This window comes from Gossypium hirsutum, chromosome D04 (assembly GCF_007990345.1).
Source record: "Gossypium hirsutum isolate 1008001.06 chromosome D04, Gossypium_hirsutum_v2.1, whole genome shotgun sequence".
Classification (NCBI taxonomy): Eukaryota; Viridiplantae; Streptophyta; class Magnoliopsida; order Malvales; family Malvaceae; genus Gossypium; species Gossypium hirsutum.
The window spans coordinates 16,580,297-16,724,475 of record NC_053440.1 but is presented as its reverse complement, the minus strand read 5'-3'; the positions used below and the strand labels follow the sequence as shown (position 1 = coordinate 16,724,475).

Here is a 144,179-nt window from a genome sequence, read left to right as displayed (position 1 = left end):
CTATAATGTATTTATAAAATATGTGTTTGAAAATATAAGTATGTATTTAAGCGTTTTCGAAAATATAAAAAAATGTATGCATATATATAAATATAATAGAATATTCGAGAAAAATATGTATACATGTAAAATATATCAAAAATAATTAAATAATATCTACATTATCAAAATTAATAAAATAAATAAATATATGTATATACATAAATGCGAGAAAAATGTTAGTTGAAAAAAATAAACATGTACATAAGAAAACAATAAATGTACACACACACATATATATATTAATAATTACATATAAAAAAATACATTATTTGAAATTAATTAATTTTACGAAAAATATGAAAAGGACTAAATTGAACCGCAAATAAAAAATTTGGGGTAAATCCGCAAATAAGTAAAGCCGAAAGGACCGTATTGAACGCGCGAATTACATAGAGGGGCTGGAAAGGAAATTATCCCTTCTCCTCTAAAACGGCGTCGTTCTATCAGGACGAAATTGAACTTGGAAATAAATTAAAGGGCAAATTTAAAAAAATAAAAAAACTCGATTGCAAAAACATTAAAAGGCGGAGGGGCTAAAAGCACAATTTGCCCCTCTGTATAAAAACGCGCGGATCCTAAGGTAGATCGGGTCAGATTCGGGTCGGGTACTTGAAACGACGCTGTTTTGGGCGTCTGGGGGCTCTCCAAAATGGTACCGTTTTGGTACCTTATAAAAGCCCCCAAACTCATAAAAAAATTCATTTTAAGCCCATTAAAAAAACCAAAAACACTTTCCCAAAAAAAAACCTCTCCCCCATTCGTCCGGGCATCCAGTCCAACCATCGACCGGTCGCCGGCTGCCGGCCACCGGCCGCCGATCTCCGACACTGGTACTGCCATCTGCGGTGGCCGAAAAAGGGGGAAATTCCCCATTCGGTCCCTCCAAAGCCCCTAAACGCAAATCCGGGCTCAAAACCCTCAAAAGATTAGTAGAAACGCCTAAAAAACCCAAGAAACCTTTCGGTTTTCGACCGTCTTTCCTCGAAGACGGCTCCCTTGGCCGTTCACGGCGATCTAGGCTTAAAACACCAGGTTATTTCTTTCCTTTTCTTATTTGTTTTAGTACAATACAAATATAAACAAAAAAAGATAGTAAACGAAAAATAAGCAAAAAAAAATGTAAACCTTTGGATTGATCTTTGCTCTGTATTATATTCTCTGTAAAAATAATCGTCTTTATTTGATTTTTTTCGATCCCTAATTACTGTGTATTGGTTGCCTTTTATAGCCGAATCAAAATCAAGAAGCAAATCTGCTTGATCTTATATTTGATCTGCAAATCCTTTTTTTTTTCTTTCCATATACTACTATTTCCTTTCATGCAGGTGAAGCGAGGATGCGACTCTTACGGATGGCCTGGTTGCGGCGCGAGTTCTCCCTAGAAACCCTAGGGTTTTTGATATTGTGTTAGGCCATTGCTTTGGGCCATTACTTATTTCAAGTTTTGGGCTACATAGGCCCGTTGTAATTTGGGCCCTTTAAACTCGGGCCAAAATAGGGTATTACAGCTGCCCCTCTCAAAGACTTTAAAAATACCCAAATTTTCCCGGTCGTGATGTACTTTGGTACTCTTCTTCCTTAAGTAGCCTTATTCCTTCCTACTGTATCTTCAGAGGTATAGGAACTAGTGCTTCAATCCATTCCACTGCAATGCCAGGTAGATAGGATGTGTACACTGTAGTTTCTCAAAAGAATAAAATTTGCTTTCTTTAATCTTCTCCACTGCAACTTCAGGGAGATAAGACTAGATGCGATCTACTCTTTGCAACTTCAGAGATAAGATCTGTGATTTTTAATTCACTCCACTGTAACTTCAGGGAGATAGGATTATTGGTTCTAATCTGCTCCACTGCAACTCCAGGGAGATGAGATTTGTTGTCTTAAGTCTGCCTCACTGCAACTTCAGGAGGATAAGACTGGATATGATCTGCTATTTTTGATCTACTTCACTGCCAGTACAGGAAGGTAAGATCTGTTATCCTTGATCTACTTCATGCCAATACATGAAGACAAGATCTATTTTCTTCGATCTATTTCGCCACCAGTATGGGAAGACAAGATCTGCTATCTTTGATCTATTTCACGCTAATATATGAAGACAAGATCTGTCATCTTCGATCTACTTCACACCAATACGTGAAGACAAGATCTGCTACCTTTGATCTACTTCATACCGATACATGAAGACAAGATCTGCTTTTTTCGATCTACTTCGCCACCAATATGGGGAGACAAGATCTGCATCTTCGATCCACTTCCTACCAATATAGGAAGACAGGTTCTCCTATCTTCGATCTACTTCACGCCAATACATGAAGACAAGATCTGCTTTCTTCGATCTATTTTGCCACTAGTATGGGAAGACAAGATCTGCATCTTCGATCCACTTCCTACCAATATAGGAAGACAGGATCTGCTATCTTCGATCTACTTCACGCCAATACATGAAGACAAGATTTACTTTCTTCGATCTACTTCACCACCAGTATGGGAAGACAAGATCTGCATCTTCGATCCACTTCCTACCAACATAGGAAGACAGGATCTGCTATCTTCGATCTAACTTCGCCACCAGTATGAGAAGACAATATCTGTTATCTTCGATCTACTTCACACCAATACATGAAGACAAGATCTACTATCTTTGATCTACTTCACGCCAATACATGAAGACAAGATCTGCTTTCTTCGATCTACTTCGCCACCAGTATGGGAAGACAAGATCTGCTATCTTCGATCTACTTCACGCCAATACATGAAGATAAGATCTGCTACCTTTGATCTACTTCATGCCGATACATGAAGACAAGATCTACTTTCTTCGATCTACTTCGCCACCAGTATGGGAAGACAAGATCTACTTTCTTCGATCTACTTCGCCACCAGTATGGGAAGACAAGATCTTTGATCCACTTCCTACCAATATAGGAAGACATGATCTGCTATTTTCAACCTACTCCACTGCTGCTCAGGGAGACAAGGCCGGTGTCTTTGATCTACTTCGTTGCCGGTACAGGAAGGCAAGATCTTATTTAGACAACCAAATTCGAAAAAGCAGTCTTAATTTAGACTTTTCCCTTCTTAGGCTTTTAAACTTTTAAACTTGGTGCGTTCTAGACAATAGTCCTGTTTCAGGTTACTAAATTATTTAGAAATTCCCGGAGTAATATGCAAAACTTCTTTTGTGAAAGTTTATTAGTCCATCAATCATTATTCTAATGCGACATGTTTTCAAAAATAATGACTAGGGCGTAACCAGAAAAATAGAAAAGGAATTTATTGATAGCAAGTGTCTTGAAAAGAAAAAGATATTCAAGAACAATGAAGAATAAAGCATTACAAGAACAAAAAAATTCTGTATAAGTAATATGAAGGCTAGGTGCCTTGGCTATCACAGCTTGAACTTCTCTGTGCAAACTAAGAATCGTTTTGAATTTAACATGTGTTTAGGAGATCCACAGTACTTTGTCGATGCCCCAAGATGTCGCATATCCTTTTCCTGTCGATTTGGGTATAGCAAGATCACCACATGCCCCAATCTGATCAATGTTTGGGCTGCCCTTTTCGGGTTTTCAACTCAAATCCCTTTTTTTTCAAAATGCCCTTTGCGGGTTTTCACTTTGATCCCACCCCACACTTCAGGTGAAATATTTCTTGACGGAATCTGAATTTACAGGATTCGGTAAGTTTTTAGCATCCATTTAACCCAAAATCAAAGCACCTCCAGAAAAAGCCTTTTTTACAACATAAGATCCTTCCCAGTTTGGCATCCATTTCCCTCTGAAATCCTTTTGTAAAGGGAGGCTTTTTTTCAACACCAAGTCCCTTCATGAAATTCTCTGGGACGCACCTTTTTGTTATAAGCTCGCATCATTTGCTTCTGATACATTTGACCATGACGAATAGCTTTTAGTCTTTTCTCTTCTATCAGGTTCAACTGATCATACCGAGATTGGATCCATTCAGCCTCATCCAAATTTAATTCAGCCAATACCCAGATAGAAGGAATTTCGACTTCAATGGGTAGGACTGCTTCCATCCCATAAACCAAAGAAAAAGGTGTTGCTCCAGTAGAAGTCCTGATAGATGTTTGGTAAGCAAGAAGAGCGAATGATAACTTCTCAAGCCAATCCTTGTAAGTTTCAACCATTTTCGCCATAATTTTCTTGATATTTTTGTTGGCCGCCTCTACTGCACCATTCATTTTTGGACAATACGGTGATGAATTATGGTGTCTAATATTGAACTGGTTGCAGACTTTCGCTATCGTGCTGTTATTCAAATTCAGTGTATTGTTAGATATGATCCTTTCAGGCATTCCATATCGACATATGATCTCTTTCTTCAAAAACTTACTGATTGTTGACTTCGTAACATTAGCATATGAGGCTGCTTCTACCCACTTAGTGAAGTAGTCAATAACCACGAAAATGAAACGGTGTCCATTAGAAGCCTTTGGCGATATTGGGTCAATGACATCCATTCCCCACATGGAAAAAGGCCACGGAGAAGTCATAACATGAAGAGTTGAAGGAGGTGCGTGCATTTTATCCCCATAAATTTGGCATTTGTGGCACTTCTTGGCATAGTTGATGCATTCTCCTTTCATGGAAGACCAGTAATATCTGAATCTCATGATCTGTCTAGCCATGGTAAATCCATTGGCATGTGTTCTACAAATACCCTCATGGACTTCTTCTAAAATTTCCTTAGCCTCTACAGCATCCACGCATCTCAACAGTACTCGGTCCTTTCCCTTTTTATATAAAATCTCTCCATCTAGGACATAGTCAATAGCTAACCTCCTTAATGTCCTCTTATCATTCTCCGTTGCCTGATCAGGATATTCGCGATTCTTCATATATAGCAATATATCTTGGTACCAAGGGCAATTATCATTTTGCACTTCTTCAATACTGTAGTAGTGAGCCAGGATCTAATAAATACTAATTTGAATGGGCTTCGTATCCTCTAATTTATTCACTTCAATCATGGAGGCTAAAGTAGTAAGAGCATCAGCCATCTGATTTTCTTCTCGTGGGAGATAGTAAAAGGTAATGTTGTCAAACTCTTCAATCATTTTCAGAACCAATCTCCGATAACGGATCAACTTGGGGTCTCTCATTTCTCATTCCCCTTTTAGTTGGTATATTACCAATGATGAGTCTCCATATACTTCTAGTGTCTTGACTTTTCGTTCAATGGCCGCCCGGATACCCATGATGCAAGCTTCATATTTAGCCATGTTATTGGTACAATCAAAATCCAACTTGCTAGTAAAAGGATGATAATCTCCATTTAGAGATACCAAGATTGCCCCAATCCCATTGCCTAACGCATTTGAAGCCCCGTCAAAATTTAAATTCCAAGATTGATTTTCTTGGGGACCCCTTTCAGCATTTGCCACATACATCAAGTCTTTATTTGGGAAGTCAAAGTCCAGCGGTTCATAATCTTCTAAAGCTCTACTAGCCAAGAAATCCGCTATTGCACTCTCTTTGATGGCCTTCTGACTCACATACACTATATCAAACTCGGAGAGCAAGATTTGTCATCTAGCCATTCTTCCATTCAACGCCGTTGACTCCATCATATACTTTAAAGGGTCTAATTTTGAAATCAGCAAAGTCGTATGATAAAGCAAGTATTGCCTCAACATCTTTGTCGCCCAAATTAAGGCACATCATAATTTTTCGATAGATGAATATCTCATCTCGCAGTCAGTGAATTTCTTACTGAGATAGTATATTGCCTTTTCATTCTTTCCAGTCGCATCATGTTGACCCAACAAACATCCCATGGAATTTTCGAACACCGTTAAATACAAAATCAAGGGTCTATCTGGGCTAGGTGGTGACAGAACTAGAGTATTGGATAGGTACAGCTTTATCTTTTCAAAAGCTTCCTGGTATTCTTTATTCCAAACTCCTGGATTATGTTTCTTCAGAAGACAAAATATAGGGTCACATTTCTCGGTCAACTGTGAAATAGACCGAGCAATATAATTTAGTCTTCCTAAGAAACCTCGAACTTCTTTCTGAGTACGTGGCGGCAGTAAATCTCGTATTGCCTTAACTTTATCTGGGTCAATCTCAATTCCTTTTTCACTAACCACGAAGCCCAACAACTTTCCTGACCTAGCTCCAAAAGTGCATTTCGTCGGATTGAGTTTGAGCTGAAACTTCCTTAGTCTTAAGAACAATTTCCTTAGGACTTGCACATGTTCCTTCTCTGTTCTGGATTTGGCTATCATATCATCGACATAAACCTCAATCTCCTTGTGCATCATGTCATGGAATAAGGCTACCATGGCTCTCTGATATGTTGCACCCGCATTCTTTAATCTGAATGACATCACTTTATAGTAAAATGTTCCCCACAAAGTAATGAATGTAGTCTTTCTCATATCTTCAGGATGCATCTTTATCTGATTATATTCTGAGAAACCATCCATGAAAGAAAATAGTGAATATCCCGCTGTATTATCCACTAAAGTATCAATATGTGGCAATGGGAAATTATCCTTCGGGCTTACTTTGTTCAAATCTCTGTAATCCACGCACATTCGTACTTTTCCATATTTTTTAGGGACTGGAACGATGTTGGCTACCCATTCAGAATATTTGACCTCCTGCAAAAACCCAACATCAAACTTCTTTTTGGCCTCCTCTTTTATCTTAAGCACAATATCAGGTCTCATTCTTCTGAGCTTCTGCTGAACTGGCTTACAATCTTCCCTTATTGGTAAACAATGCACTACAATGTCCGTGCTCAATCCAGGCATATCTTGGTATGACCATGCGAAGACATCTTTGAATTCCTAGAGTAATTCGACAAGGTCTCGTCTTGTCTTTGCGGAAATCTCTGTTCTAATTTTCACCTCTTTTCCTTCTTCTAAGCTCACAGTTTCTATTGTTTCTTTGTGAGGCAGAATCTGTTTCTCTTCCTATTCTACCATCCTTAACAAGTCCAAGGATAAACCACAATCTACATCACCTTCAAAGTTATGCGATCTCTCTGAACACATGTTTCGTTCAAAAGGAAACTCTGAGTTTGTAGCGGCGTCATTCACGTCATTGATATACAAGGACCTAATATGGTTACAAAAGAATGTATGAATTTATGTACCATTATTTGTGCAATATGATTATGAAAGAATAATTAATATATTTACTTATATGGAAAGAATAAAAGAATATTTGCTTGAAACAATTGCAAAGATGTATTTTATTAAAATAATGATATCTGAACATAAGCCTTTTTCACAAAGGAGTTCTTATTATTTCTAGGCTAAAATAACAAGTTTGTTCTGAACATTACTTTGAGAGAGTTCTAAAGACTTCAGGTATTTCTTCCGCAGTCCAATTATCTAGAACACTCCCAAGTTCAAAAGGGCAGATATCTAACATGCTCCCTTCATCATTGGCCTTCTCATATATGACATTGATGTGCATATTTTCCAACGTTTCTTCAATGCTTTCTTCAATCAGTACCCTTCTCTCAGAATGAATGGTCCCTCTGGATACGAAGGTTTTGGATATGTAAGGAATGATCATTGGTTTCCATTTGATTTCTTCCCCATTCAGACGCGCCTTTCTTCTTTCTTGCCTCCTTTCCAGCTCCTTCCTTCTCTGCCCTCTATCTGGCTTGTACCCTAAACCAAAGCTGTCTTGTTTCTCTTTTAGTGCTGGGACCCCAATCCCCCCTTACAAGTATTTCCCTAATCCACTTCTAGGTAAAGCTTCTTTTCCTACCAACAATTGCAAACTCATCTCTGTAGTTCTGGATATTTTAGGTACCAGAATTTTGCTCCCTTCAGGAACAAATGTTGTATTTACAAACTCCAGAGATCGAAAACAGCATTCTTCCGATTCGTCATTGGTCTCTATATACGGCGCCTCGTTGGATACAGCCGCTATAATATTCTCTTCGGCGTTTATTGTCACTAGCCGACCTTCTGTCACCAACTTCAACTTCTGATGTAATGAAGAAGGTACAGCCCCCGCCGAATGTATCCATGGTCTCCCTAATAAGCAATTGTAGGAGGGTTTAATGTCCATCACAAGGAAATCCACCTCGTAAACTGTTGGACCAATCAATAGGGGTATCTCAATTTTTCCTATGACCTTCCTTTCTGTGTCGTCAAATGGCCTCACTATATTTAGGCATGTCTTCATGTGTGAGCTATCTATAGGAAGCCTATTAAGCGTAGATAATGGCAACACGTTCAACGCTGATCCATTGTCAATCAAGACTCCTGGCAGAGTATACCCCTTGCATCGTGTAGTAATATGCAAAGCCTCAGTGGATCCCATACCCCCAGGTGGTATCTCATCATCGTTGAAAAATATGAAGTTATCAGAACTGATATTATTAATCAGTCGATCCAATTTGTTGACAGAAATATCTTTGGCCACATAGGTTTCGTTCAATACTTTCATCAACGCACTACGGTGTACCTCTGAATTCAAAACGAATGCCAGTACAGATATGCGAGTCGGTTGTTTATGCAACTGTTCGAGAACATTATACTCACTATGCTTCAAAAATTTGAGGAATTCCACAGCTTCTTCTTCTTTTATTGGCTCGTTAATGGATGACACATGCTCAGCTATTTTCCCCTTTTGCTCCACTATTACGGCCCTTTCTTTCACCAGCTCTGGATAGGCATCTCTACCCCGATCATCTGTAATCTCCTTTCCAGGGACAGTTGTATTGCACTCGTAATTCCATGGTACTTTCTTACTATCTTGGTAAGAAAAGACTGCCGCTTTCTTTATTATGATCCTTGGCATTATTGGCGTTCTCATTTCATCGTTCTTTGGTCGCGAGATAATGACCACAGGCTGAGTTACTCTTGGAATCTTTGTGGATTCGAATGTGCAGATACTCCCCTCTTCCTTAACCTTTTTGTAAAACTCTATTTCCTTGTCATCCATCAAGTCTTGAACCAAGGCTCTGAATTATGTACATTCTTGAATCTCATGTCCCTCCTCGTGATGGAACTCACAATAGTTTTCCACCTTTTCAAAGCTTCTCTCTAAATCCAAAACAAGCAATCCCCGTTTCTGATAGCATTTTCTATCATTTCACCATTCATAATTATGTCAAAAAAGCTTTTAGTAGCACTTCCTAACATATGCGTAATAAATGGGGCCTTCAATGTGTTAACAAAAAGCATTGACATTTCTCTTTCTAGAAGAGATGGCTGAACTTGAACGGCAACCTCCCTCCACCTCTATGCATATTACCTAAAACTCTCACCGGGTTTCTTCTCCATGTTTTGTAGAGTAATTCTATCAGGTACCATGTCGGTTACATGACTATACTGTCTTATGAATGCCTGTGCCAAATCTCTCCACGAATTAATCTTGGTACGGCTCAATTGATTGTACCACTTAAATGCTGCCCCTGTGAGGCTATCCTGGAAGCAATGTATCATGAGTTGGTCATTATTGACATAACCAGTCATTCGTCTGCAAAACATGGTAATATGAGCTTCGGGGCTACTAGTTCCGTTATACTTCTCAAGCTCTGGCATTTTGAACTTGTAAGGGAGTACTAAATCCAGAATCAGGCTCAATTCTTTAGCATCCATCCCATAGTAGCTCTCCGCACATTCCATCGCTCTAAATTTCTCTTCCAGCCATTTGTATTTTTCCTCTAGCTGTTTTGGCAATTCATCATTCATTTTCTTTTTCTCAGCTGTCTCATCGAAGTTAGGGATAGCAGGATTAACAAGGTTGTCTCTGAGGTTAGGGCCTGATCCAGCCTAAAAATTCGTTGGTGTTACAGCACCGTCCTGAGACTGCTGAGGCTTGATGGTGACGGAGGATTTGGGCGGATATACCTCCACTTGCTGAGGGGTAAGGCTTGGGGGATAAACAGGTCCCTCGCTATCTCCTTCTTCAATAGTGAGCACAGAGCCCTTCCCTTTATCAACTCCTCCAGTCAACAACTAAGTCAACTTAGCCATCATACTCCCCTGATATTCTATCATTTTATCCATCATTTTTTATTGAATCTTCTCAAGCTGCTCATTCATTTGTTGTTGAAGGTGATCTTGCATTTCCTTCTGGAACTGTTCTAGCCTTTGATCCATGTCTTTAGTTTTCGAACGAGTACCATAGCGGTGTTTGGTAGGTTGATTGGTTTCCAGATTAACTGAAGAGTGATTTAAATTAATTAAAATCTTTTGATGTATTTTTTAATGCATATAAAACAATGCAATGCATGAAATGAATGCAAAAAGGAGTCAATTTTGATTCAATTCCATTTAAGAAAACTTTACTAGAAATTAAATTCCTTTACATAAAGTGAATTACAAATAAGACTTTGCCCTAGTACCCAGAACTCTAATCTTTCTAAGTAACAAAGCTAATTCTTGCCCCTGATCCGATTCTAATTCATACTTCACACTCAGCATGTCAGCCTGTGCTGCCAAAGTCTATATATGATCAGCTACTTCTCGAATCTGGACCACAGCTTTCTCCATAAGATGATCTCTGCTCCTAACTTGACTCTGAAAGTAGTAAAGTTGTTCATTATTATGACTTTCATTTGCTTCCAAGTACTTGATCTGGATCTCACAATTTTGTAGCGCCGTTTCTAGCTCTTCGATTCTTTTCTTCATTTCTTTAATCTTGCTCAAGCTTGCTTTCAACTCTATCGCGAGATTTCGATTTCGATACTGACGAAGACATCCTTCCAACACGATCACCCTATCCTTCAACTCGCCCTTTTCCTTTTGGCTTTCTGACAAACTCTTTTCTAAAGCCTCGTTTTGCCTCTGCATCTCTTGGAATTTATGTTCACATCTATTGGCTTTGTCCTTTTCTTCTCGAATTTTTGCTCGCAACTGTTCTGAAGTTTTTCCCAGCCCGACAGTTCTCATTGACAGACGCAACTTTTGATAATCCGTCTTTAGACTACCCAGCTCCTCCTCAGCCTTGTTTTTCTCCTTCTTTAATTTCTCAGTTTCAAGCTTCTAAACATCTATGTCCAATCTCAAGTTTGTCTTTTCTTCCTCCATCTGTTCTATCTTCTTTTTTAAATCCGCATTTCTTCTTTCAAAATCCTGTCTTATAATTTCCAACTCAGAAGGGACGACTCTCAAAGATTCCTCTATTGACTGGCTATTTTCCTGATTTAACTTAGGTGTATTATCGTTAATCCTCCTAAACCATCATTCATGATACTCAGGAATTGTTATTGGACCCACAGCTAACCTCTTCATTCGGCGAGTCTGTTTCCATGCACTAGACATCTCTTGAATCTTCTTTCTATAACCATCATCCCTGTACGAAAAGTCACAATCAGTTATCCCTTGGGTCGCAGGTATAAATTGCCTTGACCTATATTGCCTTAGCACCAATAATGGGGCATATCCAGCAGCTCTCCAAATACCAAGCAAAGGAACCCAATCAAAATTACCACACCTATACAGGATCTCATCTGGAAGCAACCAAGAAGCTTTCCACTTAACGTCCTCCTCCTGAAGATTTTGAAGAATTGCCATCCACTTCTCCTCCGAAATGTCGTCTCTCCTCGGCGTAGCTACTATCTCCCTTAACGTCCTCCTCCTGAAGATTTTGAAGAATTGCCATCCACTTCTCCTCCGAAATGTCGTCTCTCCTCGGCGTAGCTACTATCTCCTTTAGTGGTGAACAATTTTCAGAGAAAACCCAATACGAAACCTTATCCACCTTCCAAAAGTGACTGTGAAACCATGCGAGTAGAAGCTGTGCACATCCAATAAATCTACCTTCACCCGTCTTTCGGCTTGCACTCAGTGACCTAAAAGTTTCTGCCAAAATTGCTAGAATCGGTGTAACCTTCTTATCAAGTCGGTTGAATAAATCAGTGACTGCTTCATCCACATGCCCCAAAGCTTTAGGGAAGACAACCAAGCCGTATATACTTAAAGCAAAGACATCTAACCTCTTTCTTACTTCTGGGTGTGTTAGAATTGCATCTTTCAAACTTCTCCAAGGAACGCACTTACTATCCCCCTTTTGCTTAATCCGTGCAGCAACCCACTGCTCACTCATCCCTGTTATACTCATCAGCTTCTTTGAAAATGTTGGCACATTTACCGCTCTCAAGTAGACCCTGTCTACTTGAAACTTTAAACATCAGAATAAAGCCACATATTCTTCTATCGTAGGCACCAAATCGACCTTCCCAAATGTAAAGCAGCTGTAAGCAGGATTCCAAAACTGGGCGAAGGCTCAAAACAAATGTTTGTTTACCTTCACGTCAAGTAAATAAGGCAAATTCCCATAATTATTATAAAATAGTTGTCTAACCTCGTCATTCCACTGATCCCAGATTTCCTTCAATTCTTGCAAATTGTTTTGAGTTACACTGATGCGCGTAAAGTCCCATAATTCCTATACATACCCGTCAGGCAAACTATCACCCTTTTCTTGCTGCGTTGTTTCAGACCAAGTTCGGACAGCCGCATTATCCTCCACTTTATCAAGAAACCCTTTTTCCATGATAAGCTTTCTATCTATCAACTGAATATGAACCGATGCCTTTTGTGAGGAAATGAAATGTCATGTCATGCAATCAAAATAAAACACAAAAAGTCAGTGTCATATAAAAACATAAAATATAATCAAGAAATAGTAAAACACCTAATCGGATATCTACTAGGGTTCAGTATAGTTCTACCTAAGGTGGATTCCTAAGGTTAACTATATGAAGTTCGGCTTCTAGGGCAAAGGTGCCCGAACCAGCAGATTCTTCGATCTTCACCCATTATAGGCTTACATAGATCAAGTTCGGTTTAGGGGGAATACATTTTCCCTATGACTATGCGGAGATGAAAATCTCACGAAGGCATAGGTACCGATGTACTCTGAAAGTGATCCACTATCCTATACGGAGGTGAAAACCTCACGAAGGAATAGTTTCTCACTCCCACTTAGAAGGGTAAAATCATTCGACTCATGTAAAGTGTAATGCAAACAATATTTAAATCAATCAAGCAAGAAAATAATGAATGCAAAAGGAACTCATGAAATTTTTTTAAAAAAAATATTTTCTCGACCATAAGACAAAAATTAATCAACTTTGTGGCTCAACTCTTTTTTTTTTGAAAAAAAAGTCCCCAGTGGAGTTGCCAAGATGTCGAAACCATTTTCATTTTTGAAAAAAACAAAAATTAGTTGTCATTTTCATTTTTGAAAAAAACAAAAATTAGTTGTCGATGAAAATTTGGAGTCGCCACCAATCTTTTATTGAGGTGTGATTGGATCACCTAAAAATGACTTAGGTCTACGTGTTTTTAGAAAAAAATAGGTTCGGGAGTCAATTACGTTCGAGGAAGGATTAACACCCTCGTAACACCCAAAAATTGGTACCAAATTGATTAATTAATGTCTTAATGTCGAGAGTTAAAATTATGATCCTTAGTAGAAAATTTAAAAATGCGTTACTTATTTAGACTTTTCTCATTTCGGAAAAAAAATGTCACACCCCAATGCGTTAGGGCACGATATTCTATTTCTCCAAAAATGAGTCTGTCCCGCGATTTTCTTATAAATTTTAAACAAATGAATATTCTTTTAAATTTTATTACACAAATATTCAGGACAGACTCATTTTTGGAGAAATAGAATATCGTGCCTTAACGCATTGGGGTGTGACATTTTTTTTTCCGAAATGAGAAAAGTCTAAATAAGTAGCGCATTTTTAAATTTTCTACTAAGGATCATAATTTTAAATCTCGACATTAAGACATTAATTAATCAATTTGGTACCAATTTTTGTGTGTTACGAGGGTGCTAATCCTTCCTCGAACGTAACTGACTCCCAAACCTGTTTTTTTCTAAAAACACGTAGACCTAAGTCATTTTTAGGTGATCCAATCACACCTCAATAAAATATTGGTGACGACTCCAAATTTTCATCGACAACTAATTTTTGTTTTTTTTCAAAAATGAAAATGGTTTTGACAAATATTAAAGATGGAAAATATCAGCCTGGTAAACACATTGCAGAAGAATTGCAAAAATTTCCAGATGAAAATTTATCCAAGAAGCAAGTTCAACAATTCTTAGGAATTGTAAATTATCTCAGAGATTTTATTCCAAAAATCTCAAAATTTACAAATCCTTTAAGAAAATTGTTGAAAAAAAAGATTCCCCTCTATGGAATGCCAGACAAACTCAAGCGGTCAAAAGGCTGAAAGAAGAGCTACATAATTTGCAACCTTTACAGATTACATCAGAAGGCAAAAGAATTTTACAGACAGACGCAAGTGATAAATATTGGAGAGCTGTACTTTTTGAAGAAAAAAAATGGAAAAAGACAGCTATGTGGCTATAAAAGTGGAAGATTCACCAATGCTGAGATCCATTACCACTCCACTTTCAAAGAAATCCTTACAGTAAAGAAAGTTATATCTAAATTTGAATTTCTTCTTATAGGAAATCACTTTCTTGTTGAAATGGACATGTCATCATTTCCTAAAATGCTAAAATTCAAACAAAAAGATATACTCCATCCTTAACTACTCAGATGGTTAGAATGGTTTTCCAAATATTCTTTTGATGTTAAACACATTAAAGGAAAAACCAATGTTCTTGTTGATATTCTATTAAGACCCCCTGAAAATTTCATGATAAGGCCTTCATCATCAAAATCCAAGAAAACTCAACCCTCACCTTCTTTTTTTTCTATACCTTACCATCCAAATTCACACCCAGAACATCCTCCGGAAGTGTTGAGTCTAATCATGGAAAAAAGATTCCACAGAGGTTAGAAATATGATGTTTTCTTACCAGTTGAGTATCTTTCGAGATTTTGGTGGCCTATTTTTTAAACCATTAGGACTTCATGAAGAATATCCATTTATTCATCCACTTAAAATTCAATTCACTCAATTCTCTGATGAATTAAAATGGATGATGTGGTATTTAACACACCTGTTTCATATTGGGATGGAATTATTCATTGAAGATCTTTTACATTTTCTGACTGTGGCTGCCCAAAATGAAATTAGTCTAGAGATGAAGAATTTATCCATTTTTTTTAAATGGTTTTACCGTTTAGAACAATGGATTGACATGGTCATGAGAGAACAGCTCAAAGATACCAGGTTACAATATATTGTGATTATTTTTTACAAACCTTAGTATTTTATACAGAATGGTCCAGCAACACAATTAGGGTCACTCCCTAGTGCCTGGATACATAAAACATTTTTTTAGAGGTTAGTTCAAATCCTTATAATTATAAGGATTTACAAAAATATTTGTGCCAGGTAAATAGAACTTTTCCAGCAGACATTTGGCCTCCAAGAAATGTATTAGCACCATGGGACATAAAGATTGAACCACCGACACATTATCAAGAATAGTTGAAAAAGGTATTAGAAGAATACCAGTCAAATATACTAGATCCAAAAGAATGGTCACAAGACTATCCATGGTTTTCTAGTAATGCCATTCAAAGTACGCCAGCTTGGACTAATTCGCAGGAAAAGACATCACCTATGGATGAAGAAGACAATTTTTACAATTCAAGTGATGGTCTTGAACAACAGATTGAACATATGGAGATAAAGTGCTACAGAGCTAAAGAAGAAAAAGCAAAAATGATCGAAGAACTAAACCTCACTTCTGATATCAGCACAGACTATGAAATTGACTAGACGTGATGTTTCATTATGTTTGAGTCATAAATTAGACGTGATGTTTCATTATGTTTGTTATATGAGTTATAAATTAGATGTGATGTTTCACTATGTTTTTTATATTAGTCAAGAAAGTAGGCTTGTTTTTTTATAAAAAGTAGGAGTCAAAAGTCTATTTGTTTTTTATATGAGCCATAAAAGTAGTTTGTTTCTTATGTAAAGGAGATTCCTCCTTATCAGGTTTGGCTGTAAAAATTAAGATAAGTCCAAAAATCACCTTCTCAAAGTTTTCCTATATAAAGGAAAACAATTCTCAGTTGTAATCAATCAAAGTTCAATCGAAGTTTTCTAAATAAAATACCAGCGTGTTTTTTTAAAAAATGTCTTTCTAAATATTTCATGTTCTCTTTCTGATCAACAATGGTGAATCATTAAAAGAAAATCTCTCGTGAGTTTAGTTGTGTGCTCTGTGCTTGCTATACAATGGATCCTGCACAACAGAAATTAAACTTAGACCAAAGGTGCTAATTGGTATTGGATTTGAGGAAGTAGTCGGAATTAATGGTTTGACAACTAAAAGGCAGTACTTTTTTGATGGCCAAAGAGGAGAAAAAGGCTCTATTTTTGGCATAACGTACTTGATAAATCAATAATTTTTGATATCCCAGCCTTGACTTCCAATAACTAATTGAAATACTACACGCGAGTGGGTGCCAACTATGATGTCTAACTGGATAATTTTGATTTAGGCTTTTGTTTTTCTTTTTTGTTTTAGTGGCCTGTAATTGACTTGTTTTATATTTTGGTTCGAATTTTTGTAATATTTTTTTTTATGTTTTAATGATGAATAAAATCCAGTTGGTTATTTCAGAAAAAATATATTATAATTTATAAAAATTTAAATATTAATTATTAGATTAAAATTTTTTACCCCAACATATGGGTGAACAATTTTAGTCTTGTATAAAAGTGTTCATAAACAGAATCAAAATATGATTTAAAAAGAAAATTTTAGGCCCTATCCAATCTAATCTATTGAAAAATCGTATTTTATTGTTTAAAATTTAAAAAGTGATTTCAAAATCATTTAATTTAAATTTAAATATGAATTTGAATGGTCTGAAGTTGAAATTTTTTTATCTAAATTTAATCTAATGCGAGTGAAGCCAATTAAACAAAGAAATGAAATACTTGGCACTATCTTCCAACAAACAAGCGCATTAAATAAATGCAAAGGAAAATATGAATGTTATTTGTTTCATTCATATATTTACAGCTGTGGAAGTGGGGTCTCATTATCTGATTTGCACTTATGAAAGTTAGAATTTTGACTTTTCTCACGTCTCGTGCGTCTTCTATTTACTAATTTGGGTTGAAGTTTCCACCAAATTAGTTTTAAATTAATTAAAAACAACATAATCAAATTCTCTCACTCCTTATAATTAACTTTGTTGAAATCCCAAGAAGATTAGCTTGGCTTTAATGTTGTGGAACATCTTTGGGTGTGGCAGTTTCTAGTTCACATAGGCCACCACGCCTTTAATTTTTTTTATATTCTATTTTCAAAAAAAAAAATGTTTTAACAACCCAATCTTAATATTTCATATTCTTGATAAAGATAATATTTTTAATTAATATGATAAAAATATTAGATTTATTCAAAACATTATTTATATGATGCGTATGATGATTGAATAAAGAAATGTTATAAAATTTAGTTTTAAACACGAATTTCTCCTCATAGTGAAGGGGCAAGAGATAGAACAATTGTATAAAAATATAAATTTACTATTTTAATAGTCTATATTTCTACAATTTTGAAGGGACTAAAATATAATTTTAGTATTATTAATTTAAAATTTTATAAATTCAATTTAAGGGTAAAGGATATCTGTGAGCACCACTAGAATGAACACAATCTAAACACAAAACTTCAAGGTTTGCGGTTTTTATTCCCTCCAATTTTGACCTAAAACTGCATGTAAGAAGTGAATTAATCATATCAAACTCGTTTTATTTAAGGGATACCTATAACCATAAGAATTGTTTAATTTCCATCTTTTTAATAAGGAAAAGAAAACCAGCTTACATCAATTTGTTCCTACACAACAATTTGCCATTATCATCATTAGATTATTCCTTATTCAAATCAAAGTCCTGATACAGTTTTAGTTTTAATGGTGATTTGAATAAAATATATCATACCCAACTAATTTATCAATAATCCATAAAAAAATTAATCATCTCCAAAAAAATTCATCAATTTTTTGAACTATTGTGAGTCTAAAAAACTATACACGACTATGATATAAAATATGACTTAACGGATGTTTCAACCACACAATAGTTCAAAAATACATAGATTTTTTTGGATGGTTAGGTTTTTTATGGGTCAAGTTAGATCATGTGTAAATCAATTGAGTATGATATATTTTGTTCAAAGTATCAGTAATTTAACGGTAAATATATCAGTAATTCTCGATAGACTTTAACCATTATCTATTTATATTATTATATTTAAGTACTTAACTAAGTTAATGTAATAAGTCAAACCTTGCGTATAATAAAATTTGAAGCCTAAAGTCTCAAATTTACCATTTTTATTAAAATTAACATCATTTATTTTTTAAATCAAATTTTTATAAATATTTTTTTCATCCCCGATGTATATATCATTAAAAATAGTAAGGATGTCACTAAAGCTGGTTATTATTTTGTTTTGTTTAACAAGAGAGGAAAAAAAGTCAAACCTTGCTGGTCAACAAGTTATCTAACATGGAGGCTTTTCAATCAATTCAATATTGGAAAGCCATGTAAGTTTGAAACACGTCTACGCCACCATCATCTTCTATACCTATCCAAGCACATCAACATAAAATATAAAATACAATCATACTAGTTTTAACAAATCCGAAATTAAGTAAAATTAAAAAAAGAGATAGGGAATGTGTTTAGGGTTTATAATATTATATTGGTAATGGATGTAATAATTAAATTGCATTGAGTTTGGAGTCACTCAACTACATTTGGCCATGGAAGAAAGCTTGCTAAATAATAATAATAACAACAACTGGTCCTAGATCTAATATAGCCACTAACACTCGCTCTATTCATCCAGACTTATGTCCTTTATTTTCCTCTAATTAATTTTCTTTTATTATGGATAGATTACATGATTTTGTTGTGGAACACTAAGTAGCTAACACTAACACCGAGCTCATCACTCCCCCTTTCGAAGACTTTGTCGTGGTAGTTTTCCGATCCTTCACCGCCTCTCTCAACGGAGCACTACCAATACAATCATCACCTCTATTTTGAATTTTCCCAGACTGTCCATCTCCCCTGGCCATTTTTTCTAGAAAAATGACAAAAAAGAAAACAACCTTAATAATATCAAAAAGAAGAGCTACAAGATGAATTGAAGCAAAAAAACTCTTAGAATGCAAAACTGTTGCAAAAATCAACCAAGGCTAGAAAAATGACCAGAACAATTGTAGAAATTTCAAAAACAAAGGAGGCAAAATAACCCCGAAGAAGAAAACTCAGAGAGTATATAGATCTATCTCCTAAAATACAATGTTTTAAGAAACAATTAACATCCAATGATGACTCATCACTTGTTGGAAAAGGCTGTTATTTATCATTATCACAATTCCCCAGAAATGCAATCCAAAGAAAACCCAGAGAGTATATAGACCTATCTCCGAAAATACACTGTTTTAAGAAACAAGCAACATCCAATGGCGATTCACTACCTGTTGGAAAATGTTGTTTTTATATATCATATTATCATGATTCCCCAGAAACACAATCCTTAGAGTACATTTATGACAAAATCTCAAGAATTTTTGACACAACATTTCATTGTCAAATAAGGCCACCATCTGCGAAAAGATAGTTAAATGAAGAAAGGATAGCAAAACAAAGTGTCTCAAGAAGGGCCACTTTATAACCCCTCCCTCTTGACTTCGATCGGGGGAAATATTGTTATACCCCCATCTGCGTAAGGACATGTGATAAGTTGGAAAGACACCTAGTGTAATACTCAAAAATTTTGGTTTCTAAGAAAGGATAAGTATTTTAAAGGTGCATTAAGTATTTGGAGATAAAGTATGAATGATGAAATTTAGTAAGGACTAAATTGCAAAATTTAAAAAGCAAAAGGACAAAAAGTGCAAAATTTTCATTTAGAAAAAAGGGCAAAAATTTAAGAATTTTTTTTATGAATTTGACATGGAGATATATTGATATGTGGAAATTGAAAATTGCAATTGGGACTAAATTGAATAAAGTGAAAAAGTATAGAGACTAAAACGCAATTTTCTCATTTTTATGGAGGAGGGATCTAAATGCAATTTTTTTATCTTTAATTGATATTTAGAGACAAAATAATGGGATTAAAATCCCATAGCTGATGAGGTAGAAATTTATGGAAATTAAGGTTGAAAAGTGTTAAAATTTGATTGGATGATGGAATAAATGAACTAAAATGAAAGAAAAAGAAAAAGTGTAGAATTTTCTACAAAATTGGAAGGCTGAAAGGCAACATCTTGGGGCAGCAAAAATAAAAGGGAAAGGAAAGAAAAAAAAAGGAGAGGACTAGGAGTGTAATTATACCAAGAAAATGTTATGAATCAAAAATGAAATTGTAGAGAAAGTTAAGAGCAAAATAGTCATTTCTTAAATATGATAATTATGAGAAAATATCATTGTTGTTGGGAAATATGAGTCATTGGATGATATTTAAAAATAAGATGAAATCATATCCATTTGATTAAAATGATTAAAGTTAGATTTTTATATATTAAATAATAATTTTTATTATTAAACTAGTTGAGATATTTTGATGGAAAAAATGAAACACTTCATATTTTAAATAAGTGGTTCACACCACTTTCAAAAAAGAAAGGGGGGAACTTTAATTTTTATACAATTTGGTCCTTTGTCATACAATTTCACCATTTCACCCCAAAACCTTAAAAATTTCCATAGCCACCAAAGAGGAAAGATGAAGAAGTATAGATCTAGAAGAGCTTGTATAACATTTTAGAGGCAAGAGATAAGAAATTAGAAGTAAAGAAAGTTGGAAGGAAAGTGAAATATTGTGATGAGAATGAGAAAGGAAGAGAAGAGAAGCAAAGAAAGTGAGGTTTTGGCTAAAAGAGAGGTAAGTACTTAATTGAATTCAAGTTGGTTTATTTTAATTTGAATATTTGAGTATTTAGATTTTAATATGAAATAATTAAATAAGATATGATTAAGATTATTGAATATGAATATTTAATTTAGTAGTGAATATGTAATTATAGGTATACTAGTAATGGTAGAAATGATAAAATGATAATTTAGTGATTAGTGAATTTTATGAAACTAATGATCAAATTATAAAGAGTGAAAATTTTTTTATTTGTCATAAATCGATAAGTGAATAGATGTAGTATAGTGAAATTATTATAGAAATGACTAAATTGTAAATAGTGTAAGATTTGGTGTATGAAATAAACATTGTGATTAAAGGTTTAAATGAAATGAAAAAAGTGATATTAAAGTGTTATAAAAGTAAATATTAAATTTTCATGAATTTAGGGATTAAATTGTAAAATGTTCAAAAAAATTACTGAGTGTACTAAAATAGTGAAATAAATATTTAAGCAAAGTGTTATATGAAAGTGAATTAAAATCTAAAGTGTAAAGTATTGTAAATGTGTAATATGTTAGTTTTCATGTGAATTAATGTATGAAGTGAGGAAGTAGCATGTGGTTATGAACTTCAAAGTGAATAAGTAATGTGATACAAATGATATATGTGATATGTCAAGTATGTTATATGAAAGTGAATATCTGAATGTGTGAAATGAAAATATTATGTCTATGTTTATGTGATTTAAAATGAATGAATAAAGTGATATATGAATAAATGTCTTAGTAAGCTCAGAGGATATATGACATGTGATAATGAAATGATTTTGGAGTTGAGAAGGGTTGGGGTTTGGATGGGAATCGAGCTAGTGTTGTGGGGGTTTGGAGGGGATTAGGAGAGGAGAAATGAGATATGTAATGTGTTTAATGGAGTTTTGTATATTTTCTGAAGTTATGTTATCAGAGTTCCATTATTGGCCTAGAGCTCTTCAATGTATCGGAATTATTGAAACTCCTCTGAGACTCTCTAAGGACTACAAAAGTGATATGTGAAAGTAAAGGTGTATGTTTGTGTAATAATATGTGAAAATAAAGATAAAAGTGAACATGTGAATTAAGTGTTAAAAGATACATGTAAATTAAGTGTTTTTGCTATGTTTGTGAAATGAGAGAAAGATTTCGATATGTGAATGCGAAAGTTAATTAGTGATAATATATGTTAAAGTTAAGACTATAAGTTATAAAGTTAGTTTAAATGAATTTATGTTTAGGAAAAAGAATTAAAAGTTTAAGTACATTAGTGAAAGAAATCATGTGAATAAATGTTATTAAAATTTTATTTAAATTGTATATATATAATGGTAATATTGAATTCAGCTGAGTACTTACTAAGTTATTCACGTAACTTAACGTGTTTGTTTTAAACGTGTAAGTGAAAGACAAAAGCAATAAAGATTTGAATATTTCTACTTCTGTTTGGATCACATCACTCTTCAAGCTTCAAGTTCAAGCTCTTTGGTATATAAATTTTGGACTTTAGTTTGGCATGTATTTAGGTTTTATTAGTGAAAAGAAATGTGAATTATGTATGAATAATAATATTTTGTACTATAAGTTACCTCGATTATAATGAAACAATAATAAGTTTAAGTGTGAGTTTAGTGTTAAATGTATCATCTTTTACTCGGATTTGTTATCAGATTGGGTGAGGGGTGTTATACCTAGGCAGCAAACCAGCTGATAGTGAACTGAAAGTTATCCATATGTCCTATCTTCCGACACAACCACCCAAAAAAGTGTAGGCCATCCGATACTCAGGTATTCAGGCTCTCGTTGGGAATGTGATGTTGTTGGTCACCAAACACCACTTGAGTTTAACTACTTTATACCACCAAGACAGAATGAATGACAAGATCCGTCCCATCAGGCATCCTCGTCCCATTGAAGACATCCTCCCCATGCGTTCTGTAATGATGGCTAGATAGCAAGTCCAACACATTAGCATCACCTTACACGATAACCCCGCCTATAAATACCACCAGGAATAATGAAGGGGAGATCGACTCTTCAAGGATACCATGCCAATATTCTGTCAACTCATCTTCAGCTTACAGCCATAGCACCTTCTTCACCTTCACTTTTTACTACCTTTGGCTCTCCGTCTTGATTAGGTGAACTGGCCTCCTCATCAACCACCACTCTCTCCTCCATTCCTTCTCCTTGTTGTATCAACAATAATGCATATTTATGTATGATTTTTCAGTTCATATTTTAATTTGGATTTAAGTTTTCTCACTTGTGGGTTCTGTAACACCCCCAACCCATATCCCTCGCCGGAACCGGGTTACAGATTATTATCGGAGATTGCAGATTAAATACACAGAAATCTTAAACATTTTATATCATCGAAACAAGTCATAAAAGCATCATTTTAATCCAAATTATAAACTCTCCAAAATAGATCTTATAACTTTATTTACAATCAAACCACAAAATAACTAATATTTAGACACTCTATTACATACCGACACAAAGAAATAAACATCACCATATTTGAGTTCAGGATCGTTGTTGGATGCTGAATCAGTGATCAAACTTAAGTACTTAACCTGCGCATGGAAAACAAAATCGTACGCTAAGTAAAAACTCAGTGGTATTTCTATAATCAAAATTTTTTAAAAAATAAAAAAATAAAATATGTATAATAAAATGTTAAGTACAATTGAACATTAAAACTCACATAATACTCAATTTTCATCACTTGCTATATATAATAATTTTCCATAATTTATTCACGTATCATTTAAACAATGGCACTATCCATTCCACAATCAATTTATGAATATATATCTCGTGTATTCCATGTATTTACAACATATTTCACATTTTATTTTCAGTTTACTGTCTCATATTCTTAGCCCAAAGTAGATTTTATAGAACACACCGGATATACGGAACAAATACAGAGGTGTATTATTATGCACTAATGAACAGAAAGTGCTAAACATAGAGCACAAATGTGCTAAACAGAGAGCACTGTCGTACTAGTAATCAGAGAGCACCAACGTGCTAATAATCAGAGAGCGCGCTAAAGTTCCTTAATGGCATGCCACTAATATCCCAGTTCTAAATTCCGTCTATTTGGGCATTAAAACTGAATTTTATACATATAAAAAATAATCCAAATATAATATTTGCACAATTTCACATTTACACATATATAACTTCATAATATATATATTCTAATTCAATTCAACCAATATAATTTCATCACATGTCAAGACAATTCATTTCAATTGTAAAACACAATAATTCTCACCTCAATCATTTACTATAACATTTAATCAAAATACAACAATTAATAATTAGATTCGGATTATAGAAATACAAACCAGGAATTCCTAACTATTCCTCGTCAACTATATTTTCCCCCCTTTTTAGTCGAGAATCCTGGTACAACGCTAGCTACAGAATTAAAACAAGTAAAAATCATCTATACAACACCATTCAATCTCACATTAAATATTTTAATTTTTACTCAATATTTTCCTAAATTCCAATTTAGTCCCTAAACCGAGACTAAGTTTTATTCTAAAAACTAATTTCATATTTTCATTCCATTCCCACTTTAAACTAATTTAACTCTCTAATTTCACCAGAAATCCCTAATTTTGAAATTCTCTCAATTTAGTCCATACTATTCAAAATTTATGTTTTATTTTACAAATCAACCCTTTACTAACTCCTAACTTGAAATTCAATAAATATAACCCCTAATTCATCAATTAATTCAACATGAACAACATCTAAAAATTTACTAACTTTCAAAATTTCAACTTAAATCAAGTAGTATATTGTTCTAGAATTTCAAAAACATTAAAATTATAAAAAAAATGAACTTAATTGACTAACCAATTGAACTTGAAAACTTTAAAACCCTTGGCGGTGGCTTCCTTCTTTCTCTTTTTCTTTTTCTTTCTTTTTCGTTTTTGTTTCTCTGTTTTCGTTTCAATTTCCATTATGTTTCCTTTCTTTTATTTGTTTATAATATAGTATAATATAATATAATATAATTACTTATTTATTAAGTTAATATAATATATATTTTAATTAAAAATATCTTTGATATTTCTCTTATAAACCGCCTCAACTTTAGAAAAAAGGCGTAATTCCCCTTTAGTCCTTTTACTTTTTCTTCAATTTATAATTCAACTTTCACCCTATATGTAATTTAGTCGTTATGCCTAATTACTTTTAATTCAAGCAAATTCACTTAATCGAAACCTAATTAACTACACAACTAGCTTCGTAAATATTTATTAAAAATATTTACGAATCCGATTTACCGGAACGGAGTCCTGAGAATGCGTTTTTTTTCAATTTTGTCTTTTTTAATCAATTAACCATCGAAACGTTAAAATTTCTTAACGAAACTTTAATACTACCCTAATGACACTCCGTAAATATTTATAAAAATATTTACGGCTAAGTTTATAATATCAAGGTCTCGATACCTCCTTGTCGATCCAATTTACCTAATAATTTCTTTTAAATCACAAAATTCACTAATTCAAAAATATTTCTAAAATCAGGCTTAACTTATAATTATTAATTAATTAATTTTTCTAACTTTTTCATCAGATTTAGTGATCTCAAATTACTATTTTGACACTACTGAAAATTGGGTTGTTACAGGTTCTATCCAAATTTATATTAGGTTAGATCTAAATGCATTTAAATTATCAACCCGTCCATTTGTGCTTTATAATAGTTTAATTTTGATCGGAATATAAGAATGTGTTTCTTGTAATTCTATTTTAAATTTTTTAATTTTATAATTTAATAAGTATTATTTTTATATTCTCTTAAAAATTTTAAGAATAAGAATAATTTTTAATGAATAATTTAATTAAAAAAATTTTCCTTTACTAAAACTATTAAAAATATAATATCTTACTAATACTTTAAATTTTAGGGTAAACTATAAAAGTAGTCACTCAATTTTGGTGAAATTTCTTTTTTTTCTCCACTAAACTATGAAAAGTTACATTTTGATCACTAAAGTTATTGAGTTATAAAATTTTGGTCACTCTTCTGTTAATTGTCCTAACAACCTTAACGAAAAAGTGAGGTAGAACATTAATTCAAGGGTTAATGTAACAACCTTAATGAAAAAGTGAGGTGAGACATTAATTCAAAGGTTAATATCCAATTTGATCCATGAATTATAGCTAAAACATTTAATTTATTACTTTTACAATATTTTCAACAATAATTCTTAAAAAATTAAAAATATTTAAAAAATTATGAAATTTCATTTATTTTTTGAAATTATAAAAATATTTTTAAAAATTATAATTATGTAAAAAAGTAAAAAAAAATTCAAAAAAATTCTAAACATTATATAATAATCAAAACACATACTTACAATTTTTTTTTAAAAATCATAATTATGAAAAAAAATTCATAATAAACAAAACACGTACTTACATATTTTTATAAATTTTATGACTTTCTAAAGATTTTTTTATATTTTTCAGAATAATTTTAAAAATATTGTAAAAGTATGAAATTAAATGTTTTAGTTATAGTTCAAAGATCAAATTGTATATTTACCCTTAAATTAATGTGCCACCTCACTTTTCCGTTAAGGCTATAATGACTATAACGGACGAGTGACCAAAACATTATAAGTTAATAACTTTAATGATCAAAATATAATTTTTATAATTTAGTATTAAAAACTGAAATTTCATGTGATATTTTTATAATTTACCTTAAATTTTAACATAGTTTTCAATTCTAACTTACTTGGTTACGTGTATATTAGATAGATCGTAGACGTAAACAATTTTGAGCATGCAAATGTGTAAGTATTTTATTGCGTAGATCATATATATATATATATCACATGATTTAATATTCTAATAACTAGTAAAATATACTTAATAAGTTTCAACTCTTTTATATGATGATTCATGGTCATCATATGTACGTGGACTCCATGTTGATCACGTAAAATCAAACTCTGTTTTTGTTTTTTTCTTTATCTTTCTAGTTTATGAGATAAGCTAATCACACATATTAATATATTATTAAAAATAAAATAAATATGACGAAATTATTAATGTGATGTTTTACTATTCGATAAATTATTATTTTGAAAATTCAAAATCGTTATTTTCGAGTTTCGACAAATTTTGAATTAATTATCTTTTCAAGTGGGGTTTCTCTATAAATACTAACCAAAATCACCTGGATTTAACTTTCATTCTTCTTCTGTTTGCTGTGTTTTGCTCTCAGATATGGAAACTCAACCTTCTTCCGATAATGGTTATGCCGGGAACAACACTAGTGTAAGTTTTTCTACCCTTTAATTTGCATGCAATTATTTTCAAACTCATTGGCCTTTTTTTCCTTCTTTACCTCTTTAGCTTCTGTCATGAGACTATGAAAGCTTATGAAAAGCCTAAATAACTTTGATGAAAATATCTGCAATCATTAAGATTTTAAATATTTTTCTTCTTCTTAATCCTGAGCTTGAAAAGATTATTCTGGTGTTCAGTGGGTTCTTTTCTGTTTACCCACGTAATATCAATGGTTCATCACAAATCGTTACTGTGTATATTTACTTTTTCTCATTGACTGTATAATTAAGTCACTTCACGTGCTTGGGTGAGGGTACCTTTCTACTCACGCCACCTTAATTATTTTCAACTTTGGTTATCTCAAGTGACCCTTTGTCACAAGGAATTGCAATTGAATGATATTTTTGGTTTCTATAGGGAATCTATATTATAAATAACCCTCTTTCGCTGGCGTGGCAGTTTTACAACAAGTGTTCAGTTGATACGTTATCAGATTTTTTTATATGATATTTAAGTTCTCTACATCTGTATGTTTGGTATCTGCTATAAAGTTATATGTATATATATAATAGACAACTGTTTTCATTGTCAATGACAGTCTGAAGAAAATTTAAAAAGGCAGAAAGAAATTGATGCATGGCTGCCAATTACATCATCAAGGAATGCGAAATGGTGGTATTCAGCTTTCCACAATGTGACAGCAATGGTTGGAGCTGGTGTCCTCAGTCTCCCCTATGCATTATCAGAACTTGGGTGGTAATGTTCTCAACACTTCATTCATTGCAAGCTTAATTATTGTAGCCAAGCAAGCAAGTGTATAGTCTTCATTTAACTTCTGTATTTGCTTTTTCAGGGGACCTGGTGTGGCTATCCTAGTCCTATCATGGATCATAACTCTCTATACTCTATGGCAAATGGTCGAGATGCACGAGATGGTTCCCGGAAAACGTTTCGACCGATACCATGAACTCGGCCAATACGCCTTTGGCGAAAAACTCGGTCTCTACATTGTGGTGCCACAACAACTTATTGTTGAAGTTGGTGTCTGTATAGTTTACATGGTTACAGGCGGTAAATCATTGGAGAAGTTCCATGACACTGTCTGCAGTACCTGCAAACAGATAAAACTAACCTATTTCATCATGATTTTCGCCTCCGTTCACTTTGTGCTGTCTCACCTCCCCAACTTCAACTCCATTTCTGGTGTCTCCTTGGCTGCAGCAGTCATGTCCTTGAGGTATCTATCCATCCATCTATCTATCTATCTATCTATCTATCTATCTATCTATCTATCTATCTATCTATGTCTAATGCATGATTTGGTGGTTATTATTGCCATACCAGTTACTCTACAATTGCTTGGGGAGCTTCAGTGGCAAAGGGTGTTCAACCAGAGGTACAATATGGGTACAAAGCCAAGACTGCAGCAGGGACAGTGTTCAATTTCTTCAGTGGTTTGGGAGATATAGCTTTTGCCTATGCAGGCCACAATGTGGTCTTGGAGATCCAAGCTACAATCCCATCTACACCCGAAAAGCCCTCAAAAGGACCGATGTGGAAAGGCGTTATCGTTGCATATATCGTCGTGGCCTTGTGCTATTTCCCTGTTGCCTTAATTGGCTACTGGATGTTCGGCAATTCTATCGAAGACAACATTCTCATCTCATTGGAGAAACCAGCATGGCTTATTGCAATGGCTAACATATTTGTAGTTATTCACGTGATTGGAAGCTACCAGGTTTATATAGATCAATATTTCTTATCATTATTGTTTTAGATTCTATCTTAATTTTGGTTTTAAGCAGATCTATGCAATGCCGGTGTTCGACATGATCGAGACCGTACTAGTAAAGAAACTAAATTTCAGACCCTCGACGACACTTCGATTCTTTGTTCGAAACTTTTATGTTGGTTAGTGAACTCTTTTAACTTATTTCAACAAATTTGAAAGCAAATCAAAGACGTGATTTATATATATATGTTCATATCTTCTTTCGCAGCATTTACGATGTTTATTGCCATTACCTTTCCCTTCTTTGGTGGTCTTCTCGGATTTTTCGGAGGATTTGCCTTTGCACCAACAACATACTTTGTAAGTCGCATTCTCTCTCTTCATGTCATCTTAGTTTTCGGTAGTATCCCAGAGATTTAAAATTCGAAACTCAGATTTCCCATTGTGGCGCCCTTCAATTACTCAATCTGAATTTTGTTTTCTTCTTCAGCTGCCTTGCATCATATGGCTTGCCATCTACAAACCAAAGAAATTCGGACTATCATGGTGGACTAACTGGGTAAGAGAAGTTGATTCAAACTTCACCAACCTCATTGTCTCAATGTGCTGATTTGGCTCTTTTTTTTTTTGTTTTTTGCCCAGATCTGCATCGTATTTGGTGTATGCTTGATGGTGCTGTCACCAATTGGAGGGTTGAGACAGATCATACTGCAAGCCAAAGAATATGAATTTTACTCTTAAATTGAAGTAGGGGATGTAGGAACAACTGAAGAAGCTGATGATAGTTAAAGCCATTGTCAATAGTGAACTTTGACAGCATTCATCGGAACAACTGAAGAAGCTGATGATGGTCCGTGGCATTGATTATTTGGTTCTTATGAACAAGGGAACTGTGGCCGTTGAGAGCAAACTACATGAGAATTTACCACCTTTGCTTTTGCATTTATTATTTTTATACTTGTTTTCAATATAAAGTGAATTGACCGAGTGTATGTATATATTTTTATTATTCAATAAAATAGTTAAAATATATGTAAACTATAAATATCTATACTTTTTTATCTTTATAAAATCTACGTAATTAATAAATTAATAATATTATCAATTTATTCAAGGTTATAAATTTAAAAGCCTTTAACAAAAATAAAGCAATTAAACTCTTCGACTTAACTCGTACTCAATTCAACTCTTAACATTAATCCAAAAGTTCAATTAAACTCTTCCGACTCTTAAAACCAGCTAACATGCTTATCAAATTACAATACGTGACAGGTCCAAATTTAAGATTTTCATTGTTTTTCTAATAAAAACATTATAAAAATATAAAAACTTATAAAATTTATTTTTAAAAAATTAATCTTTCCACCTATCTCCTTCTCCACTCTTTCTCCCATGCCACAGTGCTTCACTCAAGCTCCATTAGGGCATTATTGAGGTCCAGGGGCGAAACCAGAACATTCTTTTAAGGGGACCGAATGAAATTTTAATTTTTCATATTTTATATCTTTATAACTTTTAAAGAATTAAATCGATTTTTTATAATATTAGGGGGCCAAAGTATAATTTTGACCTTTACTAATTTAAATTTTTTTAAAAAAATTTAAGGGCTTAAATAGCAATTTTACATTTTAGGGGGGTCGGGGCCCATGCTAGCCTCGCTCTAGATTCGCCACTGTTGAGGTCCCTAACCACCGATCAAGTTGTACATATTCACCCATCATTGCACCTCCATTCCAACTCATACAATTGCTCTTCCATCCTAGAATATAGGAACATAGATGTGGTTGTTGGGGCTGAGAGTACATTGGACAAGACCCAAGTATAATAAATTTTAGATCCATTTATGGGTTTATTCGTTTGTGGTGTTCATAGTGTGACTTATCACAATCCTGAGTAAGTGATGGACCATGTGTGCACGACTCATATACTTTGATATATTAAAAGCTTGAGCTAAGTTGGAAATATCGCCGGAAGCTGGTAAGTTCAGTATACGACTTATGCATGATAAAGTTTCACTTACAATAGTGGGATTCATAGTCCAATAAAAAGGGTAAATGATATCCTCTTACTGGCATACATGATAAATGAAAAAGTAATGTGGCAACGGGTCAATTGTCTAAAGAAAAATTAGTTAATTACTATATCTTAATAATTGACTTTTTCATTAAGGAAGATGTAATGATTAGCATGAAACAAAATAGAATCATATTGGGAAAATGAATTTTATTGCAAAGAGATTAAGGATGTCCTATAAGGGTAACACACATATGACAAGGTCATTGGACGAGTACTTGATAAGCAACTTTAGTAATGGTATATAATGGGGAGAGCTTAGTCATGGTACTTTAGTGGAATATCTTCATAACAAAATAATGTTGTAATTAACAAATGAAGAGTTAGAACTTAATTACGAATTATTTGAGCTCTAATTATATATGTCCAATTTGTCCTTCCACTAGCCCGATATATCCTTGATGGTTTGCATTTGAATAAATGATGTAAATATATGAAAACAACGAATAAGAGAAATAGACCGTATAGATCATTATTCGTAATAAATGTGTTTTCTCGCCATAAACAAGAGATGAAATAGAGATTAAATTAATTTCTTCGATTTATTGTTTAATTAAATTATAATTTAATATTTAAAGTTTGAAGTAAAAATTAAATTAACTAGTCATCGTAGTTTCATAAAACAAGATAATTAAATTTATTTACTCATAGATTCCAATGGGGTAAACTCGCCATGACTTTAATGGGATTGAAATTGGGTTGAGAAAATAATTCTATTTATTTGAATATTTTGGGTATAGGTAAAATTTCTTATTGGATTGAATAAATTATATGAGTTGGTTTAAAAACTAGATAACACATATTTGTACCCAATACATTATGAGACCTAACTACATTCGATGTATAACAATGGGCGACAAATCCTAGTCCTAGAAAGGGGTTGTTGTCACCCACATATTACTCCTAGTGGGAGTATGTTTTTTCCTATTAAAATATTATTATTTGGTCACACCTTATTTGATTGAGACTCTTGTTATTTTCTTTATAAATAGAGACTATGGGCTAAGTCAAATTACACCATTCACAACGAGGTTGCTTTGTCGGAACAAAGCGAAATTATTGCACACAAAATAATACTATTTTTCATAAGTTTTCTAACCTTAGAAAGTTTTCATAAGTTTTAATATAACAACCCAATTTTTAGTGGCGTCAAAAATGGTGGATTTGAACCCTGTTTCTATAGTCTGAGCTCTTAAATATTAATATTTAGTATTTACGAGGTTAATATATAAATATATTAAAGTTTAGTCCAGTAATTTTGTTGAATTGATAGTTAATTAAGGTACATGGACTAAATTGTAAAATTTTTGTCACTATGGATTTTTAATTAGCTAAGGGTTCAAAATGGTAATTAAACCATTTTTTATTCAATAGTGGAAATAGATGCCATCCACTAATTTTAGTTAATCTTGATTAAGATTAATTAATTAAAGTTTAAATTAATTAATTAAGGTTAATTAACTTATAATTAAGGTATAAAAAACAAAATATAAAAAAATGACATTTCTTTCATCTTCTTCATTTGGTTGTGAGAAAAAGAAAGAAAAAGGGTTTCAAAACATTTCAATATTCGATCACTCAATTAGTAAGATTTCTAAGTCTTTTTGTTATAATTATTATGTTTTTGATGTCATATGAGCTTAATTTAGCTAGCCCATGTACCAATTTGTAAAACTATTAAAGCTTCTTAAAGTTTTCATTGATGATTTTGTAAAGAAATTGGTGTTAAATTGATAGATTTTAAGCTTATAAGTGAAAAAGGGCTAGATTGTAAAGTTTAATTGTTAGTTTTTGAATATAAGGACTAAAGTCTATAGATTGTGAAATTGATGTGGAATTTCTATAATTTTAGATAATAGAGGGTCCTAAAAGGATGTAATTGAGATCAGTTATGAAACTGAAGCTCAAAATTGAAAGTTATGGCAAATTTGGTTTTAGTGACTAAATTGAATAAAATGAAAATTTTAGGGGGATTGAAAAAAATGAAATTGATATGATTCATGCATATAATAAGATGATATAAAATGTTTGGAATTGATAAATTGAACCGAATTGTTGTATAGATTGGGAATTGAACCAAACTGAAGATAATTAGGGAAAAGGTAAAATTGTTGATTAGTCTTTAAAGACTTGTTCGTTTTCTATTTTTCCAGGTAAGTTCTTATGGAACCTACAATTTTGTTTCATGTTATAATTAAATTGTAATTATTTTGCTTATTAGTTTATATAAATGTGAATTTGGTGATTTTGACTTCAATTGGACTAAATTGAAAGTATGAAAAATATGATATTTATGAACAGGTACAGGGTACCAAAATGAAAATGGAATGTTTATAAAATTGGTATGATATTTATATGATGTTATAGGGATTTAAATGATATGATTACAGTACTAAGACTCATGTAAACTTAGTAAAGGATTAGGATACGTATGGCATGCCATTAGGGTCAAATATAGAATTGATCAAGGATTTACATGGTTATATGAGATCCAACATTGTTTATAGATTCTTGATTTATATGTATCGTTGGTTTAGCCTGAGCAACCCTGATCACTGTCAACTTGTGTGAGCAACCCTGATCACTGTCAGCTTGTGTGAGCAATATAGTCTCGTCTATCTGAGTTGATTTACTAAGGTTCTCTGGAGTGAAAATGGTAACCTAATGGAAATGAAATTGTTGAAATGATTTGAACATGAATTGAATTATGTATGCTTTCAAATTAAATATGATTTGGATGGTATATGATATTAAATGGAATTATTGTATTTATATATGTTTGTCTTATAAGTTCTTGATGTGTAAGTGAACTAACCTATTGGTTGTATTTATTGATATGCATATGATACTATAAGGATGCTAAGGGATGTCATATAGAATATCAATGTATTTAAATATTTAATTTGTTGTAATGTAAAGGTAAGTTAAGTAAATTTTATATCGACTTACTAAACATTCAGTATGCTTGATTCGGTATTGATTCGGTTATAGAACTAACTCCCTTTTTCCTTGTAGATTGCCAACTTGTGGAATGTGTCTATCGCATCATCGAGAATCTCACACTATTCCATTATTGATTCGGTATTTTTTTCAATTGTTTTAGAGCTCAGTTTTGTGACATGTATATAGGTGTTATGCATTTGTTAACCTTGAATGTTGGAATAGCTTGAAACATTTCCAATGCTTGATTTAGCCATGTTAATGTCTAATGTAAATGGTTTGCTTTTGGAAAATATGGTTGAATTATAAATAATGCTTAAAATAGCATGTTTGAACATTGATTAGTATAGATCAGAAGTTGGTTATTGAATGGCTAATTGGTTGGATGAATTGCTTAAAATTGAATAGGTTGAAATGGTATTATTTATGCCAAATTGAGGTTATATTGAATTGGTTGAATTGAAATGATTAAATGGTTTGTTTTGACAAGTTTTTGGTATGGTGTGGTTAAGTTGAATTTGAGTGTTTTAAACTTGTTAAGTAGAAATCATTTGATATAGGAATTTAGTGGACTGCCTGTAATGTTGCTACATCACACCCTGAATGTCGTGACATTGACTCTATTTTATTTTGAAAACTTTACAAAATGATCCCCAATTTAAAGAGTTAGCTTCGAACTTCAAAGTCACAACACCACTTAGTGAATATCGTGATACCAACCTTTAAAGTCGCGATGTTGAACCCCAAAGTCGCAACACTCATCCTTTATAACTTATAAAAACTTGCAATATGGTCTTCGGTCTAGGAAGCTTGTATTTGATCTTCGATGTCACGACACCAAGCTCCAGCAATTGCGACATTGCCTTAATTATTTCAAAAAACTTTTTTGATAAACTCTTAATTGATTTTGGCATGGTATCGGGCTTTCGTAAGTTCATGCAAGACTTAGTCATGATTTGTATTGAATGTTATGTGAATGATGTATGCCACACCCTAATATCGGCGAATCTGACAAAATAATTAGCAGGTATGCATGTTACCTGTCTTAGTGTACTATTATAGCATAATCTGTCATTTTACAAACTTCTGGCAAGCTAGTTTGGTGCAAAATGTATCCGCTTGTGTAGTATCTAAGGATTTTAGCTTGGGATGTTTTACAATTGAAAAAAGAGTACACCAATCAAATAGTAGGCCTCAGAGTTTTGACTATGCATGACATGCTTACCTATTATATGAGAAACCTATGAGCGATTAGATCGTCTTCAAGAGCACGCCATTATAGTTACCATCAAAGGTATAGTACATCTAGTTTGCTCGAACACTGTGCATTATGGGTTCTGTAACGAGTTTTGTTAGGAGTCAAATGAATGGATTAACTGGTTGAACCAGATCTACACCAGATTCTCTTTTAAAATTTTCTCGATTTTTGTAGGGCATTTAAGGGAGAATATCTATATGTATTCGACACTTGTTAAGATCCACTAAGAGAAACTAAGTATATATAGTAGGAAGGGAACATTTCAGATGGTTTTTCTTTCCATCTGCTCTACGTCCTGGTACTTTTTCCAAAACCTAAACAATCTATTCTTCTTTGTTAGGATTGGAAGATAATATTTTTAGCTTAACCGATCGATATTTCAGTCTCCTAGTAAGTCTGATAGCTCTGCATGTTATGGTTTTGAAAGAGTAAGGATGTTAATAGGCATAAAAATAGTAGGGTGTGAATTGAAGGCCCTCCATTGGAGTCGTCTGTAATTGAAATGTTAGTAAATTGTCTGCAAATGGGATTTTAATGGAAGTTCCATAACCTTTTAGCAGTTACACTTATTGGTTCGAGTAGGATCATCGGAATAGAAACACTAAGTTGAAGTGAAGGTGAGTTCTCAGGTGAGTCCCTAATCTTGACTCCTACAAGTCGTTTCAAAAAGTTTCTTCTTATGATTGATGTTCCAATAAAGGTGCAAGAGTCCGTGAATGACTGTTGAATGTATATACATGATCCCCATATAGTATCTGCATGAATTTAAGTGTGCGATGTGTTGTGTATGGGTGCATGTGGTCCTGTGAAGCCATTGTATGTTCATAATTGGAGCGTATATTATGTTGCATGATTGTATCGATGTGTGGTAAACATGTAAATAAGTATGTTTATGTTATGGGTATGATTAAATTCTACATAAATGTGTATGTATGTTATATGTAAGATACATGATTAAAAATGTTGGAGAAATGGGGGTTTGACGGAGTGTAGAGAAATTATGTGATACGAGATTGGACCCCGCGGTGGTATTCGACGAAGTTCGTTGAGACAGTAAACACGAATTTTGGTATGGCAAATCTGAGTAAAGACCATGGCCATGGCATATTCTAGAAAAGATGGATGGGCCGCATTTATCTACTAGGGTTTCTACGTATTCTAGGGTGATGATGGGCAAACCTCACACGATGGTGAGTTTAGGCAAATCCATATCACAAACACGCCAATTCATGTGGTGCTTTGGTGGCAACCAAACAAAGCCTTTTTAGGCAAGTTATTTGTGAAACCTTTATGGCGTATCCTGTGGAGCCTTTGTGGCGTGTTCAGTAACGCCTAAAGGGTTAGTAATGGTTAGATGCCTTCGTGGCAAAGTCTGGTTATTCATTGAAGTAGTTCCAAAAAAAGCTTACTTTACGATGTCCTAATCTATAATTTCGCCATAGTAATTTGTCAAAAAGAGAATACAGTGTACTTGAAAGTATGGGCAGTGTAAGTGTCCACAAAGTCTAAGCAAATCCATATTCTATAAAATAGGTTATTTGATTCTACGGTATTCGCCAAACTTGGGCACTTTCACGATTTGTAACACAATTATCTGAAGTTCTAATGGATGACTTCAATGTCGCGTTTATCAAAAGAAATTCGTTATTTGAGTTAAGAATTACGAACTGACTAGCATTTTGTCAGCCAACAAATCCAGTATCAGAATTTTCCAAAGGAATGACCCACTTGGGAATTGTTTGAATCAATAAGGGAATCCAAAAAAGGTAAGATTCGTATGTAGATCAATCTAAGAGATCAATTATTATAGGAATTCGTCGAGAGTGGTTTTGATATAAAGATATTCTGTGAAATGCATCAGTTTCTATCTCCAAAGAGATTGTAAAATAGATCAGCAATGACAAGTGAATATTGTAATTCGTCATATGGGTGGAATGAATGTATTACCGACAAGTGTAGAAACAAGCGTATATGAATTCGCCAAGAAAAAGGGAAAGTAACCGCCAACATCAAAAAAGAAATTCAAAACTCTTCAAATGGAGAAGATTTAACGAAAAATGTTCAAGGTAATCTTAGTTAAAATTCATTAAGTTCATGCAAACTTATAAGCGTCTATTTATGATATAGGTACCGAGAAACAAGTTAGCTATTCTGAAGAGACCAAGCCAGGAATGTGCCATGGAGGCTGCTCGAGTGGTGTTATTATACATACAGAGGACACTATAGGGATATGGCAAATTGTATTCTACGCCAAATTGGAGTCTATCTTTAACAAAGTTTTAGGTCGTAATGAGTTGTATACCATAGTTAAGTTTCAATGTATTTAATGAGTACTTCTTTTTAATAGTTGTGAAGAAATAAACAAGAAGTTTGTTGTATTTAAGTTACACTAGTTTTAAAATCTTTATTAAGTGTATAGGTCTTGTAGCACCCAATATTCGAATCTGACAATTAAGTTCAACTAAAAGATGTAACATTGTAACACCCCAATACTCGACCCGATTGTTGGGTCTTAGTTACATGATGTCACATTTATTGCCGAAGCAAATACTATCAATCACATTCAATTTATACCATTAATGCATAAATTCGACCAAAATATACATTTAATACAATATACAATCATCACCAAGTCTTACACAAGCTTATGAAAGCTCAAATAGTAACCCGAGGTTAAAGAATGACCAAATTGTAAAAGTTTCAAAATATAGTGTTGACATCGTGGAGTCAACATTTTCACATCGTGACATCGCTAAACAGTTTGTCACATCACGATGTCAGACCACTCGACATCGCGATGCCACTTACTGTATTGGCCTCGTCGAGACGACAGGGTTCCTCATCTCACTATGACATTACAGGTCTTTTCTTGTCACAACGGCATTCGAACGACATCACAACATAACATAGTGTTTTGGCAATTTATACAGAACAACAACTTGCAATTCTTTCAACCAAGTTTTAACTTATTCAAAACCTATACTAATTAATAAATACAACACTTTTGCATCAACTCATGTACGTAATTGCCTAATTCTTCAATAAGCAAATTTCTTAAACCTATAAGGTAACAACCTAAAGCATTACTTTCAAAACCTGCACATTCATACCAAAATCATCAAGACTTTTAATATTATGGCATACATATATAGTCATACCAATGTAAGTGTATATAAACATAAATTGTACCAAACTTATACATTAGTCTTTTGAACCATAAGTGTATATAAACATAAAGTGTACCAAATTTGACTCAGCCTAGGTACATGCCTTAAAACAGAAAAATGAGATCTATACAAACATTGTTGAGTTCGAGATCTTGACTAGATGCTGAAGTTGATGCTCAGGATCTCGCTTTAAACCTAACCTGCGCACAAGATATAAAATCGTACATTGAGCGACAAAGCTCAATGGTATTCCTATAATTCAAAAAGTAAATGCAAGTTAAATAAATTAAAACACTTAATCAACATGTAATTCAACAAAATACCAAACATCATGAAATAAGGTAACATTTGAATCATGTAAATTATTCAATTCATGTTTTATCTACTACAATTCGTTGTAACACGCCAAACCCAATCCTTTAGGAGGATCTAAATGTGACGTGTCACTACTCGAAAATCATTTTCTTAAAATTTTTCTAGCATAAACATTATAAAACCATAGTGTTTGAAATAAACCTTTAGTAAAATATGAAAAATAAAGTATAAGTCAAATGGCGTGTAGGATTTTAGTAATATATATTTTATCAACCTAAAATAAAATACTTTTAAATCATTCCATAAATTTTAATGACACTTCATTGAGACATAAGTCTTCAACATGAGTCTTAATTATAATTTTTTCTGAAATACAATCAAACATTTGTTGGAAAAACGGGTTTAGAAGACGCAGCGAAAAATAAATTTAAGGAAAAACTAGAGTTTTAATTTATTTCCCAAAAAAAAAATCTTGGTTGTGATATCTAAAGTAATAAACACTTAATCAAAATTATACATTTTCGATTCATCTAGAATGAGCGCTTTGATCGAGTAGTCTTCTCCTCTATCCTCAAGCTCACGTCTGTCGAGTTTGAACACGCTTCGAATCAAAAAAAAATTCACAAAAATTCCCAATGGGGTAATTTTGCAATTTCTCTAAACTTTTTGGTCAAGTCGTAAATTAAAAATATATCACTAGAAATTTTCTGGAATAATCTCTTCAAAGAATTTTCTCTCTACAACTTTCTCTTGAATTCAAGTGTGTGTAAATAATGAACCAAGACTCTCTTTATATATGAAGAGTTTAGAGAGTTCAACTATGATTAAACTTAATAACTTTAATATTTAATTAATATAATATTTATCAAGATAAATATTATATTAAATTTAATATTAAATCTTATTAAAATAATAGAATATTTATCTATAAGATAAACAGTAAATTAAATTTAATACTAAACTATTAAAATAATATTATTTTTGGAATAGTTAATTTGATATTAAATTCTCTAGTGGAGTCCCAGTAGGAGTGCAACTCTTCCACTACTCAACCACCGATGACCAACCGCCGCTGGCCACCAAGACGCCGAAGTTGCAGCCACCAACACCATTGTGTCCAGTGATGTAGGTGCTACACCCCCGAGCTGGTTCGACTGCTACTGGTTTGGTCCGGGTCAATGACGACCTGACTGATCCAGTCTAGCCACCAGTTGGACCGTCGGCCCGGTTTCACATACTATGCTCGGTTCAACCATTTTTTGGGTCTTGGTCTGGGTTTTAGGCTCCCGGGCCGAATTTACGATCTCAGGTCTAATTTTCAAGTTCATTTACTCATTGGGCCAATTTTCTAACTTGAAAATTAACTTAAAAAATATCATATTAATTTTAATTGATTTGATTAATTTAATTTCACTTGATCAAAATTAATTTTTTGAAAAATCACTTAGACTTTCCAAATTAATTTTTCAAGAAAATTCTTTAATCAAATTCTCTAGTTGAACAATTCTCGTGACCACCTAATTTAATTCCACATCAAATAAATTGACTCAATTAAATTATTCTGAAAGTCGTAGAATTTTCTTCTAATTCAAATGCAGTCCAATTGAGCTTTTGTTGAGCTAGCAGAGAGACCAATTGGACATATACAATTAGGCTCTAGTGATTTCAATTATGTCTAGAAGCATTGTTCCTATAATTCAAAATTACTTAATTATGGAGTTAGTCCACAAGAAGTACCATGATTGAAAATTCATTATTGTATACTCTTTACGAAAGCAATTCATTCAACTGTTTTGTCCAATGACCTCGTCATATATGTGTTACCCTCATATGATATTCTTGATTCCTTTTTTATGATTAATATAATCACTGTCACCATTGTGTCTAATTGTCACCATTGTGTCTTTTTAATGATTAATATAATCACTGGCAACAAATGGCTATGACAAATTGCTTGTCCAAGAACAAGTAACTCGTGGCCACGTTCCATATTTATCAATCCACACAATGCCAATAAGAGGATATCATTAACTCTTTAATTAAGTTATGAATTCCACTATTGCTAGTAAAGTCATGTCATACACAAGTCATGTACCTAACATACCAGCTATGGGCTCATTCATCTTTAGAGTATAAGCCTTCACTTATGTCAAAGTACATGAGTTGCATACGCATGGTTAGTGACTAACTTAGGATATAGGTAAATCACACCATGAACATCACAAGTAAATTAATTCACAAATAGATTTAGAATTAATTCATCTTGGGTCCAGTCTAATGTATCATTCTACCAATGAATACATCTATGTTTCTACTTGTGGAGTCAACTGCACCGATAGCAAAGACTAGCCATCTCCGCAATTGAAATTGTAGATGACGTAATAATCCTTCTTACTATTTGAATCAAATGCTCACTTTGATTCTTTTACAAGATTACAGACTCATTTGGATTATCTACTAATGTAAGTTGTCTTTCTCGCAAACGTTCTTTATAATGCTACTTATCTTCAGTTTGAACTTTAAACAATCAATGAGCTAATATTTGCTTGTCACAATATCGCTATACTTGCAAAATATAAAAGATAGAAAATACAAAAGACATAATAGTGAAATATGAAATTAACTTTATTTATTTATCTATCTTTCAAATAAATAGAAAAAAGTTACATGTTTACTACAATATGGGCACATTGCCCAATAACATCACCCTTATCATGCATATACAAAACAATAGAAGTCTCATAGTAGCAGATGTCCTCCGACGTAGTCTAACAAAATGTCTTACTTCAATAGTAAGCCTGAAAAGGAAGAAGGGAAACATGGTAAGTTCAAAAAAACTTAGTGACTTCCAAAAGAAGTCTTATCAATAACCACTAATACTTCAAACAAATCATTTTAAGAGTCAAACACAATCACACAGTTCGCTAGATAGCAAGTACCATACAAAGATTCTCTATACATCATTTTACTATTCCTTTGGCGCATGTACTACGCCCATATGACTATACAGATAAACCTTTTTCATGCCATCAACATACTCAAATCCTTAGTTAGATTCATATCATATATTCCATTCATATTCCTTTGTTTGTATCATTTATCGTGATTTACCAATATGGTTTGCAACATATATTTGCCCTATCAGAGGCTACACAATTATTTTTATGTATCGCGATTTGCTAGTTCAATGTACATTCCATTGAAGGCATCGTCATGATTATTTTTCCTTAACATCATTTCCATGATTCAGTCCATATCATTCTTGTCAGAAGTAGTAGGTGGTGGTTTAAGCATGAAGAATGGCTCTTACACTTTAACACAGGTGTTACAGACCCAGACTGACAACTCTAAACAACCACTTTTCATATACACACAGTTTACCTTTACAGAGCATAAGCACTTAGCTTACACGAAATATAAAATAATAATACTATACACATGGAAGTATGAAGGAACTCACTAGAAATACAGCAAATTCTATATAGCAGGACCTTTTCCTTTATCACTCGGACCTTCTATAGTGTCTTGAGCTAAAATATAAATAATTAAACTTATCATATCATTACACCATTGAAAACAAACATGCATGCAATAAACATTAACACTTAACCAAGAATCAAAAAGCTTCTTTCCTTACATACTAATCTGATACTTATGCATGTAGAGTTAAAAATACGTAAATAATTATGAAAATAACCTAGGGTTCATCAGTATTTACTGGAGAGCTAAAACAAACGTAGGAGTTGAATGAATATAGAGAACCTAACTTCAGACAGGTTTCTGAACTTAAACTTTTCAGAGAATGTAGAGAAGATGAATGCAAAGAAAATACAAAATTCTTTTAGTGAAGACACTAATATCCTTATACATCTAAGCATGGAAACAATATTTAGTGGAAGGATCAGATTATTCCACTAACACTCTTGATTTTCATGATTAAGTGAACTTATCATCATTTAAGTCTTATCAACTACAGTATCTTAGTTTCATTCTAACCAGTTCTCACTTGGCTAACTAAATAATCTTATTAAAATAATAAACAAATCTATTAACTGCAAACTTAACGAACTAACCTAAAGTTTTGGGATGGCACAAAACACCTGGCCATACAAGTTCATCGTCAAATGTCCGGGTATTGGAAGATGGCATGGAGTATCCCAACAAAGATGTTTTTCATACTGCACTGAAACGGTACAGTTTCAAAAATGGCGTGAACTACCACGTCACAAAATCTCGTTCAAAGAAATTAAAGGGAAAGAATGCAATGCGCGACGAAAGGTGCAAATGTAAAATCATGGCATCTTTTTGGAAGAAGATAGGCTTCTGGGCTATAAAGAAGTATTCTGGTCTACATACTTGTGTTACAGTAAGTACGCGATGTGATCACTCGATATTCTAACATAATGTAACCTAATCAAGGTATTCGTTTTTGCTAATAACATAAATTCATGCGTATATTTTGCAAGTGTAAGTCAGGGTCATCCGAGGCTAGACTCCGACATGATATCTAACATAATTCTACCTATGGTGAAAGTGAGTTTTAAAATTCTCATCCTGATGTTGATTGCCAACATCCGTAGCCAGTATGATTTCATGTCATCGTACTATAAGACAGCGTGAACTATCACGTCACAAAATCTCATTCAAAGAAATTCGAGGGAAAGTGTGCAGTACATGACGGAAGATACAAATGAAAAATCATGGCATCTTTTTGGAAGAAGACAGGTTTGTGGACGATAAAGAATTATTTCAGTCCACATACTTGTGTTGAAGCAGCTATGCGATGTGATCACCCGATTTTCTAACATAATGTGTGTAATGGCCCAAAATTCAAAGGCATCAAAAAAGTACAATATTGGGCCTCCGTCTTAGTAAACCAAGTCCGTAAATAATTATTAAGAGTAATTATGAGTCTAGTACTGTGTCTAATTAATTTTTAATTAGATGAATTTAGTTTAATTAAGAGAAATTAGGAAAAAGGACTAAATTGAATTAGGGATGAAAGTTGAATTATAGATTAATAGAAAATAAAAAGGATGGCAATTAAGCCATTAACAAGAAATGAGGCGGCTTATATGTAATAAAAATCTAATATCTTTATGTTATATTTTAATTATAAAATTTATTATTTAAATATAAATTATGTTAAATTAATTTAAATAATTATTATTATATTAAGAAAATAAATTAAATAAAGACAAATGTATGGTGATGATAATAGACAAGTGGGTGATGTTGGTAAATACATGTGTAATAATAATAAACATGTATTTAATAATAAAATATGTATTGCTTATTAATTAAGTAAATATATATTATTATATTATTATAATTAAAAAAATAAAGTAAATTAAAGAAATTAAAGAAATAAAAATGAAACAAAAGAAAAAGAAAGGAGAAAGAAGCAGAGAGCATTTCGAAATAGAGCAGGAGAAAGGAGAAAAAGAAAAACTAGGGTTTGAGGCTTTAAGCTTTAATCTGGTAAGTCAATCAAGTCATTTCTTTTAATTTTGATGTTTTAGAAGTCTTAGAACAAAGTTTTGTTGAATTTAAGTTAAAATTTTGAAAGTTCTTAGATTTTTTAACATGATTCATGTTGAACAAATTATTGAATTAGGGGTTTGATTGATAGAATTTCTAGTTAGAATTGATAAAAGGATTAAATTTTAAAGTAGGCTATAAGTTTTATGTTGTAGGGACTAAATTGAGGAAATTTTGAAATTAGTGAAATATTCTAAAAATTTAGTAGATAAATTTGAGTTTGGAAGAAATTTGAATAGAAATAGAGTGTGAATTAAATTAGAAAAGTAAATAAATTTAGTTAGGATTAAATTGGAATTAAAGTATAAATTAGATAGAAATTCTATTATTATTATAAATTAATATTGTAATTAATAGTGTAAATTATTATTATTATTTTCGTAGCTAACAAGGAACTCAAGGCATCGGCACACAAAGAAAAGGAGAAGATTATTGAGGAATAATATAGCAAATTCGGGTTTGTATTACTATAATTTAAATTATTTATTATTTAATGTTAAATTTAAATTATGTGTATGGTAAGCAAATAATAAGGTAAGTGACTTTAATGAATTGAATTTGGAAAATTAAATTGAATGAGAAAAGTATGTGTTGGTATTGAATTGTGTTTTGATTAGTGAATGGAAAAGTATAATTGATATTGAAAATGAATTCTTGAAATAAAAGTGAAAATTGAATAGTGACCTTAAATTTGGTATGAAAGTGAGAATTTAATTGAGATTTGGAATACCCTATTAACTAGTCGGGCTAAGTCGGATATAGTTGGCATGCCATAGGATTTGAAAGAGTACGGGATTTATCGGCTTTGCCAATCATGCACTTTATGTGTCGTATATCAGGCACTTTATGTGTCGTATTTCAGGCACCCCGTGTGTCATTTCAGGCACTTATGTGTCGTATACTGATCAGGTACTATGTACCGTTTTAGGCACAATGTGCCGTATTGATGTGTTTGGGTTGGAATCCGTGTATCCGTAAAAGTCCAAATTGTTAATAGGGTGAATAATTGAAATGAGAAATTTATATGAATCTGATTGATCGTAATATTGAAAATATTGAAGAAATGAGAAAAATGAATTGTTGATTGAAATTGAAATTGGAAATGGAAAACATGAACTAAATGTTCATGTAGTAAATGTAATTAAAGTTATGACATATGATTAAAACATAGTTAAAAGTGTATTGTTAATACTAATATAGTTTAAGAATGAATTAATGTAAGAGAAAATCAATTGTTATATACTTGATATTTATATTTTATTATAGTTATTACAGTTTGAATTATGGTATTACCACTGAGTATAAAATACTCAGCGTACGGTTGTTTCCGTGTGCAGGTTGAAAGGAGTCCAGAGTCTCAGTTCAGCATCCAGAACAATCCCGACTCCAGCGTAAATTTTGGTGATGTTTTCTCCCTTAGTTAAAAGTGGCATGTTCTAGGAGTTGTATAGGTTATATAGATGTGCTTGTAATGTTGATAGTAAAAATGGTATACCATATTTTGATATTAGTTTAATAAAATGGTAAAGATTATATTATATAATTTGGCATTATGTTAGAATGGAAAATGAATGAAGTTATTAGTTAATTTTGAATGATATTATGAATGTTTAGTTATTAAATTACTATGTTAATGAATTGGTCATGATTTAAGTATATTTGAGTTTAAATTGTTTTTAGTTGTGCCATTGGTTTTGGATTGGTTGTTGTTTGAAAATTGCTGGGAAGGTTAGACGTTTATAAATGGGTTATATTGATTTTTTTTTTAAATTTGGAGTACTCGAACAAGTCCCGTTCCATTGTTAATATGTGATTTAACTTCGAGGGTTCATTAAAAGGGGATTTTATGATTTAATTTTTATATGTTTGTTATTTACTTGTGAATTGCTCATAAATTTACCAATATATTTTGTAATGCCTCGTAACCCTATTTCGGCTACGGTTTGGGTTAGGGGGTGTTACAATGTGACCTAACTAAGGTCTTCGTTTATGCCAATAACATAACTTCATGGGTATACTTCGTAGGTGTAGGCCAAGATCATTCGAGGCTAGACTCTGACATGATATCTAACATAATTCTACCCATGGTGAAAACGAGTCGCAAAATTCTCGTCTCAATGTTGATTTCCAACATCCGTAGCTAGTATGATTACACGTCATCGTACTATAAGGCATGGGTCACAAAACAAAAAGCTATGGATAAGTTGCATCGTGGTTGGGACAGGTCATACAACGATTTGTGGAAATGGTTTCAGGTACTAGATTGGTACGTACCAGGTTTCATAATCGATCTAGAAACACCCCCACCGTACTTCGATGATCGCTTGGTCCTTGGGAAAAGAGTGTTTCACCGATTCTTTTCAAACTTCGATCAATGTAGGGAAGTTTTCCGGTACTGCAATCCTTTGGTACAAATTGACAGCACATGGTTGTATGGGAGGTATGAGCACCGGTTGTTGATAGTCATTGCCTAGGATGGTAATCGTAGGATTCTGTCGATAGTGTTAGCAATAACTCCATCCGAAAAGGTAGATGATTCAGATTTCTTTCTTAGTTGATTGCACCACCTCGTTTACCCACAGCCCAACATATGTGCCGTATCTAATAGAGAACTCGAAAACTTGGTTACTATTGAACAGCATGGTAGCCTTTGGGATCACACACACCATAGGTATTGTATACAACATGTCGACTCCAACTACCACACAAAATGGCTTTCAAAAATTGAGCGAGCTCTATGCATTAACACAGGTACGTAGCTGCCACTATTTCTACAATCATGTTGTACTATATTTCATTCATTGTTTGCATTCATGGGTATACTTTTCTCAACGGGGTACGAGTTCATCCAATTTCGTTTCCATGAAATGTTGGATAACTTACGCACCATCAATAGCACTGATACGAACTACCTCACCAACATGCCCTTTGAACAGTGGTCATAATCATATGATAGGGGTCTACGATACGGACACATGACAATGAACCTAGCAAAATGCATCAATTTTGTACTAAAAGGAACGTGTCATCAATAACCTTAATTTTTAAAGAAATATACTTTCGTCTGGTTGCCTTATTTCCAAAACTGGCGGCGGTATATGCTAGGCAAATAGCGGGCAGTTACGTTTGGTGCGAGGATGTCATGAAAGAAATTAAACGAAATGCAGATAGAGCGAACACTATGTATGTAGTGTGCCACTCGCGTCCAAACTTGAGATTTCGGGTCACGGAGTACGCTAGGCCTGACCATGACATGTCAACGGCATCATACCGTGTTGACCTGCCAGAAGGGACTTGCAATTGTGGGAGATTTCAGGTACTTCGATTCCCAAGCACACATGTAATTTCCACATGTGCAAATGTACGAATTGAGAACACACATTATATTAACGAGTGTACAGGCTAGAATGCATACACAATGTATGGATATCTGAATTCTCACATGTCCTAAATGAGAGTATATGGTCGCCAGTGTCTAGCGCCCTGTTTGAGTTGGCCCCAAACATGAACTTGCGTCACATCTCGAAAGGTTGTTCGACTTCCACTCGAATACGCACCAATATAGATGTTCAGGAGAAGGACAATCAATAGAGGTTATGTAGGTACTGTAGAAACCTAAGGTATACAAAGGCAACATGTTTCATATTGTGGGATACACCGAGGCCTCAACATCGCTAGCATTCATTTTTTTGCGATATAAAATTGATTACAATGCTTCTTCTTTTTTTGTATAAATTTTTTTCTTTTTTTTTGTATTTCATTTGTATTTACCACTGTCTACTAACATTCATATAGTGGAAAATTTGTTACTTTAAGCGCTACTTCAAGTACCAATTAAAATTTCTCTCGCGATTGAACTTTTACCATTTTTATGATTTAGTCCTTGTACCTTAATTATTCACTAGTTCGATAAAGGTACTTATCCAAAGTTACATATTTCATATCAAATATTATATATGGAAAATTACGTATAACTTACATTAGAATTTAACAAAAAAAAGAGTTATAATAGAAATATAAAAAAATCATTTTTTTAATGTCATTTATATTTACATCACAAAAAGTAAATGAAAAATACATCATCAGAGTCGTCGGGCCAAATGTTTGCCACAAGACGGTGGCTGACGATTGCACGTAGGATTTCTACATACAAGTTGTGGTGTCGGCTCCTCCTCTTGATCGTTATCATCGTTTTCATCTTCTTCATCTTCACATTGACCCTCGTACTCATCTTCATCTCCACCGTCGTCTTCATCTTCATCTCTACTCTCGGCTTCGTCTCTATCGCCTTCCTCCATGCTTGAGTGCGATGTTGTCCTAGCCTCCCATCATGTTTCACTCCACGAGAAAGTGGTTGCACCGGTGACCCACCTCGATAAAATAACGACGAGGTGGGTGTTTGTAACACTACAGATGAATAACCGTACAACATCACAAAACTCAAATACGTCAAAATTGATGTGGGCATTGATAACAGTATTGGTGTTGCCATCGGTGTCGGTACATGCACCAGCATCTGAGTCAATATTTGCTTTAACATCGACGTCGACATCCTGTAATATGTTGGGGACGGAGGTGCCTCAAAATACGTATCTACGGGAGGTGTAGGTGCAAGGTGCTGCAGTGGTGCATAGTGTGGTGCAAAAAGTGATGCTTGTGAATAAAACATGAGATTAGTGAAATGAACAAGAACAAATTTATGGAACTGATCAGGATGTGGTGCAGATATTGGTGGAATTTGTTGGGTTGGAGTTGGGGACGAACCTATGTTGTTGGGCGGTCATCGTGGCCTATTTTGGTGAAGTTGCCTAATCCTCGCCTCCACCTACAGTAGATATAGTTTGCCAGTAACTCTGAACTAAGGCATGTACAGTGAACAGATCGTCATGTCCGATAAGATAAAAGGCTCGCAGATGGCTAAGAATTCTATCCTATAACCCAAAATGTCGATGTACTCCTTGTGGTAATCTCTTCAATTTTCGTTAGTCTTCCCCAGCAAATCAAGCTTGTGCAGTGCTTCCATGTCTCGCGGTGGCGGCGAAATTTTTTGCCTCCACCCAAACTGTCGCATCACTCAATCCGATTCGTGAATCTCCACCATCACATACACTATCAATGGCACCTTCGCGTCCCACATACTCTGAATGGCCAAAAATTCGAGTGGAACACATTCTATGATATTCGGATCAGCGTATGGCATCCATTCAAATTGCAGTGCACAATTATAAGTTATGTTATGTACGAAATTTTAAATTTCAATTCATTGAGTAATTATTATAGGTTTGAAAAAAATCAATAACTAACCTTGGCTTTCGAGCACTGATCTAACACAGCAACCGTATATCTTTGAGCTGCTCTGGTAGTCCCACATAACTCGGCCTATGGTTCCACCTATTCAAGCGGTATGTTAATTCAAACATATAATAAAAAAACAACACTTACTATATTAACTACATATTATTGTCAAATTATTTTTACCTTCTCACAATAGGAACGTATAAGGGCCGTTCACTCGGGGATGTAGAAATGGTAGCTACCACCACACCTATGACTGAAGCAAGAGAAGGCAACCATTAATTGACATCTTATCCAGTTCCGTCAGCTGACACAACTCCAGGTACAACGTGACCAACACGGCTGATCCCCAACTCAGTCGTCTGCATTTTTTGAAGTCGACTAGGTGTAGTACCCACCTTATGTGTATCAAATTTTGAGATTTATCGGGCATTAGAATGCCCTCGATTAACCTCAGGATGAATGTTCGAGTGTATTGTTTTTGTACGACGTCGGGCACATCCTTAGGAAGTTCTTTGAAATTAATCTCCAACCACTTCATATCTATTTGACCACTTTGAAACTTGTTCGGCACATTTCCCAAAAATACCTCACAAAGGTCATCTTTATCGAGAACGATCGTTGACCACGTAATAATTGGCCCATCCATCTGTAAATCGAGTTGTAAAGCTACGTCCTCGAGTTTGATTGTACACTCACCACATGGAAGATGGAAAGTGTGTGTTTGGGGCCTCCATCATTCTACAACGCATTGATAAGTGTAGGATTGAGTTTGTAGCCCCCGAGCATACGAGACGCATGCAAGAATCTCGCGTCTTGCAAGTAAACACGAATTTCGATGTCTAAGCTCTTTGACAAATTATGTATGAACCCCTCCAAAACACGATCATCCACCTATTTATATTTAATAAAATAAAATATTTTAAAATATTTTAAAAATTAAAAAATTTTAAATTTAACTTAATTGAAAATAATAAATTTTAAAATTTCTCCTTAGCATTATCGCTTGAGCAGCGGAAATGTGTTTGTCGTCGAAACGAATCAGAGAGCTTGCCATTCGTGAAAATTTAATCGAAATGAATATACAAAATAATTAAATAAAACTGTAGTATTTTTAAACAACGGTATAGGAAAATTTCGAACAAAACTTGAGAAAATTGAGAGAATTGAGAGTTTAGAGAGAATAGAGAATTGGATTTAAGTGAAAAGAATGAAGAATGGTCTGGTATTTATAAGGAAAAAATTTACAATTGGCCCTTTAAAAAATTTTACTGTTGCCAACGTTTAAAAAGTCGTTGGCTTACTTTCCTACCAACTGTATAGAAAGCGCGCCCAGCTACATGCGCTTTCTCTTTCTAAAGATGGTCTATTTCTCTAATTTTCAAAATAAATGACCTAAAAAGACAATTAAAAAAAACATCACATATGGGTAATTTAGCCAAAATAAGTCAGATTGAATTTAGTAAAAAAAAAACCAACCACATTGGCTCGCACCGTTGTGGTTGCCATCCCCAAGAAATAGAAAGACCGTGAAAACAGCAATGTAGGAATGTCCCTGGATTTCAGAATTTCCCAAAAAAACTGAAATAAAATAACACACAGTAATACTCTCAATCTTTGTCGCTTCTCTTTTGTGCGTTTCTAATAAAAGCATTGGCTCCCTTTCGTCTTCTCATTTCGTGTCTCAGAAGGATAAATAGAACTGGAAACACCAACACTCGTATGATCAACCACCCTCAAATGAAATGGCAAAAAATCATCAACCTCAATGGAAGAACAACAATTGCACCAAATTTGTATTGCTTGTCACCTTTGCCTGCCTTGTGGGATTGGCTTGCATTTTAAATCTCGCTTCTTCTTGTTCTTTCTACTCGTCTTATCTTAGCTTCACCTCCAATTGGGTGTCTCACAAACCTCCTTTCTTTGTCGTCCCAAGAGCTGGAGAAGACCCCAAAATTTCTACCAAGGTTTTGTTCCCTTTTAATGGACTGCAATATCCCACTTTTTAACTGTTAACGTTTCCCAAATGTATTTGTAGGTAGGAGAGGGACGTAGCTCTCAGCGATTCATATCAGCAACATTTGCGGACATACCAGCACCTGATTTGCCATGGGAACAAATGCCATCAGCACCGGTTGTACGACTTGATGGATCATCAATACAGATTAACAATCTTTTTTATGTTCTTTCAGGATATGGCACCCTCGACTATGTAAAGATTATTTCTTTTAATTGTTTTTCATCTTCGAAGGTTTAAGCATTGTCTTGAATGTTGTTGGGTGTCATGCAGGTGCATTCTCATGTAGATGTGTATAATTTCACAGATAATACATGGTTTGCGAGGTTTGATGCACCAAAATACATGGCGAATTCACATTTAGGAGTGGCCAGTGATGGGAGATAAATATATGTGGTGTCAGGTCAGTATGGCCCCCAATGTAGAGGCCCCACTTCTGCAACTTATGTTCTTGATACTCAGACAAGGCAATGGCATGACTTTCCTCCTTTACCTGTCCCTAGGCAAGTCACTCTCGTTCGTATTTACATGGATCACACCATACTTTATGAATTTCCATAACACTGCAGCTTTCAACAATTGAAAATTTTAGGTACGCTCCTGCAACTCAGCTGTGGAGAGGCCGACTCCATGTGATGGGGGGCAGCAAAGAAAACCGCCACACGCCTGGATTGGAGCATTGGAGTATAGCTGTAAAAGATGGCAATGCATTGGAGAAAAACTGGCACTCCGAGATCCCGATTCCTCGTGGAGGACCACACAGGTCTCGCTACTGCTCTTTCAGAGACATTCTTTCAAGATTCCCTTCCCTACCCGTCCCCTCCCAACCTCCCTTTTTAACATGATCTAATCATGCAACCCAACGTTTTAACAGAGCTTGTGTTGTGTACAATGATCGGCTGTTTGTAATCGGTGGTCAAGAGGGAGATTTTATGGCAAAACCTGGATCTCCTATCTTCAAATGTTCTCGCAGGAATGAGGTATGTTACAGCTAGTTAATGGAGATTTTATGGCATGTTTTTCTATGTTTGATGTTCCATTTTCTTGGCTTTTCTCAACCTATATTCATCATCTTCAGGTGGTGTACGGTGATGTTTACTTGCTAGAAGGTGAAATGAAGAAATGGAAAGTCTTACCTCCAATGCCAAAACCAAACTCCCATATAGAATGTTCTTGGGTGATTGTCAACAACTCAATCATAATTACAGGCGGTACAACAGAAAAGCATCCAGTGAACAAGAGGATGATACTTGTTGGGGAGGTTTTTCAGTTTAATTTAGACTCACTGGTATGTGCTTTCTCATTCTAAAACATTCCTAGTTCGAATTTGAATATCTACAATCACTTGCGGTCCAGAGTTACAACAAATATCATGCAAACCAACTTAAACAGGGTATATAAATTTGGTAATTGCAGACTTGGTCAGTGATTGGAAAGCTTCCTTACAGGGTGAAGACTACCCTAGCTGCTTTCTGGGATGGATATTTGTATTTTACATCAGGGCAACCAGACAGAGGACCAGATAATCCACAGCCGATGAAGGTCGTTGGAGAGATGTATAGAGCCAAAATTAACGTCTGATTAAATCTTTTCCTATTCAATTTTGATTTATAGCAGTTTATTAACAGAAAAAATGTTAGCATCGTTTATTCATATGTACATAACATACAGACTACTACTCAAACACAAGTTGTAGCTAGCCACTTGAAGGGCATAAGAGAAAGAAAATTATATGCAAGAAGGAAGAAGCAAACGAAGAGTTTATGCATGTTGAAGAACCATTCATTAAAGGCACATCACGGCATCCAATATCTTGGAATAGAAGAACAAGCATGATTCGTTCTCTTAAAGCCCTATTAGATCCACCATCAAACTTCCCCTATTCCATATTGTTCCTTAGAGGTTGCAGATTCTTAAATCTACCTGCAAGAATATGAAGAACAAAGGCACCATGTAGAACATTAAGACAGAAAGTCAAGTGTAAATGTCTGTGCAATGATAATAAAGTATTCAGCAAGTATTTGGCCAATCACCATTTTTGAGAGATTTTCCTAGTTTCTCTACCATCAAGATGATATATTCTCAAAATACCCCAGTTTGGTTAAAGTAGAGTCAATTCATAGTTGCTAAGGATTTCTAAGGGCTGGCAGAATCATGAAATGCTAATTAGCCATATGGTAATTGCAAGTTCCTTGAACTGACCTGATATATACTCTCCCATTGACAGGGGAAATTATCCAAGTAGCGCAAAGAACTTCCACTATTTTGCCTAGTTAAAACCAAGACTGGTAATACAGCAGACTGTTCATTGAAATATACATGAAAATGAGTATCAAATATCAAGTTGACGGTACAAATACAAGAGAGGAGAGTGGGTGAGAGAAAATACCTTTTATTTCAACAGGGGGGCATAAGGTGCAGGGCATGGAGACACAGTGTGATCAGGTAACTGGTCAATCAGATCCATTGTTGCCTGCAAACATGCATGGAGAATTTTCTTTTCCAACCTAACAAGCTGAGTGGCAACTCGTTTCTTGGGATTCAAGTTTGGATCTGACAACTAATGTAACAAAAACATGTTTGTTAAAATCACTTCACCATAAGTTGAGATCTAATCATCAACTTGGTCAAGAGAACCAACATTACCAATGACTCATCTTCATTCAGTGTAGTAGGGTAGCCAGCCAAGCGTCTCTTGAAATAATCAGCAAGCTGGTCTAGCACCGCTCGTTCCATACATGAGCTCACCTATTATGGAAAGTACATTTCACCAGAATTTTAGAAGGAAGGGGGGAAGAAAAGAAAGAGTTCCACTTAGTTTGACTAAATGATTTTTGGAACTTTAATTGCCTATCAAAGGCACAGCTAGAATCATGGTTGTACAAAACATGAGCTACCTGACTCACATTTTGGTCATCTAAGTGAATAAGTTAGGATATCAATTTGAGTAGAACTCTCACAAATCATATATTGGAAACTTGCAATTAGGATTTAGTCATGCAGTGAATAAATTAGGCAATTAACAATTTGCAATAAATGAACTCACCGGGCAGACTGGACCTTGAGAAGAAAGGACAGATTGCATCTCAGAAGGATCTGAAACATAGCCTAATCGCAAATATGGAAGCATATCCGAGACAGCTTCTTTTTCCTTCCCTGCATAAACCTGCAGCATGTACAAAATAAAGACCGGGAGGACAATATCTTACAATAAGCGAACTTATATCGTGTTTGAGATCATACAGGAAAAGCTTGTACAGATAGTTTTCCATTTCTTTGAACAACCAGTCTCTTGTCTTGATATTGAGGATCCTCAGTATTCAAAGCTGCCTGAACACAGTAAATAAAAACTCTGAACATGGATGACACACAAAAACACAAAATCTCAATCTCATTGATACCATCATCTTATAAGTCTTGTACTGAATCCTACGCATTGCTTTAATAAATCCTTATCTCAAAATATATAAGATATTTAAGCATGCAAGACATTTATTCATTAAACAGATAAAACGGATGACAAAGAAATCCATGAAATTGCAATAAGAGTATTCATTAAACAGATAAAACGGATGACAAAGAAATCCATGAAATTGCAATAAGAGTTGGAAAATCCAGATTTTACCTCAACAACCAGGCGATCATAAGAATTATCATCATCAACAAAACCATAGTTTATAAGAAGTTTCGAATTAGGCTGTGGTCCACACCTAAGAAAAGAAGAATGTACTAATGTCAAATTTTGTTTTGGTATATACAAATGGAGCAATAATATAAAAGGCAAAGGTTTCAATGCTTGAGCATAACCGAAATAGAAATCAATGTTATGAACAATAAAAAGACATATTTATACCAGACAACAATAGGTTCCCCAGCCTTATATGGGCGATCAACCACTAGTTCAACAGCACCAGCAACAGCACTTAACATTGCCTTGCAATTGCTCCTGTAAGCTAGCAATGGGGGTCCAAGAGGAACTAATGCAAATCTCCGAGCCAAAGGTACTTTCTGAGTACAAACAAGTTTCAGTTTATCACTCAAACATAACGTTTCAAAATTTCCAGTAAATGAGAAAAATAAAAGAGGGTTTCAGTATATGCAATGCTATCAACAAGGTTTAGCAAACAAGTTGCCATCTGGTGAGTCCTCAAGGGTCGACGATATACTTTTTGGAAAATAGGGAAAACGGCAAAAGGTTATCATCTAAAGAGAATTTACCTGTAAATGCACCACACAAGACTGAACAGCAACAAAGGCTTGTTTGAAAATCTCAAATGGAAAGGCCTCAGTAGGTATATCATAGGGATATTGCTACAATGCAAAGAAATAAAGAAAAATTTACGGTCACACTCTAAACTCTTAAGTTTTGAAAAGGAAAAAGAAAAAAGATGAAAGACAATACCTGAAAGAGAGACCCAGCCATAAACCAAACAGTATCAAGCTCATTATACTCTCTCTTTATTCCTTCAGCCCTTTCAAGAATTTCAGCCTAACTTGCAAACAATAGAACTCGGTCATGAAATTCAATGAACTAAAAAACAGTAAATCAGATATTGAAAAATAACAAGGGTAAGGGGATAAAAAGACAATGTGTTTTTGCAGCTACCTTAGTGGGGCTACCCGTTAGGTAAGCCAATTCATCATCTGACCATAGAAGTGGAGATTCCACAGCCAGCTGGCCCCTTCCACGTTGGCGATCAAGCTCTCTAATATATGGATACCAGAATGATTTCTTTCCTTGCTTCTTCTCATACATTAAGTACAAAGCTAAGCATGCCAATTCTGACAACTTGTTTGTTGTCAAAAGTTCCGCTGTATAAATTAGAAAAGGTCAGGGTAATTACACAACTAAATTAAGTGCAAAAAAGACAAAAAAAATTCTGAACATAGATGCTCCATTAAGTGCTGCAAAGAAATGGAATCCTACTCTACATTGCTTATCTCCTCCTCTTATTAGTCAACATTTACCACAACGCTATAGAAGTGTAGGTGGACAAACAAATCTCTACAATATCTAGATTTGCAAGTTAGAAATATACAGGGCAGACTAGGAACAAAAATGTAGAGAAACAGCTGTAACTACGGTCTAAACTACCATTTAAGTCCATAATACCCTTCGCCCATTCGAAGAAAATTACCAAGATATTTCATGTATACACAAAAACCCCTCATATAAATCAAGTTTCGAGTATTGAAAGGAATATTCATTGCTATATGAAATCTTCAACACCTTATATAATGCACCTTACCAACAGTCTCATTTCCCAGCACTCTCTCAAGCGTTACAACCAATGAATTCGGCACCGAAAAAGCCACGTCACCCGCCTACATAACCAAGAACAAAGAACCCAAAAAAAAATGGCAATTTTGACAGGATCCCAGAACAGAATACGCCAAACAGAACCAAATAATTTAAGCCATTTTAATTACCCGAAGATCCTCACAGGCAGCGACGTAATGTATAGGTCTATGCTTCTCATCATAAGAAGGCCTCTCTTTGAGAACAACTTTACAGGGTGGCAAGCCATTTTTGTGCATCCAAGATTTCAAGTCCCCCAATTCAGCATCTTTCTTGCTGCTAACTTCTTTTCCGGAGCCAGTCACAAGGGTATCAGAAGTTGAGGCCAGACAAAGATTGTTCCTTTTTCTAGAAAAGAATCTGGGGTTAGGGTTCTTGGAGGATGGAAGTGAAAGGTGAGGCAAAGCAGACAAATTGAATTTGTTATGCAAACAAGTGAGCTCCATGAAGGAAGCTGCTTGAAAGAAACTGGAGAAGCGAGAAGACGGCTGAGGTTTGTAACTTTTCTTGAAGATATTATTTTTGGGGAAGGGAAGGGATAAGAGAAGAAGAGTGGGGTCTAGACTGGGGTATACTTGGATTGTATTGGCTTAGGGGCAAACAAAAATCAGGGTGTTTTTATGTGAACCATGAAGAAACCATGTGGTATTTTGATCTTGATTTCTACCGATTTCTTAGAGTTGAAAGTTGGTAGCCTCTTTATGCATTTCCTAAACATGATATTGCCTTTAAACCTATTTTCTCTCTAAATTATTGTAAAATTACTGTAACAACAATGTCAAACTTGTCGATATATTTCTTTTTTATATATGGTTAAGCATCTTTTATTTCCAGTTAGTTTTGAGAATTTGAATTAATCCTTCTTATGATCTTAGTTTACAGCAAGTAGCATACACTATAATTAATTAATCACAAGCATCAACTCAAATCACATAAATGCTAATTAGCTTTCCGTGAGAAAACTTTTTATCAGTAATAAAGCCTCAAGCGTGTTTGTATGAACCTTAGAATTACTTCAACTTTGGAGACCCTACTCTTTGTAGGTGATTTCTAGTATTCAAACCATTTTCACATCAACAGAGCTGCCTCTTCCTCAGGTTCCTTGTTTTTGTTCTTGTTCTGTTCTTTCCCACTAGCATGAAATTTGCAATTCACTTACTATGAAAATGCTTCATCCTCAGCCTCAGCCTCCGTGAATCGGGAGGCTGTTCAAACTGTTCCATTGCTACACTTAACTATCTAAACTAGTCTCAACTTCAATTATTAGATAAATGAGAAAATACAGCAAGGGCAAGAAGTAGTTATATGGAAATCAATTGAATCTATTCAAGTAATGTGCAAAAGCTAGTCTTCCATCACTCTGTTCAATAATATCTCTTGTAAGAGCAAAACACATCCCATAGATTAAGTGAACAAATCTACTTAAGAAAATTTGCCACCTCCTTTAACAACTCAGAGCCATTTGAACATATATTGGTATGTCTAGCATCTTTCTAGTTGTCATTTACCGCTCTCAAATATTAAACCTCTGAGGAACGCTGTCAAAGTCATCAAAGTCGAACCTTTGTCGCTCTCTCCCAGCCTGGACACAGAAAGGTATTGTATAGTTACAAATCAATGGTTCTTAAACATATTAACTAAAACAATTTGATGAATGGAAATGGCAGGCTCACTTTTCCTAGATACAATGGATCACATGAAATGAGTTCATCCATAACAGTCAGCTTCTTTGAGAGGGTCATCAACCTGTAATGGAACACCAGAAAAAAGGGGGAGAAAATCAATTGATAAAGCTTTGTTTATAATTGAAAGTGCCAAACAAATAATCACCAGTGCCCCACTAAATATCTATATGATCAATAACATTATGCGTTGCAACTCTTTCTAATGAACCATTGCTCACCCACTCTGGATTTTTGTTATTGTTAGGACATTTTGTTAATTCCCTGAGTAGGTATCACTTGAATCAAGAACTCAAATCCAATCAGGATTTTCGTATTGTAGATTGTTATAAATTATACTAAATGCCAATCTTGAAAAAGTACTATTTCTAAACAAGTATGTTCATAAGCAATAGAAAATTATCTATTCAAGCAAAACATGATAGCAGTGTCTATTCTATAGAGTGTACCTTTGGATCGATAAGTCAATATGCTCTATCATTTCACAGGTCTTATATAGTTCAGGATCCTCTAGGAATCTAACCATTCCATCCTTCTGGTTGATTGTTGCATATATCTCACCATCTTGGATCTGAAGTTTGACATGAACATGTCAACAGTGGAAATATGAAACAGATGCTATGAAGCTTTACCCAATTAACTAAAACAGAAGATCCAACATTACCATTTGAAGGACATGCATTTCTGCCTCCTTGGGGCTATTCAGTTGCACCGTGTTAGCTATGTCCTGAAGTGAGAGCGTTAAATATGTCTGGGTCAACCTCTGGATGTTTCGCTTGTATATAGATGATACAACCTGCTTCACCAAACCTAGATTGTTGTCCTGGTAAAAGCACAAAACTTCTTTCAGAGCATCAAATAAATAAAGCACAGGAGTATGCATAAATTATTTGATACAGCACTTACACTTCCAAATTTCTCCATGTTTGCCTGTACATAAGTCTCTAAGTCTGCAATTTTCCCATTGTTATAACTATTTGCCAGTTCGATATATGACTACCCAAGGAACAAAAGAAAAATGTTAATCAGTAAACTCAACAAAAGATAACTATTGAAGTAGAGGGATATTTCTTTTTATATATGTACAAAACCTTCAACATCATTAGTCCGAGAATTGAAATGTACCAGACATAAGCTCTTCAAGTTTCTCTGAGCAACTCCTGAAGCATACTTGGGGAGACTGGTAGAAAGCTGTAACCAAGGGAATGGAATAATCAAAGGAAATTTCACCATTCAGAGATGAAGAGCAAAAGACTGAGTTGCAAATGTATATGTGGTCTAAATGGTCAAACGATTCACTTTTTCAAGCCATAGCCTCCAAATTGGGAACTAATATGTCCATACCTTCTTTTTTCCTTTTTAAAGGATTCGTCCATACATTCTAAATACATAAAACAATGTCAAATAAATAACGTACCTGTCCATGGTGGATAAGAGAGACCAATATATATTTTTTGTAAGCCTCAACAGCTATAGCGTTGATGGTAGACATTGGAGCAGTCACAACCTAGACAATTACCATAAAGCACATAAAAATAGGATAATTTGTTCTAGCAGCTGACAAGAAGTGAATAAAAGAGCTGTAAAGAAACAGCATACATTGTGCAGAAGCTCCAATGCTTTCCTAAAACACTTTTGTCCAATGCATATCATTCCCCTGACGCAATGTCAAACCAGAAACCTATCAGTGATTCCCCTCACTGATGCTAAATTAGTGGAACAAGCAAATCAAGGAGAATAATGTCAAATTTAAGATTGGAGAGGAGTAAATCAATTATTTAAAGGATATATCTTTCACTTTCAGTAGGTAACAACATTTTGCTGCTTGGTTCTTGTAAAAAATGAATTCATAATGACAAAGGAAAAAGTTAGATGTAACATGTGGCTATTGAAGGGAGCAAATTTCCTTAAGAGATTACATGTGTTAAAGGAAAGGATAAGAGCTCCTAATAACTAAGCATCTGAATACACAAAGATTAAATGCAAAATCTGAGATGCAAATTGGACAGTTTTAGAAGCAATGGACCTATAACAGACAAAGATTAAATGTGAAATTCAGATGCAAATGGAATAGTTTGAAGCAACTGACCCATAGTAGCAATAGAGATAAAGGTCCCTTGGCTGATCAACCTCGAAAATATCTTCCTCCAGAATGGAGAGACCGGTTTTGTAACACTTTGCTAACAAACAAAGTAAAAGAAACTCGGGATGTAAAGTAGTCAAATGTTCAGTCGAAGACTGAAGCTTCCGAACAGCAGTCAGCATTGGAGCCACGCCACGCAAGGGTTCCTCAAGCAACAGAACTTGGTCCTTGAACCTCTTACAAACAGATATAACTGCCAAGCACATTAAAATCAACAAGAACATATCAAGTATCAATAACTGACAAGCAAAAACTTTGCCAATCTCGATAACAATCTGATCCAAAGTAAGAGTAACATACACTTATCAGGAGCCAAGCGTATTTGCTCAGCAACACATGAACTGATAAATCTGGCAATGACTAACACAAATGAACTAGCTGATTCTGTTGTAACTGGACCAGCAGTGCAAGCCTCTCTGTTGAATCATTAATAAGATTCATAAATATTACTTTTCCTCCTAAATATAAGCAAACCTTATGCGAAATCACAAAGATTTAGTAAGTTTATACAAAACCCAGATTTTATATTCAGCAAAAACTCTAGACATCAACAAAAATACTCAAGATTCAATGTTCAATTAAACAACAAATTCTAGACAATGCCCAGATCATCTTTTTAAGGGGAAAACAGAAAGAAACCTTCACGAAATTCGACATCGAAAATTTGATTATTTTGAAGACCCAATTTGAAAAGGAACTCACAGGAAATAGAGGTAACCGAGAGAGTGTTTGGAAGGGTCGAGTTGGTCGAGAAAAGGCAACAACCGAGTGGACTCGGCATGGAGCGACTCATCAGCTTGATTAAGCACATTTTGTAGGGATAAAACATCGGAGGCGGTGCTTGATAGCCCCTGGATTTGAGTCAGTAAACCTTCCACTAAATTCATCCTTGTCTCGCGGCCGAGATAGATGATCAAATCAAAAACCAAAACTGGATTATCCAGCTGCCGGACTTAGTGTATTTAAACCTTTTTTCCCTTTTGGTCCAAAAGGTCTAGCTATATATAAACTTCATTTGCATTCGGTTAAACCCAATTTAATTCCATCATCGCAGGCCTTATTTTAATGGAATCAAAGCTAATATTTAAGGACTTTTTTTATTTTAACAATTTAACTAATTTTATTTTTTTTATAACCATACAATTTTAAAATACTATCGAAAAATACTCAAATCGAGTTTAGATTATTTTTAATTCAATTTAAATATAAAAAATCATATTTAGATTTCTTCAAAAATGAATTGAGAAGTTGAACCAAATATTACACATGCAAATATAAGTATCATACAAGTAAAATGATAAAATCATTCCTTCGAAGAGCTGTTACTAATTATAATGCCAATCATCAATAAATAGAACAAAATTATCAAGATTAAGAAAAAGTAATTAAGCTCTTTTAATATCAGTTTTTGTCATTTACCATTACTATTTTGATATGATCATTAACTTTTGATTAGTCAACCGTTGTGACGTTGACATGACGGTTTATGTCAATAATAGCTTTAAATCTATGTCAATCTTTTTAATAATTCAACTAATTTTTTATTTTATTTTTATAACTATACAATTTTAAATTTCTTTCGAAAAATATATAAGTTAAATCAGAAGCTTATATTCGAGTTTAGATTATTTTTAGTTCAATTTAAATATAAAAGTTTGTATTCGAGTCTTTTAAATCCAAATATGCTTCACTTCCTTCTTTTCTTCGATCATAGTTGTTTACATTTTATTATTCTCGAATGTCATCTTCTTCTTCAGAAATGGATTGAAACGCTTGAAGCATTTGATCTCAATTTCGCTTGCATTCTTGTCGGTCAAAAATTACACTATCATACAAGTAATATAATAAGACCATCCCTACGAGTGTCAATCACTAAATATTACTTTTATCCAAATAAATCGAATAAAATTATCCAGAGAAAAAGTAATTAAGTTCTTCTAAAGAACGCACCTAATTAAACCATAAAACATTAAGAACGCATAGACTAAGCCCTTTTAGTAACAGTTTTTATCATTAACCATTACTTTTTGTATATGGTCATTAACTTTTGCTGAGTCAATCGTTGTGATGTTAACATGACGATCCATGTCAATAACAGTTGTTAACAAAAATAAAATTTTAAAAAAATTCAAATCCAAAAAGAATTTGGACAAATAAACATTCAAATTTATTTAAATCTAGATATCATTTTGTTAAGGTTCATTTTAAACGTAAATTTTTAAATTATATAAAATTTTAAAATATATTAAAAATAGTGGGTCTCGTTGAATTAAATATAATTGGAACATCTTCATTTCACTCTTTAATTATCAAGAAGGAATGTGAGAATGGGAGTAATTACACGAATAATCACAAACAATCACACTAAAATCTAATTACTTTATAGCTATTTAAATGTATTTGTACTTGATTTAAATTTAAGAAATTATTTTTATACAATAACAATAGTATTTTTATTTTGTAGCATATATTCTATTTTTAAAATATAATTATATTTTATTTTATTTTACCATCTAAATATTCTAAAAATTTTATTTACTTGAGATGATTTTCCACACAGTTTGACCTACTAAATATTTAACTAAATTAAATAGTATTTATTATTAATCATTTATACTTGACCAAATACCAAGATGATAACAATGAGTATATGTTTAATATCATAGAGGGAATGCCCAACAAATATGAAATGCTAAGGTAATTAAATAAACTTGCATAAGATGTTTATTTTTCTTGTTAAATTTATTGGTAACCATATTGCAGAATACTCTTTTGGAATAACATATTTCATAACATAATTTGATTTGTTTAGATTTTTTTCAGGTATTATTGATAATTTTTATAAAAGTTAATATTCTTTTCTTTATTTTTTTTTAGAATTCAAAACTACATAGTTGTGTAATTACAATTTATATTACAAAACATGAAAAAGAGGATTTCAATATAATTATACTTTATCAAACAAACACGTCTAGAAAATTAGAATTACTTGTACTTACAAGAGAGTGTAATTACTATCAAATTGATTGTTTTTTCATCCTTTTACTCTGTAGTGTTTAGACACATCCTAAAAGTCAAAAGTATTTAAATCTAACATTTTAAGGGGCATTTGATTCACGAAATCTTATATCATCAATGATAATATAAAATTATGGAACTATATTTGGATTTCGAATTGTTATACATTAGTAATCACCGACCTGAATTCCAGATAGGATTTGGGTTGCCTACCAGCGACCCGCTAGATGGATGAATTTGAGGTGAACATCGAAAGGATAGCAAAGGGGCTCGCGGTCTCTGTTCAAATGTACCCAAATAGCTCGCAAGATGGAGACCGCGTACTCTAGCAGGCGATCCAGAATGGAACACGTGCCCAGCATGCCCAAGGTCTACTCAGAGGGTCAGTCCTGGGAATAGTGGGGTCAAGTCATGAACAGTAGGGTTATGTCATGAACAATGATAATATGTATAAATATTCGAATGTTTCCATTAATATGATATGATACAAAATTACTCAACAATTGGTGCGATAAGCGTGGACAAACTTTCGATCGTTAGATTTTTTAGTCTTTTCAGTTTTCTTCAGTTTGGAAGTTGAAGATGGTCCAAATGAGAACTTTCTCTTCTATTTTTCGTCTGGATAGGCTGGAGTATCAGACTCACACAGTCAACCCAATAAGGCGGACTTGTTTGCAGAATAGTTCATTGATAGGCCAGAAAACTTCGGCAATGCAGCTTATCAAAGAGTTTCTGGTCTGTTGGACCTCAAAGTGCCCATTGGTCAAGGGTTACCACTTCCCCTAAACCAGGAAACACCTCAGTAGCAGTTCTTCGCTCTTCAGGATCAGATGAGGCTGATGAATGAGTAAATGGTTGCATAGAATGCAGGGATGGAGCAACAGCAAGCTCTCCAGCGGGAGTTATTAAAGTAAAATAACAAGCTCAAAAGAAAAGTACAATTTGATAACTCTGATTTTCATGACAATTTGACCATGCAGGAGGAAACTTTAAGTTCGTAGGCAAGGAAGTGGCAAGACAAGATGGATGCATTACGACGGGACGTGAGGGTATTGCATCCTGAAAATTGAGACATAGATTGACTTTTCTACTCCAACAACCCTTTGGCCCCAGAATTGGCTACAGTGAGTTTACTGCATGGTTTCAAGGTTTCGATGGGCATGTTTGAAGGTAGGAGGGACCTGCGAGTCCACCTGATGTAATACAACGATTATATGAATGTGTTAGGAGCTTCGAATTCAGTGAAGCGCAAAGCTTTTTCTATGACACTCAAGGGAGTGCGAAAGACCAATACTTGTCTCTTCTCTAAGGTTATGTTTGAAGTTTTCCTTAGTTGGGTCAGATGTTCTTGGAAAGATTCAGAGCTCACAGGGAAATAATGAGTACTCATATGAGATTGATGTTTGTAAAGTAGAGAGAAGGTGAGTCACTCCACGATTGTGTGAAGCGGTTTCATACAACAACTCTCAACACAAAGAAACTTGAAGACCAGTGGGCCATCAACGCTTTTATTATGGGGCTGCAGAATGAGCATGTGCAGTACTTATTCACTGATAACAAGCCCCAAAGTCTAGCAGACTTATATGAGCGAGCTCACAAGTTCGTAAAAGCAAAAGAGATTAAGAGAGCAATGCGCAACATGTTTTAGAGGAATGACCGATAGTACAGAGAAAGAGAAAGAGCTCGCGGTAGGCAAAGACCACAAGTATCGGGAAATTCTCCCAATGCCACTCAGAAATCTCCACTCAAGCAAACCAGAAGGTATGTCCCACAAGGCAAGTTTGAAGCCTACACACCATTGAACGCTACTCGTACATATATTTTGAATCAGGAAAAGAGCTCAGGCATATTACCCCGTCCACCCCCATGAGGTGTAGTGAGAGGAGATTGAGCTCGACAGATAGATGTGCTTTCCATAAAGATGTAGGGCATTGAAACGAGCAATGTATTACTTTGAAGGATAGCATCAAAGAGGCAATTAGAGATGGTGAAATCACCGAGTATATAGATCAGGCTACTCCTCAGCAGACACAAGATTTAAACGGTGACCCCAAAGGCAAATAAAAGGTTAAAGGTATAATACACTAAGATAGAATGTTCATTACCTCGAAAAACACTACAACAACTCTTAATTTTTAATAAAAAATCCTTTCATTATTATATTTGTATCATGATGTGCCTCCAAATAGTTAGCGAGAGTTAAAAGCTCCCTGCTGTAATTTCAAGGCTCGTTGATTTCATATCGCGACCTCTAAATAGTTAGCAAGATTCAAAAGCTCCCAGCTGTAATTTTAAGGCTCGTTGATTTCATATCGCGGCCTCTAAACAGTTAGTGTAACGGCCAATTTTTAGTAAAATCGGAATAGTGGTTTCGGGACGAAAAATCCAAAGTCAAAAAATTTATTTTAATATTATTTTGTGGTATATAGCATGATGATATGTTGGTATAAAAATTTTGTTAAGAAATTTTACCGTTTGTATGCTCAATTTGTGAAAAAGGACTAAATCACGTAAAGTGTGAAAGTTGTGTTCTATTAGCTAAATATGTTAAATAGCTATAGAACTTTAAATTGGAGGTCCTTATATGGTAATCAGGCCATTAAATTAGTTAGTGGATGTGCATGGCTTGGTAATTGAGTAATTTTTAAAGTTAGGTAAGGGAAAAATGGTAAAAATGTAATTAATGATAAAAAAATAAATAAAAGAAAAGCCAAAAAGCTATCATCTTCTTCTATTTTTCATGCCATAGTCGAATTCACCATAGGAGAAGGGAAGAAGTTTTTTCTCAAGCTTTTTCTTTGTATGTAAGTGCTATTTCATCCTATTTTCGTTGATTTTTATATTTTCGGAACCGTTGTAGCTTAATCTAGCTAAATAGGGGACTAAATTGTAATATGGTTGAAAGTATAGGGTTTTTCCATGAGAACATATTAGTTTTTCTTGAAGTTTAATGGAAGAAAATGAACCCTTGTTGTTAAATAAATAACTTTTGTTAAGTGAGTTTTGATGAAATTGTTAATTAGGGGTTAAATTGAGAAATATGAAAATTTGTGATGAATGTGTGAATTTATGGAATATATGGGCTTATATGAGCATATATAATTTTTGGCTAGGCTTGGATGTAGTGAAATTTCATGAATTTCATTTTTTTTACGAGCCTAGGGACTAAATTGTAAAAAGGTCAAATGTTTAGGGGCAAAATGGTAATTTTTCCATAACATGAAATTGGATTGAATTGAATAGAATAAACATTAAACTAGTTAAATTTGATTATATATAGATCAAGAAAAGCCACGTTTGGAATTAGATCGAGGCAAAGATAAAGTAGTGGATTGACCGGTCGATTGTCTCCGTGTAAATTTGAGATAAGTTCGTATGTTTAATAAGCATTAAATTATATGTGTTTAAATTGTTAATTGATATAATTGTGATGATACGACACCACGAAAATTCTCGACAAGGTATCGGTAATGTATGGATCCCGATTGAACCTTAAGAATAGATAGGATACAAATGACAAGTCATTAAAGGTTACCGTGTTTTTGGTGCTGGTCTCGTACGTCCTACTGGTGGCTGAGTTTCTAGCATGTGTTGTGGTTACTTTACAGCTTGTGTGAGCAGCACTGTGTAGCTACGTCTTGACTGACAGCTTGTGTGAGCAGACCTAGTGATGGCTCAAGAGTGAACATCTATATGAGATATGAGATAGAGGTGGTTTTGACCACGTATTGACACTTAGTGTGCAAGATACCCGAGTATCTAGTATTATTCCAAATGGTTTAACAGGCACAGATGATGATACGATGTTATAAGAGTTGATACGAACCCGTATATATATTTGTCTGAAATACGAAAAGTAATTCAAAGTTAACGTATTTATACATGATTAACATGATTGTGATTATGTGTTAGGCTTTGGGCCAACTGAAATTTACTTATGTTTTAATTATGCTTATCTAAATTGTGGATGAATGGTAACTTGTATTTATTAGCCATACGAACTTACTAAGCTTAATTGCTTACTCTGTTTTAATTTTTGTTTTTATAATGATTCGGAAGCTCACTTGGTTTGGAAGTGGCCGAAAATCGTGTCACACTATCAAACTCTCATTTTGGTATTTTAGAATTTGTATATTTTAGTTAAATGGCATGTATAGGTGTTTTGGCTAATGTGGCATATATGTCTTGTTGTGTTTTGGCCATTTGAGATGGCTTGTAAGGTGGTCACATATTTTGATATGTATATATGTTCAAATGGCCCTTTGATATGTGGTGTATGGTTGCTCTATGAATGTCTTGCTTGTGAAATTGTGTTTGGTATTAATTGGTTGAAATGGAGATGATTATGTGCGCTAAGTTTTAAGCACAATGTCTCATATATGTAATTGACCATTTAGGTAACCTTTGAAGTATGTTTGGTATGTTTTAAAGTGGTCAAATGAATGTGTTTATGGATATCATGTTATGGTGTGAATGTACATGTTATAAACTTGATATTGGTTGGACTTGAGTGCCTATTTATGCCATGGTTGTATGTATTTTGATGTTTATAGGTTGACACCAATTTGAGTGAGAAATATAGCTTGGAAAATGGTATATTCTTGTCTACACGGGCAGATACACGGAAGTGTGTCTCAGCCGTGTGTAACCTAAGTCAGTGAGTTACAAGGGGTCGGACACAAGCTAGGACACAACTATGTGATCCTTTTTCGAATACCCACACGGCTTGAGACACGGGTGTGTGTCCCCTGCACTTTGAAAAATTTCAATGTTTTTCTAAAAATTTCTTGAATACTATGTCTATTTGAGGCCTCGATGGCTTGTAACAGGGACTGTATGAAATGTATGATTGTTTTAGTCATAAGCCTGATAATGCTTTGTAACCTTGTTCTGACGTCGGATACAGGTTAGGGGTGTTACAGTTAGCGAGAGTTAAAAGCTCGTAGTTGTAATTTCAAGGCTCGCTAGTTTCATATTGCAACCTCCAAACAAACGGTAAGTGATAGTTAAAAGCTCCTAACTATAATTTCAAGGCTCGCTGATTTCATATCGCGGCCTCTAAATAGTTAGCTAGAGTTAAAAGCTCCCAGTTGTAATTTCAAGGCTCGCTAATTTCATATCGCGACCTCCAAACAGTTAGCAAGTTAAAAGCTCTTAACTGTAATTTCAAGGCTTGTTGATTTCATATTGCGGCCTCCAAACAGTTAGCGAGAGTTAAAAGCTCTCAGCTATAATTTCAAGGCTCGCTGATTTCATATCGCAACCTTCAAACAGTTAGCAAGAGTTAAAAGCTCCCAGTTGTAATTTCAAGGCTCGCTAATTTCATATCGTGGCTTCCAAACAATTAGTGAGAGCTAAATGCTCTCAGCTGTAATTTCAAGACTCGCTGATTTCATATTGCAACCTTCAAACAGTTAGCAATAGTTAAAAACTCCCAGTTGTAATTCCAAGGCTCGCTGATTTCATATTGTAGTCTTTAAACTGTTAGCGAGACTTAAAAGCTCCCAACTGTAATTGCAAGGCTAGCTGATTTCATAACGCTAGAATTAAAAGCTCTCACCTGTAATTTTAAGGCTCGTTGATTCCATATCGATGCCTCCAAGTAACTTGTGAATTTATATTCTCAACTGATTATTTTAGAAAATATGTTTAAGTTCAGAACAACTTGCAGATTTATATTCCCAGTTGATGATTTTGGAAAATTTGTTTAAGCTCAGAACAGCTCGCGAATTTATATTCCCAGCTAATGATTTTTTGAATATTTGTTAAAGTTTAAAACAGCTCGCAGATTTATATTCCCAACTGATTATTTTAGAAAATATGCTTAAGTTCAAAATAGCTCGCAGATTTATATTCCTAGCTGATTATTTTGGAAAATTTGCTTAAGTTCAAAATAGCTTGCGGACTCACAACTGATGATTTTTGGAAATTTGTTTACGTTAAAGCTTTGTTGATAGCGATGTAGTCATATGATAAATATGATAAGCTTGTAAAAACTATAATGTAATAACTATAATTAATAAAGGCAAATTTCCTCTAAAATCAAACTTCATTTCATAGAAAAAGGGTATATAAAGCACTAATTAGCTAAAGAACATTGTCTTCCTCATTTCCCCCATCAACGACTTGATCCACGTGGCTATTCTTAGTAGGAGGAGCGCTAGTATTAGCTGGGTCTTCGTCTACATAAAATTCTTTTAAGCTTTTTCAGCTTGACGTGAACTTTTCCCATGTAGCACCCGAAGGAAAGTATTCATCAAACCCCAGTTTATCCATATCCACATCACAGAGAGCATTAAAATCAACTCTGTGAACATTAAAAGTCCAACCCACAACTTGAGCATGCAGTAATATATTCATTTTCAACTGAGAAATAGAGTTGTACACGTTCTGAATAGTCTCATTTTTAAACTTTTTAAGGCCTCATATTATTACTGTCCGACCTTGTCATTTCAGAGTGGCACTCTCTGATGATCCTATCCACTGCAACCGTATGCTCCGTGGTAACTTTTTCATTTCAGCTTGCATAGCCTCTTTACTATCTTTCTCAACGGCTACCTCGCATGATAGCTCATCGATCTTAACCTCAGCAACCTCCAAGCGCTTTGCTAGGTCCCAATTTTACTTGTTGATGACTTTATTTTCCTCCCTCATTTTGAGGTACAGCTCGCGAACTCTTTCCAATTCTACTTTAGTTTTTGCAAGCTCACTTTGGCACGTCTCACCAAGATCCAACCTAACCATTTTACCTTCAACAAGTAAAAACTGAAGAGATAAAGTGAGACTTGACACTGAGGGTTTTTATACACTGTTTGGTAACTCCGCGATATGTATATCCTTCCTCGTAGCTTCTGGTAGAGAAGCCTTCTATTTTTGGGCCACATTAGCAAGATCATAATGATACTTTTGTGCGTCCAAATGACCTCACCACGAAAATGAATATCTGTTACCTTCAAATGATGTTTCTTCAGTAGCAGGCATAAATGGAGAAATGTAAGGAGCAACATGATGATCCTCTTCAACAGTAATCGATAAGCTGACAAGGGTCACTAATTGCGAGCTCGCTAAGGGAGAAACCAAAGTGTCAATTACTATGGTAGTGGGACCAATAGGGTCCATTCTTTTCTTACGATGCTGCTCCAAATGCCCGTTGTTTCTTTCTTCCTCATTGGTAGAAACTGTTGGATTGCCGACACCCCTATGGTGCAGCGAAAAATAATAATTCGGCAATCCCAACCAGGAATCCATGTGTGAGGAACAAATTGGGGTGAAAAGGTTGCGAAATTACCTAATGTTTATTCAAAGTAGACAGCAACGCCTCAACAACGAGTAGTCTGGTCTGCTGTCGAACCAAGCCACAATCTATCGTGATCCCGGCCTCTACGTAATCCACCCAGTTGACTACGAACGGAAGAAATCCCCAAAATAATTTTGAAAGTGATTTTTTTTACAGCTGCTAGACCCAAGCAAAGGAAAAACGGGATCCTTATAAATTTTTTATTTTTAGGGTTTTTAGGAATTAAATAATATAATAATATTTTAAACCAAAAATTATAATTACATTAATTATAATATAATTTCGGTAAACCATATATTTATTTGAATCCATATGCTAACCAAATTTATGTTCTCATTATGCATACAACAACCTTGTACATAATGTGTTGGAAATTTGATTACCGAATTAAATTAATTCTATAATTAATTTAATTCAAGCAACCCCCAAAAACAATACCAACTATGGCTTATTCTGTTCATTTCAACTATAGGGTGTGACCCTGTAGGTTCCTGTAACGTTAGCAGTAATACTAGAACGATTCCAATGTTACAAACAATGAGTGGCATCTAGCAATGCATCATTGCTACCTAAGTCACAAGAGATCATGGTTCGACATAACCTTTTTATGATTAACCTTTTATGCAATAATCCTTAAGTCCTTTATCTTTGGATTGGACACAAGTCATGGAATAGTCACACTTGCATAGTCCATTCCATGTTCCTTGATATCTTAAGCAGACTACGATATACAAATAAGTATGACATCTCATATCAACTTATTTGAGCATGGCCATGCATTTCTAGTCTCACTTAATCAAGTGGCCTAAGATATTACTCCCATTATGTAGGAGGGACTTATTCTATATCGACCAACCATATCCCTCTACATCGATTGCGGTATATCCAACATCAGCCTTTATAGAACAACCAGTTACGGTGTATGTTTGACTGTATCAAGATATACTACTCACGATGTTGGGATTATGATGATCTCAAGTCTGAAGATCATATACATATTAATCACTATGAGTAATGTCGTGACAATTACATAATAATCCAAGAAACATACTCATAATGGGTCAGTCCAATATGTTGTTCTCTAACACACATATTCATGTATCGATTCTGACATTCCATATCAATGACAACTCTTTATCATCAATCAACTGCATGTTAGTCTTAATGCATTATCGTTGTCCTATCCAACAATAATACTTGACTAAGGATCTTTTAAGAATAATCATATTATTCTCAGGACATTATTATAAAACAGTTATTTATACACACAGAAAAGAAACTGAAATAATAATGGTAACGCCTTATATTAATAAACATGATAAATCAAGTATGTTATTACAACCATCTCATGATTGATCTTTGGGCATACTCTAACAGAAACAATATTCATAGCCCCTGCGGTTGTCTTACATTTTTTGCGTGCATTCATTATCAAAGATTGAATGTCCATGGCCTCGTTTATTTTGCAAGATATGCTATCAGTCTTTGTCGAATCATTTTCAGAGCTGCGGTCGATGCCTACATCAGCAACGATTCTAAAATTAGTGGAGGCAGTTAATAAGTTAATATTTTGCCTATCATTTTCCCTTCGTAAAGAAGCAGCAGAGGTTCATGGGCGAGGACTCATCCTATATAAATTGTAAAAGAAATTCATTGGTTCCTCTTTATAGCCCCGTAGTATTAAACCCAACTCGTCTGTAGATTTGTGAGGTTACGTATTACATTCAGGTTGTGCACCAATGGACTAGGCGACCTCTCTATTGTCACCACATTTCCACCTATTGGGGCTAAAGCCCTCCAAACAATATAGAAACATGTTCATTTCCATTAATAGATCTTCTAGAATTAGCGAGCGACCGATGTGAAGCCTACGAAATTGAGTTAGGGTACCGTCTGTGGAGAGGGATCGCTGAAATAAGTGCATGTCTTGGCTCGGTGAAGACCACTTGGTTGGAAATCCAAACCCATCACCAAGTTTAATTTGGACTCGGATATATTTCCCCCGATTCAGGTGAATATTGAAACACCGATTTGAAATAATGGTCTCCACCTTTTTGCGTAGAGAAAAGTAGTAAAACCCCAATGGGTTCTCTTGGTTATGGCTTTTCAGTTGGTATAGGTGCTAGAAAACAGCGAGTTGGGGAACCTCGTTGCGCTAGCAGCAATCAATGAAGTATGCTACCACAATCCACCAGGAGAAACCCGAAAGTTGACCAGGGGCAATTTTGTAGCCCCTGAGCAGGCTGCAGAAGAAAGGGTGCAATGACATATGGAACCTAGCCTTGAGTGCGTGAAGGGGGAGTAGGAAGCTATTATCGGTGGTTACATTTAGCCTGTGGGGACCCTCTAGAATGGAAAATTCTTACGCGATGTAAGGAATCTTTATCCCTCGTACGACCAAAACTTACAGCATTTCCTCCATTTTCTAATGCAGGTGTAGAAGTTAGCTGTCACCAAAACCTTAGGTGATCGTTCTCGCGATAGATGGCTTTAAATTATTCGGTTACCGATTCCCCTCATTCTCGTCGTGATTTGAGTTAAAAAAGAAAATAAAAATTTAAGAAGCAAAAGTAAGTTCTCTGAAGTTACCTTCAATTCGATTGTTGAAAATGCTAGAAGTGGGGAGCTTAAGGCTCTGGAGATCCCCTTTTTAAAAGGGGTTTCTCTTCCCATATTTTGACTCTTTACATGATCATGAAAGATTAATGATTCAGATGCAAACAAACGGAAACGGTTCAAATGCCAACGGTCAGATGCAAGTAGACAAAACTTATTCGTACATGCAGCAGAACATGCATTGCACATCACAACTCATAGCGTACCCAACAAACTGTATTTAAACTTGATGTGATGGATCTAAAAAGTATCACTTTGTAACCCTCCTAAGACCCACTACGGGGACTAGATTGTTATACATCAGTAATCACCGACCTGAATTCTAGATAAGATCCGAGTCACCTACCAGCAACCCACCAGATGGATTAATTTGAGGCGAACAACGAAAGGATAGCAAGGGGGCTTGCGGTCTTTGTTCGCATGTACCCAAGGAGCTCGTAGGATGAAGACCGCATGCTCTAGCAGGCGACCCAGAATGAAACACATGTCCATCATGCCCAAGGTCCGCTTAGAGGGTCGGTCATAGGAATAGTGGGGTTAAGTCATGAACAGTAAGATCATGTCATGAACAGTGATAGTATGTATAAATATTTGAATATTCTCATTAATAAGATATGAGACAAAATTACTCAACATAAATATTTCTTTAACATAGGAATTTAGCATTCTAAACAATGCTAAATTTTGGTACTATAGAAGTAATCTTACTACCACAGTTAGATAATGTAAGATTCTCAAAGTAATATTGATTTTATCACAATTTTACTCTTTCTTTTTATAAGTTTTATTTAATTAAATAAGACTTTTTTTATCAAAAAGAGATTGGCCTTAATTATATTAATATTTATATATTTAAATTTGATCTGCTTTAAATATTCATGACTTTACCTTTAATTTCACATTTGAATTGAGAATATGCATACTTATTATATATATTTTTAAATATTCATAAATGCAATTGATTTTTTTAGAAAAAATAAATATATTTTAAAAGATATATGCTATTTTATTAATTTTATTATAAAATTCAGAAATTTATCACAAATATTTGGCATGCTAATAATGTCTAAAATTGGAAAAAATATTATAATAAAGGCAATCCAGTAGTATATTTTCAAGTAATCTACATTTCATCGACTAAACATTAAAATCTTAAGTTCCCGCCACGTTAATAAAATAAGATAATGTAATCACCCAGTAATATGTTAATTCAATCTTATTATCATTTTGTCATAATTTAAAAAAACTCAAAAACAATTGAAAAATATTTTATGAAATTTAAAGATGAATGTATGTAAGAGGACTCTATAATAAAATTAGTCCCTCTACTATTAAAAAAATCAAATAAAGTTAAATTGGAATAAATTTAATATTTATTGTTTAACAGAGTTAATATTTATAAAATTTTCATGGTAAATGAACTTTTTTTTAATTGAACAGAAATTGAAAAAAATTAGAGATATCTGTATGCTGTAAATGTTATTTTTAATAATAGAAGGATTAAATTAATCTATTTAATAATAAATTTTAAAAACATAATTTCGGCCTCGTGGTTTATTACCGGGCCTTCCTACTTGGGCCCGACTTGATCTATTAGCGACCTCTCAATCGTTGTTCTCCTTTTCAATTTTTCTTCTTTTCCTTTGTGTTCTTACTAGAAGCAGAGATCCAAAGAGGAAGCTCCGATTGCTGTAAAACAATGGCGGATTACCATTTCGTTTACAAAGATGTCGAAGGAGCTTCCACTCAATGGGATGATATTCAAAGAAAGCTTGGGAATTTACCCCCAAAGCCACCAGCTTTCAAGCCTGACCCTTTTGAACCTGCACCTGACCCGGATTCCGTCCCTAAGGACAAGTCTTGGATCGATGAAAAGACTGAAGAAGAACTTGAAGAAATCGAAGATGATCTCGATGATGATAGATTCCTTGAAGAATACAGGTTTACTCTTTAACCTTTTTTTTTGTTCAGATTTAATTTCGAGGATTAAGACTTTATTGATTCTTTTTAATTGAATTAATAAATGGTTTCGTTCATTTAGATAAACTTTTTAAATGTATCAGTTGAAAGGATAGTTTTCATATTCTATAGCTTGTAAAATGGATGAAAAATAAGGAGTTAGTTTTTATTTAACTTAGAAGATGATACCAGGTTGACTATTAATTTTGTAACAGATTTATGATTGATTAAAAAAGATTGAACTTTTTCCTAGTGATTGAATTCATTGGAATCTGGGTTTTCATTGATATCTATGTTTCTGAAGTTCAATTGACAAAATGGTGTTGTTTTGATAGAAAGAAGAGGCTGGCTGAGATGAGGGAAGCTGTTAAGATTTCAAAGTATGGATCGGTTATGCCAATTTCCGGATCCGATTTCGTACGGGAGGTTTCGCAAGCTCCTCAGGATGTCTGGGTTGTTGTCATTCTCTACAAAGAAGGGTATTAACATTTGAAACAGTTGGATCTCTTTTTATGCTAACATTAGTTATTAGAATTGTAACAATTATGTTTCTTTGTATGCATCGAAATAGGCATCATAGAATCTTTATGCTCATCATAATATATTATTCCTCTTCTTGTTCCGGTTTTCGGTTATTGATGGGCTTTATTTGCTTAATGCAATGTTTGGTGCTTTCCGCATCTTCAAGTGTTGGTCATTCTAACCGAGTCATTCCCCTTTTCTTTGCTTGATATTACATGGATGTCAATGAAATTCAATAGGAACTGTGTACTGGTTTATAAATGCGAATAAATCCACGGCTTGTGAACCATGAAATTTATAAATGATCTTTCTCCCATAACTTTTGCATTGATGTTGCACATTTCCCTTGTCTTTGCTGTATATTCTATAGTTATCTTCGAAATCCGATAAACTTGGAATGAAAACTAAGACTTGGAACCATGAAATTTATGAATGCTCATGCTCATATAAAATTGGTGTTAATGCCATGCTGTTAAGTTTAAGAGAGTTGACAGGTTCCTTGCATTGACTGATTTTTTTCTTTACCGGCATCTCTTATAGATTTCTGGAGTGTGGACTGCTTTTGCAGTGTTTGGAAGAATTGGCAGTTAAATACCCTGCAACAAAGTTTGTCAAGATAATATCTACAGATTGCATTCCTAACTACCCAGATTGTAATCTTCCCACACTCTTGGTGTATAACAACGGAGCGGTGAAAGCAAATTATGTAGGCTTGCATAGTTTTGGCCACAGATGCACGCCTGAAGGTATGCTATATGTGAAGGAATTCACTTGTTTTTCAGATAAATTATGTTTACTGCTCTTCGATCTTTGTTTTGCACCTTTCTTCGTCTTTCTTTTGCTTTTCAGCCATTTTAATTGAAATTCCATATCTCAATCCAATTTCAACATAATTTTGTTCCTCTTTTGTATGTGATATAGGTGTGGCCTTAGTTCTTTGTCAATCGGATCCTGTACTGAATGATGGTCAAAGTGGTAGCAATGCATCTGTTCTCGAAGGAGTTCGAAAGAGGTTCATAGAGAAAGTTGTTACGGAGCATGAAGATCATGATGATGATGGGTCTTCAAGTGATTGAATGTTTGGTCAGTTCATTTTATTTCTTTTGTTTGGTAAAAGAATGATTACCATTGACAGAGTGGCTTCTTTGCTGCTTCAGGAACAAATGGTATTGTATTTGTTATAACATCTTTATCATGTTTCCAACAAATTGGGATGCAATTCTTAGCTCCAATTCTCGATTTCACATTGAAAACCGATACTGTAAATCAGCAGGGCATTGACTTTACAACCCAATATCAAGCGTTCAAACTACGTCAAGACAAAGAAGTAAAGCTCTACAAGCATTTATACAAATACAATTCTATCAACTCTCTCTAGTGCATCTCTATTTATCTATCTTTCTGGTTGTTTGCCGAATATAGCCTCCCTTGTTACAAGCTTAATTCCTCGCACCCAGAGCTCTGCCATTTCTAACCCACCTTCGCACATAAAATGGACCTCTTTGTTCTTAGTGGTCACTACTCGAAACACTCCGGGTTCATTAGCGTTGCCCTTTCCATTCCTGTTTCTTTCAAAGGCTTGGCTCGGCCCTAGTTCTGCCTCTCGGCATATCACATTCCGTTTTCTTGACTTTCCCCATTGCAGCACCCCAGTAGTTCCCACCATTTTCATTTGTTTCCCATGTGGATTTCCTTTCCCTCCCTTGGTATGCTTCATTACAGAGGTACCTTCAAGAACGAGCGAGTGAGCAAGCGAGTCCAGAATCACGCGTTCTAAATCGTTTTTCAGGCCTACGATTTTTCTGGCAAGAGAGAGTGCGGTTTCCCCTTTAGCATTCTTGAAATAACAATTTGCACCATGTGAGATTAAGAGCTCACACATGGAACCGTGACCTTCCCTAGCTGCTAACATAAGTGGAGTATAGCCATTTCCATCAGGGACGTTTACATCATAGCCTCTGCTTGTCAACAATTTAACAGCATCCAATACTCCATGCCGTGCTGCACAATGCAAAGCATAGAAGCCTCCGGCATTGCGATTGCCCTTTTCAAGTGCAAATTCAAGCATCACCTTCTCAAACAGGTGACGATTCTGATTCAGTTCAGACAACTTAAAAGCAGTCTCACCAGATTTGTTTAACAGCTTAACATCAGCCCCGGCATAGACTAGCAAACGGAATGCTTCAACGTGACCTTTCAAGGCTGCAACCATTACTGCCGAAAAACCTTTACCATCCTGATAATCAATATTAACTTCTCCACTTCCTATCAGAGCTTTTAGAGCCTGAACATCGCCTGCCTGAGCGACAAACATTAAAGGAGAAAAAACTGAAACGTTGCTTGACTTGGGGATCTTTCCAACCTTGATTGCATCTAGCACTGCTTGCTGAAAACTGAGGGACCACTGGTTTGATCGAGCGATTGAACCAGCTGACTGACCAGAGACGTTAACTAAGCCAAAGTCAGCACCAGCCATTGTCAGCACTTTAACGCATTCTTCATGCTTGTATTTTGCACAAACCATCAAAGCTGTGTCACCAGAATCTGTCTTGGAGTTCAGATCACAACCAGCATCAATGAGGGATTGAAGGGCTGCTGACAAGCCAAGACGGGCAGCCATGTGAATTGGACAGAACTCGGTTTTCAGGGTTTTAACTGGACATTCTACATTTGCACCACAGTCCAAGAGAACTTTCACTGCTCCTGCATTGCAACAAAGAATTGCATGGTGGAGGAGGGTTCTTCCATGATGAAGTGTCTCAAGGGGAAGGTGCTGAAGGAGCATCCGTAATATGGCACCACTATCTTCAAAATATTCTACAGCACACCAACTGATGGCATAGGGCTCAGCCAATCCTGCACCCACTCGAAACTCTTCACCCGTAGTTGTATCCCATGACCATGCTCCCAGACTTACTTTAATATCGATTGGGGTCCTAGCCTGTTTCAAGATTTTGGATAAATAAGATAACGAGTCTAAGTAGTTTACAAGGCAAGAAATAACAGTAGAAGACTGCTTAACCAATACAACTCTTAAAACTCTCTTGTCAATTAATCCGGGGAATTGTAAACTATCTTGCTAAAATGAACTTTTCTTAATTGAAACAGACTACAAGAAAGTTTGACTAGATCCAGATGGATTAAATTATTTGAATATGCAAATGTAAAATTAGGAAAAAGTCTAAAAAGCTTTCTGATTTCAAACTTGTGTATCAGAAGGACAATAAGTGGCGCGAACCCACTTAACCATGTAGTGGTTAATTATGTAAAAGCATTTATTTCAGAGTTTGAGAAAGTTGTGTAAATCATACAGCACACTAAATTATTAGATCACCTGTAGAAGCAAGCGAACAACGGAGGCCTGCCTACTAACCACAGCAGCAACAAGTGCTGTGCAGTCAACATTTGTGTGCAAGGAAGGTTTAGACGACCGGAGGAGCTGTCTATGACTAGCACTTGCATCAACACCACACTGTTATAGAGCAGGAGAGCCATTAGATTATCATATAAAATTTAAATCAAAGAGCTAGGTAATATTCCCGGTCTTTGCCCCCTTGGAGGATCAACTAAATAACACTAGAAATCTGTTAGCTAAATCAGCAATAAGGGCATTCATGCCAATCACCCAACTTCTAGTCAGTTTTATTACAGGACGATAAAATGTCCTGGTCCCGGCACCTCCTATTTGTTTTGCCATCTGGTATTGCCATAAAAATTGTTGGAACTTTCCCCATCACACTTCTATTTTAGTGAGTTTTAGAGCTCATGAAGTTGCTGTAAAGTGATGCGCATGATTCAGCGAGTATGATGGTTTTACCTTCATGAGAGTTTTGACCACTTCCGCAAACCCCCTGCAGCATGCTGTGACGAAAGCCTGAACTGCAACATGTGGTCGAATTAAATCAGAGCCCATGAGCAATTCTGCTAGCCTTGCTTGTCCATGGCAGCTTGCCTCCAGAAGAGCTTCCTCGCAAGCTGGCTGAGAAGCCCCAGTTTTAAGTAATATTTCCAGAATCTCAAGTCGGCCCTCCCTCACGGCTACTGTTGTTGCAAAGCCCTTGAAGAGTTTATGATTCACATCAGCTCCTATGCTCTGTCATCCAAAAGTGTACAAAATTTTAGTCCATAATACAAAGGGTTTTTTTTGTTTTTATTTTGATATTTTTAAGGAATTTAAACGGAAGACTTCATTTTGGAGTTAAAGTTTACAATCATTCTTGCACTTTACCACTAGCATGGTAAGTATTTTTCAATCTTCATAAAAATAAAATAAAATAATACACAGCCACAAACAAACAAAAACTGAGAAAGAAAAGGAAGGGAACAACACTGATTCATAGACAGAGAATAATGGAACGTTCTTCAAGAAATGCACAAAGAATTCAATCAAAGAGGGGATGGGGGATGCATCGTGTACTGTTTTGTACTTCAAACTCAAGCCAATGGTCAGTGACAACTCAGTATGGGGCTCACAGAGCATATTTCTCGTCCCGGAGAATCAATAAAACTCATCTTCCTAGTATAAGAAATATAATTTTTTCCAACTTAATGCAAAATAAAATATCACAAATTATAACTGTCTTTCTAAAAAAAAATCTCTGCTGAATTTACTTCTGAAAAGAAAAACCATGTTGATGAAGAGAAAACAGGACACCTCTGAATCTAGTTGAACACTAAATATCTTGGACTAATTGCCCTTCAATCCATAAGAGAAACGCATAATTATCAAACCGATAAGCAACGGAAATGACAGACGAAAACAAAAAACTGGGTCTAGGACAGCCTATCTTCGCACTGCCAATCCAGATAACAACTTCTTTGACGCAACTTCCACATCAAAGTCCAGAAACAGGTTCATCTGATTTAACAAAAGATAAGCTGAAAATGAACTGAAATGCTTGAATCGCCTAGTCAGAGTTCTCTTGACAAAAGAGATTAGCAGCTACCCAGAAAAGAAGCTACTACGATGCAGCAATCTCAAATTTACCAAGACGTTATTCAGTTTCAGCCATAGGCAATGAGGTGTTATTACAAGTATTTCTACAATTTATCAATGCATTTATTGTTTATAAATAAAATATGAAAGACATGCGTATCACAAACATTTACTTCATGTATTCAAATCAAGAGAATAGTTTATTGCCCATATCAGGAATTCTCGGTAAAGATTCAAGGAAAAATAAGTGGAATTACCACCGTGAATTAAGGAAGCTTACTTAAATCTATAAATTTTCATTTCATTATTTTACGGTAATCTCGTAATTAGGCATTGTTAATGTAACTTGTTACTTGTGACGATTTAAATTTTGGGACCGGAGCAGGAGAAAAGCAATAAAGCGAGCAAGACAAAAGTTTTTTGAATAAGATGTAACCTTAGCTTCCTCGATTTGAGAAAATCAAAAAATGGAAAAAGCGTCAGAATATAATTATATCAAAGAATCTAAGTATCTAAAGGAAAGGAAATTACGAGCAATTTAAATATTAAATTCTTTTAGCAGTTCGAAAAAGATTAGGAAATCACCGAACTACCATTCGATTGAAATTTGAATTTGAAAATTTTGTTTCGAAGTGAGTATCATATCCACTCCCAACTTTTTTTCTAGTAGCCAAGCATGGAGTTACAGAGAGTGGATGTGAAACGCTTCAAAATCAGTAAATCACCACATCACTCCTTGATACCATTGGTGTATTATTACTAAACTTTCGACAATGCTGTCAAAATTAGGGACTTTAGAAGCAGCGATCTAACTCTCGTGACAAGTTACTGATTTCCAAAACATTCAAAAAAAATTCAACAAAACCTTTTTAAAAATAATTGAATCTTCAAATTTAGTTAAAATTTTTTTGTGAAAACCAACTCAAGATAACCGAAAGGCAGAAGAGGTTAAAACGCTTGAGAATCCCAAGCAAAACGACAAGGGAAATGAGACAGTTGAAAATTCTGAAATTTAAAGTGAAAAAGAGAAAAAGGGTAAGATTTCAAATTTGATCATCAAAACGAGAAAAACATCACAGAAAAAACGCGACGTGGGTAAAACAGTTTGAATTACATCCCGATCGACAAAAAGGGAAAAGAAAAACGAAAGTTTTCTACTGCATTACCAATAGTTTCTTAACGAGAGCGAGATTTCCAACATGAACAGCGAGGAAAAGAGAGGTGACATCAGTTTTAAACTCTTCATAATCGAAGCGGACCTCAGCCGCGGATTCTTCTTTCAAAACGACTTCGGTCTTCCTCGTTTTCAAGCAAACGGTACCAACGAAGTTGACATCGACGAAAGGATCGGCGAGACATTCAAGAGCGGACTTCAGATCGCCAGATAACGAAGCGTCGAGGAGACGCTGAGAAACTTCAGCCTCGTAGTCGACGGGAACCACCTGTCTACTGCCGGAAAACACTGTCATTGTTTACAGGCTTCGGTTTCTTTAAGGTAACACCGAGAAGTCGATGTAAGTTTCAGGTGTGAGATGGCATACGAGGATATAGACGCTAAGCTCGAGAGAGACACTGAATGGGTTTAAAATATTAACAAAAAAGAACAAAAAGGAAAAAAAAATTAAAAGAAGTGAGCGCCAGAGACTGAAGCGAGGAAGGCAGCTTATTTATTTATTTTACTTTTTTTAGCGCACTAAGTGGTAAAAAAAATAAGAATGAACTGTTTGAATACCGATTATAGTAGAAGCTTTAATAGTAGTTGTGAGGTAGGCCCGGGTTTCTTACGTGGGCATTTTTCTAAATCCATCCACATTATTATTAGATATCCAAAATAAAAGATAAATATTAAATTTATAAAAGATAAATAATTAAACTTAATTATAAAATATTTTAACCCTAATTACATATATGTCTAATTGCTCTCTCCGCCAGCTCACTAAAATCATAAACGAATTGCATTTAGAATCAAATGAATAGAAATGATAAAGTTAGATAAATAGATTACATCCGATGGTTTCTCACTAAGCATAGAAATGACATTAATTTTTTTCGAATTATTTTTTAATAATTGAAGTTCGAAAATAGAATAAAATTAATTGGTCATTGTGAATCTGTTGAATATAGAAATTAAATATATTCTCATAAATTTTTTTACAGAAAAGTTGTCATGACTTTAAGAAATTAGAATTAGATTGAAAATTTTATTTAATTGAAAATTTTAATTAATAAATAATATTTATTTTGAGAGATAGAAAAACATATTGGATTAAATTATAAAATGTTAGGTTAAAAGTTAAGAAGCATGTATAATTTGATCCAATATAGGAGAGGTTGATGCGAATCGTAGGATGATTATGAGTCGCAAGAGTTTCTGATCGAAATTAAGAAGTATCAATGTCATGCACTTTGTAAAGGTTGAAATGCTAATGGCTGGCTTTGAAAAAGGGTGGTTTGATGGATAATAATGGCAGAAGGAAGGATAAGCTTTGATTCGATTTAAGGACTCAAGAATGAACCAATATTATAGAACAATATTGATCCAATCCTTATATTAGTACTTAAGATGGATATAAAAGGAAAATAAGCACTGTGACCTTTTATCTACCAAGATAGGAACCAACCGGTATAAAGGATGGACGCCACACTTCTAAAAAGTGATAAGTTCGAATGAAATCAGATTGACGCCACAAGGAATGCTTGATAAGTCAATTTGAGTCAAATGAGAACAAGAAGAGTGAACACTTACAATAAGATTAAAATTCATCAAAAGTTGTTACAAAATGTCTCAAGCATCAAATTTATAGGTTGTACAAGAAACCAGCCGAATAAGCATGAGATAACAATCAGAATAAATGTGTTTAATGTCCATTAATTCGTTCAAAGCATCCCTTAAGAGTTTCTAGATGTTGATGATGCCAAAAGCCTTGTTCACATTGTGAAATTTGAATTCCCAAACAGCCAATTACATTGGTCCTTGAGAGTTCATGGAATTGAATGGTTTCAATAATGTGAACATGAATTGATGCTGCCTTGATAACCAAATGGTCACTTTGGATATGTAGTTCATTAGTGCAAATTGTGTTGTACGAAGAGTCTCAAGGTGTGAACAACAAGAAGTGAATGGTTCCATAGGTGTGAACTTGGTAGCCAACCGAATGGTCAAGTGTGAAAACATCTGATGAAAACACTTGATGCTTTGCTTTTCACGAAATGGCTCATGGGAGGTTGTGTTTAGCTCCTTAAATGTAGTTTACGCAATACGAATAGCTTGGGAGGAAGCTTTCTAGCAGCAGCAATGTGAATAATCTAGCCAAAATTAAAACAAGGTTTAAATGCAACAATTTAAGACAAAAAACACACTTTTAATTTGTATGAACTTAGACAAATATTAATGATGTAAGAATTAAGACACATAATATAAAGTGCAGTATTTAAAACACACATTTAAGATGTCTAAACTAAGACATAATTAAAACTCAAACTAAAATAACTAAATAGATAAAAATCCTTATTTCCAGCTACTGAATTTAAACACACAAATATTAAAGTTTTACATGCAGCACATTGCATGGTTCGCATGAAATGCATGTGTTGCATGGAATGCATGAAATGCATATTTTGCATGGAACGCATAGTGTGCATGGCCAAACTCGATCAATTAAACCTGTGACAACTTCTTTAATCTTCTTAGCTCGTGCGCAAGTAATTGGGCCTCTGAGAAGCTTGATTGGATCTTACAAGGTTTCACGAGTTGCTTCCAAGACATCAAGGGTTTTGGTTGGGTCCATGTCCATGCTCGCATCAGAGGCCCAAAACCCCTTATAATGTGTATGATGGGCAGCAATCATTAACTAGGGTTAACCACTCACCTCTCTTAGTAGAATTAGGTGACTTATCTTTCTATTAGATAAATATTATTTGTATTGTACTAATTCAACCAAGATTTTTCAATCTCTCCCTATAAATAGATTGCATTGGTAGGGCTAAAAAAACACACACAAAATTTTGAGATATTGTTATTCTGCCCAAAAATATTCATAATTTATTTTCTAAGTATAAATTCAATTTTCTAGAAATAACAATTCTATCTATTTCTATAGAGAGAAATTTACTTTCCTATTAAAAGTAAGAAAATTATTTCCGATTTTGTGTTTGATTCATGGTTGTTTGAGCTCACACTCAAAGTAATTCGTGGTATGAGAATAGCGAAGAAGGTCATTTGGTTGAAAGCCATGAACATCTAGTATCAGTCTCGCACAAAGCACAATACTCTTCAGGAAAAGTTTGTTGCTATAAATATCACAAACTGACTTGGTTTTCAAATTTTTAATTTCCCCTTGTAACAAAAAACCATTTTTAAATCGGATTTTTTCCCACATATACATATAAAATAGGATTGTCATGGCTTCCGAGCTAAGTTTAAGAGTTGGATGCTTCACTGCAAAATTTCTTTAGCTTTATCCGAGACCTATGCACAAAACCAAACAATGGTGCTAACATAATTCGAATTCAAATATAAACATAACAAAACCAAATTAACATAAATAACATGATAATTTGAGATAACCAACTAATCATTTTATATTAATATCATAGATACATATATATATCGATAGTTTAATTATCATTTCATTTTATTCACAATAATGTTTTACTCAATTTCTAGATTAATTTCCAATCTTAAAGTATTTGCATCTAGTTTAACATATCAAAATCATATCTCATGTTACCTTCAATATCTCATACTAGTAAAATACATGTTCAATATATCATTGTTACATTATGATCCCTATTACCCAAATCGGATATATCATTTTATTCACAAGTGCACCTATCCCACCAACCACTCCAGAATACGTTCGTACCCCCAAGGTATTAGAAACTACCACAATTTACTCAATCAAATTTAAATCCGGCTTAATAAATATAATACAAAGACCTCTTACAACCATTATTCATTTTCAACCTTCAAAGTTTATATCCTTTACAATTTAGTCCTTAATGATACCATAATTAAATATTTAGTCTAAGTTTAATTCAAGTTTAATATAACACTTATGCTTACAATAGTAACATATTTCCCCATAAACTAGCTAGTGTTACTCATGCATGATTTTTAAGCTTAAACATTCAAATTTCATTTGAACTCTCAACAATGGTAATTTGTTCTAAAACTGAATTTTACTACACTATTGAAAATCGAGTCATAACAACAGCATCCTTAAGGTCAAGAAAATGGATTCCAATGAGAACACCTCCCGTAGTACACTCACATCCTGAAATAATCACATAACTTTTCCTATTTCGGTCCGTAAGGGTAATATACATCAAAACCAATGTGATAACCCTCCCAGCAAGCCACTTGCATGGTAGCAAGCACCTCATGCACAACAATAACAGGTATAATTGCTTCCACTATATCCAGTACCTTATTCATTTCCATTCGCTTCTCCATTTCTTCCCTTCGACGAGCTTTCACCCCATTCAAAGACCGAGTCCTCCTATCTAACCTCGTGAAGGCATTATTTAGATTAATGTACTCTTTCTTCTCCTTTTGCCACTACTCCCTCTCACATTGAGACACACCTTCTACAGGTGTGCGGCTCGAGGAAGCCTGTGTAGAACCCTCTAATTGAATACTATGGCCCTTCGATTAAGCATCAGCAACCCTTAAGATTCGAGTCAAAACTTGCATCGAAGATTTAGCAAGAGTAACCTGAGGAAAAGCCTCGGGAACAGGATGAGACTACCTACTCGAAATAACCAAATGACGAGAGGTATGGTGTAACACTCATAACTCATCTCCGTTGTAGAATTGGGGTTATGGAGTATTACTGTACAAATTAAGACATTTATCGTTAAACAGAAGTAGAAATACAAAATAAATGATAAATTCAATAGTTTATAAGAATCAATGTACAAATACACTTACGAGCCTTAAATCGAGTTTACGGGACCCTAAAAATAGTTTGGGAACAATCCGGGACTAATTTGAATCAAAATAGAAAAATATGCAAAAATTTAAAAATTTTGGAAACAATGGTCACACAGTTGTGTGGCCAGGCCGTGTGGAATAGCCCAGGCCGTGTGTCTTCCCCACACGCCCGTGTGGCCAGACCGTGTAACTCACTATGACCGTTTGAAAAATCCTGCACCTAAAAATTAATAAGACACATGGCCGTGTAGCTAAGCCATGTGTGTCACATGGCCATGTGGCATAACCCAGGCTGTGTGCACCTTAAAAACTTCCAAAACAAGGCAAAACTTTCATCCAACACATAGGTTCCAAGCCAAATCAAAACCAACCATTTCCATACTTCAAAAACACATTTAAACAAGCCTAAAACATGCCAAAACAATCGACCTAAGTGCCTAACCAATGTGTCCTAATTGACACCATAATTCAATTATCAACCTCAATTCACATGACACATCAACTAATTTGTATTCAAATTCATAAGTTCATATATAAAACTCATGCCAAACTTATCATTACTTCTTAATCATTCACATTCATTCATAACATGATTCAAACACTTAAATAAGGTTTATATCACATGACCAAAACAAATTTATATGAACATATTCACACCAAGATTAAAGGCACCTACACAAGTAAGCTTATACCAAGCTTAAAATATAACATTTGTAATAAGTATCTAAACATATACAAAACACGTATTACATGCCATATAACCTAAGATAAACATATCAAAATATACCAAAATGTATCTAGTTAGTGTGATCTTTAAGTTGATCTGATCGCCCGACTCCACAAAATGTTATTTACAAGAAAATAAGATAAATAACACGAGTAAGCTTCTATAGAGCTTAGTAAGTTCGATGGTTAAGACGATAAAACTTACCGAATTAAACATAACAATACTAAAAAGTCAGAATGTCTTGTCAACCACAATCCATAACAGTTGAGCATATATATACAAACGAGTACAAGATACCCATACGAGATCATTCATTAATAAGTCAAAATGCTATCAAGAAATTCATGAATAATCATCCAACGAATTTAACAACAAGACATTTAACACAAGAAACATTGTCGATGAACGATATACGGATATGAGTACACAATTATTCATCCGAAACATGCCAAACGCTCAAACAAGCCAATCCAACTGATAACACGTCTCAGCACCAAATGCCTAGCCCATTGGCTATTATCCCTCCAAAAACACGCCTAGGCACTAAGTGTCAAGCCCAAAGGCTTTACTTCTGCCCCCAGTAACACGCCAGAATCACTATAATATATCATGATAGTCTGCAACAAATGTTGGACTACAGTATATTAAGTGTAAAATCACAGGTCAGGAATCATCGTCTCATCTCAAAAAAATCCTCGTACCGCGTGCACTATAACCTATTGGCATGCCAATTGTACTCTATCCTCCTTTCATCGGCTCAAGAGATATTACCGCTAAACTAAGGTTCAACTGTATATTATTCCCATTCATACTAATTTAACATTGAGATATTTAAGTTAACAATCAACAACTAAATTCTCATTCAATTCATATTTTAAAATTTATCAAAATAAACCAAACAAACTTACCAAGGCTAAACTGCAGTAACGACAAGAGTTCAGAGACTACTCCACAACTTTCTCTTTTCCTCGGTTATCAACTTGTTCTTGATCTATAATATAATCTATTTAAATTATTAGCCTCAATTTCATATATTATTCAATTTAATACATATGACTTCTTATTTACAATTTTACACATTTGTCCCAAACTTTTACACTTTAATCAGTTTGGTCTTTAAGACCAAAACAAGCTTATTTCTCATAATTAAACTTTAAACCCTTTTCACCTAAGTTTTAACCATTCTAAAATAACCCTAAAATTCTGGATTTATCAAGAAAAACCATGTCTATTTTAGTTTATTTTTTATTTAGTCACTAAACATGAAAATTACTAAAAATCACTTTACAAATTAGATCAAAATTATTATCAAGTTTCATGCTCAAGAACAAACATAAAAAATACTTCAAGAACATTAATGGTAATTTTTCTAAACTTTGGAAACTTCACAAATTAGTCCCTAAACTAGTTAAATATCAATACAACGATCTCAAAAATGCAAAATTCATGAAAAACACTTACATGCAAGCATGAAATCAAACCAAAGCTCCCCTGATTTTTCCCATGGAGGTTCAACCAACATAAAAGAAGAAATGAAAAGATGACACCATTCTACATTTTCTTTTGTTTTAATTTAAACTTAATTACAAAAATGTGATTACTTCATATTTTTAATCCATTTTCATTTACCAACCATCCATTATTATTAAATAAGGTTTAATTACCTTGTAAGACCCTCACTTCATGTTTAAATATCCATTTAATACATATAATCTATTAATGGCTTACTTTTCCAACTTTTACGATTTAGTGCTTTTTACTTAATTAACTATTTAAACATTTAAATTACTAGACCAAAATTTAATACGATACTAATGACCTCGTAAATATTAAATAATTAATATTTACAGACTCATATGTCAGAATTGTGGTTCTGAAACCATTATTTCCAACACCACTAAAAAACGGACTATTACATATGGTCTGATCCAATAAGGTCGTGAATCACTATTCTAGTAGGCTTCATAAAAATCCCCCTTCTAAATGAATCTTCTCTTGCTCGTTTCCTATCGAAGTCATTAACACTTTCCATTGGTCTTTTTGAACCAGACAAAGAAACTCTACCTGTACAATGTAGTCAGTATAATGACTAATTTCAAAGAGTAGATAATAATGATAACAAAATAGCTATCCGAATAATCATTACCAGACTCATCGTCACCAAAAGAGAGAGGCTCTAAAGCATTTATATGCCGATCATCTAGGAGCAAAGGATTTATTTGGCTAGTACCTGGTGGTACCTCCTACTCGCAGTAAGGCAAGTGGCACAACTTGGTAATATAATAGATAGGCTCCAAAGTCACCCTCTGAAGACACCTAGCTATCCCAAATTTGAAATGAAAAGGAAAATAGTAGGAAGTTAGGGGAATAGTTCCGTTGTTCTCAAAGCCATTCACTATATCTTGGATAGTGTACCCACTAACACCCTTCCCCCATGACAATACTTGAAGACACTCCTCAAAGAAATCTCAAGGGGACCACTAATATCTCCTTGTAGTTCATCATCTTGAAATAATGAGAACCACTAGGAATATTTTGTAAGCAAGGACGGTAATAGCAAGTCCTAGTAAAAGGGCGCGTCAATTTGATAAGGAAACCAAATCTCCTTCTGAACTTTAGTTCTACAAAAATGTACTTACTATAATCAACTTGTATTGTCACATTCTTGTCGTAGAATAAATTCTCCGTCTAGGGAGAAGATGTTTGAGGCTTAAACTCGAACAACCTAGGGAATTAGTCCTCATTCTATTTTATCAAGAAAACATATATCAAAACAACTAATCGAAATGATATATTCTTTTTTTAAGATGCATGATGAAAAAAAAACAAAAAGTAACCACTAGGAGAGACCCGTCACTTGATATAGTGCCATATGGAAGTTGTACAAAATGTCCTAAATGAAATTTAGGAAGGGAAGAGTAAAACTCGCTTCATGTAGGAACAATGAGAGATAGAATCCTGGCCTCCCACTAATAAAGTATGGGCCGAACACTTCACTAACATCTAGGATAATAAACTCATACTTGTGATGCTTCGTGAGTAAACCGTGGGATAATAGTAAGTTTTTCATCTCCTGAAGGATCGCGAAACACTGATAACTAAGACAGACAATAGGCTTATCATTACCCTTTCTGGAACTCGTTGCAACAGCTTTATCAGACTTTATAGTAATTGTTTCCTGACTCTTTACCGCTTTTATAAACAGAGCACAACCAGTACAACCATCACCTTTTCCTTAAGTTTTGCTAGATCGTTTGTCTCCCCTAGCCATTTGTTAAGAATTTTTTTAACAAAATATTGAAAATAATTCTTATAATAGCACAGAACAAGAACTGCAAATCGAATCGAAAAAAAACTCTGAAAATATAGAAATTATTCTAAAATACCAATAAATACTAGTAAATTGCCAACAACAGTTGTGGAAATTTTAAACAAAAAAAAAGATGCAAAATAAATTCGAAAAAGAAATGCACTATTTTGAAGGACAACCAACATCCAATGGAAATTCACCACCTGTCCCAAAAGGTTGTTGTTCATCATAATCATGACTTCGTAAAAACACAATCTTCAGAGTACATTTATGGCAGAATCTCAAACGTTTAGATATAACATTTTATCATAAAATAAAGCCACCATCTAGAGCAACCTAAAAACGGAGTTATCAGATCAGAATGTCACAAGGAAGCCACTTTATAACCCTCCTCTCGGCGCAAAAGGGAATATTGTTATACCCCCACTCATGTTCGGTGTAACAGCCCGATTTTCAGTGGTTCAGGACCACAAATTTTCGTCGTATCGACTCGTAAATATTATTTTTAGAATATTTGTAGAGTCATTAGAGTCGTATTAAAATTTGGTTTAGAAATATTAACGTCTAGATAGTTAATTAAGAGAAAATGACTACATTGAAAAATGTGTAAAACTTGTTAATTAATGCAATTAGGTTATTAAATGGTTTAATTAATAATTAAGGAATGACTTAAGTGATAATTAAGCCCTAATTGATATAGTGGGATGGAAAATTAATGGAAAATGACAAAATAATGTGATTTGGATGGTAATTTTGTAAATTAATAAAAGTTTAATCAAAATTAAACAAAATTAAAAAATGGATAAACAAATTCATTTTCATTTTCTTCTTCAAATGGCCGAAAGCCATAGCTAGGTTAAGGAAAAGTTTTGATTACCTAATTTCTTTGCATGTAAGTCCATTTTGATTCTATTTCTTATCATTTTTATGTTTTTGATATCGTTGCAACTAGGTCCAACTAGCTCATGCCTTCGTTTTTTATCCTGTTAAAATTTTTTGAAGTTTTCATTGATGAATTTTGAATTTTTATGATGAATACCATGTATTTGGAGCTTTGATTGTGTTGTTTGATGGTTTTGTAAAGTGATTTTTGTTTTATTTTTATTTTAGGATTAAATTATGAAAATGTCAAAATTTTAGGGTTTGATAGTGAATTTAATGTTTATTAAGGATTGTTTAAGGGCCTAGCATATTGGGATGGGATATTGAATTGAGAAAAAATGGTTAATTTGATGAATTTCGGGTTAAAGGACTAAATTGCATAAATTGTAAAAGTTTAGGGTAATTGTGTAAATTTGATAAATAAAAGTGTATTAATTGTAAAGTGGATTGAAACTTGAAATTTAAGTTGATAATTGAGAAATTTTATATTCTAGATTAAGAGTCCGTAGATATTTGTGGAAAAGGAAAATTTATGGAATAGTCTCTGAACTTCTGCAACTATTAAAATGCAGTCCAGGTAAGTTCGTATGATTTAAAATTTAACATCTATATGAATTTTTGAATAGTATAACATAATACAATATATATTTAATTAGTGATAATGAATGATTATTTGAGATATGTTATTGAATTTGATGTTCGAATTAGATTCAACGCGGGATAGAGTACAGTCGTGATATGGTGTGTTGTGGGGAATTGGAGTAGAGATGGTTTTGGAGGAATGTATATATATATTTCCAAGTAAACTGAGGTTCAGCATTTGTTGCGAACTCTCGCGTTATACTCTCTGTTTGGCGTGTTTCGGTTGGACTAGCTTTTATGAGCATTGGCGTGTTTCGGTTGGATTAGCTCTTGTGAGCAATTGGTGTGTTTTGAAGGGATTGGCTCGTATGAGCATTTGGCGTGTTATGGTTAGACTAACGATGTGCTCCTACCGTAAGTCGTTCTTCAAATTGAAAATCTCGGTAACATAATTTGTTTAATGAATTTGATGGATTTTCTATACATTTGAGTATTAAATTGAACGTATGTGATTTATCGGTTGAGATTGTGGATGACAGGAAACCTTCATGGTTGAATAGTTAATGTTTGAATTGTTATAATTATTTCGATAAGATTTATCGTTTAAATACGTCGAACTTACTAAGCTTCATTAAGCTTACTTGTGTTATTTAATGTTCTTGTAGATACTCGAAAGGTTGGACGATCAGATCGACGTTCAAGTCACACTATCCAACTTATTTTCGATAGTTTTTAGAATGTTTTTTTCGGTTTATATGGCATGTATTAGGTGTATATGTCATTATAAATGTTTTGGATGTGTATAATGTTAAGTATGACTTATGTACATATTGTTAAACTATAAGATACATGTGAATGAGTTAGATGTTTCAATGCAAATAGAAATGGTATGTGTTAATGATATGTGTATTTGAGGTACCTATGATAGGTACATTGGTTAGATGTTGGTTTGTTGAATTGATAAGTTGTGTTTGAGGCTTTATTTTGATGTTCAATTGTATATACTTATAGTACAAATGAGGGTACATTGGTTAGGCACTTAATAGGTTGATTTGGTATGTTTTTGGCTTGATCAATGTCACTTTGAATAGGTGTTTTGGTTGGTAAATGGTTTACTTAGGATCCAAGTAAGCTTGAAATGGTAAACTTGTTGTTCAAGGTTCATTTTAAGTCCACACGGCCGTGTGTTCCTTATAGGTTTAAGGCTCACAAGTCATGCAGTTACACGGCCTAGCACACGACCTGGCATACGAGCGTGTGAGGTTATTTCGAGTGTTACATGACCTAGCACACGGGCGAGGACACAGCCATGTGTCCCTATTTCAAAGGTTACACGGCTTGAGACACGAGCATATGTCTTAGCTGTGTGAAGCACACGGCTGTATGACCCCTACAGTCCAAATTTTTTGACTTTTTCTTAAACTTTTCATATGTTTTTAATTTAGTCTCGGATTGTTTTTAAAGTATTTTTAGGGTCTCGAGGGCTTGATTAAGGGACGTTATGAGTGCATTTATATGTAATTAGATTATGTTGGCATTGATGTATAAATTGTATGATTTAAAGTTCTGTTTGAACAGTAATAATTCGTAACCCTATTCCAATGATGGATACGGGTTAGGGGTGTTACATTAGGAAACTGGACACGCGGCAAGCCAAAAAGATGCCTAAGCAGTAAGCCAACCACCAACGAGTTAAGATGTCGCCTGCAAGCTCACCCTTCCTAGATGACCACTTGAGTAACTGATGGTCTAATCTTCATTGGGAACATAAATTTGTTGGCATGAAACATCACATAGGCTCAATTACTTTATCTCATCAAGTCATAATGAATGAAAGGATTTGTCTTGTCACAGACGTCGTCGTCCCATCAAAGGCATTCCCCCCATGTGCTTCGTAATAATGACCAAATGGTAGTCTAACACGTTAACATCATCTTGCACCTATAAATACTTCTAGAAACGATGAAGAAAGTATCAACTCTTGAAGAAGACCAAGCCAATATTCTGTCAGCATACCTTCAGCTCCCAATCTTAGAACTCTTTTCACCTTTGTTCTCCATAATCTCCAGCTCTCCGTCCCAACTTGGTGAACCAACCTTCGTAGCAACCACCACTACCTCCTATACTCCCTCCTTGTTCTACATTTTATCAACTAACTTGTAAAAAAAACTACTCAACAAGTTTCTAATTTAAGACCCTTTTTATAACACTTAAGTCGAAGATTAGCTTTCGAACAACTAATTCAAGTTTGACAGAAAAATAAGGAACAAAAAGATAATACAACAATTTTATTTGTTCATAAAAGTTTGGTACCAAATACTTGTTGCAATTACTAACTGTGGCCATTAATAATAATGGTTACATTAAGAATGTTTTAACTAATTGATGTTGAGGTAAGACAATTCCTTTATCTTTAAAGTTCTTTTTCAACAAATTTGCGTATTTAATTCAAGCTTAGTTTTTAAACAGTTCCAAGAATTTATGTGATATAACCGCAGCTCAACTCCATCTGCTTGAACATATTATATATGTTATATTTTAATTAATAAAAAATATTTGTACTCAAATTAAGTATAAATACATATTTTAATAAATATTTTAAATATATAAAATTAAATATTATCCGAAACCTCAAATACAAAAGAGTTTTTCTTCCATGTGATACCATCTATAGAAGTCATTAATGAGGTAATTAGAACCGTTGCTCGAAAAAGAATATTTGTTAAGAGGCCATTTTCAAAGCTATGTTTGCTTTTAAGATAGCATTTTATATATTTATAATATTTTAAATGGTAAATTCGAAAATATCCACTATTTATTTAGTTGGATTAAATTAATCCAGCTATTTGTATAATGTATAGCATAGGATTCTTGAAGTGAAAAATAAAATTATTAGAGGTGGGATGTGTGATTGGCGGACCAATCCGAAACAGGGATGCATGAGAGCATCAACATAAAGCCAAATTGCAAGAGCAAGCAGCTGCTTACTTAGCAACATTCCCATCACTCCATGACATGCTGCATGCTTTCAACACATGTGCCTGTCGCCCTCCCTTTGTTTTTTCTTCTTCGCTTGACCGGAAAATGTAGTATTTTAAGTAAAATGTTTAATCTCAAGACTTCATTCAAAAATGGAAAAAAAATTCTGTTTAATTATTTTAAAAATAATGAAATAATGTATATATAAAAATTTATAATTACGGTTTAAAAAAATTAAATTGATTAATGAGATTAAATTAAGAAAATGGCAAAAGTATATTGAACTTGGCATATATATGTAAATTGTAGGGTGTAGGATGAAAAATAAAATGATGGGGACCTTTGATCCAAATACAGTAAGTAGTGAATAGCAGCAAGCGACAAGCAACCTTGTCTCCTTTGAATTAGATTCAGTCACTGGTACAGCTTTCACTTTAGTCATCTCATCCTGTGGTCATGAACCCAAATATCTAAAGATTCCGTCCTTTGACTGCGTCTTGATCTGAGGGTATAGTGAAATTTTTACCAACGAACAAGATCCCAGGGGATCTTCTTGGCCCCACTCAATTGCGCAACGTATTTGATTTATACAAGTCAGGTCATTTTATCTCGCCCCACAATTGCATGCTTACCTTACCACATTCATTTTGGAGATGTTAGTCCCACGTAATATTTTCCTTTTTTATTTTTTCCAATTTAATTATTTCTTTTTTAGCAATGAAAAAGTTAACATTTCTAACTTTATTGATGTAACGATGACGCATCAATATTTAATTATTTTTTTAAAATTTAAAATTTTTTAAAAAATTATTAAAGGTCATTTTATAGTTCATAAATCCCAAGCATTGATTTGGAGTAAGTGGTTGAACAAGGTAGAAAGGAAGTAGGGGGGGTGGGCAGGCCATACGTGTAACTGGAAACATGTTCCACCAACTCCGTCTTATATTAGCTAACAGTGACAGAGGTGATTGGTGAAGCCATATTTCGATTTTCCAAGTTCAAAGTCTACCATCTTTCCTATATGGGACCAAGGTACGGAGTCGGACACCTATACTGCTTCAGATTTAACGATGCATACCTTCTTTCTTATATGCAAAATTCATCCTTAAATTATATCGATGTTCAATAACATTTAAATTATTTTAATAATACTGTGACATTATATATATCTTAAATAAAATACTATTGATTAATAAAATTTTAAATATTTAAACGAGAAAATTGATATAAATTACTTTTAAATTTCATTTTTCTCATGCATATATGGGTTGGCCGATAGTCACATCATTAATGTTCTACCCTATAAGGCTATGAATTCATAGGAATAGGCTGGATGCTGAAAACAAAAGGGGGAATTCCTAAAACTAAGATGTTGATAACCTCTTGAAAAGTTGAATATAATATTCTTAGTCAAAAATGGTTTAGAGCAATTTGTTATTGTGAAATTCTTTGAACTTTTTTTTTCTTTTTTAACCTTATCTTTTAATTTATTGTTTATTAAATAATCTAATTACACCTAATTTTAAGTAATATACTAAACATATTTTATAACTTAAATTCAATACTTAATTCTTTTCAACACTTCATTTAGTAACATCTAAGTGATAAGATCTATAATTGAATGAAAGCTAAAAATGATTTATTTATAATTTTAGTCCTTCTGTTATACTGATATTTAAAATTTAATCCATTTACTTTAATTTGATATAATTTAATTCGTCTGCTTTAATAATATTATTTGTAGGTCCAAATTAATACTATGATTAATTTAACATGAATTTTTTGTTTTTGCTATATTAGTAGTGAGACTAAAATCACAATAGCCCCCCCCCCCAAATAATGAATTTAATTGAAAATTATAGTTAGCAACGTCAAACTATGAAAATTCTCATTTATTTTTGTCCCAATATTTTATTCAGATATAAAAGCATATAGTCAAGGGCGGATCTAAGGGTTGGCAGGGGCACTACCCCTTAAAATGGAAAATTTTTTATTTAAGCTCTTTAAAATTCATAAAATTTAAAATTAGTAATGATAAAATTACACTTTAACCTCTAAAAATAAAAAAAATTAATTTAATCCTATAAAAATATAGACTATTAAAAAAATTTAAAAAAATAATTCTTATCCCTAAAAAAACCTACATGTAGTATTACATAATCTAAAGTAGCAATTTGAGCGGAAAACAAACATTGCATGCAATGATTATTTTTACTTTAGCATATATTTTTATATTCAAATAGTGTCACGTTATTTGGGAAAAAAGAAACAATTTATTTGAGTATTAAAAAAAGGTTTCATACCATAAATTTACTTGGACCTCACAATATTGGCACAAATATGATTCAAATTTGTGTATCACAAATGAGACAATCTCAAATCAAATTCCACTGATTTCCCAACAATCAAACAACCAAAAGTTGACAAGTATAGGCAAATCAATTTGACCAAATTCATCATCATTGCTTCGGCGCCAAGCTTAAACTTTAAATTTGAGATGTGTTTATGACTCCCAACAAACCCTAATTGCTTTGTTCCACCAACCCTCTTCTATCTATACTTTGTTTTCCCACCAACTTTAGTTTTCAATCTTATATTTAGCTTTAGTTTAAATGGGTAGTGCGTTCACTCCTAGTAAGGTTAAAAACAATAATAGCGGTAAACTTAATTACTATAACTATGAGATAAAAGATTCTATCACACCACAACCACCATCCATTTAAAGGAGGCCTTAGTGTGTCAATGACTTCCAAAACTTGGGCTTATGTATATATCTCACGTAATATGAATTTGTAACCCTTTTAATTACTATTCTCTCTTTCCTTTCCTTCCCTAATTATAGTTTATATTGAATTATCAACCTAGCTACCACTTTATATGTTGTAATTTCAACTAAGATTTGTTTATTAGCTAATGCTAATTTTATAATTTGTATGGGAAGAAAGTGTAAATATAGCTAAATGGGTATAGAATTTCGAGCTTAAGGGAATGGCTTTGATGTCTTTGAATATCAATTGCATTTTTAATTTCTATTAAGAAATTAATAATTTAAATTAAATATTTTTAAAGATATGGAATATTGTTCTTGTTTTATACCTTTTACATTAAACAAATACAAGGAATCTCTCCTCTTGAAAATAGATTCCAAATATCTTTAAATCTACAAAGCAAAAGGAAGAAAATCCTCAAAATCAAATTTGGTGGAAGGATAAACACAAATATTCTTTTGCATAAAAATAAAGGAAATCATTAGGGGAAACTTAAAGTATACATTGGTTTTAAAAGCAAGTTTCAAGGTTTTGTTGTCCTACTTTTCTAGCTTTATGCTATAACTCTTTTATCTTTTGGGGTCATTGGCTCCCCTTGTTTTCCCCCTCGAAATAATAAAATACAAGCCGCTTACCTTAGGTTTATGTTGGTGCATTAGGTTAAAAGAGTATTGAGCGAAGCATAACAATAATATCAATTGCTATGGTAAATTTATGCAATATTTTTTTATAAAATAATTTAAGAATGTTAGAAGATGAATGAGAACAGAATGAAACTTTTTGATGTACCATAAAAATGAAATTTCACTCCTATTTATCGGAGTTCAATGTTTCAATAGGCCAAAGTATAAAGAATTTCAAGTTGCAAATATATCAATCCGTTAATAGTTGTAACAATTATAAAACTACCCATAGCCCCTCCTCAACCCTTAAATAAGAGGATATTGCACTTCAGCATACTCAAACCCATGTCCTCTTACACTGGCAACAATGCTGATGTCAATTGGGCTAAGACTCAATCGACAATAAATTAAAAAATTAAGTATTAAAGAAATGAGTATTGAAAAAATTAGTTTGGCATATTACTTAAAATTAAATATAGAATATAATTAGATTATTTGATAAAAAATGATATAATCTTAAACGAATAAGAATAAAATGAAAATAATTGAATTTATTCTTTATTCAATGATAAGTAGGTCGCTATCTACTTATAATTTTTCACACTTTTTTGTAGAAAAAATATATTTAGTAGTTTTCATTATAGGTTATCAAATATGTTTAAAAATTTAAGTTAGTTGAAAATATTAATTTTTAATTGATTGAATTTTTCCAATGCTCTATCAAATATGTCCTTACTAAGGATTTAACTACAAGTATGGGGTAAAGCTAAATTATTTTTTCTTGATTGTGTTAGAATTAAATTATAAATTTAGTAAAATATCCACAATATTAAATTATAAATTTGTCATTTTTGGAGCCAAGGCCCTCTATACCTTCCCTTTTGACATCTTCGGTAAACACAAGTCTTTTGTCATTTCACTTGTGGTTCAATTGATAACATATTTTTTCGAGGAAAATCTCCTAATGTATATTAAAAACGAAATGAAATTTTAATATATCTATATTTATTTATTAAGTTCATTATTCAGTTGGTGTCACTCATTAACTGAATCCCAATTGAATTAGGAAATTATCAAAAAACTATTTTATTCGCAAAGTAAGTTATATGGTTATAAAAGTATTTTTGTCTTTTTCATGTATTTATAAATAAATAAAATTTTATTCATGATAAGATTTGAATCAAAGACACCATGCATATAAAACATCATGGGTGTGTCATAAATATAAAATTTATTTAAATGTGTAATATTCTCATATGATTATAAGTAAATTAGGCCTTGTATCAAGATAAATAAAAGTTAATTATAAACAAAATTGGTTAAATTCTACTATTAGACCTTGTTCTTTGCGTAAGATGTGGATTTAGTACCTATACTTTAATTTGGTCATTTTCAGTCATTGTACTTTTATAATTTTAAAATTTTGGTCCTGACCAAATGGAGCTATTAATTTCATTAAATTTTGTTATTTTAAAAAATTGTTGCGCTAAATATATTATCACATGTACAATACCATGTCAACTTGCTATTTCCATATATTACTAAAATCATGTGAAGTATAAGGTTTAATTAGGGGTGCGCGTTCGATCGAATCGAATCAAATCAAATGAAAAAAATTTCAAGTTAATTGAGTTGACGAATCTTATTTTATCATCCTAACTCGATTTGAAATTTTCTCGAATCGAATTGAGTGAGATGGAATTCAAATCGAATCGAATATATTTGTTCGAGTTAAATTTAAACAAAAAGACTTTGGGTCCTTATAGCCACTGCCACTCACCGTAATCAAATTTGTTATTAACTTTCATCCCCTTATAATTTATTTATTAATCTTTTATATACGAGTTAATTTCTTTGATTGCTTAATTGCTTCAATTATCTTCTGTAACGACTCGATAATCAAGGGTGTTGGAAAGTGAAGCTCGGGACTCCGATTCCATAAAATGAATCCGTAAATATTTTTATTAAATATTTATCAAGTTAGTTTAGTAATGAATTAGATCTTGGTTAGTTTAGTAATGAATTAGATCTTGGCTAAGTAAATTTCGTGAAATTAGAGGTTGTTAAGGTATAGGGACTAAATCGCGTAAGAGTTAAAAGTTGAATTATTTATTGAAATAAATTAAAGGGGCTAAAGTAGCAATTAAACCATTTAATAAATGGTTGTGTATAGGTGGCCGAATATGGTTAAGTGTAAATGCATGTATATATATTATATGTTATATAATAATAATAATAATAATAATAATAATAATAATAATAATAATAATAATAACAAAAGAAAGAATAAAGAAATAGAAAGAAAGTGGCATTAGATGAAACAAATGCATGCAAATTAAAAAGAAAGAAAAGGAAGAAAGAATAGAGGAGAAGCCACGGCACCAAGGGTTTCAATTTTCAATTGGTTAGTATAATTTAGTCCTTTTTTGTAATTTTTATGTTTTTGGAATTTTGGTATCTAGGGCTACTCGACTCATGTTGTAATTTTTTTTATTATTCAAGATTTTAGATGTTGACATTGTTGAATAGTTTAAGGATTAAATAGATAGATTTTTAAGTTAGAAATGGAAAATGACTAAATTGTGGAATAAATTGTTGATTTTGAGCAATAGGGACTAAATTGAGAAAAATTTGAAATTAATGAGTCGAATTGAAAAAGAGGAAGCTAAATTTAGTTTAGAGTGAAATTAGTATGAAAATATAAAGCTCAATGTAAAGGTTAAAAACTAGTCTCGATTTAGGGACTAAGTTGAAGAATAAGCAAAATATAGTGTGAAAATTAAAAATTAATGTGAAATTGAATTGTGTAATATTAATGTATTTTAATTGTTTTATTCCGTAGCTAACGTCATACCAGAATCCTCGAATAAAAAGGGAAGATAAAATCGACGTCGAATAACTCGGAATTCATGGATTGTGTTTCTATAATCCGAATTAAGTTATAAATTATTACATTTTGAATTGTTGCATATAGTAAGCATTTGAGGTAAGTACTTTTGTACTTTGAAATTGAATTGAATTCACAGTTGATTGAAATGGATTGATTTGGTAAATTATGAATTTATTGAATATATATAGAGATTGAATTGAATATATGTTTATATGTGATAATGTGTATATATGCGAAATTGAGATATTGGTTGTATTGAAAAGTGAAATGAAACCCTATTAACTATATCGGGCTGAGTCGAATATAGATGGCATGTCATACGATAGGAAGAGTTCAGGGATTACTTTGACCTCGAGTCTATGAGGCATTGGGTACCAATTTGCTTTGATTTAACCGATAAGACACTAGGTGTCAATTTATATGGCGCTAAGCGCAGTTATTACTTCGAATTTATCCAATGAGGCTCTAGGTGCCAAACTGGTGTGTTGGTTGGATACGTGTATCCGTTCGAGTTCGAGTTGTGTTAATAGAGAAAATAAACGATAAAATTTATGTATTCAATTTTGAAATGACATGGTTGAGAAATGGAAATGAGATGAGAAAATATTGAAATGGCAAATATGAGAAATGAAATATGAAATAGTATATTGTTGTGAATATGGATTGAATTATGAGAAATGAAATATGAAATGATGAAATGAGACGTGTAACTTGAAAAGAATTCAAGTATTGAACAAAGAGATGAATCATGCCATTGCATGAGTTGTAATATGCAAATGCTATATGAAATGCCATTAATATGTGTTTGAACATGTGAAAACCTTAGTAAATGTGAATAAGGAATGAGCAAAATTATATTATTGATTTGAAACACATGTACATAGCTTACTTGTTGCATTTTGCATTTTAATTACTTATATCGGGATTATATTATTTGGATTATAGAAATACCACTGAGTTTTACTCAGTGTGTAGTTTTGTTTTCCGTGCGCAGGCTAGGTACTTTTCGACGTAGCGTAGACTTAGCATCAAACAATAAATCCCAAGCTCAAGTGTGGTGATATTTTTATTTTGTAATGTCATGTGGGAGTCCTTGTTGATATGTTTATGATGATGCTATTTTGGTTTCTTAGTTAAATGATGGATACATGTATATATATGTGGTTATAATTGAGGCAATGTTGGTATGGTAGCTTAGCCTAATGCTTGATAGATGCTTACCTTCAAGTTTGGTAACTTTAGGAGTTGAAAGTTAGTTCAATTATGGTAAATGTGATATGAATGAAAGTCTTGAATGTTTGATGTGTTATTGATGTATTTGAACATATAAAATGTGATACCAATAAGGGTACATTAGTTAAGCATATTAGGTGATGAATTTGGTATATTTTGGGCATGCTTAATCGTGTTTTGAGTAGGTTAAACAATTGGTAATTGAGTTGCTTAGTGCCGAAGTAAGTAGGAAATGATAAACTTGAATTTTAAGGTACTTTTTGGTGCATATGGGTGTGTGACCCAAGTTAGTGAGTTACACGGGCTGAGATATAGTCGTGTGTCTTAAGTCAGTGAGTTACATAGGCAAGACACGGGCTGGGACACGGCCGTGTGTCCTAACTTTGAGAGTCACACGACTTGGGGCATTCTACACAACCTGGCCATACGGCCATGTGTCCCCTATTTTTAAGAATTTTCAGAAATGACCCTAAACTTTCATAATTATTCCAAATTAGTCTCTGCTTGTTTTTAAACTATTTTTAAGGTCTCGTAGACTTGAAATAGGGGCTATAAGAGTAACTTTTACTCTGAATTGGAATGGATTAGCAAACCTAAATTAAGTGCATTCTACTAACATAATCGAAGATAAAATAAAAAGATAATCATAGTCGGAGTATGAACCAATATTCTGAAGCTAATAATTGGAATAGTCTTGTATGTATCCGACTTCTAACATTTAAGAAGGGATAAATAGTGATAAGAGTGTAGATAGTAGAAGACCAAGTTTAGCATTACATAGCATGATTCGTTATTCGATTGTATAATATTCTAGTATGATAGTATTTGATTGTTATGACCTGCCCCTGTATATTATATTGTTAATGGCTAGCTTATATGTTTAATTATGATTGATCAATTGTTTGAATTGTTAGTAATGCCCGTGACCCTAATCTGATGACGAAGAGAGGTTAAAAAATATATTAAATGTAAAAAATGTAATTTTTTTAATAAAAGTTATTTTAAAAATAAAATGTGAAATTGATACCAACAAAAAAATTTAATACGAATATTTTATGTCATCATCAATAATTCAATTTTAATAGAAATTGATAAAGATTTAATATGATTAAACAATTCAATAATATAAATAGTACAAAATGTAAAATTTAATTTAATAATATAAATAATAGACATAAATTTGAAAAAAAAATTTGGGGATTAGGAGGAAGTAAAAATTTTAGGAGAAAATAAAAAGGGAAAAGTTTTACCCGTTTGAGGGAAGTTAAAATTTTGAGAGAGATAAAAGGAAAAAAGTTTTGAAGATATAGGAAAGTAAAATTTTAGGGAAAAGTAAAGGTGTTTGACTTGGGTGTTAAAGGGAAGTGAAAAAGATAGTTTGATATTTAATTTATTCAAATTTAAAAATTTAACTTGGTTTGAACTCGAAATTTAAAAAAAATTTAATTTAATTTGATTAACTCAATTTGAATAATTCAAAATTGGGCTAATTTACCAAAAAAAGCCCATTTTTTTAAAAAAATTATCGAAATGGACCGGTTTTTTAATTATTTACCGGAATGGGCCATTTTCCGCGAAATCGCGTCCACATCAGCGCGATGTCAGGGTACGTGACAGGACATCGCGTCCACGTCAGCGCGAACTGCTGACGTGGACGCGATGTCATGCCACGTAGCGCGGTACCAGGGACGCGATTTTGACGCTGATTTTACGTTTGGTTTTTCTGGCTTTTAGGGTTTAGGGTGCAGGCTTTTTAGGGGTTAGAGGTCCCGGAAAAATTGTTTTCGAGTTGATGTATCTGGTCAAATAGTGGGAAATCGCTTCTAGCACTTTCACGTGCCAAGCGTTGGGATTTTGTAAAAACTCTTCCGGGATTACTGCCCGGATTGCCGGATCCTCGTATGGTGTCCATTGAAACTACATGAACATGATAGAAATATTACTTATATACATAATACTAAATAGTAAATACTAAATATCAATCCACTAGCGAATGTATGGAAATATCTATTTGCAATAATACTTACTTCTGCTTCCGACCGTTGGTCCAATAGAAGCCGTATATCTTTAAGTTCAGACGGTAATCCACGATAACTCGCCGGATGGTTCCACCTAATTAAATAAATTTTTAGCATACTTTTATTCTTACAAAATCTACATAACAATTTCAAAATGTAATATAAAATTTACCTCGTTACGAGTGGGAATGTATATGGGTGGTTCACTCGAGGACGTAGAAATGGAAAGCGAAACCGTGCCCATGATTGCAGTAGTGACAGACATCCTCCGTTTTTTGCTTCCTCGGTTTGGTCGCCCCGCACATCTCCCGATATAATGTTGCCAAGACGGCAGACCCCCAACTAAATTCACCGGCTGCTCTAAAATCAACGAGTTTTAGCAGCCACTTTAGATGTACACGGCTCCGTGACGTGTCGGCCATGAGATAGCCTCCAATTATTTGAAGAATGTATGATCGAGCATATCGGATTCGTTCAATTTCGGTTGAATTTTCATTAAGACCGGGGAAGGTGGCACGTAACCAGCCCATCTCCATCTTACCTCCATCCATTTTATCCGGAACGGCGCCCAAAAGCTCGTAGCACACCGCCTCCCAATTGCTAGATTGGGCAGACCTAGTGATTGGGTGCCCGTCCACCGGCAATCCCAAATGCAGATGGACATCTTTTAGAGTGATAGTGCACTTTCCACATGGAAGATGAAATGTGTGCGTCTCAGGTCTCCACCTCTCGATCAACGCACTGATCAGTTTCGTCTCCAACTTGCATCCCCGGCCTACCGTCGCCACATGCCAAAATCCCGCTTCCCGCAGGTAGTTCTCTACTAACGGTAATGGAGGAGCATGCATATTCCGAACATTGCATTCCAATACCCGATCTTCAGCCTTTTATAAGAAAAAATAAATTAATAAATATCTAAAAATACATAAATAAAAATATCTTAAATAAAATTTAAAATTTAAATTTAATACTTACCATTTTCATTTGCTCCACCGATATGTGATTCCTATCAAGACGAATCAGTGATCCGGCCATTGTTGAAAATATTAAAAATATTAAAATTATTTTAAAAAATAAAAAATTTTAAAATTTTCTTAAAATAATGAAATTTAATGGAAAAAGAAATTTAATATGGATTTGGAGATTTTTTGAAGGAAATTGAGAGGATTTTGGAAGGAATTTGAGAGTTTGAGAGAATTTTGAAAGGAATTTGAGAGAATTTTTGAACGGAATTGAGAGAATTTTTGAAGGATATTGATATTGATTTTTTTTGTGAAAATAAAAGGGGTGGGGGGTTTATATAGTAAAAAAAAAATTTACCGTTGGGGGGGCAACGGTCAATTTTTTGACCGTTGGGCACTGTTCACGCGCGTGGCCACATCGCGTCCACGTCAGCGCTACCACGTACCCTGACATCGCGCTGACGTGGACGCGATTTCGTGGAAAATGGCCCATTCTGGTAAATAATTAAAAAAACCAGCCCATTTCGGTAATTTTTTATAAAAATTGGCTTTTTTTAGTAAATTAGCCTCAAAATTGAAACTTGTTTTTAATTTTTTTAAGTCGACTCCAATTTTATGGACACTAAGTTTAATAGCAGAATTTGATGAGAGTGTTAATAAGAAACGGGCTTGTAGATAGCTTTTAACATCCTTTTCGAAGAATGTTAATGCTGAGCCCAAAACACAAGGAGATTGCCGGAGTAGACCCAAAGAGGGCCGAAACCTGAACAAGAATGTTAAATATCGCCCCATTTTGCGTGCTAGCATCGGGAATCTCGAAACCCGTAACGAAAATGGCGTCAACTGAAAACAAAGATGACCACTGTACACCTCTCTATCTCTATCTCTATCTCTCTCATCTAATATCTTCAATTCTAATTTCGCAATGATCTAGCTTTTGTTTTTTGTGCTGATTTTTGAAGTGTTCTTTTCTCAGCTTCTGCTAAAAGAGTAGCTGTCATTGGCGCTGGTGTTAGGTACGGTTTCGAACTTTACATTTCGTACATTTCTTCTCTTTATAACATTTTAATTTTTGTATAGTTGTTTTGATTTTTTGATCGGGTGTAAAAGATGATTTATCAAGAAACTGGAATTTGGAAATGTTAATTTAGTTAGCTAATTTAACTTTTGACTATAATGAAGTGGACTCGCGGCAGCTTACAAGTTGAAATCACAAGGTTTACATGTTACGGTATTTGAATCCGAAGGAAGAGCTGGAGGGAAGTTAAGAAGTGTGTCGAGGGAGGGTTTGATATGGGATGAAGGAGCAAATACAATGGTAAACGTTGTTTCTTTTTAGAAGCTTTAATTGCTTTTCTGGTTAAGTAGATGACAAATGCGCGTGTGAATTTTAAAATGCAATGATGATATTGCTTTTTACCGTGAATGTTTAATTTATTAGTGCAGACTGAAAGTGAGATTGAAGTGAGAAGTTTGTTTGATGATCTTGGTATTCAAGATAAGGAACAAGTTGTAAGTGTTCCTAGTTTCCTATAGCTCTATCCGTTCCTGTGTAAATGATAATTTGAGGCTATTAGTTGTAAGTTTATTTATCCTTCGGTACCCCAGTCTTTGCAACAGTATAAGTACTAGGATTTTCAACTTATATTTAATTTTTTGGGGGATAAAATTATAAATTTTTTCAACTTATAAAAACTTTATATAATTAAATTTTATATGAACATTAATAACTTTTAGGAACTTTGGGGAGGAGGGGGGTTGGTGGTGACTGCCCCCTATTTTGGTTCTTGCTTTTCAAGTTCAACTGAAAGCTTGGGAGTTCCTGAAGGATGATAGTAAAAGTAAGAGTATTACTTTCCTTGATTAACTTGATTATTGGGTGTTTAATGCAGCCAATTGCACAGAACAAGCGGTATATCGTGAGAAATGGCGTGCCTGTATTGGTATGCTTCTAATGTTCCACCTTCACTGCTATTTGAGTTTACATCTTCTCAAAGTATGACTCTTATACCCTGAGATATTTTGGATCTGACTGTTATCACAAGATTTTTTTGTGTTAGATCCCCTCAAATCCTCTCGCATTATTCACAAGCAGCATTCTTTCAGCAAAATCAAAGGTTTGTTTATCAGAACTATTTTGGGCGTATCGAATGGATCATAAATTTTGTTTGTTTTAAACAGTTAGCATATCGGATTAGTTAGCAAGCAGTCTTTTGTGATATTATTTTTGAATCTACTAATAGTCATGGTGTAAAGTGGAGCTTGCTTTCCCTCCTTGCCAATAGCTTTTGCTCATAATATTCCTATATAAATCCAGTTCTGCTTCTGCAGTTTCAGATTATTTTGGAGCCTTTTCTGTGGAGAAAAAGTGAAGCCTCAAAAATATCTGATGCTTATAATCAGGAAAGGTGATAAACACAATCTAGGATTCATAGTTATTGATTAAATGCTTTTGTTCATCCGTTTCTCATGTTACTTGAAGAAGTGTCTTGTTTCTTTACTGTGTGTTTTCAATTTTCATGCAGTGTAGGAGGATTTTTTCAGCGCCATTTTGGGCAGGAGGTATGCTTTTGCTTTCTAATTTCTTTAGTCCATGTTATTTTTTCCAAAATAATTTTACCAAGTATATTCTATTAGGTTCTCTTTATTTACGAGGGATCTGCATTGACTTGTGCAAACACTGATTTTTAGCTGGATTCAGAAAAAATTGAAGATTACCTGAAACAGTGCAAAATATTGAATTTTTTATGATAATTTACTTACTGGTTTTGTTTTATAAGGTTGTGGATTACCTTGTTGATCCCTTTGTTGCTGGCACAAGTGCCGGAGATCCTGAATCTCTATCTGTGAGTAATGCACCGTTTATCTGGACTAATCTATTTAAGTTTCATGGAAGGAAGCATCCACCTAATTTTCATTCTATTTACATAAAGAATTAGTGTGTTTCACTGCTTTCATGAGCTATGGTCCTTAATTGAGTTGTGAAATGGCTCTTGTTGCCGATGCTTCATTCTCATCTTTTCACCTTTTTACGTTTAAAACAGATGTGCCATTCCTTTCCGGAGCTATGGGATCTTGAGCAAAGGTATTTTTTGTGTAACTTTTCTTCTATCCTTCATATTACTTTTGGCTGAATAAATTGAAAATTGTCCCTTCAAATTACGAGTTTATATTTGATGAAAATTTGTTCCTAGACCCAATAAATTGCTTATTATAAAAGGAAGGACTACAAGAAGTTGTTATTACTTTCCCAAGGCATTGGATGACTAAACATTAGTACTAATATGAAACCGATACTCTTTGGTCCGGGATCACTGCTGATAATATCACGATTGGGAACTTTTCTGTCAGTGCACTGTTGCTTCTTTGCAATTTTATGTGTCATTCTTTTACATGTAAAAACATTTATCTTGAATACTCAAATTATGGTTTTTGCCTCTATGATATTTGTTTAAAGTTAGAAGAGTACATTTAAATTTGGACTAGGTGTATTGGTACTTTACTCAAGTTTGCCACCGATGTGTGTTAAAGAACCATATCTAGCTGCATTGTGAATTTTCTTATCTTGATCCAATATATTCTTAAAATAGTTGGGGTTTACTACTTGTTAACAGATTCTTCTTCATGATTCTTTCTTGTCAGGTTTGGCTCTATCATTGTTGGAGCAGTGAAATCTAAATTCTCTGCCAAAAGGACAAATCGTGAAGAAACAAAAAATTCAGTGAAAAGAAAGGCTCTACGTGGCTCATTTTCCTTCAAGGGTGGAATGCAGGTAATGAACTTATGGATAACTTTTTCTGTTGTGAGCTAAGTTTATTTATTTATGCCAATTGCAAGTTTGCTGTTTTACTCTATCTATATTGAACTGATTTACATTTCTTATTCATTATGTAATTTACATATTCGACTGTTTTTACAGTTTACAGTTCAATTCAATGTTCTTTAATTAAGATTTTAAATCTTGCATATTTCCTACCATGAACATGCATCGTTAATTCAGTACTACTTTTCTTAATTCTTTTGTTTTGAAGGAAGCTTTAGATGAATTATTGTATGGAACATCTTTTATGTGCTTTAAATAGATTGAAGGCTTAAGATATTAGGCAAGATTACCACGTCACATTATACTATCCATAATGCCTGGAAAATTTTCTGTGAAATGCATGCTAGAACATTTCTATGAAAGCTGTTACACATATTTTGGAATTATAACATTGCTATTTGCAAGTGCAGTAATACCCACAAAAATCTCGATGGCATCTTTTAAGCATGCAAAAATGACAACAGTATGTTACTTAATTCTGGCTACTTGATTGCATGCCCATTTCTTATCCTTCAGATTGTTCTAGGGTTACAGTTTTAATCAAACTAAGGTTATACCTGTTCTCTAGCTTTACTAAAATTTCTTATTTCCTTTTAGGATCAATAATATGAGCAAGACCTAACTGATAGTTTCATGTATTGCCTCAGACTTTCATCCCTTAAATACAGTCATTTATTTTTTGATGTCTTTTGCAGACACTTGCTGATATGTTGTGCAAAGATCTTTCCAAAGATGAGCTTAAACTGAAATCAAAGGTTTTGTCATTATCTTACAGTCATGAGGGGAAGTCTACATCAGAGAACTGGTCTCTCTCTTATGCTTCTGATCGAGACAAGCGCTCACAAGGCTCATCATTTGATGCTGTAATAATGACGGTTAGTTGAACTTTGTTTAGTAGACAATCAATCTGTAGTAATTATTCTTACTGCTGCTTCCAAAAGAACACCAGCTTGTGTGTTGACATGAATCTATACTACTATGCTTTATAATTATATGTTAAAACATATAATTGTTAACAGAACATAAACTTGTAAATTGCAGGCTCCGGTGTGCAATGTTAAAGAAATGAAAATTACTAAAGGAGGAAATGTCTTTCCACTGAACTTCATCCCTGAGGTATTTGCTTCTGCAATTTTATACGAGGAAAAATGCTTAGAATTAGGTTGTGTCAGTTCCCTTATCAATATACATGGACTGGGATGTGCACAAATGATTTTGATCCTTGCATTAGCAAAGTATGCTTTAATATCAGTTTAATTTTATGCTCATCTTCTTTTGAAATTTCAAATGTAGGTGAGTTATATGCCACTATCCGTCATAATTACTGCTTTTAAGAAGGAGAATGTCAAGAAACCCCTAGAAGGTTTTGGAGTTCTTATACCTTCAAAGGAGCAGCAAAATGGTTTAAAAACTCTCGGTAATGCTTGGCTCTGGTACAGTGCATTTAAGATTAACTTGTATTTATTTTCTTGGTGCCTTCATCGTATGTATTTTGCTCTTATTCAGGTACACTTTTTTCATCTGTGATGTTTCCTGATCGTGCACCTAATAATTTGTATCTCTATACAACCTTTGTTGGAGGAAATCGAAATAAGGAGCTGGCAAAAGCCTCAACGTATTGAAAACTAAATTTGGTTCTTTTACTTTACTTTTTCATACTTCATTGTATTTTTAACTGTTTTGCTAATAATTATCACTGTTAACCATTGTTTTAGAGATGAATTGAAGCATATTGTTACTTCCGACCTTCAGCAGTTGTTGGGAGTGGAGGGAGAACCGACATTCTTCAAGTACATTAACCATTACCTTAGCATTTGATTTACAATACTACAATGTCTGTTTGTTAAAATTTAAAAGTTACCTACGAGGAGTTTTGGATTTTAAATGTATAGCTACCATACATTTACCCGAAACTTTCCTAATGGCAGTCATTTCTATTGGAGCAAGGCATTTCCCTTGTATGGCCGTAACTATGCTTCGGTCTTGGAAGGCATTGAAAAGATGGAGAGAGATCTCCCTGGATTCTTCTATGCAGGTAACTAACTGCCCTTTTAGTTGAAGTTTATAATATATTAACACATCCCAAACTCTCCATTTTCCTTAAAAAGTACCCATATCCTACACAGTCGAGCTTGAAAAAGAAAATTGAATAAACTTTGTGTTGGACAAATATTTATATTTGAGATTCGTTCCTTTGTTTTGTTTGTATGGACTATGAACTATTTTGGAATTTGGTAGGTAACCACAAAGGGGGATTATCGGTGGGCAAATCGATTGCTTCTGGTTGCAAAGCAGCAGATAATGTAATTACATATTTGGAATCTTCACATGACAAGCTGCTGAAATGACGGATTACCATCGAAGTAAGAATTTCCCTCTTTTGGTTAATCTATGATGTTAATCCTCTTGTATTACTACTGCCTTATACTGGATATATATATATATATTTATATGATGTAAAAGCGATCATCTTTTCCTGGACTGCACTATTTGTTTTTGTTCTTTGATATGCAACCAACTTTTTTTTATTTTATTTTGACACAGTTTTGATATGATATGCAAGTTTTGACACAGTTTTATATTGAGTTACACTTTTAAGAATGTTAATTTTAAGTTTTAATTCAGTTGGTATCACTATTATTTAGAGGTGTTCATGGGCCGGGTGGGCTGGTTTGCCCGAAATATGGGAGGGTTTGGGTAAAAATATAGGCCTGAAATATGGGTTTGGGCAAAAAAACGAGGCCTGTTTAGAAAACGGGCCGGACCTCAGGCACCACTTTTTTTGCCTGGGCCTGACCCGACCCAAATATATAATAAATATATATTTTTATTTTTTTAATTTTAAAATACTTTTTTTATTTTTAAAATAAATTTTTGGTGTTTATTTAAAAAATGGGCCGGGCCGGGCTCGGGCATAGAAATTTTTTCTCGGGTCGGGACTGGACAAAATTTTAGGCCCATATTTTGGGTCGGATTGGGCTGGGCTTGGGCCTAGGACGTGGCCAAAATTTATTATAGGCCCGACCCGTAATATGGGCCTGAAATTTTGTCTAGGCCCGGCCTGAGAAAAAATTCTTAAGCCCAAGCTTGGCCTGGATCAGTCCATTTTTTTAATAAACACCAAAAATTTATTTTAAAAATAAAAAAATAAAAAAATAAAAAAGTATTTTAAAAATATTTTAAAATTAAAAATTAAAAATATATTTATTATATTCGGGTCGAGCCCGAGCAAAAAAAGTGGTGCCTGAGGCCCGGCCCGTTTTCTAAACGGGCCTTGTTTTTTTGCCCAAACTCATATTTTCGACCTATATTTTTACTCGAACCCTTCCATATTTCGGGTGGGCTGTTGGGCCGGACCGGGCCACCCGGCCCATGAACACCTCTACGGCTCTACTATTATTACAACAATTTGGATAACATGAGTTCAAATAGAGGTGTTCACGGGCCGGGCCGGGACCAGAAAAAATTTGGCCTGTCTTAGGCTCGGGCCTTGCCCGGCCCGAAATATGGGCCTGAAATTTTTCCAGGTCTGGTTCGGGAAAAAATTCTTAAGCTCGAGCTTGGCCCGGCCCGGCCCATTTTTTTAATAAACACCAAAAATTTATTTTAAAAATAAAAAAAATAAAAAAATATTTTTAAAATTAAAAAAATATATTTATTATATTCGGGCCGGGCTGGGCTCAGGCAAAAAAAGTGGTGCTCGAGGTTCGGCCCATTTTCTAAACGGGTCTCGTTTTTTTGCTCAAACCCATATTTCAAGCCTATATTTTTATCCGAATCCTCTCATATTTCGAGCGGGTCATTGGGCCGGGCCAGGCCACCCGGCCCATTAACACCTCTAAGTTCAAATATATTCAAATACAGATAAGTGTCTAATATCCTTTTTTAAGTGGAAAAAAAGAGAGGCTAGAAGCCAAGAAGATACAAAGACAAAAACTCTAATTCCCTGCATGGGTTGAAACGTCACCTTGCAGCACCCTATCCACTTGGACATTAGGAAACTTCATCAATAGACTATTGAGCAGCCATGGTAGTAAGCCAAGATAGGGTTTTGGATCTGGTATTCTCATAGAACTTGCTTGGCCATCAGCTAAGAGTTTGTGTGAACATGCAGCTTATACACCCTCAATTTCTGTGCTAGTTCCAGCCCGGTTATAAGCGCGGAGAAAGCGAAGGATAAACCATACAACCACTCGTTGCCCTTGGAATCGACCAACATCAGATGTATTGAGCTCCAGTGGTAATGATTGTTAAGGAGAGTTGTGAATGTTAGAGGTGTATTTTGATTTTGTTGAGATGTTTTGTCATGTTATTGTGTGTCTGCAAAATCTGAAGAATGCTGTTTTGATATGAAATCCATGCTTCCTTTCGGCCCCCCAAAATTTAAAAAATTAAAGCAAAGAAAAAGAGACTTCACATTAATTACGTCCAACATTTATATTCATTGATTTGTGCGTGCGAGGATAATTTTAAATTAATATTTCCTTAATGTTTTGATATTTTTTAAAATGAAAATATCATAAATAGTATTAATTAAATTTGGCATAAAAAACCCTCAAATTAAAAAAAAAAGTCTTGCTTTTTTTTTTTCACTCAATTGAGTTTTTAAATTTTCAAAATATATTAAAAAGGTCCTCATATATTTTTTTAAAACACAATTAAGTTCTTTATTTTTTTTTTCACTTAAGTGGATACTTGAACTGTTAAAATGCATTAAAAAATCTATTTGACCGATAAAGTTAATTGTTCTTAATTTTTTTTAGTTAAACTCACTTTGTATCACAACCACGGTGTGACATGTAGCAAAAAATTATAAAAAATAAAAATCAATAAAAGTTATAAAAATTATTAAATTTTAATAAAAATATAAAAAATATTTAAATTTTATTAAAAATTAAAAAAATTATAAAATACATCAAAAATTCTATTTGACAGTTGACGTTAAAGTTAATGAGCCCTAGTTTTTCTTTTTAGTTAAAATCATTATGTGTCGCAACATAGCGTGACATGTGACAAAAAATGATAAAAAATAAAAATAAAGTTATAGAAAAATTATAAAATGCTTCCTTTTATACAATAACTTTTATATTATTTTTAAGAATTTTATATTTCTTTAATTTTTTATAATTTTCTTATGAATTTATAAAATTTTCTAGTTTTTTCTATATTTCTATATATTTTATGATTTTTTACGATTTTATAATTTTTAAATATATTTTTATATTTTTTTTATTAAAATTTAATAATTTTTATTACTTGATTTCTATTTTTTATAATTTTTATAAAAGATGATTATTAAATTTCTATAAAAGATGATTATTAAATAGCTTCGGTAATGTCGAGCGGTGAAGCATACATACTAGTTTCTGCTATAAAAGAAAGTCAAGCTCAAAATCTAAAAGCGTAATACCAGAATCGCAATCATTCACCGCCAGGAATCGTCGCCGTGATTCACCGCCGGTAATGGTGTTACTCTCTCTTATTTTGCTCCCTATCCTCCTCCTCCTCCTCCTCTACTTTATCGTCCGCCCCCGCCCAGTCACTATCCTAATAAAGAACCGCCACGTCTTCATAACAGGTGGGTCAAGCGGGATCGGGCTAGCCTTAGCCCACCAAGCCGCTTCCCAAGGAGCTCGAGTCTCACTCTTAGCTCGATCTCTTAACAAACTCCAAGAAGCCAAAGAATCGATTCGCCGTTCCTCCGGCCTCGACGTTTCGATATTTTCTGCTGATGTTCGTGACTACGACGCTGTCCAGAAGGCGGTTAACGATGCCGGACCCATCGATGTCCTGGTAGTTAACCAGGGGGTTTTTGTGCCTCAGGAGCTTGACAAGCAGGGATTGGATGAGATCAAGTTTATGATAGATGTGAATCTCATGGGGAGTTTTAATGTCATCAAAGCTGCTTTGCCGCTGATGAAGGAGAGGAAGGACCGTTTGCCCGCTTCCATCTCTCTTATTTCTTCCCAAGCTGGTCAGGTCAGTATCTGAAATCATTGAATTGGGTTTTCTAACATTTGTTGATTGTTTTTTCTTTATAAAATTTTTGTTTGCTTTTAAATGATTTCCCTTCTTGCTTTCTAATTGAGCTCTGTAGTGTGGATGTTTAGGTAGGAATTTATGGTTACACAGCATACTCTGCCAGTAAATTTGGGCTCCGGGGATTAGCAGAAGCATTGCAGCAGGAGGTTATTGCGGATAATATCCATGTCTCTGTTGTATACCCTCCTGATACCGACACTCCTGGTTTTGAGAAAGGTTTGAGATCCTTATCTTTGAGCCTTCTATATTGTTAAATGGCATCAAACCTGTATTTACTATAATCAGACAGTTGCATTTTGTGAAGTTGTGAGATGTAATCGTTTCACTTTATAAGCAATCAGTTTCAGTTTATCTTGAGCGCGAATAATTGATGACTTTTGTTGGTTTATGGAACATGATGCTGGCCTCTCACTCTTGATTGTGTTTCTCAATAGTAAATTTGATTTCGAGACATGTATGGCTCATTGTGTTATTTATTGAGCATTTGCATTTTATTTACTATGAGCGGACCTTTTGCAGAAAATGAAGTTAGACCAGAGCTCACAAAATTGCTAGCGGGCTCCTCTGGTTCAATGAAAGCTGATGAAGTTGCCAAGAAAGCTTTAGATGGCATCAAATCTGGAAGTTTCACAGTCCCTTGCAACTTTGAGGGGCACATGCTGGCTATAGCTACAGCTGGTTTATCCCCTGAAAGATCTTTCTTAATGGCATTCATTGAGGTGGCTTCCGTCGGTGTCTTACGTCTTGTAGGTTTATTTTTCCAATGGAACTGGTATCAGACCATAGAAAATTGGCATGCAAAGAAAAATAGTAAGTTTGCAATTATAGATTTGTCTATTTATACACAGGAGTAAAGATATAAGTGCATGCTTTATTGGCGTTAGTTGTCTATTTATTTCTGTAAGTTGTTTCTATCTTAATCTCATTTGGAATGCTCAAGAACTCTATATGTGATTATTTTCAAGGAACGTCATTTCTTTTTAATTATTTAGATTGTCCTTAGGATTTAGCAATCGAGGCTATGAGAATATTGTGCTCGATTCTTATCTGTCATTATTGATGAAGTCTAAATTTGCCATTTCCAGTGCCTTCAGTAATTAGGAATAATGCCCTAAAGAGGTTTTATTCCCTCTGTTCCATTATTAAAAGCTTATAATTGGTAGCAATTTAAACTATAGCGTTGTGTTTGGAGTTTAATATGGTAGATGGTTTTATTTTCGTATGCAATTCCTTGCCAAAACATAAAATGATAGTTTTCCCCTTCTAAATCATAAGAACCAGAAATCTAAGATCGATGGTCTTTTGGTATCAGCAAGTGTAAATACTCACTTATAGGAGGTAAAGACCATTATTAATCAGAATATGAATTATAAAACCTCAAAGTATACCATGTTAACTTTACCAAGGAAAATTGGCCTTTAAGAATTTAGTGTTCAAGGTTTGTAGTATGGCAATATGATCTTTCTTTTGAAAAGTTGCAATGCTTGATTCTTTGTTTACTCTTGTGTGCGTGATGATCACACCTTCTATTGTGTCAAAACTGTTAAAGGAGTGCTTTTATCATAATAAAATGTTTTCTTCATTTCATCTTGATTTCAGGGACATAGCCCTCTGGTGCTCGAGATGGATCATCATTACTTCTTCTGGCTTCTGTTGCTTACTTCTAGGATATCATGGATGCGGATATTTGACTAACAAATTTCATCAGTCGATATTCAGGAACTAGAGCTCTCCCGAACTTTTTGTCTATGTTACATCTTTTTCTTTCCGACTTTCAATTTAAACATCGGTAGGAGACAAATTCTGATAAAGCGAATAGCTAGAGCCATTATGCTTTGGATTGCATTGGAAAGTTGTAGTTTGTATCATTAGAACTTGTCAGCTGAATCTTAAGATGTATTGTGTTTCCAAGTAATTCGGGTTTTAATAGAGAAAATAATTGGCCGTTTGCCCTTTATTTCATTCGCATTATTTGATTTTTATCATAGTAGTACAATTTATTCTTGGCAGAGAAGGAATTTAAATGGGAGAAGTAAGAACTGAAGTATGGCCGTAAACGTGGTATCCGCTGTGGATTTGTCCCTCTCATATCGGTCAACTGGAGTTTTATAATCTTATGTGCCATTATTCAATGGCATAGCACTAATAGCCTTCGATCCTTAGTGTGTTGTTTTGTGTAATCATATATTTTAATTGCTGTATGTAAATGATCCAAGTGGTATTTTTTTTTACCAAATCTCATTCCTGCTTTTTATGAGGAAACTACCTGAATTTGCCAGCACTTAGGGAGATACAAAGAGGTATCTTCATTCATCCCATGTTTTCTCTTGGAAACCGTACTTTTAATCTCTTAATATGTGGTTGGCTTGCAAGTTGTAAAAGCTTATAGCTTGAAAAGGGTTGGCAGCTTTAGTTGCTTTGAACTTTTGAGAGTCATTTGTTCGGGCAAATGGATAAATGTAGAAATTTTGAACAAAAACAATGGGGGTAGAAATAGTAACAAAAGCAACGAAATCCCCCCGCCCCGGTCTTTTTTTTTTGGGTTCACAATGTCTGATTGTACAGGGGTAAATTTTCTTACATTCTGTTTACTATTTCTTGTACCTTTGTTTTGGCTTTTGAGGTAGGAAAACAAGGTCGATCTGGCCAGTAGCCTGTAGTTTGTAGGTCATGTGCTGCACATTAAAACGAAAAGCATTCTTCGAAATTTGAAACTTTAACTGAAGACGCCCCCCCCCCAAAAAAAAAAAAAAAAAAAAGAACTGCCACTGCCACTAGATAAAGGTACAGGAGAGAGAGGCAGACAAGCTACAAGCAATCCAAAACCAGTAGAAGATAAATGGCTTAAATCAATGTTATGTTTCTTTGATTTTTGGGAGTCTTTGACCCTTCAAGATACTGCTTGTAGGGTATAGGAATTGATACCGCTAACTGCTTGTAGGGTATAGGAATTGATACCAGTAAAACTTAGCAATCTGTTTGTCAATGTCATGTTTTTGCTATCTTTAAACTGATGAAAAGATATTTGCAATGTTGTTTATGGAGGAGGATGGCCTTGACCGAGTCAGAAGCCATCTGCTGCATTGTCCCCCCCAGCCAACCTCTTTTTCTGACTAATTCTTATGAGGTGGGTTGTGAAGTGGGGATTCTGGCTTTTGGTGATTCAAACTCAAAGCATGGGCAGTTAAGGTGTTGTATATATAGATTCCATGGCTAATCGTAAACATTTAGCAAAGTGATGTTTGTCTACAAGTTGCTTTATTCCCATTAATTAAGCCCTTTGCTTTAGATCTTCTCTGTTACTGGTTTTAGTTGCACGAAAGCACATTGAAAAATTGCTTTCATCTTTTTCCCATACTCGGTAAATGTCTTACTGTTTAACATTAACACATGAACTTCAGCTTCGGATTTCACGTATGATGGCATTGTTATAAATATCCAAAAACTCCAAGGTGAATTAGCAATATAACCAACAAATAAATAAAAACTACTACTGGTATTTAGTTATACAGTATTATCTCTCTTTCCATCTCTGCATTTCTTAAGCATTTTTTTTTCTGGTTACATATAACACAGTCCCCACTTAGCTTTGTCACTTATTTCAAGAAAAAACAAAGAACTAAACCATTAATGCACCTGTCCCTATTAAATTGCCTTATCAATTTTATACGCAGTTTACAACTACCACCTCCCATTATATTTGCAGCCACGCCATCAGGCAGAAGACTTGTCATTCCACTTCTCTTTAATATCTCACTTGCATAAACAATACTTGCATTTACAGTAACTTGGCCAAAGCATATTAAAATTAACACTTGCATTGCTGTTCGCTTCAAGGTCCTTTTTAAACCTTGTTGTGGTTTTTGGGGGATTGTTTGTTTCCTTAGAAAGTTGCTGTAGAGAGAGATGTTCATTGGATCGTGAGAGTTGCTTGTTTGTCAGTGCTCTCTTGTGTTTCTCTTCACTGGGGTTCTTTTCTTTTTCACTGAAGTTAAAGCGTAGAAATTTTTCTTGGGAAAAACACCATCTTTAGTCTTCCAGATTCCTTTTTCTTCTGGTTTTCCTCCTTCTTTTGCTTCAATTTCAGCTTCCTATGCTTTTAAGTGTGCTCTTGAATATGGATAATTGTGAATTACTGTCAAAAGTCCTCCTTAACACACAACTAATATTTGCAGTTCTCTGCTCCAGTGAAATTTATCTTCTAGCGTTTGAAATTAGAGATTAAACCTTCAGGTAAAGCATTGCTTATGAAGCTTCCTTTTGCAAGGTATGTTTCAGATTCTTTTTGCATTTAACGTTCCTGTTTTAATTTTAGGGCTTTTATCCACTTCTTTAGACAACAACTGGCGTTTGTAGCTTCTACGAGCTTGTTCAATGGGTTACTTTTACTTGCTTGTTCTTGTATTGTTTTCAAGGAGTTGCTTTTTCCAAACTACTAAAGGATTGCAAGCTTATCAAACTCAACTTTTTCTGCAAATAAGGAAGCATTTAGAGTACCCTTCACAGCTGCAAGTTCTAGATAATTACAGTGGGAGCCTCTGTGACTTGGCTGCAACGGCACATATGATGATATCTTGCCAGGACAATTTTGTCACTGAGCTTAAGATTAGGGGAGATAAGCTTGCAAATGTTAGTGGATTCAATGGATATGCAATTCATAATAAAACATTGTCTGAGACATTCTCCATTAATTCTTTAGTTACCACATTGACAAGGTTAACGAGTTTAAGGGTGCTTAGTTTAGTGTCTCTTGGGATTTGGGGGCCTCTTCCTGATAAGATTCATAGGCTATATTCTCTTGAACTTTTGGACTTGAGCTCCAATTTCATGTTTGGCTCTATTCCCCCTCAGATATCTAGAATGGTTAAGCTTCAAACTCTAACATTGGATGGCAATTACTTCAACGACACTATTCCTGATACACTGGATTCTTTGTCAAATCTTTCTGTTCTAAGTTTGAGGGGCAACCATTTGAAGGGCCAGTTTCCTTCTTCAATATGCAGAATTTCAAGCCTAACAGATATTGCCTTGTGCCATAATAAGCTTTCAGGGGAACTGCCTGATTTCAGTAGCTTAACTCGCCTGCGAGTGTTGGATGTAAGAGAGAATCAATTCGATTCCCAACTGCCTGTCATGCCACGAGGATTGGTTACTGCTCTTCTTGGTAAGAACTTATTCTCAGGTGAAATTCCTGCACAAGTTGGCATATTGACTCATCTCCAGCACCTTGACTTGTCTTTCAATCATCTGAGTGGGACACCCCCCTCTGCCTTGTTTGATTTGCCAAACATCAGTTATTTGAATTTGGCATCAAATATGCTCAGTGGTTCACTTCCAGAGCAAATAACTTGTGGTATCAAACTCGGGTTTGTCGATATTTCTAGTAACAAGTTGGTTGGTAAGCTTCCTTCTTGCTTGGACAATACATCAGATAAGAGAGCAGTAAAATTTGGTGGGAATTGCTTGTCCATTGAAGGTCATCAACAACATCAAAGTTCATATTGTAAAGAAGCAAACACAAGAAAAACTGGAAGAAAAATAGCATTATTAATTGCTATTATAGTAGGATCTATTCTTCTTCTGGTGATCTTGGCATTTGGGGTTCTTTTTCTGTCTCGAAGATGCTTCGAATGGAAAACTCTCGAAACTCAAATACGGAAAAAGGCAGTTCAGGAGAATCCAACAACCGGGGTTTCACCTGACATTCTTGCAAATGCAAGTAAGCAATAAAGGTCAACTTCATATTGTAATAACTTATTAGAAGGGAATTCATCATGATTTCTATCACTATTTTATAGTGTTTCAAGGTGAAGATTGAGTCACTATGTATGTTAATTATTAATTGTGCAATATCATTTGTCTAGGATTCATTTCTGAAGTTATGAAGCTAGGGACACAAGGTTCTCCGGTATCTCGACTGTTTTCCTTGGAAGAGTTGGAGGAAGCCACAAATAATTTCGATTCATCAATGTTTATGGGTGAAAGCCCTGCTGGGAAGGTATCCTCAAAAGTCAAAACTTATCAAATTTAGATGACTTTGTTTTGGCAATCAAGTAGTTTCCAGAATTGAATGGAACCTTGGCACCAACACCATATCCTTGAAGTTTTGCCTTGGTCAGTGAGATCACCAATGACATATCTGACTTACATTTATTTCTCTTTCTCAGCTATACAAAGGAAGATTGGAGAATGGAACCTATGTTGCCATTCGATCTTTGAATTTACTGAAGAGATATTCAATTCAAAACCTTAAAGTTAGGCTTGATTTCTTCTCAAAGCTTCATCATCCTCATTTAGTAAGCCTTTTGGGGCACTGCATTGATGGTGGTGTACAAGATGATCCCTTTGCAAACAAAGTCTTTCTTGTATATGAGTATGTGCCTAATGGGAATTATCGTATGCATCTGTCAGGTCAGTGTTGAAACTTTGAACTCAAAATTATATTTGTACATAAACATTGTTATCTATAATGTATACTAATGGATTTTGAGCTTTGAAAACCACAATCTGGAAAAACAAAGTGCAGAAAGTTGTCCAGAGAAGGTTCTTAAGTGGTCGGATAGACTAGCAATTCTAATTGATGTAGCCAAGGCTGTACATTTCCTTCATACTGGGGTTATTCCCGGTGTTTATAATAACCGATTGAAGACCAATAATATATTGCTGGACGAGGATCGAATTGCCAAGCTGTGTGACTATGGGATGTCTATCATCTTGGAATACAATGAAAAACTAGAGGTAGGTTTTCTAGCTATGCATAGGAAAAGATTTCATGGTCTGGAGTGACTATCCTGAAACATTTTGTTCTTCTGCAGGCTAAGGGAGGGGGCTTAAAGTCTAGGTATCCATACTTTCAGCTTGCAACCATGAATGAAATTGGACTTCCATCTTTACATAAAAGGATGGACATGCCCCTCAAACATTCTAATTTAAATTTTTGTTGCAGCCAAAGGCAAACTTTAGAGGATGATGTTTACAACTTCGGATTTATATTACTAGAGTCTCTTGTTGGGCCTATAGTGAGTGGAAAAGGAGAAACATTTCTTTTAAATGAAATGGTAAGGAACTTACTTTTCACCTATGAAGTCCATTAACACAACCTTACCACAATGACAATGGCTAGTCAAATGCACAGTCAAAGTGTGTTCAGTTTTGGAACTTTCTGTTGTTTCTTTTTTCCTTCAGAATTGGAGAAAGGTATTACTTCTAAATATCTTGTATTACACATCACAGGCATCCTTTGGCAGCCAGGATGGCCGAAAGCGAATTGTGGATCCAGCTGTGTTAATGACTAGCTCACAAGAGTCGTTATCGATCATTGTATCTGTTACACGCAAATGTACATGTCCAGAACCATCATCTCGGCCGTCTTTCGAGGATGTTCTTTGGAACTTGCAGTATGCAGCTCAAGTTCAAGCGACAGCTGATGCTGATCAGAAATCTGATTCTACATCATAGTTAGTGATACACCTGATGTTCGATTGTTGATTTCTATAAGAAAAGATCTTATTCACTACAAAAAATGGCAATGAATTCATTATATCATAAATAGTCATACAGGCCAATGATCATCTCCACTCTTTTATCTTCGGCCAAAATTGCATTACATACTTTTATATTGCATAGTAACTCACAAATGGGAAACAAAAATTCGAGGCAAATCACCAACTTGGGTGTTCGCCACACTCAAAAACTTATCTATCACTCATCAGTACATATTTACTACCACGCCGGAATATCAAATTGACCACTTGATCTGAAAAATAACGATGTTTAAGCTGTCAACTTTGGTGAAGAGCTGAGAGCATTAATAGGCGAATACTGGAGATGTAGTGCAGCCAGAAGGCCTTGCCATGCATCTCCTGTTGCACCAGCAAGCTGAAAGTTGAGAAGCTTCTTTTGCTTACTGTAGTAATCCTCCACTGACTTGGCCTGTGAAGATCAAGAGCATCGGGTTAGGAGATACATTCCACCTTCCATGATCCAACTCAAAGAATCATACACTGGCTCCCTAACAACGATAACCATGATAGGTTGACATTAGACAACCATATCAAACAATAATTACCTGCTCTGAGTATACACGGAGTTTCTTCTTCAAGGAACTTTCTACACCTTTGGAGTTGCCAATGTGAAGAATCTCACTTTCTGAACTCATCTTCAACATGTACTCTTCAGAACATTTAAAGTTCACAACCAAATCAATATCAACAATTTGATCAAGAATTTCCTGTAAATAGTAAAAACATAATTAGTGACAGAACCTATTGCAGAATGTTTCATTCAGCTTTAAAAAATCTTAGAACCACAATTGTAATATCAAAATCATAGATGACTTACAGCCTGGAGCCTGGTGCGAGGAATTCCATCGAGAATGAAACCATTTTCACCTTCTTCAAGTCGCTTAGACAGTAAAGCAAAAACTACATCCTCTGGAACAAGCTTCCCTTCATTCACAGCATTTACGACCTAAAGACCAAATTAATATTTTTGACTACATTATATATTTAAAAAAGTTGTAATAATCAGCGTGAACACTTGTAAAAGCTCATTAACCAGATTATCTCCGAATTTCTTAGCAATTTTTTGCACACCAAAACCAATGTTTTTCCATAACAGAGGGTACCTTTAAAACCAATTACCATTCAAACCTTTAAAGAAACAATATCTTTTTTCTAGAAAATAACAAAGGAATAAATTTCAATTAGCAGAGATTAAAGAAAAAAGACCTGTTTGTAGAGAGAGGAGTAAGGATCAAGCTCTTGTCTAATAAGGGAACCCATTGAAATATGAGGGATTCCTAGAAGCTTGGAAAGCCTCTCAGCATAAGAATGGCGTTTCACCCCAGGCTCCCCTATAAGAACCCACTGAACTCCCCTCTCCGGCACTGAACCATCCACATCAAGCTTCTGCTGAGGCACGCGCCGATCCAGGGCAGCTCGCTCGTAATCGTAGTAGTCATAGTCGTAGTCGAGCTCCAACGCAGCGGCTGATCCGATATCTCGGATCCAACGTCGGAGTGGGTTGACGGCGGATGAAGCAGCAGAGGCGGTGGCAACTCGGAGTTTGGGTAGCCATGCCATGGAGGCGTTAGGGTTTTAAGGAAACAAAAAAGAAATGTTGGAGAGGGCTAACGAAAGAGGAGGTTTCATTCTTCATTTGTAAAATAGAAATCCATGTAGTAACAACAACACGTGCCCGTTAATTTTGAACGTGGTTAAATTTCAGTTTTGATCCTCTACTATATTTAAATTTAAAATTTAATCTTTTACTTTAAATTTTAATATAATTTGATCTATATATTTTTATAATTTTACAAGTCGGACCAAATGGTTTTTTTTTATAAAAATAACTTGAAAATTTTGATTAATTATAAAAATAACCCAATTTTATTATTATACAACATGAAATGAATAGTAAAAGTTGGTGGAACAAAAAAAATTGATGCCATTCACTTGTCATGTCAGCCAATCATTGGCTGTTAGGATTTAAAAATCAATTTTTTTGGATGGAGTCAATCTATTTAAAAATCAATTTAAAAAATCACCTATATAAATACCAGTCTAATACCAATATTCTTTAATATTTCAAGGGCCAAAAAATAAATAATAGTAGTGGACTTTAATATGTCAAACTTTTTTTATAGTGATTGAATTTTTTTTAATTTAAAGGTCTGTTTGTTTCGCCAAAATGGTTTTCGGAAAATGATTTCTGGAAAATGACTTACTTTCTTGGAAAAGTTAATATTTTCTGGTGTTTGGATGAATCTGTGTAAAATATTTTTTTGTTGTTTGATAGATTTCTTAAAAATATTTCATAAAAGTTGTTTTTAATGAAACAAACATACATTTGAGATTTTCTTTTCTTTTCATTGTTAAATCGAGTTTATTTTATATCTATAAATTTATATTTTACATTGTTTTTGCATGTATTAAAAATATTTTGTTAAATTCAGGTTCATTGCAATGTCATTTTTTTAGTTACATGACTACTAAGTGAGTATTTTTTTATTTAAAAATGTGACATCAACAAAATTGATAATTTTTTTTTAATAATACCAGCAATTGGACTTGATTTTTAAATCTAAAAAGTAGAGGGACTAAATTCTTAAAAATAAAAGCACAGAGACTAAATTGTAAATTTGGGAATAGTACATAGACTTATGACAAATTTTAATCTTTATACTAAAAAACATTTATTATTAAAATATTAATATTGAATATTTGCAATAATATGTGAAGAATATTATTTAAAATTATTATTTTTAAAATTTATTATTAAAATAAAATTGAAATATTAAATAATTTATCAAAATAATTAATATAATATTAATTATATTAATAATTTATTATATGACTAAATATATATAAATAATTAAATATGTATGTTTAAGAATATTGAAAAATATAATATTTTATATTAATATATTAATATTTTTAAATATATTTAAACATAAAAAAATAAAAATTATTAATAATATAGTAATATTAAGCTTGATTTAAGTTAATTTTTATATAAAAATAAAATTACCTACAGAGGAGTTTTTTTTTTTGGAAAATGACTTACGCTTTTCAAAAGGGTAAATCATTTTACAGGAAAAAGAGATTATTTTATGTTGACCTATAAGTTATTTTTCGTTGACCAAACTGTTTGATGTGAAACAAACACAGGAAAATACAGAAAATATTTTCTGTAAAATCTTTTACGTGTAAACAAACGGACCCTAAAACTAAAATTAGTATTTTATTTGGTGGAGCCATAAAGAGTAGCGCCACCACCTTTAGGCTTTTTATTTTTAGTTTTAGTTTTAATTTAAAATTAAAATTATTATTTATTTTGGTGAAGTCATAGAGAATGGTGCCACCACCTTTAATAAAAGAAAACTAAAAATAAAAAGTCAAGTGATGGTGCCATTCTCTATGGCTCCATCAAATAAAATACTAATTTTAGTTTTAAATTAAAAAAATCAATCACTATATATAAAAAAGTATGACATATTAAAGTGGTGGCGCCATTCTTTATGGCTCAACCACTATTATTTATTTTTTAGCCCCCGAAATATTTAGAAATATTGGTATTAGAGTAGTATTTATACAGGTGGCGCCAAATAGATTGGTTCCATCCAAAAAAAAATAATTTTTAATCCTAGTAACCAATGATTGACTGACGTGGCAAGTAGGTGGCGCCAATCTCTTTGGCTCCACCAACTTTCGATCATTTATGTATAAAATAAAAAAAATAGTGGGTTATTTTTATAATTAATCAAAAATTTCAAATTATTTTTATAAAAAAGTTGACCAAATGGTTAGTACTACTAAGTAATTTGATTAAATTGTTGATGGATTTTTTTTGTGAAAAATAGAAAATTATAAGAAAAAACTACACTAACTGGCCTAACTCCCCAAACGGAGATCTTTCAAACTTTCGCAAATCTTGACTTCCCGAGTGAGCCATCTTGGTAAGTCTATCAGCTTCTTGATTATCTGCTCTGGGTATATAAAAAATATTCCAGTGAGAAACCTATTACAATAGTTAAAAAATCCTTCTAATTAGAGTCGTATTGGATCCCTCCCACCACTCAAGACTATCAGTCTGAATCATCACATTATCTAAACCACAATCAATAAGGATATTTAAACCATCCAATAAGCCTCACAATTTAGCCTCAAATACTGAACAGCTACCAAGAAACCTTTTATAGCCAATGATACACTCCCTATTTCGGTCTCTCACAACCCTTCTTACTACGACAGAATCATCCTCAAGCCTAATAGAACCATTAGTATTTAAAAATACCCAACCCTCTAGCAAATTAGATTACAAGGTCATCTTCCTCTTCGTATTCAAATAACTTTGATCAGTCTTCAAAACATGTTTGGCCCAACTATACGAGGTTCGGATTGTATCAAAACTACTCCACGACGTATCCTGAAAGATAAAGAGGTTACGATTCTTCCAGATACGCCAAATGATAATCCCGAAAAGACATTCCCAATCAACCTTCCCAAAGCAGATATCATACTGGTTATGCAAGTTGGATATTGTCCATTCTTGTAAGTTGCTAGAGTAGAACCTGTTAAGCCGATCAATGGGAATCAAAAGCTTCAAAATATCAGTCGCTACTCGGCAGTCTCTTAAAACATGTAACACATCTTCAGAAATATGTCCACAGACTCCACAAGCCGAACTATGCCCCAAAACCCAACGAACTCTTTTAACATCAGCGAGTAGCCTCTTTCAACATCATGCCAACACCTAATACTTCTCCCATCCCCCATAAACCAAATCAAATTTCCATGTATGAGAGGCCAAACCTTAGTAAGGGCTCTCCACAAGAAAGAGCTTCTACTACGAGATAGATTTTCTGGTATTCCCACAGCCACTCTATACTTTGCTCGTAAAACCTGTAACCATAAAGCTATAGAATCAGTCACAATTCTAAAACCCAACTTCATCATGAAGGAAGTGTTGTGATCCTGCAACTTCTGAAAACCAAGACCCCCATGCTCTCAAGGCTGATAGAGATCCTCCTAACCAACCAAAGCCACTTTCCTGCCATTGGTTAAGATCCCCATACAAATTGACGTACCATACATTCAATTTCCTCACAAGGTCTCTTGGGAATCAACATAGACTGTATGAAATAGCTTGGAATCGCCATAAGAACCGATTGTGCTAGTGTACCCCTACCAATAAGAGACAAAGTTTAGTGTTCCAACCTTGCAACTTACTTTTAACCTTATCCACCACAAAACGCAAAGAACTGTTGGTAACTTTATCATGGAAAAAGGAAACTCCTAGATAACTTTCAAGATCATGCATTCTCCGAAAACTAAGAATACAATAGAGATTGCTTGCTAACACATCACCTACGCCTTTTGAAAAGCAAACGTTTGTTTTGTGTGCAGTAATCCTATACTCTGAATAATCACAAAAGCTATCCAAAACCTTTTTGCAAGAGTGTAGCTTGATCCTCTTCAGCATGACCAAACAAAATCAAATCATTTGCAAAAAAGAGGTGAGACAATGAAGGGCTTGTACGAGATAAACGGATAGGTCGACAACATCCAAAATTAATATTAGCATGGATACTATGACCAAGCCAATCCATGCACAATACAAATAAATAGGGAGAAAGTGGGCACCCTTGACAGAACCCCTAGTTGGCCTGAATGTTGGAGTTGGGTTTCCATTCCATAAAATCTGTATAGTGGAGTTAGTGATAGTAGACATAATCACATTACAAAGGTAATTCGGAATATCTGCAGCTTGGGAAGAAGCATCAACAAACTCTCAACGCACTTGATCATAAACTTTCTTTATGTCAATTTTGATGGCCAACTAGTTGCTAGTCTTTTTCTTAATTTTCATGGAAAGAAAAACTTCCTGGGAAATGATAATATTATCCGTAGTACTCCTTCCTACAATAAACCTAGTCTGTTCTTAGCTAATAATTCTTGGAAACACCAGCTTGAAACGGTTGGTAATAATTTTCATTACCAACTTATAAAGGACCGAGCACAAACTAATTGGTTGAAAATTGGGAAAAGCATTCTGGATTTGGAACCTTAAGAATGAGGACTATAAGGGCATTATTCAACTCATGATTAATTTTTTCGCCATTGAAAATATTCTTTACCCAAGTACAAATCGAATCCCTAATTTACTCCCATTAGCTTTGAAAAAATAGTGCATGGAATCCATCACTCCTCGACACCTTCAAAGGACTCATATCAAACATGACAAATTTTATCTCCTCATTAGAGACAGGTTTGCTAAGCATTTGGATCTCATTATCTTCAAGCTTCGAAAAATAATTAATGGGAAAACCTCTTATTGACCCTGAATCTTCACCATATAAATTTTCAAAAAATCAAGTCGCTTCCTAACGTAAATCCTCCTCATAAAAAATCCTATCCCCCTCCGCATTCCTTAAAGCTGTAATTTGATTTTGCTTTCTTCTCTTAAGAGTGCGCCTTTAGAAGAATTTAGTATTACGGTCTTTTAACGAAAGCCAGTCACACCGCACTTTTTGCTTCCAAAGGAGTTCTTCATGGTACGAAACATTTTCCAATTCCTCTCTAGTTTTCAATTCCAACTGAAATAAATGATCAGATTGAGAGAAATTCAAACTCCTCTGAATTGTATTAAGCTTCTGAAGTAGTCTTTTTTTTTTCCGTGTCCCAATATGACTATACACCTTCTTATTTCAATCCTTGAGCTGGTTTGTAAAATTAGAAAGCAAACTAGACATGGAACCAACAAAATTCCAATTATTCTTCATGAAATCAGGAAACTCGGCATGCTCAACCTAATCGGCCAAGAAACGAAAAGGACGACCCCTATATAAATAGAGCTTAGATCAAAGCGATAGAAAAATAGGCCTGTGATTAGACTTGATTCTAGGTAAATGAGTCACAAAATAATTTGGAAATGATGATAGCCGTGCCTTATTTCTAATAGCCCGGTTAAGACGTTCCGAAACTCCACCTCTCTGCCATGTGAAATGATCACCTCTAAAACCCAAATCATGTATCCTAGAAGAATCCATAAATTCTCTAAAAGAAGAACACCTTTTCCTAGTGACTTGCCCTCTCCTTTTCTTATTAAAGGCTAAAATCGCATTAAAATATCCTAATGGCACCTATGGGAAATCAAAACGATGGATAGTAGTATTCAAAACCTTCCAAAGCCATATTTTCTTACTACTGTCAGGACTATCAGCCCGTAGCTGCTCCTTCCGCCCAACCTAAATACCCCCAGAATAACCGGTGGCTTCCACTCGATGCGAGCACTGAAAACCAAGACTTGCAATGATTGAATCAACTTTGTCACCACTAACTCTAGTTTCGGAAAGGCCAACAATATCTGACTTAAATTCCCGACTATACTCATGAAAAATCTTCAGAAACTTACTACTTGCACACCCTTGGCAATTCCATGCAAAAATGGACAAATCCATTAAATAATTACTTCGATATAATGAATTGGGGTAAATGTTATTTTTCTAAATGTAGGTTTGAAATCATTAAAGGTGCTAATTATTTGGATAATTAATGATATGATTCTTTTTATTTTTCCCTTATTTAGTCGTTATAAGATAACGGTAAAGTTTCAAATTGATCCATCCATTTTGCTCACATTTGAGATTTAGTTTTCATATTTTAATTTGAAATTAGTTGATTCTTTAAATTTATAATGATATTAGTTAGATCAAATAGTTCAAACAATTTCAATTAAAACAATAATGCAAATTTCTTTTAAAAAATACCTTTCTAGCACACACAAAAAAGAAAAGAAAAAAACTATTTTGACATGATAAGTTGAAATAAATATTTAAAATAAAAACTACCTAAATATTTTGATTTAAATAATTAATGGTGTCAATTATATGAATAAATAATGATATTATGAACAAGAATAAATTATATGGCTAAATAATGACACTATGCACAAGAATCAAATTAGGTCAAATTGAAATATAGCATGTACACAATAACCACAGCATAAAGGGTAAAGTACAAAAATAGTTATTCAGCTATACAAGTATTTCTTGCTTGGTCATCCAACTATTAATTTTTTTTATTTAGTCTTCAATTTCTTGAAATTAAATATTTTAGCAACTCCCCCCTTAGTTGTTATTAGATGAGGGATTGAAGCCAACATGTTTTTTTATTGGCTTAATAACAAATTTAGTCCTCTAATATTTACATATTTTATCAATTTGATTCTATATCTAAAAAAATTAACAAATTTAATTTTTAATATTTACAAAATTCACGTTGCAGACTAAAAAAGAAAAAGAAAAAACACAATTGTGAAATTACATATACGAATGTCTTGCTAAAGAGGATTATATGATATGATTTGAAATAAAAAAAAAATTCTAAATAATAATAAAAATTTCAAAAAGAAATTTATTAAAAGCTTAAAAATATATTTAAAATAAAAAAAAGATTAATAAGTTGACAAAATTTTTTATGGATTTAGATGGGTTAGACGGACTCACAAGCTTGTCACAGAGTTTAAATAATATTAGACTATTAAAATAATTAAATTTATAAAGTATCAACAGTATTTTATATATTAATATTTGGATTAAGCATCCACTGAGCTATATTCTACACAAAAATTTTACATCAGACGTGTATAATAGAATTTTTTAGCTTTAGAAATGCCAAAGATTCCTAAGATAAATTTTAAGTAATAGGATACGAAAATTCTATATATTAATGGATTTTCTCTCGGTCCTCTTTAATGCACTTTATTCTTTATATTCATAAGGTACGGTTATTTGATGTGACGTATTTGTCAGAACATCGATATATTCCATGACGCAATGGAAAAAATAAATCTGACGATCACATCCAGGGATCCATGTGCGAGGAACAAATTGGGGTGAGAAAGGTATGAACGATTACCTTTAATCGTTTGGAAAACCAAAGATAACTGTTGTGAAATTGATTACGCAATTGTATGTCGATTCCAAGCCACTATGAAAAGTTTCAGTCTCTACGTAATCCACCCAGTGTGGCAATGAACAACAATAACTCTCTTAAACTTTTTTAGAGAGAAAATCTATTTGACGGTTGCTAGACCTCATTCTATATATTTCGGGTATATTAGGTTTTTCTTAAAAACCCTATATTTCCTAATTCGAGAATAGTTGATATTTTAATATGAATCAAAATTCATTATAATAATTATCCGATTATGATTACCATATTTATAATAATGTTTGACTGAAAAATTACAATTACAATAATTATAATAATATTTGATCGTAAATTATAATAATAATAATTATAACAAGGATTTCGGTAAATTCTGTTTAGTTAATTTTTATACAAATCAAACTCATATATATTAATTTAAACATGTTCTCATTATGTGTACAACATACTTGTACATATTATTCGTTCAATATTTAACTGTCCAATTAAATTAATTCTATAATCAACTTACTTCATGTGACAGCTAAAAATAATACCAACTATGTTTAGATTCCGTTCGTTTCAACTATAGGGTGTGAACTTGTAGGTACTTGTAATGCTAGCAATAACACTAGAACGATTCTAATATTACAAACAATGAGTGACATCTAGTAATGCATCATTGCTACTTAAGTTACAAGAAGTCATGATTCGACATAACCTCTCTGTGATTAACCCTTCATGTATTAAATCCTTTTGTCCTTTATATCTAGAATAGGCATAAGTCATGGAATAGTCACACTTGCATAGTTCATCTAATGTTTCTTGATATCCTGAGTAGACTATGATAAACAAATAAGTATGATATCTCATATCAACTTATTCGAGCATGACCATGCATTTCTAGTTTCACTCAATCAAGTGACCTAAGATATTGCTCCCATTATGTAGGAAGGACAAATCTTATATTGACCAACCATATCCCACTACATAGATTGTGGTATATCCAACATCAGCTTTTATAGAACAACCAATTACGGTAGACGTTTGACTGTATCAAAATATACGACTCACGATGTTGGGATAATAATGATCTCAAGTTTGAGGATCGTATACATAGTAATCACTATGAGTAATATTGTGACTATTACATAATAATCCAAGAAACTCATAGCGAGTTAGTCCAATATGTTGTTCTCTAACACACATACTCATGTATTGATTTTGACATTCCATGTCAATGACAACATTTTGTCATCAATAAATTACACGTTAGTCTTAATGCATTATTGTTTTCCAAGCCCACAATAATACTCGACTAAAGACATTTTAAGAATAATCATATTATTCTCAGGACATTATTATAAAACAATTTATTTATATATAGAAAAGAAATTGAAATAACAATGGCAATGTCTTATATTAATAAACGAGGTACAACAAATATGTTATTACAATCATCTCATGATTGGTTTTTGGGCATACTCTAATAGTATTACGAAGTAACTAAGTGACATGCATAACGACACGTTACCCTCCTTAGGCTCGACACGTGTCCTTAGAGATATCTCTACTGAGATCCTGTAATGTATGAGACTGTGCCGCGAGGTGCTGAGCTGTTGTAGAGAGGTAGGGAGCCGATAAGTTGGCAAGTTGGAGAGAGTGGCAAGCTGCTAGAGGGTGTGTGCTGCTAGAGGGTGGTGACCTGGTTCGGGTTAACAGACTAGATTTCAAGCCGGGTCGTGATATATTGTATAACAATTTATCCCCCACTTTCTCAAAGAAGAGTTATAAAGTGACTCTTCTAAGACAGACGCGTTAAGTGTGTAATTGGAAGTTTATCCCATAGTTTTTAAATTAAAACTTACTGTGTAAGTTTTGTTGTGAGGGCAACGAGCAAGCCCTAAATAAGGCTCGTGAATTGCACAAAGAAGTGCATGAGAAGAGTAAGGAGCTGGAAAATAACATTGCTGATTGGGAGGCGAAAGGGAAATAGATGGAGGAGGAGGTTGATGCTAACAAAATACCGCTAAGAATCCAATTTTCGATTTAACTCATAACATTGGGTACATGCGACGAGTTTGCCAAATTATATTGTGAAAATACAGTGAGCTGTAGAGAAAAAAATACGTGAGTTGTATTGCAGAAAAACGACTGTCTATATTGCAAAAGCGTGAAAGCATTGTAAGTTGAAAAACAAAAATGCGCAAGCTATGTAGCAAAAAATTATGCTAGTTGTGCAGCGAAAAATTATGCAAACTCTACAACAAAAAATTATGCTAGCTGTGCAGTAGAAAATTATGCGAACTGTATAGCAGAAAGTTATGCTAGCTGTGGAGTAGAAGATTATGCTAGCTCTGCAACAAAAAATATGTGAATTGTGCAACAGAAAATTATGCTAGCTGTGCAGCAGAAAATTATGCAAGCTATACAACAGAAAATTATGCTAGCTATATAGAAAAAAATTTATGCGAGCTATACAGCAGAAAATTATGCTAGCTGTGCAGTAGAAATTTATACGAACTGTACAACAAAAAATTATGCGAACTGGTGAGCTGCTCAATAAAAATGCGTGAGCTGTGCAAGAAGTTACGAGCTGCGCAGGAAATAACGCGAGCTGTGCTGCTAAAAATAAAATGCTTTTCTGAAAGCTTTGTAACTTTAAAACTGAAATCAATGAATTAACAAGTCATATAAGCATGTTGTGATATTAATTTGACAAACCATGTGAGAAAGTTGAGATTTTGTATTGACAACTACAAGATTATGAAAATCTTAAAAATGCTAGGTTGTGATCTTACAAGAAAGTTGCGATCTTTAATCGGCATCAACAAGATTCTAAAATCTTGTAAGCGGTAGGTTGCGATTGTAAATCGATAAACTGTAAGATTCTGAAAATCTTGTAAGTAGGAGGTTGCAATCGTAAATCAACAAACCACGAGATTTTGAAAATCTCATAAGTAAGAGGTTGCGATCGTAAATCAGCAAATCGTGAGATTCTGAAAATCTCATAAGTAGGAGTTTGCGATCGTAAATCACAAATCGCGATATTCCGAAAATCTCATAAGTAAGAGGTCATGATCATAAATCGGTGAACCGTAAAATTCTGAAAATCTTGTATATGAGAGGTTGCGATCGTAAATCCGTGAATCCAAGGATGCTAATGCTTATCAGCTAACTTGAAATTATAATAAATTATGAGAACAAACCTAGTTCAGTCAATTAATTTAATGTGTTTACACAATATTTTTTTGGATGAGAAGCGTTCTAAGTGTGAGGATGTATCTAAAAGAAATGAATTCAGGAAACTTAACTAACTGAAACTAAGATATTAAATATAAAGATAGACTGAACATCACGTAATAAAATTATGAAATACCTGGCTGCTTTGTGTTGCGTTTTGGTTAACTCTTTTTTTTTTTCTCATTTCTCCATTCTCTCCCTGTAGAGCTTGACTCTATCTCTTAGCTTTACTGACTGATGGCACAGTTGGTTAGCGCCTAGGTCTTATTGCTTTACCAACTGATATGACGTTCCGAAGATGAGCCTTCCTCTTGGAATTGGAAGCTGCCCACTCCTCATTTGTGCCTACAATAACTTGGATAGTACCTCTAACATGCTGCTTGCTTCTATCTGCACTTTACGATCTTGATCCTTCTTATGGACTTGTGTTGTGGTATCTGAAAGCTTCACAGGAGATCACCATGTAAAATTTTTTTGTGTTGTCCCCCACTTTGTACCCACAAACTTTGTGGGGTGTACTTTAACTACCCACAAGTACTCAGTCACCTTCAAGGTTGCCTATCTTCTAGATGAAATAAGCCATAAATTGATCTTTTTATTTCTTTCGCTTTTGCAAACTTGTAAACCCTTTCATTGAGTTCAGCTAGATTTTGTGGCTTGTTATTTGTGAACGAATACTGAATATGCTCATTCAACGCACCCATGATGAAAGCATCAATGGCCCTCCGATCTTCTAAATTTTTTGTATTTAAGGTCGTTACATGGAAACATTTTATGTACTCTTGTAAAGGTTCTCCCTCATTCTACTTAATTGACATTAATTCCATTGGAGTACTTTTTATTATCTTGTAAGCGCAAAATCTTCCTAAAAAAATCTGACCTAGCTGCGTGAAGCTCCTAACAGAGCCTTGTGGCAAAGATAGATACCAATCTTTAGCACTTCCCTTAAAGTAGTAGAGGAAACCTTGCACTTTGCAGTATTCGAAGCTCCTAGGACATTCATATAGTTATTGTATTGCATTAAATGTGCTCACGGGTCCCTTATTCCCTTAAAAACTTCCTTTGGCACCTTAAACTCCAGGATAAACCTATAGTTGCAATTTCTAGAGCTAAAGGATTGTTGGAACAAAAAACCTAATCCATATCTTGAACGTATGACTGTAATGCCTGGACGTCCCAACACAAAGTGTCCAACCTTCTGTTGCCATGACCTTGCGTACATTTCATAGCCCTCTTCCTACAGGGGCATGGTGTTATCATGATGACTTGAATGAACTGATTGCATCTTTTGCACCATCTCCTCATTCTGCTTGACCTACTCTTGGTAAAAAAGTTGTTGCTGCCCATATCTGGTGTTTTGCTAGGACATCTGCTCCTTTAAAAGGTGTAGCTGCTCTTGTATTCGTACGAGATATTGTTGGAGAGTCTCCTGGTTAGATGGGTTGGAAATTTCTCAATCAGACGAAAAATTGAGGTTGAAAGCACGGTGGGTTTCCTACTGATCTGAGTTGCCCAAGTTTTTAAGCCAGTTTGCGAACCAATTTGCGAAGAGATCAAGTTCATCGAAATTATGTGTCAATCTGAAAAAGGTATGTTAGGGGATCTCTCATTTGGATGAGCCATATCAGTCTGTGTTCAATCTGAAAGCTAGAAGTGTGTCTACACTCACCACACCAATTGTTGATGGCTTTTCTCTCAATCCCTTATCATAGAGGTTATTCTTCAAATTTATAAGGTACGATTACTTGATGTGACGTGCTAGGGGTAACTAAATGACATGCATAATGACACATTATCCCTTTTAGGCTCGACACGTATCCTTAGAGATATCCTTGTTGAGATCCCTTAGTGTGCGAGACCATGCTGTGAGGTGCTAAGCCGTTGTAGAAAGGTAATGAGCTGGTAAGTTGACGAATTGCTAGGGTGGCGAGTTGCTAGAAAGTGACGAGCTGTTAGAGGACAAGCTAGTTTGGGTCAACATATCAGATCTCAGACTAGGTAATTATATATTTTATAGCACTATATAAATTTATATTGAAGCTTGAGGTTTATATTTAAAGATTCCTAAAAGTCTTATACCAAAGTTGAAAATTTAAAATATATGTTTTAACAAGGACTAAAATCAATAGCAAATAATAGGCAAGATTTCATTTTTATTTTATTTTTTAAACAAAAATTATAACTTCAATAATCACCATATCTTAAGTTTCTTTAATTGTTTATATATTTAATTAGTTGTCTTCTTTGTTTTTGAATGTTTTGAAATAAATTAATTTGTAGTGCTTTCATTGAAGTTGATTTTGACATAAAACAAAATCAAAAGAATCTGATTATTTAAACTAAATATTTTATCAATTTTGTAAATTTTAGTGATTAAAGCTATTGAAAGTTTTAGATTTAGGATTAAGTTGATGGAATGTATAAATATTAGAGGGTTAAATTTGATATTAGACTAATAAAAAGAAGTTCATGTAAACTAATAAGAAAGTGATTAAAATATTTAATTTTAAAAATTAAATTATAAAATTAAAAAATTAAATAATTAAATGTCTAAAGTAGAATGAATTATATAGCGAGTATTATTGTAATTTACATTAACCTAGAAAGTGTACGAAATTTGGAAGATGCCACTATTTAGGAAATTATTCCATAAACGGATGTCCAGTTTTCCATTTGTTTGTTAGTTGAAAACAAGGAAAAATAAAGTGGTTAATGCTGAACTCTTTTTATTATATTATTATGAAAATTTTTAATTTTTTAATATTTTTTAATATTATTAATATATAATTTTTGTAATTTTGTTATTCTGAATCTCAAATTTTAAACCCTAATTTTAAATTTGAAATCTCAAATTCGAACACGAACTTTGAATCCCGAACTTCGAACTCTAAACTTGAAACTCCAATCCCGAATTTAAATCACTTGAGGTTTAGGATTTGAGTTTGGGATTTAAAATTCGAATTCAGGATTCGAGTTTCTAAGGTTAGGATTCATAGTTTTGAATTTGAGATTAAAGATTCGGAGTTTAAAGTAAAAAATTATTAAAATTATGTGGAAAAAAATAAAAAAATTAGAAAATGATTATAAATGATGTGATAAATTCACGATTCATCAAGGCTGTGAAAATGTTGAGCTGTCACAAACTGATTTATTGTTTATTGGGGAGAGGAAATTTGACGTGTAAATTGTGGGGGCTTAAGCTTTGGCCTCCAGGGAACATGGAGTTTGTTGAAAGGTTCAGAGAGTGACACGTGGAACATTAAAGTGGAACTTGATAATTTTATTGATTAAACAAAGCATATTATATTTTGCAAAGGAGAAGAGGAGTTTAAATTTTTAAAAATAATATTAATGGAGCAGGAAATAAAAAATCTCGAATATAAACAATAAGTGGGATATAGAAGATAAAAAGAGAGAGTTAAATCTGATTTTGTTTTTATGAAGAAAATACTTTGGTTTGCAAAACTTGATTTTCAAGCAACACCAATAGGCTGGATAAAGTAGCAAAGAGAAAAGTGAAGAGTAGAATCCAGAAGTTAATTTTTTAAAAGAGAAATCACAACCATATTAATAAAATTGAGTGGTGGTTTTAGTTACCACTTTTTACAAGCCAGGAAGAAAGGCGGGAAGAAGAAATATTAAAAATTAGGCATGCTTTAACTTTTGCTTTTATCTTTATTATATTTTATTCTTTTGACACCCCAATAGTTTACACTTGGGACTATCTCAAACTTAGCTCCAGAACATATAACCATGCTTATTTATATCTATATTTCTTTTACTTTGTTAGATCACCATGGATTTTTCCAACTACTCAAACTCAATTTCCATCACACTTTTGTTTGCAGATTTTAGGACTGAAACCTGCACAACCTGAACTCTCTTTTCTGCTTTGTTTTTTCCATATTAATTCTAGACATTTTTCCTTCTTCTTTTGATATCTGTCACTTTTGTGTTTTGTCTGAAGAAAGGAAGGGGAAAAGAATATGAACATCACCAACATAAAAGCATTGGATGGAAGGTCAGATCATGTTGTTTGTATGGATTGTCCTTCTGAATCTGTGGCATCTTCCCTGGAAAATATGATGGTGCGTAATAATTTTCTGCCATCTACATGTTGCATCTTCAAGACACCAAGCATACTTTACAGGCACAAAGAAGAAGCATACATCCCCAATGCATTTTCATTCGGGCCCTTTCACCATGGCAAACCGAACTTGACTGAGACCGAAAAGATCAAATCCAAGTATCTGCAATGCCTTATCGCTCGATCACATTCACCGGAAGCGAGGTTGAAGCAGTGCATTGATGTCATCAAAGAGGTCGAGGAAGAGGCTCGGGCATGTTATGCAGGTACAATCGGTTTCAGCCACGATGAATTTGTGAAAATTTTGGTGCTTGATGCGTGCTTTATTGTTGAGCTGTTCCGCAAGGATGCTAACTTGGTGTCCAAAGATGACGATGACCCTGTTTTCACCATGTCATGTATGTTGCAGTACTTGTTTCATGATTTGATTTTGCTAGAAAATCAAATACCGTGGCTAGTGCTTGAACGCATATTTAGCTTGACTGCTAGTCCAAATGAAGCCAAGTCTCTTGTTGGACTTACCCTTCAGTTCTTTAGTAACATTTTCTCATCTGATGAACATTCCATTGAACCTCACCTTTTTGCCAACCAGGAAATCAAACATATTCTAGACTTATTAAGGAAGTCATTGATTTTACCATACAGTGGTGAAGATAGCCAGCATTGCTTGGGGTGGCAACCCTTTCCTTCTGCCACAAGTATTAAAGAAGCCGGAATTGAGTTTCGAAGAGTTTCATCGAGTAGCATCTTGGATATAAGGTTTAGAAATGGAATCCTTGAAATGCCATCTTTGCTGATCCAAGAAACCACAGAAACCATCTTCAGGAATCTGATTAGTTTTGAACAATGTTACCCAAATTGTAGTCCTGGAGTCGCATCTTATGTCATTCTTCTAAGTAATCTCATTAACACTTCCAAGGACTTGGACATACTTTGTGGTACCGGAATTATCGACAATTGGCTGATTCCTGAAGACTCGACCAAGTTCTTTAAGGCCTTATATCATGATTCTTATGTGAAAGAGTTCCATTATTTGAGGCTTTGTGAGAATGTGAATGGATATTGTCATCAATGGCGGTCTAGATGGAATGCTTTTTATAAGCATAACTATTTGGGTAAGCCATGGGCTATTGTTTCTGGATTTGCTGTGGCTACCTTTTTGATCCTCACCTTCATACAAACCTACTACATCGTCTTCAAATAAGATCAGGTCTTTCTCAAGGGCTTGGAACATGTTTTATGTAAGAGTAACTGAATTTCTATGTTTATGAAAAAAGTTAATGTTTGTAAAATGTAAAAAGGTAATAAATGTGTATGTGTGTTTCTTGAGTCAATGGCTGCCTCTGCTACTAGGAACATGTGTAAACCCAAGCCTTTTTGCTTTTGTTTTGTTTTGTTTGTTTTTTTTTTTTTTGTAAAATCATATTTGAGTGAAAATGTAAACTTGGAGTGAATGTGTACTTGTAGCCTGTTTTCCTGTGCAAGAAAATATTAGATTACAAAAGTCTTGTTAGATGACAACTTAATTTTTGTATTTAACGTAAGAAGTTCAATGAAAGAAATGCAGACAATTGATATCTTTTTCAACTTCACATTATATTCAATTTTGCTGTGCGGCTTGTAACCTGCAAATCCAACCTACACCTTTCTTGTTTACCCCCTTAAAAATTTGGTTTAATCCTTTAAAAACTATAAAGATATAAATTATTAAAATGGTGAACTTACATTTTTACTATTGTAAAAGTTATAATTTAATTTTTCCCAGGTGACCAACCACTCCCTCCCTTTCGGAACAATAACTCCCTTGGGTGGTTTACTGGTTTTGATGGCTCCTCCAGACAAATCCCGTGGTGGTAGCAGCGGGTCTTCCATTTTGGGATGATTTGAGCCTCTTCTTTTTGCCGTGAGGCCTGCTTGAGTTGTTTTAGCTTGCTTCTTTCTGTCCTGGTATGGGCTTTTTGCAGAGGAGGGCCTGATGCTGTACAACGTCTCCATGGAAGTCTCCTGTTGCAGGATGAGAGTTGGTTGTTGCGGTTACAAATGTTGGATGGTTGGGCAGTGCCACTGCCTCCCTAGGCATTGGATTTTAATTTTTTAATGTGTTTTATGCTTAGTTTTTCCTTGTTTCTCTTCGTTCTTTGTTTGCCTGTAAGTTAGACTTCCTTGCATTTGTTCTGAATGGCCTAGGGCTTGAATTCAGGAGATTTTCGCTTCCATAGCAAAGGATTCCATCATTTCATACGAAGATCTATATGAAAAGCAAATTGGTTATGAGTTCTTTTTACAACATAAAGAAGAAAGAAAGCAACCACGAAATTTTATCATTACAGCTATTGCGCAAATGAAAAACACAACTCTTTATTGCAATAATACAAACAAGACCAAAGGCGACGCTATTCATATTAATAATCAACACTGCTGTCAACCATAACGCCCAAGAAAAACCTCACGGTGGTAGCTTTCTAGCACTATTCTCACGTGTTAGCTCTATGATTATTCTAGCCACTTAAGGCTCCTCTAATCAGCCTTCAACAACCATTGTTGGAAAAAAGTCATTGAAGGCCTCTCTAGTAGTGACCTCAGCAGTAGTTGCAGCCACACCCTCTGTCTTGTTAACGGTAGATCCACCTTTCAAAGTCACGGCAAGTAGTGGACAACAGGGGTAGGGGAGAAGAGCCCTTTAGTGGCAAGCCTTAACCCCCTGAGCACAGACGATAATAGTTTTGGCCCGAACCTTTTTTTGCTTAGGCCCCTTAGAATTTCCAACCCTTTTTCGGCTAATGCCTTCATTGGCACTCCTTAAGACAAAGTCCATGAAACTAGCATTCATTTATTTAGGAATAGCATTTGAAGTTTTTGCAAATATGAAGGAAATGATTAGACTTAAAACAATAGTTCAAAACAATAAACTATTGAAGAAGATAACTATGGAAGATAAAATGGGCAACTAATATGTCTTAACTTTTTCTAGATGACCCTTCCAACCTAAGTTTGCCCATTTATTTTGTTGCTTAAGATACTCTTGAAGGGTAGATGAGTTCATGGCCACATCTAACGGAGGGACATCCAAAGAAGTCTTCTCTTTATCTAAAGAGAGTTCAATTACAGGGATTGAACTATCATTAGACATTTCCTCACCTAAGGGTTGTGAGGGGAAGGTACAACAAACAGTTTGCAAGCCATGTATCATCAGCAACAACAATGTTAATGCCTTCAAAATTGGCAAGCTCAAAGGACTTAGACCCTCCACTACTCATTCCTTCCTTTTCATTGAGGATCTCAACCACCCTCTAGACATCACCTTCATTTTCCCTTCCCCCTTCCCCACCCATTGAAGCTTCTTTAGTCAACACAGGTTCAACAACTTCGAGTACTCCTCATTTATGGTCCGAATATAGACCATAATAGACAATGAACATTTAGGGCTTAAGCACCAACCCTAACAAAATCTGAGCCAAGCATGATTGTAAGGGAACCTCCCATCCTTGTACAAAAACCTTAGCCTAAGCAGTTGCTTTTACAACCATTCGAGTTGATCCCAAACAACCCGTACCTCTGTAACGCCCTATAATTGACCCAATCGCTAGGTCCAAGTAAATCAATCCAAGTATATTAACAAAATACTTAATTTAATTAGATACTTAAACAATTCTCAAATTCTGAAATTTGAGTTCCACAAAAAATCTTATCATAGAAATGATAAATTCTTTCAAAGTTGAAATATTATTAAGTCTAACAATTATTTACAAATTTTAAATTAAAACTTGATACAAATGTTTCTGACATAGTCCTCGAGGTGTGGCCTCTAAGGGTGCCTCTCTACATACATGAAACAGTTACCGCCCCCAACACTAGCATCTGACGACATTTGGCTTAGTCCCTCCACTCAATCCCCGAATCTTCATTTACCCTACATACAAGCAATAGATCTTATAAGTTCGGAAGGACTTAGTGAGGTCCTGTACATTGATATACACATAAAACTTCTTGAAATGTAGAAAAATGAAATTTTGTGCACAATCGTAAACTCCCTGTTTTTCACTAGGAGAAATTGTAAACTTTGTGGGTGTAATCGATGCCTTGTTTCCTCTAAGCTAACTATCGGTGGACATAAACTCCAGCCATAACTAAGTTCTATCAAACCTTGCCTCTTACGACTCTTGACCTTGTTTAATGTTATCCCAGTTTTTTTCCTTGTACCTTCCATTATATGTCTTATCCTTGAATACCCATGTTTGCTATCATGGATTGGCAACACCTATTGGTGTTTTAACCAAGACTTTGCCATAGCTATGGATCCCTTTAATCCATTTTGAACCCCATAATGTTCAATCGTACTATTTCGACGATAATGTGCTTTTCAATTCATCCTATGCTTGATCCCTTTCTGGAATCAAGTCTCTTTCTAAAATCCTCATTTGTAGATTTAAACTTGAAACTTGGTTGACTGAGTTAACTCTCCCTTGTTTTATATTCCGTGGAAGACTCGATTTCGCAATGTAACCTTGAAGTAATTTGTTCACCTTAGTCTAAAATTTTTAAGATACCCTAATTAGTGGATAGTTCCTAGCGGACTATCTGCTGCCTAGGTATCCCCACATGGTCGTCTCTTCGCTAAATAGTTCTAATGGATTTTC

General features: G+C 34.0%; 10 protein-coding genes and 1 pseudogene across 23 annotated transcripts; 7 read left to right on the top strand and 4 right to left on the bottom strand.

Annotated features, from left to right (window-relative positions):
* Positions 1-27,054: 27,054 nt before the first annotated feature.
* Positions 27,055-29,965, top strand: LOC107899700 (lysine histidine transporter 1). Its single transcript, XM_016825471.2, has 8 exons — positions 27,055-27,183; positions 27,794-27,951; positions 28,049-28,432; positions 28,540-28,933; positions 29,001-29,106; positions 29,196-29,287; positions 29,418-29,486; positions 29,570-29,965. The coding sequence occupies exons 1-8, from the start codon at positions 27,133-27,135 to the stop codon at positions 29,666-29,668; spliced, it is 1,353 nt and encodes a 450-aa protein (XP_016680960.1). The 5' UTR covers positions 27,055-27,132; the 3' UTR covers positions 29,669-29,965.
* Positions 29,966-51,261: 21,296 nt separating this feature from the next.
* On the top strand, positions 51,262-53,245 carry LOC107898287 (kelch repeat-containing protein At3g27220-like; annotated as a pseudogene).
* Positions 53,104-57,510, bottom strand: LOC107899701 (uncharacterized). 2 transcript variants are annotated; one of them, XR_001684795.2, is made up of 13 exons: positions 56,964-57,508; positions 56,783-56,858; positions 56,140-56,345; positions 55,936-56,022; positions 55,752-55,844; positions 55,387-55,541; positions 55,159-55,243; positions 54,777-54,863; positions 54,580-54,699; positions 54,180-54,281; positions 53,923-54,093; positions 53,736-53,834; positions 53,104-53,456 (listed from the first exon to the last, which is right to left on the bottom strand). XR_001684795.2 is itself a non-coding variant. In XM_016825472.2 (12 exons), the coding sequence occupies exons 1-11, from the start codon at positions 57,276-57,278 to the stop codon at positions 53,926-53,928; spliced, it is 1,494 nt and encodes a 497-aa protein (XP_016680961.1). In that variant the 5' UTR covers positions 57,279-57,510; the 3' UTR covers positions 53,104-53,456; positions 53,923-53,925. The 2 variants fall into 2 exon arrangements, 1 of the variants encoding a protein (XP_016680961.1); XM_016825472.2 differs by lacking the exon at positions 53,736-53,834 and having other exon boundaries at positions 56,964-57,510.
* A 623-nt stretch (positions 57,511-58,133) lies between these two features.
* Positions 58,134-61,711, bottom strand: LOC107899702 (COP9 signalosome complex subunit 3). The gene is made up of 11 exons (XM_016825474.2): positions 61,360-61,711; positions 60,958-61,073; positions 60,604-60,850; positions 60,114-60,171; positions 59,932-60,021; positions 59,640-59,705; positions 59,421-59,510; positions 59,179-59,337; positions 58,964-59,085; positions 58,506-58,578; positions 58,134-58,414 (listed from the first exon to the last, which is right to left on the bottom strand). Exons 1-11 carry the CDS (start codon positions 61,542-61,544, stop codon positions 58,346-58,348), a joined length of 1,275 nt encoding a protein of 424 aa, XP_016680963.1. The 5' UTR covers positions 61,545-61,711; the 3' UTR covers positions 58,134-58,345.
* Positions 61,712-75,131: 13,420 nt separating this feature from the next.
* On the top strand, positions 75,132-77,294 carry LOC107899704 (phosducin-like protein 3). The gene is made up of 4 exons (XM_016825476.2): positions 75,132-75,529; positions 75,883-76,026; positions 76,610-76,815; positions 76,991-77,294. The coding sequence occupies exons 1-4, from the start codon at positions 75,288-75,290 to the stop codon at positions 77,143-77,145; spliced, it is 747 nt and encodes a 248-aa protein (XP_016680965.1). The 5' UTR covers positions 75,132-75,287; the 3' UTR covers positions 77,146-77,294.
* On the bottom strand, positions 77,222-82,727 carry LOC107899703 (ankyrin-3). The gene is made up of 4 exons (XM_016825475.2): positions 82,172-82,727; positions 79,887-80,162; positions 79,404-79,541; positions 77,222-79,010 (listed from the first exon to the last, which is right to left on the bottom strand). The coding sequence occupies exons 1-4, from the start codon at positions 82,472-82,474 to the stop codon at positions 77,463-77,465; spliced, it is 2,265 nt and encodes a 754-aa protein (XP_016680964.1). The 5' UTR covers positions 82,475-82,727; the 3' UTR covers positions 77,222-77,462.
* Positions 82,728-106,557: 23,830 nt separating this feature from the next.
* On the top strand, positions 106,558-114,112 carry LOC107899705 (protoporphyrinogen oxidase 2, chloroplastic/mitochondrial). Of its 5 annotated transcripts, none has more exons than XM_016825477.2 (19): positions 106,585-106,778; positions 106,891-106,930; positions 107,097-107,232; positions 107,361-107,426; positions 107,807-107,857; positions 107,975-108,031; positions 108,246-108,322; positions 108,440-108,476; positions 108,695-108,760; positions 108,959-108,999; positions 109,557-109,686; positions 110,433-110,612; positions 110,779-110,853; positions 111,031-111,154; positions 111,244-111,352; positions 111,453-111,527; positions 111,666-111,772; positions 111,976-112,100; positions 113,852-114,112. In XM_016825477.2, the coding sequence occupies exons 1-18, from the start codon at positions 106,688-106,690 to the stop codon at positions 112,083-112,085; spliced, it is 1,572 nt and encodes a 523-aa protein (XP_016680966.1). In that variant the 5' UTR covers positions 106,585-106,687; the 3' UTR covers positions 112,086-112,100; positions 113,852-114,112. The 5 variants fall into 5 exon arrangements, with proteins under 5 accessions (XP_040948009.1, XP_016680966.1, XP_016680968.1 ...); XM_016825479.2 differs by having other exon boundaries at positions 106,618-106,778; positions 113,885-114,112; XM_016825478.2 differs by having other exon boundaries at positions 106,618-106,778; positions 113,879-114,112.
* Positions 114,113-115,046: 934 nt separating this feature from the next.
* Positions 115,047-117,736, top strand: LOC107899707 (3-dehydrosphinganine reductase TSC10A). The gene is made up of 4 exons (XM_016825486.2): positions 115,047-115,716; positions 115,848-115,995; positions 116,299-116,589; positions 117,379-117,736. Exons 1-4 carry the CDS (start codon positions 115,201-115,203, stop codon positions 117,384-117,386), a joined length of 963 nt encoding a protein of 320 aa, XP_016680975.1. The 5' UTR covers positions 115,047-115,200; the 3' UTR covers positions 117,387-117,736.
* Positions 117,737-119,368: 1,632 nt separating this feature from the next.
* LOC107899706 (probable inactive leucine-rich repeat receptor-like protein kinase At3g03770) lies at positions 119,369-123,295 on the top strand. 9 transcript variants are annotated; one of them, XM_041092073.1, is made up of 9 exons: positions 119,369-119,616; positions 119,955-120,046; positions 120,195-121,498; positions 121,644-121,777; positions 121,947-122,190; positions 122,306-122,517; positions 122,595-122,620; positions 122,726-122,837; positions 123,013-123,295. In XM_041092073.1, exons 2-9 carry the CDS (start codon positions 120,027-120,029, stop codon positions 123,235-123,237), a joined length of 2,277 nt encoding a protein of 758 aa, XP_040948007.1. In that variant the 5' UTR covers positions 119,369-119,616; positions 119,955-120,026; the 3' UTR covers positions 123,238-123,295. The 9 variants fall into 9 exon arrangements, with proteins under 9 accessions (XP_040948007.1, XP_040948006.1, XP_016680973.1 ...); XM_041092072.1 differs by having other exon boundaries at positions 119,369-119,836; XM_016825485.2 differs by having other exon boundaries at positions 119,370-119,616; positions 119,955-120,012; positions 120,095-121,498.
* On the bottom strand, positions 123,289-124,998 carry LOC107899708 (probable adenylate kinase 7, mitochondrial). The gene is made up of 4 exons (XM_016825487.2): positions 124,509-124,998; positions 124,120-124,248; positions 123,848-124,009; positions 123,289-123,711 (listed from the first exon to the last, which is right to left on the bottom strand). Exons 1-4 carry the CDS (start codon positions 124,860-124,862, stop codon positions 123,553-123,555), a joined length of 804 nt encoding a protein of 267 aa, XP_016680976.2. The 5' UTR covers positions 124,863-124,998; the 3' UTR covers positions 123,289-123,552.
* Positions 124,999-139,217: 14,219 nt separating this feature from the next.
* LOC107899709 (UPF0481 protein At3g47200) lies at positions 139,218-141,129 on the top strand. The gene has a single exon (XM_016825488.2). It carries the CDS (start codon positions 139,442-139,444, stop codon positions 140,744-140,746), a length of 1,305 nt encoding a protein of 434 aa, XP_016680977.1. The 5' UTR covers positions 139,218-139,441; the 3' UTR covers positions 140,747-141,129.
* Positions 141,130-144,179: the final 3,050 nt, after the last annotated feature.

Coding starts and splice junctions, on each gene's coding strand:
- LOC107899700 (XM_016825471.2), top strand. CDS start 27,133: ATGGAAACTCAACCTTCTTCCGATAATGGTTATGCCGGGAACAACACT. Junction 28,433..28,539: donor GCAGCAGTCATGTCCTTGAG/GTATCTATCCAT, acceptor TTGCCATACCAG/TTACTCTACAATTGCTTGGG. Junction 28,934..29,000: donor ACGTGATTGGAAGCTACCAG/GTTTATATAGAT, acceptor GGTTTTAAGCAG/ATCTATGCAATGCCGGTGTT.
- LOC107899701 (XM_016825472.2), bottom strand. CDS start 57,278: ATGGAGCTCACTTGTTTGCATAACAAATTCAATTTGTCTGCTTTGCCT. Junction 56,023..56,139: donor TAACGGGTAGCCCCACTAAG/GTAGCTGCAAAA, acceptor TTTGCAAGTTAG/GCTGAAATTCTTGAAAGGGC. Junction 54,094..54,179: donor TGAATGAAGATGAGTCATTG/GTAATGTTGGTT, acceptor TTGTTACATTAG/TTGTCAGATCCAAACTTGAA.
- LOC107899702 (XM_016825474.2), bottom strand. CDS start 61,544: ATGAATTTAGTGGAAGGTTTACTGACTCAAATCCAGGGGCTATCAAGC. Junction 59,706..59,931: donor CTCTTATCCACCATGGACAG/GTACGTTATTTA, acceptor CCTTGGTTACAG/CTTTCTACCAGTCTCCCCAA. Junction 59,511..59,639: donor ACTTGAAGAGCTTATGTCTG/GTACATTTCAAT, acceptor TTCCTTGGGTAG/TCATATATCGAACTGGCAAA.
- LOC107899704 (XM_016825476.2), top strand. CDS start 75,288: ATGGCGGATTACCATTTCGTTTACAAAGATGTCGAAGGAGCTTCCACT. Junction 75,530..75,882: donor AGATTCCTTGAAGAATACAG/GTTTACTCTTTA, acceptor TTGTTTTGATAG/AAAGAAGAGGCTGGCTGAGA. Junction 76,027..76,609: donor GTCATTCTCTACAAAGAAGG/GTATTAACATTT, acceptor CATCTCTTATAG/ATTTCTGGAGTGTGGACTGC.
- LOC107899703 (XM_016825475.2), bottom strand. CDS start 82,474: ATGACAGTGTTTTCCGGCAGTAGACAGGTGGTTCCCGTCGACTACGAG. Junction 80,163..82,171: donor CTCTCGTTAAGAAACTATTG/GTAATGCAGTAG, acceptor TTTGGATGACAG/AGCATAGGAGCTGATGTGAA. Junction 79,011..79,403: donor TTGTTCGCTTGCTTCTACAG/GTGATCTAATAA, acceptor ATCTTGAAACAG/GCTAGGACCCCAATCGATAT.
- LOC107899705 (XM_016825477.2), top strand. CDS start 106,688: ATGTTAAATATCGCCCCATTTTGCGTGCTAGCATCGGGAATCTCGAAA. Junction 106,931..107,096: donor GTCATTGGCGCTGGTGTTAG/GTACGGTTTCGA, acceptor ACTATAATGAAG/TGGACTCGCGGCAGCTTACA. Junction 108,032..108,245: donor TTCTTTCAGCAAAATCAAAG/GTTTGTTTATCA, acceptor CTGCTTCTGCAG/TTTCAGATTATTTTGGAGCC.
- LOC107899707 (XM_016825486.2), top strand. CDS start 115,201: ATGGTGTTACTCTCTCTTATTTTGCTCCCTATCCTCCTCCTCCTCCTC. Junction 115,717..115,847: donor TTTCTTCCCAAGCTGGTCAG/GTCAGTATCTGA, acceptor GTGGATGTTTAG/GTAGGAATTTATGGTTACAC. Junction 115,996..116,298: donor CACTCCTGGTTTTGAGAAAG/GTTTGAGATCCT, acceptor GACCTTTTGCAG/AAAATGAAGTTAGACCAGAG.
- LOC107899706 (XM_016825484.2), top strand. CDS start 120,154: ATGGGTTACTTTTACTTGCTTGTTCTTGTATTGTTTTCAAGGAGTTGC. Junction 121,778..121,946: donor GTGAAAGCCCTGCTGGGAAG/GTATCCTCAAAA, acceptor TCTCTTTCTCAG/CTATACAAAGGAAGATTGGA. Junction 122,518..122,594: donor AATACAATGAAAAACTAGAG/GTAGGTTTTCTA, acceptor GTTCTTCTGCAG/GCTAAGGGAGGGGGCTTAAA.
- LOC107899708 (XM_016825487.2), bottom strand. CDS start 124,862: ATGGCATGGCTACCCAAACTCCGAGTTGCCACCGCCTCTGCTGCTTCA. Junction 124,249..124,508: donor ACTCCTCTCTCTACAAACAG/GTCTTTTTTCTT, acceptor TTTGGTCTTTAG/GTCGTAAATGCTGTGAATGA. Junction 124,010..124,119: donor CTCGCACCAGGCTCCAGGCT/GTAAGTCATCTA, acceptor TACTATTTACAG/GAAATTCTTGATCAAATTGT.
- LOC107899709 (XM_016825488.2), top strand. CDS start 139,442: ATGAACATCACCAACATAAAAGCATTGGATGGAAGGTCAGATCATGTT.